The 103,531-nt window shown below is 38.7% G+C and overlaps 5 protein-coding genes across 14 annotated transcripts; 3 read left to right on the forward strand and 2 right to left on the reverse strand.

Moving 5' to 3' along the window:
- The first annotated feature begins 7,181 nt into the window (after positions 1-7,181).
- On the forward strand, positions 7,182-47,029 carry ltk (leukocyte receptor tyrosine kinase). Of its 5 annotated transcripts, none has more exons than XM_081721982.1 (30): positions 7,182-7,459; positions 20,779-20,877; positions 22,252-22,401; positions 22,731-22,956; positions 25,860-25,999; positions 26,318-26,458; positions 28,710-28,859; positions 29,485-29,585; positions 29,949-30,112; positions 30,243-30,337; positions 31,493-31,591; positions 31,803-31,977; positions 33,510-33,660; positions 33,897-34,028; positions 34,298-34,454; positions 35,038-35,220; positions 35,653-35,751; positions 36,578-36,730; positions 37,114-37,227; positions 40,178-40,342; positions 40,853-41,039; positions 41,267-41,357; positions 41,453-41,517; positions 42,059-42,188; positions 42,440-42,537; positions 42,754-42,846; positions 43,238-43,339; positions 43,568-43,702; positions 43,999-44,089; positions 44,241-47,029. In XM_081721982.1, exons 1-30 carry the CDS (start codon positions 7,405-7,407, stop codon positions 45,207-45,209), a joined length of 4,710 nt encoding a protein of 1,569 aa, XP_081578108.1. In that variant the 5' UTR covers positions 7,182-7,404; the 3' UTR covers positions 45,210-47,029. The 5 variants fall into 5 exon arrangements, with proteins under 5 accessions (XP_081578108.1, XP_081578110.1, XP_081578109.1 ...); XM_081721984.1 differs by having other exon boundaries at positions 33,897-33,917; XM_081721983.1 differs by lacking the exon at positions 42,754-42,846.
- A 1,265-nt stretch (positions 47,030-48,294) lies between these two features.
- On the reverse strand, positions 48,295-59,310 carry itpka (inositol-trisphosphate 3-kinase A). Of its 2 annotated transcripts, none has more exons than XM_027008852.3 (7): positions 58,569-59,310; positions 53,783-53,879; positions 53,342-53,555; positions 51,752-51,956; positions 51,334-51,435; positions 50,592-50,663; positions 48,295-50,447 (listed from the first exon to the last, which is right to left on the reverse strand). In XM_027008852.3, exons 1-7 carry the CDS (start codon positions 58,995-58,997, stop codon positions 50,238-50,240), a joined length of 1,329 nt encoding a protein of 442 aa, XP_026864653.2. In that variant the 5' UTR covers positions 58,998-59,310; the 3' UTR covers positions 48,295-50,237. The 2 variants fall into 2 exon arrangements, with proteins under 2 accessions (XP_026864653.2, XP_026864652.2); XM_027008851.3 differs by having other exon boundaries at positions 53,783-53,882.
- Positions 59,311-59,847: 537 nt separating this feature from the next.
- On the forward strand, positions 59,848-66,307 carry ivd (isovaleryl-CoA dehydrogenase). Its single transcript, XM_027008902.3, has 13 exons — positions 59,848-60,081; positions 61,042-61,131; positions 61,257-61,308; positions 61,524-61,693; positions 62,108-62,201; positions 62,475-62,605; positions 62,779-62,875; positions 62,992-63,085; positions 63,177-63,258; positions 64,472-64,576; positions 64,720-64,792; positions 65,173-65,376; positions 65,517-66,307. The coding sequence occupies exons 1-12, from the start codon at positions 59,953-59,955 to the stop codon at positions 65,304-65,306; spliced, it is 1,251 nt and encodes a 416-aa protein (XP_026864703.1). The 5' UTR covers positions 59,848-59,952; the 3' UTR covers positions 65,307-65,376; positions 65,517-66,307.
- A 398-nt stretch (positions 66,308-66,705) lies between these two features.
- On the forward strand, positions 66,706-90,719 carry bahd1 (bromo adjacent homology domain containing 1). Of its 5 annotated transcripts, none has more exons than XM_081722037.1 (10): positions 66,706-66,955; positions 68,236-68,268; positions 68,639-68,782; positions 69,953-70,005; positions 80,784-82,409; positions 84,841-85,214; positions 85,760-85,919; positions 87,369-87,448; positions 87,692-87,783; positions 87,880-90,719. In XM_081722037.1, the coding sequence occupies exons 4-10, from the start codon at positions 69,954-69,956 to the stop codon at positions 88,064-88,066; spliced, it is 2,571 nt and encodes an 856-aa protein (XP_081578163.1). In that variant the 5' UTR covers positions 66,706-66,955; positions 68,236-68,268; positions 68,639-68,782; position 69,953; the 3' UTR covers positions 88,067-90,719. The 5 variants fall into 5 exon arrangements, with proteins under 5 accessions (XP_081578163.1, XP_081578164.1, XP_081578160.1 ...); XM_081722038.1 differs by having other exon boundaries at positions 87,692-87,779; positions 87,880-88,040; XM_081722034.1 differs by lacking the exons at positions 68,236-68,268; positions 68,639-68,782 and having other exon boundaries at positions 87,369-87,523.
- Positions 90,720-99,184: 8,465 nt separating this feature from the next.
- Positions 99,185-103,051, reverse strand: prlh2r (prolactin releasing hormone 2 receptor). Its single transcript, XM_081720999.1, has one exon. It carries the CDS (start codon positions 102,945-102,947, stop codon positions 101,811-101,813), a length of 1,137 nt encoding a protein of 378 aa, XP_081577125.1. The 5' UTR covers positions 102,948-103,051; the 3' UTR covers positions 99,185-101,810.
- Between the last annotated feature and the right edge of the window lie 480 nt (positions 103,052-103,531).

Here is a 103,531-nt window from a genome sequence, read left to right on the forward strand (position 1 = left end):
ATATTCTGTTGTGTACAGCCCACCATAAAGTGTGGAAGAATTGCAAATGAACAGTTTTTCATTACAGTGAGTAAAATCAGTGAACAAGATGTACTAAGGAATGTTCAGTAAGGGTATAAAGACTTGAAATGAATGAAAGAAACAAAATGACTTCAAAATTATTTCTATTGTGTGAATCAAATAAAAATAATTCATACAGTTCTCTTGTGTTTAAAATTACTTTCATCAATCATAACAAACTCTTTAGTCCCTCCAAGGCACTGGTCCTTTTGCCTTCTCAGCCTGTCTAGTGCTGTGATGCAAACCTCTCTTATTGTCTGTGCCATCCAGGTAGTAGAACTCCCTGCAGTGCCATCTGCAATCATATCAGCTTACCTCAATTGTGAACCCTTTGAAAATCTTGGATCACAAAATACGCAGTAGGATGGCTCATGCAAGGAACAACTTTTCTGATTCTTACTTACACGCATAGACTCAAATTCATGTCACAGACATTTAGAAAAATAACACTGGAAAAATTCTTATTTATTGTTTACATAGATGTTCTGCTCTATGTGTACTGTTGTTATTCTCACCTCTAGATGAATTTCATCCACTCAAAGTGGGAAACCTTTGAATGGCTGAATATGGATTTGTGCCTAACTGTTGTTGAATGGCTGAATATGGTCTGGTTTCTCTGAGAAACTCACTGACACATCCTTTAAAATGTAAGATTAAAAACATAAACAAATAAACATATTCAACACAAAGTTCATATTTCAGTAATGTTAATAACCACTCTGCTAGTTCGAGTTCAAGTTCAAGTTTGATTTATTTGTCACATACATAGTCATACACAGTATAACTCGCAGTGAAATGGTTTTGTGAGTGCTCTGTCCAAACCGAGGAAAGAAACAGGAGTGCATAAGGAAATATATACACACACACACACACACACACACAACACACACACACACACACACACACACACACACACACACACACACACACACACACAACACACACAAAAAAAAAACATGTTTCATGAACATGTTTCATGAAATTCAAATCTGCTCTATGAATCATGTTTCAAGTCATTATTTATTCATTTTAAATGTCTTTTCGTCTAATTTTCCTCTTTCAGTTAACTTTCTGAACTTTCCACTAAACCCATCACTGCAGTGTTGGAAGTGAACTAATTTTAAAGAAAGACAGTAAGAGTGTTGAGAACTATATAAGTGAACAAAAGCTTAAACTTGATATCCTGACAAGCAAGTGATAAATTCACTGTGAAAAGTAATACACCCTCTTCCACTTCATCCATTTGGTTCTGCTCCCATTTTGTTGTTTTGTCATTAGTTCAACATGCCGGATGAAGTGGAACCACAGTCAAGCACTTCAGGTAACATAATTAATCAATTCATTAGCTAGCTAGCCTTTTATTGGACTTAGGCCACTTATCACATTGAGCTATTTCTGTGTTATTAATGGATGCATGCTGCTTGCTAACACTAGCCCACGATAGCTAACTAGCTGTCTAGCTAAGGGGATGATTCAGATGACACAGTAACCACATCAAACGGCAGTCACCATTTCTGCCATTTTTTGATATGATGCCACTGCATGCCACTGTCTTGCTCCTTCTCTTAGACTGTGTTTGTTTGTTTGCTTGCTTTTCACCATTTGTTTTATCATGGTCCACAATAAACCCTTCAACAAGCTTGAAACTTTGTTCAGCAGAAACCTAAAAACAAGACACTTCTCCAGATCTATCTAGAAGGGTGCATATATCTATCCTGTATCTAATTCAAAAGCAGAATAGAACTGCATATTACTACTATTTGGATATTTTTTTGTGCCTTTTCAGGGAGTAGAAAGGTTTTTCATCTGTAAGAATCTTATTACTTTTTAAAAGAATGTGAAATGGCAACTGTGATAAATAATATTTCCTCTAGTAAATTTGGCTTTGTCAGTAATTTGCAGCCAAATCATGCTTTTTTAATTAAAGCAATAATCATCAAATCTTTCAGACTGTAGAACCTTACTGAAAGACCCTGGATTTTTAGGAACAGCACCTCCCCATTTTTTATAAAGGTGAGTAGGGGTTTAAACTGTTTAATAAAGTTTTAATGTCTGTAGGTAATTACGTTGGTAATGACATTGCAATAACTTAATTTACTTATTGAATTTGTAGCCATTCTGAGAGTTGGATGGATGCAGTCAGATGGAGGTCGTATTACTAAAGTTCTAAAGACTGAAATCCACATCCATGTCTGATATGATTCTTATAATGAGGTTGAAGTTGACTTCCTCCTGTTGACTTTTTCCAGTACCCATTTAAAGACCGCCTACTGAACATCAAATTGAGTGTAGCTCAATTTTGTAACCATGGAGGTCATGAGAACTGGTGCCCAAAACTATATTCAGATGCAAGATAAATGGATGAATCATTATGTTTAAGTACAGTAGCACTTTTCTAGACACAAATGAACAGTTTGCATGGGATTGACCTTGTCCACCAGCTATGTATAGCAGATAACTGCATCATGTGCTGCTGTCATTTTCTCAGTACACATTGTATGTTAGGTAACTGGGGGGTTGGGAAAAATTTAATTATAGGATTAAAAGGTGGCCATGATAGATAACAGCCACTTGTTGGAAATGGCTCTGGAATTTTTGTGATTCTAAGATTTAAGCATCATTTGTAGGATTTGACTCCTTATTCTATGTTGTAACCTAAATGTCATAGCACTAGGACCCTTTTCAAGTAGTGGCTTCTTGTCTAGCTACAGGCCAGGCCGACAGTCCACATAGGGGGAATAGTACACAACTGTGGTGTGGTGTGACGGTTGGGTATTCTGTTACTGAGCTAAAATCACAGAACTTTGAAAAGTTCAGAACTTTAAAAAGTTTAAAAAACATCTCCTTGTGTGTGTGTGTTCGTCAATGTGGCCACGCCCTCCATGTGTCTCACACCTGCTCCTCTTGTGTCATTATCATATGTATAAAGGTCTGTCGTTTACGCGTTTGTGTTTTTGACTCTGTTAGTGTGTGTGTGTTAAATAAACATATGCGACTCATCCCCACATCCTTCCTAAAACCTGCAATGTTACAGAAAAACCGACCGACGAAGGATGCCTGGCAAGGGGAGCAAGAAATGGAAGGGGAAGAAAGGAGGTAAACACTCTTCTACAACCCGCACAGCGAGACCCTCTGTCATCCTGGCCTCACTCCACACTTCCACCATGGGGGAGAAGGTCACTGGATGATTTTGGGGGGGGCCCCGAATATGGTCCAGGGTCAGACTCTGCAGAGTCCTACAGACCCCAGCTGTACTTTGAGGATCGGCACGCGGAAGTGGACTCCGCTGGGTCCTACGACCACTACATGGACTTCCATGAGGGTTAGGCGGATTATGGAGAGTACGGGGAGTGCAGCAATGTTAGTCTGTGGTCTTGGGCTTCAACTATGGGGAAGACCCGTCTATGAAGGTGGAGGAAGTCCTCTATGGGGATCCCCCCAACGGCAGTGACATAGCATCTGCACACTTCGAGGGCGACGAGTCCCCGGCATTTCAGATACTGCCCAAGGCTCCGCCTAGGAAATGCTGCTTGGGAGCGAGCAAACCATCCCGAGCGGCACAAAGAGGGGTGACTGCGCTCGAGGAGGAAACTCTATCCACTAGGGCATACAGCCCCAGAACTCGTGCGCTGGTACCTAAACCTCGTAGAGGTAAAGGGGAGGCGTCACCAGTGCCCACCCCAGAGACAGGCAAAGCAACTGGTGCGCCTCCTGTAATGGGTGCGCGGAAGTCGCCGCCTCCCAAATCGACGAGGGGCGATCCCCTACAGACGGGTGGGACCCCAGCCCAGCCAACAACTGGGGGACAGGCCGGGGTTTCTGCAGCCCCTCTGGACTCTTCCCTGTCACAGTGTCTGTCCCCATCACGTTGTCTGTGCCTGTCGCTTTGTCTCCCTTTGTATCTGTGCCTGTGCCTGTCAGTGTGTCCATCCCTGTGTCTGTTGTTGTCCTGATTCATGTCCTTCCCCCTGTTGTCCTCGCGCTGGCCCGTGTCTGGTCGCTCGGTCCCCTGGCCTCTCTGTTTGGTGTTGGTTTCGGGGCCGCAGCCCAATAGGCTGGAGTGCCGGGAGTCGCACCCTTGAGGGGGCGCACGCCCTCCATGTGTCTCACACCTGCTCTTCTTTGTGTCATTATCATATGTATAAAGGTCTGTCGTTTACGTGTTTGTGTTGTCGGTTTTCGACTCTGTTAGTGTGTGTGTGTGTTGTATGTTAAATAAGCGTATGCTTGTTTCACGCGACTCGTCCCCACGTCTTTCCTAAAACCTGCAACGTTACAACAACATGCTATACTGGTATTTTTCCACTTTTAAAACTGTACAGTATGTAAAAAGTTCTTTGTACTTCTTAGCTCAGACAAGAGAATCCCTGATGTTAGGTAGACACACTATCCAGTTTATGAGAAGAATATAATTCTTGTGGTGTGTAGATCAAAAAGGGCAAATGAGAAATACAAAGGAAGGTCTGCACTAAGGATAATGATTTTAACATTTTTTTTCTATTGAACAAACATGGAACTCTATGAACTCTGAATGCTGAGGTGTTGAATGAACAGTGAGGGCTTTACTGTTTTCATTGACATTAATAAACACTTTATAACATTTTAAAAATATAGATCTGAACCATGGTGTATAGTCATATAAGGGGAACCATTTCTGTACTGCAGAAGAGACAGCTGAAGAATAACTTTGATCTACAGACAGCTACAGCGGCATCAGCTACAGGGGTACTAAAGGCCAAAAGGTGACTAATAGATCATAGTTCATAGATCTTGTTTTTCTAGCTTCACCCAAGGCAGATACATGATGCACCAAACCCTCTGTTGAGTTACAAATGAAAAGAGAAAGCTTGCGATTCTATGGAACCACTTCTTCTTGTTTGACATGAACAATACCTGAAATGCCCAAAGCATCTGGATGTGTAAGTTGCACATATGGTTAGATATGCACAAATCTTAAACCGATATATTTTAAATGACGTCACATTATTCCAAAGGGAGTGGAAGGAGAGATGTCAAGTTTTACAGGGGTTGGGGTATTTTTACTGGGGGACTGGCAACTCACTTTTCTAATCAAGCCCTGAATATAGCTTTTGAAATATGATTAAAGACATTCCTACCCATTATGTTTTTGCAATCTCCCCCACCAAATCACTCTAGAGCGAGCTGATAGAAGGTCTCTGAATTTTCTGGTGCCAGGCTGGCTAGCTCATCAATGCAAAAAATAACTGAGGGTCTGCATGAAGGCTACAAGTATGATATAACTGTATGAGGTAATTTACTACACTTTTGCACTAACAGCTATAAACCTGAGGATTAGAAGAGCTCCCCTTTACGACTCACCATGCTAAAAGTACTGCAGTTGTTGTATGGATCTAGACTGAACATAAATGTTTAATACTTAAAAACGGCAACGAAGCATAATGAAATTGAACTGATGTGCACTTATCGGATCACAAAGAAATGCATCAGGTTTCCTGACTGAGGTAGTATATATTGCACCTTTCACGTTTTTATGTCATGACATTTACACTGCTTTGAAAGCGAGCCAGAAATATATAATGCATAAGGCTACCAACCTTCCCTCCTTTTGACACAGAAAATGTACTTCAGTAAAAATGGCAGTTTGTTGTAAAGTACTCTATACTCTATTAGGATGCGTGGCAGTTTTGTAAAACTTATCACGCTTTTAATGGATGTAATCTTGAAGTTTTATACTGTAAACTTACTACATTTGTATATCTGAAACATAGCTTGTATAGCTTTGTATAGCTGAAACATAGGGGTAAATTCTTTCTTTTAAACTGGAGTGCATTATTAAAATAGTACAGTAGTACGGCGATGTACTGTGCTTTCACGTTGTAAGTTAAGTTCAGAAGTATGCGTTCAGTCCCCATTGAGAGTGTCACGCCCTGGCCGCTACCCAGTCAGGCACACACACCCACATGCACACACGCACTACACGCCCTCCTAGACCACGCCCCAGTTGCCAATCACTCACTTATTGATCATTGCTTTCACCTGTACCTTCTTTTCCACACAGTTTAATCCTCACGGGCGCGTTCTTCAGCACTTTGCATTTAACCTGCTACAGTCGAACGCGCTAAGCCTGAAACTTCCGTTAAAGGCTATCAATTTTAGTCGATTTTGTTCCTTTCTACGCTTTTATAAGTGTTTCTTTTTTTTTTGGAGAAATAAAGGACTACTCCTTGTTATAATCACTCGCGTCTCACTCCTGTGTAAAATGTCACGGAGTGAACTCATTAGCGAATTATTAGTGCCTTCTTGAGTTGAATCATATTTTCAAATCTCAATGACCGTATCATTCATAATTGGTGAAAGGGAGTCTCCGGTGGCCTTGCTCCCTTTACATTATAAATACGTGTGTAACTCAAACTATTATTTAGGTTACATGTAACACAGTCAGAAAAGCAATGGCCTCATAAGGCAGAATTACAAATAAAATGTCACCATACAACTTTGTTTTTATGGCCTGCTTTTAAAACATTCCTTCATTATTGGGAAACAAGTAATGAAAGTTGTGACATGTTACTGGGCCACATATAGACTTATGGGCATATGTGTTTTGAAGATATAATTTCTGGAGTCCTCTTTTCCGTTTTGTAGCCAAATTGTAGAGGTGTTTCAAACATATAAACAAACAAGTGTAACATTCACTAAGGGCTTTAAAATTAGATAAAGCAAATTATTTAGAACTCCCCGAGGTTACTGAACTTGGAGCTCTGTAGGAACTAGGAAGATGGCGAAATGCCCCATTTAATTCCTTTAGAGTTGTAGGAAATGTAGGCATTGGCTAAAACCTCTTAGCTGTCTTCAGATTTTTTTTTTAAGTTTTTTTTTTTTTATCATTTAGAAACAATCATGCCATGCGGAGGTAGCGTGTAATAGGCCCATCGCATTTAAGTGGATGTGGAATAAAATAGAATAAAACATGGAAGAAGATCAAACAGAAAAACCGTAACCACTAAACATTTTGTATGTTTAACATTATTGTTTGTCTATAGTGTTCTCGTAGAGCAGTAGTTCTGGCCATTATCGGCCGACTGGCATTAGGACCAAGTGTGGTGGCACAGGCCTAGTAGCGGTGTGAATCCGAGTGAGAGAGGACTGTAGCGAGCGACAGACCAGTGGCTGCAGCACCGCACCATCGTGATCGCAACAAGGAAAGGTCTGAGCGAGGAACTCTAAGAAGGTGTGGGACGGTGAAACTGAATGGTGAAAGAACAACGATCATTCGTCTTTTTAATTCTGACTTTCGTAAACCCCAGCAACAAAGTAGACGAAAATTAGCTGCGCTTCATATCCAGGACCCTTACCGAAGGAACCATGGATTATGCGACTAGAAAAACTTCAGTAAAACTTGTCTTGCTGATTTTAACAGGTGAGTGTGCTTTTACATAAAGGCTAAATAACGTTGACCCAGTTCGTGGATTTTATGATTTTCAAAAGTTGACCTTAATCACAGGCACAAAATCAGAGTAATTCTGAAGGTTTTGACTATTCAAATAGTTATCACTGAGAATAGCTTGTTTAATTATGATGTTCTATATTCACCTTATTAGCGCCACAAACTGTATACGGACATTTGTAAGATCTAGTTTTTCTGCATCTAGATCGTAAAAGCACCAGATTATTTTGAATATACTTCGATGTTTTCGAACGTAGACTGACTGTGTTTCATTTCAAAAGTACCCTTGAATGCGTTTAGTCAATGTTGTAGTTTTCACACTACTTCAGGTCCTTTGATTTGTGCGCCACCGACTGCCCAAAAGCGTCAGTTTTTACTTGCTTGTAGTCAGTTATGTTTCATTTAATCACAACCACGCATATAAAAGTGTGTTCATTTAATCCACTGATCCTGTAAACAACCACAAATAGCTAATACCATGCAACCTATGATTAGTGACAACTGATGAACAATCTTTGTTTTAATATGTAATTTTTATTTATCTGCATTTTAAATAATCAAAATATCCTGCAAACATTTGGCTCTTATTTATTATTACAATGTTATTGTTTAATATGATATACATAAAAATAGATTTTTGCAACATAAAAACATTCTTACATATTTAAGTCCTCTGTATGATGCTCTTTTAAAAACTCCTAATTATCCAGAACCTAGTCCTCTATTTCCCCCTTGTTATACAATCCTACCAGCAAACTCTTTTGGACTTAACAGTTATTCAAGAATGTTAGAGCTCAGGTCCATTCATGACATAGAATGTAATGAAGCAGTAAAAACAGGGTGGTTTAAAAGTGTCATGGGTAGATTTGGCTCGAGTGCTTAACTCTTGTATCCCATAGGACATTTTTGGAAGAGTGTCTCCTTCCTCCTGCCATATGTGTCCCAACAACAAAGTTTTCTTTCTGCTTTTCAGTTCTCAAATTATTCCAGAGAGCTGGAGCACAGCAAGAGGAGTTTAAGACATTATATATACATATATATTTAGAGATTTCTAATCAATCTTGCCTATATATTGTCGATATTAACAATGTTCAGCTATTGTAAGGTGTGATAATTGTTGTTATTTGCCAAGAACAATTATTATACATCTTCATAGGTTGAAATAGTGCTATATATAATAAAACTGTATTGAGCAAATCTGTGCTAAATGATGGTTTATTGTTTAGTGTCTGCTTTAAAACTATAAAGTGTAACAGGCAAATAGAAAGAAATGTGTTTTCACTGAACTCACATATAGCACCAATAGTAAGTCATCCATGATTAAGGTAAACTTAATAGTTTTGACTAAATGTACTATAGGTTTCACATAGACTTGCCTGCTCTTTAATATTTCAAGACATTTCAAAACTCTGGTAGTATTTGATTTTCTCTGCATTGGATTGTCAAGATTGATTACTATAGGGATAGCAGTTTATGTATGGAGAACTGTCCTTTGTATTTTAAAATACACTACTCAAAAAATTAAGGGAACACTTAAATCACACATAGCATCTCAATCAACAAAACATTCATAGTGAAAATCTTTACTGATATATATTGTGTACTTGTTGAGAACAAAATGATATACCAACAGTCAATGGAAACCAAAATCATCAATCCACTGAGGGCTGGATTCAAAGTCACACTGAAAATCAAAGTAAAAATATGATTAAAGACATTCCCACCCATTATGTTTTTGCAATCTCCTCCACAAAATCACTCTAGAACGAGCTGATAGAAGGTCTCTGAATTTTCTGGTGCCAGGCTGGCTAGCTCATCAATGCAAAAAATAACTGAGGGTCTGCATGAAGGCTACAAATATGATATAACTGTATGAGGTAATTTGCTACACTTTTGCACTAACAGCTATAAACTTGAGGATTAGAAGAGTTCCCCTTTACGACTCACCATGCTAAAAGTACTGCAGTTGTTGCATGGATCTAGATTGAAACTGCTGATGCATAAATGTTTAATACTTAAAAATGGCAACGAAGCATAATGAAATTGAACTGATGTGCACTTATCGGATCACAAAGAAATGCATCAGGTTTCCTGACTGAGGTAGTATATATTGCACCTTTCACGTTTTTATGTCATGACATTTACACTGCTTTGAAAGTGAGCCAGAATATGATTAATATGATCCATGATCCATGATTAAGGTAAACTTAATAGTTTTGACTAAATGTACTATAGGTTTCACATAGGCTTGCCTGCTCTTTAATATTTCAAGACATTTCAAAACTCTGGTAGTATTTGAAAAAATACTAAAAATATAAACAGACTGATCAAATTTGCGTAAATGTCATTACAGCAACTCAAAATGTCACTCAAAAGTGTGTATGGCCTGTATGCACTCCTGATAACCTCTGGGCATGCTCCTGATGAGATGCCAGGTGGTGTCCTAGGGGATCTCTGGATCAGGACATCAGTGAGCTCTTGTACAGTCTGTGACACTACCTGGTGGCAGCGCATGCACTGATACATAATGCCCCAGGTTCTCATTTGGATTCAGGTCTGGGAAAGTCAATGGCATCAATGCTGTTTTCATCCAGGAACTGCCTACACACTCTGGCCACATGAGGCCAGGCATTGTTCTGCACCAGATGGAAGCCATGGCCCACTGCACCAGCATAAGGTCTGACAATGGCTCTGGGGATTTCATCCCGGTACCTAACAGCAGTCAGGGTACCATTGGCTGTCACATGGAGGTTTGTGTGAAAATCCAAGGATATGCTTCCCCCAATCTGCACTGACCCACCACCAAACTAGCCATGCTGGATGATGTTCCAGGCAGCATAACATTTATCACTTTCATGTCTGTCACATGTGCTCAGTGTAAGCTTGCTCTCATCTGTGAAGAGAACAGGGTACCAATGACAGTGCTAATTCTGGTGTTCTCTGGTGATTACCAGTGAAGCTGCACAGTGGTGGCCATGACCACACGTCCCACTAGAAGATGTGGGGTTCTCATGCCACCCTCATTGTGACAGTTTGGTCAAAAACATACACACCTGTAGCCTGCTGGAGGTCATTTTGTAATGTTTTGGCAGTGCTCCTCCTGTTCCTCCTCACACAAAGGAGCAGATAATGGTCCTGATGCTGGGTTGATGCCATTCTATGGCTGTGTCCAGTTATCCCTGTGTAATGGCCAGTCTCCTGGTAACTCCTCCTTGTTCTTGAGACTGTGCTGGGATACACAGCAAACCTTGTGCTGGCAAGGAGCTGAACTACCTGTTCAACCTGAATGGGTTGCAGGAACTTACTGGCACATTCTACCAGTAACAATAAGGACACTAGCAAAATGCAAAAATACAGTTCTGTAGAGAAGAATCAGTTAGCAAGGATAAGGACAGAGTTATCTGTGACAACTACCTACAGAACCATTCACTTTTTGGGGTTGTCTTGCTGTTGCTTCTCCAGTGTTTGTAACTTGTGCTGTTGCTTTCATTTACACCAAAGCTGCTGAAATTGATTTACAATTGCTTATGCTTCCAAACCGGACAGATTGATATCCTTTTGTTTCCTTAATTTTTTTTTAGCAGTGTATAAAACAAACAGTATTCATTTTCAATTTTATTTTCATTTGGCTGGTTCAGGTCTACTGCATTCGCTGTTTGAGAAAGCTGGCCGCAGAACTTTCACCTGTTTGTTTACATTACTTTCACTACATAATTTCTCTCAAAGCATAACTGGAAAGTTTGGCAACTTATGATTCAGCATATGTGTAAGACACTGTTGTTCTACACACTGCTGATATCCAGTAAATTTCCCTAAATAAAAACCCAGAAGAGGTCTGTTTCAGTTGTAGACCTGCAGTTCTTTGTTGTAACTGGTGCTTTTAGTGAGATTGATGTTGGGACTGCAGGGATAAATTATACCTGTTTTGATATTTCTAAGCACACTATCATTTATTTATACAAACAAACACTGCTCTGAGGTGTTCTTTTAGGAGTTGTTTGGTTATGGCTGTTGTGGGGCTGGACTTCAGTCTATTTACTAAAAAGAGCATAGTCTAGTAATGCGCTACCAATCTGCAAACATTACCAAGGAAATACTGATATACTTTTGTTTATATGGTCTTGTTGTATGCACTGTACAGATCCATTCTGACAACAGTATTTATGTAATGTTTAAGTACTGTACTGACTCAGTCCAATGAGTCACATGATGAGACATGGTAATATTTTGGAATTAAGAATTTCTTTATCCTATCAACCGAAAGCCATAATTGTTATTGCTGTTTGTTTCTTTGTTACAGTCAAACTGTGAATTGATTAAGCCACTTAATCTGCAGACGTATAATTTAGTTACTAATCGAGGTATATTATTTGGTAACTACATTGTATTATTCTATAGCCACATCGAAGCTAATATTTATGAAAGGTTTGTGTGGCATTTTGACACAAGATGCAAGTGGGGGGAAAAGGAAATCTTTTATTATCTTAAAAAACACTTGAAATAGTCCAGTGTTCGTTGAAGCAGGAAAAAGCGTCTTGGCTACAGACTGTAGCAGGCGATAATGCGAAGTGCTGAAGTGCAGCAGATGTGGGGTCTAAATAGGAGAGGGGTGAGTGGCAACAGGTAAATGGGATATCTAACATGTGGAAGCTTGATAGTGGGAGAGTGGCTAAGGATGATGATTGGCAGGAATTTGTGTGTGTGTGTGTGTGTGTGTCCCTGACTGGGTAGCATCTGTGATGTGACAGTATGTAGTTTTTATTTATATATATATATATATATATATAAAATGTGTGTGTGTGTGTGTGTGTGTGTGTGTGTGTGTGTGAGATTCATAACAGTTGGAGGGACAGCGTGCATTGAAATATGATGCTGAGACCATGTTTCAGATGTTAATGTAAAAGCTGGCCAAATTTGTCTCAGCTCGTCAGACCAGAAATCTGGCATAATGATGTCGTATAGCTTTTAAAAGTACATATATAAAATTAGACATACAAGGAAAAGGCACCATTACAAATGCAGTACGTATACTGTTTTCTTCATTGGGCTTGATGAGTATGTTCCTATTTCCATAACAGTTAAATATCATGCAACTGATGTCACTGGATCTGTTTGCAGTTTAGACAGCTTTCAACATATGGTCTGAATAATGGTAATGTCTTTAGCATTGCATTGGTGATATCCATAACTGATGGCAAACATGATGATATCCATCAGCCAGATTGCATGCAATAATTTCCTTTTTTCTTTTAAAATCGCATTCATTTCAAATGTGGTACGTGTTGTAGAGCAGTGAGATGGCTTCAATGTTGTTTTTGATGGCCATGATGATTTTTTGATGGCCCTAAAGATGCAGCTATCATGTGTTGTAAATGTTTTTTCTGAGACACTTACATTGCCTAAGGCTCTGTGTCACAGGGCTCAAATAAATGATTATCATTATATCAGCCCTGCTTGAAATGCTTAAAGGTAAAGTTTCCTAACAACTCAGTGATATCATCATTACATATCATAAGCATTTTGCATATATCATATACAGATTTACAGATATTTTTTCATTTGCTTCAGTTGTCTGTCACTGAAATGATGAGATAAGAACTAATGGAGTCATGGGTAACTTCGGAAAGCAGGAAGGAGAAGGTTGGAGGGTTATGACTGGACATGCGGGCTCTTTTGGTCTTCTGTGTAGATCACTTGGGTAAATGACTGCCTGTTAGCTATGAGCAATAGTTGTAAGTGTTCTGTGACCAGCCAGTGCTCAGGAGTCTGCCTAGTCATAATCATAAAGTATTTCTTTAAGAGAAAAAACTTGGATGTACTCATTTGCTTCTTAATGTTGTTAATCAAACTAAGTCAGCAGTTTGTTTCAAGTCAGCGTCATCACTGACATCAGCGACATCACTGACAACAACCAAAACTCTACATTCTAAACACTGTGTAGGATTTGTTAGGCTTTTGAACCCTACTTCAGGAGTAGAGTGTGGGAGGCTAAGAGGCCACTGGCATGATACAATTTAATTCTAATAAACTCACAAAAGCTGTGGTTTGCAATTATAATTTTCTCAACTGATTTACCATACAAATTTGCCTGTTTTCAAAACACATAACACAAAAATTAAAACACATTGCCCATGATACAAAGACTTTCAATCTTACTACAAATACTTTTATGATGTTTGTGGATTTTTTTTTAAAACAATGCAATATGGTAACCAATGAGCAGATCAATTGTGCACCCAAACCAACACAGGATTGCAGTTCATTGTTCATGTTCAAGAAAACATACTTAAGGTGGTTTAGTGTCTTACAAAATTAAAAAAAAACATAAAATGTTTACTTCAGAGGAAGGATTTTTATAGATGCAGAGTCACATAGAAGAGTTTTACAAAAACAAATCATAAACCTCTTCCAACTGCTTTAGATTGCAATGTTTAATTTGTCCAATCTTTTATTCCTGTCAGGCCAGTAAGCTTCATCTACATCACAGTTTATATTTTATCTTGCAAGGCACCCAGGAAAAAAATTGACAGTAGTGTCGAATCCAACCCTGGTGTGCCTCTGCTGTTGTGCCATCACGGGTCTCCTCAATGGCATGCAAAACTGTTTCCCATTCATACGGCTCGCCTTCATACACTTTCTGCCTCCAGGCTGAAAAGAACTCAGCAGGATTTATAAAGAGTGGCTATGGTATCAGAAAGAATACCTCAAAATGCAAAAAGCTGGGCTTCAAGCCATTCATGTGGTGAATGATAGAATTATATAAAGTCCCATATGACCACATGTGCCACATCTGGTCTGTCTTGGTCTCCTGCTTGTCAGAGGAGGAGTGCATCTCTGAATGTAGCAAGGAGCTGTGACAAACTAAACTGTGCATTGTTATTTCAGCACATATTGCTATATTTCCACTTCTCTGTCCAGGGACTGTGACTGTGGCATGTTGACCAACGCAGATCCTTCCTTGCCTTCTTTTCTTGCACAAATTCAGTCCAGACTTGTTGACATATGCACAGTTGCATACTCTGGGGCTGCCACCAAGTTCAACAATTCTGTGCAAATACAGGGCAACATATGTACAGGCATGTTCTACCCATGACTCCTTTTATAGTAAACTCACTGGCAAACAGCCCTTTTTTAAAACCAACTAATAGCTAAATGGTCTGCAAACAATCCCTGTGGTACAGATAATATGATTTCATATGATGAAAAAGGATCAGAGACAATTGAGAGTTTTGTTCAAAGATTAAAATGTTTCCATGTATTTTAGATAATTACATTTGCATTTTTGTTTTTTGTATTACTTTAGCAGTTATATATTATTGATTTAGAGAAACCTCTTATTAGTTTAGACCGCTGTGTTAAGTGTTTGAGAACAGGTAAATTTGTAGTGAGAAATTGTTTAAATCGGTTCGAAAAAACTGCAATAAATGCTTCCACAGTCCAAACAACTAATTGTCAAGTTGCGGTGAGTGGGTATGAAAGGCCCGTGAGTACATGAGGAAAGAAGAAAAAATGCCAACCTGAAGCCTCATTTCTAGTGCCATGGTTGGAGGGATTTCATTGAAGTGTGTGCAAAATTGGTATTTGATATGACATTTTGATTTCATTAGTGCTCTAAGAGTGTTAATATTTTGTCAAAAGAGTGAGCTTGTATTAAAGGAAAGGAAATACATGTTTCCTTCAGTGGGGAACCAGTTATGTTTTATGGCACATTTTTATTTGAAATAAGTCAAGGCGGAACTCCTGAAACCATCCACTTTCCCACTGAGAAGCAAAAAAATGTAGCAACTGAAGTATTGTGCAAATGTACTATTAGAAATAGGATTAGGATGCTTGAAGATGAGGTGAGATAGTGATTGGCTGTTTCTGTCATGTGGGCCAATGGTTTATATTTTGTATTTTATGTGAATAAAATTTATAGCTTGTCAGCAAGAGATTTAAGATGACATGCAGCCCTATGGAACCACCACCAACTACAGTTCCAAGAAGCCTCTAAGGAGATAATCATCCCCAGAGTACTAATCCAGCCCACCTGTGCATCATTACAATTACCTTTATATACTCTGTTCACATACTTCCTCATTGCAAAGTATTGCCTCTAGTTACCTGAGCATACGGAGCGTTGTATATTTACCTGCTGTTTACCTGTGTATTGACCTATTTACGTTTCTAGTTCATTTACGAGTTTTGCATTGCTCGTGTTACTCCTGTTTGCCCCTGTCTTACTGCCTTGCTCTCAGCTTCTCTGATTCTAGATTTGTCCTTTGGATTTATTTGCCTCTCGGACTTCCTTTCTGGATTATTTCCTGAACTGTTTGTGAAACTAATAAACTGTTTGCCTTTTGTCATCCGGGAGCGTCTGACCTGTCTTGCTGCATGACATAGGCAAAGTATTATTTAGGCATGTTGAAGATTATGCATCACGATATTTTATAGTAAGCATTTATAGCAACATGATTTCAGACATTTCAAATTAATCCCTTGAATAAAATCTGAGTGAAAAGAAAAAAATTACTATCGTCTTCTGATATTTTAATTTCCATGCACTGCACTTAGATTTGACGGAAACCCAGATAGACTTCAGAATGTAATCTTTGCTTTCTGACATGTTCACAACTTCCACCCTGAGCTAATAAAATTTAAATTAATGGTAAAAACATTTGCAACAACAGTCTGGTTTCAAAATGTTGTTCAAGGAGTTAAGAATGCACCTAGTGTGCTAAAGGCCAGAGAATCCTGAAAGTATTCTAAGGAAGAAGTTCTTTTGTATAACCTGTAAAAACCTTAATTAATTTGTTATACATGATCTTCCATGGTGTCACACTTATAAGGGAATTCGTGTGCAGCAGTAAGGCCAATTTGTTTGTTCATTTTCCTATGCAATTAGAAGTGACATTCTCAGTGGGAAAATAATTCAGAATTTTTGGAAAAACCAGGACTGAACAAAAGGACCAAACTCTATGGATAGCTATGAAAGTGATTTTATTTTTGAGCTGTTTTAATATAATTTTCTGCAAAAATGGGATGGAACACAAAATAGTTTGTGAGAAGCATTTGGGCTTCTTTTATTTTTAAAAGGTTTTCTCTGGTCTGGGTGTGTACCTTTCTAAAGCTGCTCTAAGTGTATTTCTTGAAAAAACTGATTTAAATAAAACAGAAACCCTTTAGTCAATCATAAAAGAACATAATAGAATACAGATAATATCTGTGTGCTTGATGTAGGTAATTATAATGCAGCTGCTTGGGCTCATTACTTATTACTACACCATTAAGGCCAACAAATGATCTTAAGAGAATGACCATTCATGTAGCACAGTACCTTTATAAATGCATAAATGAAATATAAACCCACTGCCAATGCATGCACATATGATTTTGTGTATATGACACTGTACATGCAAACTGAAATTCTAAATGTATGAATGTGATTTTTTCCTATCAGCTATGTCATTGAATTTCTGTCTAAGGGCAATCTATGTCTAAATACTACAGTAAACCGAGGACTCACTTTGCAATACTTAGGGCTTCGTTCAAATGCCAGGCCATTTTTATATAAATTGTCAAGTTTCAGCTTGTAAAAAGGCATCACCAATAGCCCAGTCTAACAAGGAGCCTCCTTATGAGTGCTTTAGTTCAGGAGCAGATGGTATAGGCAGGAATACAGTAATTCCTCAGTTAGAGAAGACCAAGCCTCCCGTTAGTGGCATTTGGCACTCTCCCAGCAGATAAGTCAGCAAAACACACAGGCCTGGCTGTTCTCCGAGGGGAGGAGTTTTCCACTTAAGCAGCTCTAGCTGGCAGGAGTGGGATAGGGTGGGGTGTAGGGTGGGGTGTGGGATGTGGGGTTAGGGGTAAGGGGGGGGGGAGTGGTGCAGGGTTAAGTGGATGGCTATGTGGTTAGCTGAGTCCTGGTGTTTGTCTGTCAGATGGGCTTCCTCTCTCAGCCCAAATTTGGCCCAACAGGTGGGCTAGACACCATGCCATGCCACTGTGTTCACACAACACAGAGCACTAATAAAGCAGTTTGATCAGTCTTCGCAAGGCATCATTGGAAGATTGCTGAAGACTAGCCAGTACTGATAGTTGGGCTTCACTGATGAAGAATAGCCAATACTGGTGCCTAATTACCAGTTTGCACCAAAGCATTCAAGAGAAATAATTGTGCTGTTAACTCCAATTATAGTTTGAGAGCTAAACAGCATTTAATTCTTTTTGACTCATAACCCTTGCCACTAAAAATCATTCCAGTAACTCATTTTAACTGCCAGTACTCTGACCATGTGTCATAAGGATGTATAGATGTGATTGTTGTTTTACAACACTCCATCATGGTGGGGGTTCAGTATGAAGGCCAACTGCTACAGTTTCCCTTTTTTGCAATTACAATTTTACCATTGTATGTTTGAGGGCAGATCACATGATTTTATTGTCACATGATATTCCTTGGGGGCTATAGTTGTGCTACGTGTCAGTCTATTCTGGATTATTGCCCTTTTGAGTCCAAGCACTTCAGTGGGATGCTTTTAACTGCTGTCTGTGGCTTTTGTTTCCAGTTTATTTTTAACAGCCTTACCCAGTTAGTTTTTCCTAGTCTTGAACAGTCACTTCCTTTCATCAGGGTACACATTTAAGACTTTGCTCTGATACTCTCTGAATAAAAGCTCTGAATAAATCGAAAATGAGAAAATACTGTGTTATTTTCTCCTAATCTATGTTTTTTGTGCTCTCAGTGACATAATATGCTTTAACCATAAGGTAATTCATATCTCATGGCATTGGTTGTCAGGCCATTTTGTTTATGGCTATGCAATAGATTTTTATAGCAACTGATTTACCAAGGCATTTATACATGCCATCCCTAATTTTTATGTCAGATATGAAATTACTATGTCCTGAAGGACATTTCTGTCTCACTCAAACAAAAAGAAAGCAATTGAAAGTTATTTAAAGACATCATACCAATCCTGAAAAAGAACAGACGCTATAGGTGAACTAGGATAAATCACTTAGGCAGTCAATCAAGGACAATTATGCTAAGCTAACATAGTTCCACTTTAGAATGAATTTTGCTTTTGCCTGCTATGATTAATTTAATGGACAGGTTCATTTGCTTTTTAAATTATCATGGTCTCCCTATGGGTTTGCTTTGGGGTCCATGCAAGTGTTGGAAAGTGATGAAAAGTTATTTGGTCATGTGGCTGAGACCAGCTCTTTTTCTCATTTCCAACTAAATAGATGATTGTAGCCTTTCCACATAAGCCCTCCAAACATTCCAAAGGGAAAGTAATGTAACCCCCTGTCCTTTTTTTACTGGTTAGGAGATTTCTTTTGTATGTGCTGAAAAAATAGTGAATACATTTCCATGACCGTAATGATTCAGTAATATACATGACTCTAACTGCATTAGGTTGTTTATTATGATGCTCCTTAATAAGACCAAATTATGGAGATCTGGTGATTTAGCCACACCTACTGGCAACAGTAGCTAGGCATGCAATGCTGAGAAACATTCACAGTAAAATAGGTCATGCTGAAGAGCCAGTGACTTTAAATGTGGCACTGTAATAGGACTTGAGTCAGTTATTGAAATTAATGTCCTGCTAGCTCTACCCCAGTAAGTGCTAACATTATGACATGGAAGCCATGAAGTGGATGATGACGCACACTTACAGAGTGCTGTTACTACAAGCTGAATCACTGCCTCTGGAAGCAATATCAGCACAAGATCTTTGCGTCAGGAGCTTCATGAAAGGTGTTTCCTTTCCAAGCAGCTGCACACAAGCCTAAGATCACTATGTGCAATTCCAAGCATCAGCTGGAGCACTGTAAAGCAAATGGATGCCAGTATAATGCTACCTACCAGAATGGATTGTATTCATTCTGGTGGAGGAGGGATAATCATCTGGGGCTGTTTTTCAGGGTTTGGGTTAGGTTTCATTGTTCCAGTGAAGGGTAATGGTAATGGTAATGGTACAGCATACAAAGACATTTAAAACAATTATAAGCTTCAACCTTGTGGCAACAATTTGGGGAACGCCCTTTTCTGTTCCAGTGTAATTGTGCTCCTGTGCGTAAAGCAAAGCCCAATGACATGGTTTGATAAGTTAAGTATTGAACATATCCAGTGGACACTACAGAACCCTGACCTCAGTCCCACTGAAAACCTTTGGAATTAATTGGAATGTTGACTGGAACATTGACTTCCCATGGAGTTTGTGTAATGGGTTCTCCAATAACCTTGTACATGTGTGATGTTCAGTGTGATGTACTTTTGGTCATATAGTGTATATTGATAAAAGCAGAACCATGGCAAAGCTTTTAGTAGGGTACTCACAATTCTATTTTCAGCTAATGACTGGAGCAACACAGCCAGATATTATACTAAAAGCTTTGCTTAATGATTTGTTACAGCTGATGTTATCAAACTTGGGATCAACTTTAGGGGTGGCTGACTCAACCACTTCTACTTTGCTCTGTCAACAAATTGGGATCAGTAGCCTGCAGCCAAATACAGGCAGGCAGCCAGAATATGTGCTGGCTCCTTGTAAATCAAAGCTGGACAGATTTTCATATATCATGTATTTTAACATGATATATGTTCGATGATCCTTTATGGCAGAAGATTTTCTGTTGTTTTACTTTCCTTCCCTCAAATATACTCACCTTCACATATATAACAGAGCAGTGTTTGAAAAAACTCTCGCAAATATTAATAAATGCTTTTATCACTTTCACACTGGTGAAATATAGTAAGCCAAGTTTGGGGAATTCTTCAAAGAGTTTCACTGTCCACTATCAGTCAAAAATGAGAAAGAACTGTCTAAAAGATCCAGAGAGAAGTTTTTTCAAGTTTATTAAAGCTTTTAAAATTGACAGTGCATGAGCCTCATAGCGCCAGGGGAGGGCGAAACAGGATACATTTAAACAAAAAGGGTTCTATAATTCAACCTGATAACAGGGTTTTATGATAGCATTTAAAGAAATCCATGGAATGGAAGTTTAACATTACTTTTGATATTTGTTCTAAAAAATCTTAACTGATGAAGCACACAGTGTCATTTGAGCAGGTAAGCACTTTTCAGGTGCAGTTAATATCCCAGAATGGATGCTGAAGCAATGGACTTTAGCTCAAAAATAATTAAAATGCAAATACTGTTATCAGTTAAGATGAACATTGATCTTTAAGTTGACCTATTGCTTTGATTGTGTGGAAGAGTACCATGGAGCTTCATAATGTTTCTCCCGTTCTCTCTTCCCCTCATTCTCTCTTCCTTCCCCTACCTGCTTCTCCACAGTGATCAGGAGCAGTCATGCTCTGGTGGACAGGACAGTGGAGGAGAGCCTCCCAGTGCAGTTATATTCTCATCACCTGAGTCGAGTGGATGGAAGCAAAGGTGAAACCCCGATCACTGTTACACCATAACGCAAAACAGGCCCTCATTGACAAAGAATGAACCACATGATGTTTAGGATTAAACAATAGGGATTCTGGGAATATTTCTGTTTTTCATCCAGAGTATTTATACACATGCACGAAAGCTGTTCACATGTGTTTGAGCAGAAGTGTAGCTTGTTGTGCTTATATCAACTGCATGTCATTTAAATGACCCCTTCATACTGAGTGGTAGTTCCAGTCTGTCTTTTTTCTGTGGCAGTGTTTCTGCTGTATCCCAGGGGGTTTAATGGTGAGCTATGATCTGCCTTCATCAAAAGCCTTGTATGGGATCAGAGACAGCTAAAGATAGCTTGGCTTCAATGGAACAGCCTATAGCAACCAGTGCCCCAAAGAAAGTATATTTATGGCATTTGGCACACAATCTATTCAAGAACAATTTATAATTCTCCCTCTCCAGATTGATGCAATCTTACTCCACTTAATTTTGTTGTTGGATTCTAACAAATTTGGAAGGTCTTGCTAGAAATCAGCAATTGATACACACTGAGTGTTTATACACAAATTTATTATGACAAAAATATTTGTCAGCATCTAGGGCACACACTCTTCAAAAAGAGATACACACATCTATTTTTACTTTGAGTTCAGAAAGCTGAAAAACTTTTGATTTAAATATTACTTTGTATAAAATATGAAGACAATTAATATAAAACAAAATAAAGCTGTTTTAATTAAAAGATTATTTACTAGCATGTTTATAAAACATTTCATTGTTTTAAATACTGTGCTTTTCATTCTCTTATTAAGTTTTTTTTCTAACAGTATTTTAAAAAATGTGAAACAGGTTTAGCACAGGTATGATACTGGATAATGGAAATAGAATGTGTCTTGGATACTTACATTTATGTATTGTACTTGAAGAGGCAAAATTGCTTTTCATTAGTATCATGCTTTAAGAAATATTTCAGTGCATGTGCCATTGCCTATGTTTAAGCCAAACGTGGAAATATTAGTGTGTATTTTTTCCACATTATCCTTTGTGAGACAACTCCAGTCAGTAATTAGATTCAGAAAAGTATTTAAATATCTATTGATCTATCAAATGAACAGAAAAAGACCAAACAACATTTGCATACATAAATGCATCTTGTATAAATGTAAGAAACCTTTTTGCAGTATTCATCATGATATAGTAATTTGATTCTAACTTTTCTTGTGATTTCAGTATCAATCCTATCTTTCCTCAAGTCAAGTCTTGGGAGTAAAAGCTAAGAATTTTATAGGTGAACTGCAGTGTCTGTGTGAAGGACTTCACTGAGTGTATGGCCTATATGTGCCCTCTAAAATGTAGCTTTACTTCCACCACCTGCAGTTATCTCCTGTGATTTCGAATCCCCATGTTCCTGGAGCATATCCAATCACAGCACTGGTGGAGATTGGTATGTTACATCACCACAGCAACACAGGCCCACTAGATGGGATGTGCAACCAATAATGGATCATTCTGTTGGAGATTTTAAAGGTAGTGTTACAAAGCAGGACCTTTTTAAAGTGTTTCACACTGCCTTTTAACTTCTGTGGCTAGTTGTATTTCAAGTGGCTTTTCAGTGTTGGGTAACATTTCTACCCATTTCCCAGCTAAAGGAATTTACAACAATTCATGGAAATAATTGTTTGTCACATTCTGAAAATATTTTAGAGCTATATTTATTGATTTCTCATGTGTGGCATAACGTTATGCTTTTCTCTTTGATTTTAAGTCTACAGTGCAATAATGTGAAAAGACTACTTGGTATTTTTGCACCTATATAGTGAGCTGTTATGAAAGAGTCTCTGTGTTCCTTCTCATAGGTCATTTCCTGATTTTAAAGCCCAACTCAGTCCTAGGTGCTTCTGGGAGCTGTACATTTCACATCACCAGTCCGGTAGTGCTGAGTAGCGGGCCGCTGTGTCAGGTCCGTTTGGCTTGCTTTCAACCGGAGCCCAAAAGGGGAAACGTGACTGTCTCTGTGAAACTGACTGACTCTGTCATCATCAGCTCGCCACCCTTCATCAACAGGGAGCAAGATGGCAACAGGTTAGAATCAGTTTTTACAGTTTTAAGATGTAGTTTGACGTTTTGCTGTCTTCCGAATGGTGGCATTCAACAGAAGTTGTTTAGTTGATAGCTCATGATCAGTGCATCTGAAAGGTCATTTTAGTGTTCTACAACAGACATTATATAGTCCTTGAATTATTGAGATTATTGAATTTTATTGGTGCTCTTACCAGTAAAAATGTAAAATCATGGCTCTATTGGTCATGCTATGAATGATTCTGTCTGTGTATATTGCCATCTGAGTTACACGATTTGATTGATAAATGTACGGCAGACCAAGTGATACAAATGTGAAGACAAATACATGCTTTGCTTGACATCAGAATGAGATGCAGGCTCTGTTCTGAGAGCAGTGGAGGCGAATACCCTCTCTAAGCCTTTTGTAATGGAAATCTTCTAAATATTGATTTTCTTGTGTTGGAAGCAGCTATGCCAAGATGGATGAAATCATTTTGTTTCTAAAAGTAGGTACCAATATGTCTTTTTCAAAATTGGCTTTGACAGAGGGCTAGAAATGGGTTATGATGCATTGCAATTTGGAAAGGGACACTATGAGCATAATGGAGCCTATACACTTATGCTTGTTGTCTATTTAAAATGACTGACATCAATTGAAGATTGTGTGGCTCAGTGCCTAACAGGTTTGAGGTTGTGTCACTGAGGGCTGTATCATACAAATCTGATTTAGCTGATGGACAAACTGAAGTTATGTATGTTATGGGAAAGGTTGAGTCTCAATTAAGCAGTGACCCAAAAAGTAAAATTATACAAATTGTTCAGAAGCCCTAACAAGAATGCCTCTGTAAATCTGTTTCAACACAAGAACTGTAAATGTCTTCCTTGGTCTTTGCATTTTGTATAATGCAGTCATGTGAGTCATGTCTTTAAATCACTGGAAGACATAAATTAACAGGGGCTTCAACAACAGTTCTGACCACACTCTGTGGGGGGTAGGGATGGGAGTTGAAAAGTACTGCTTTCATATAATGAGTCTTTGTATTTTTTTTTTGGTAAATAAATATATATTTTACTATTCATTTCAAGACACAACATTATGTAATAGTATTACACACACAGTAATAGTAATAGGTGACAGTAATTGTAGTAGACCCTACACAAAAATGACAGGCTAGACACAGGCTTGAACATCTGGATATTGCTGATGCATGTCAAAGAAACAGAAAGGTCAACCATATGATTACGTTCTCAGTCTGGATGCTCCTGTGGGTTGTCCTCTCTCCCTTCCCTGCACCTGATTCAGTCCCCCAGGTGCTGCGAGAATGTTGTGTGCAGTTGGCCGCTGCTTCTCACTGATGTGTGACTGGATGTAAAAGCTGTCTGTTAATTGTAATGTGACCTTAGGCATTACAAAATGACCTTGTATATAGTATATGACCTTGTATAATGAGCAAACAACCTGAACCTCATAGCAATGGAAGTAAATGACACGATCCATTGAGCTACTCTAGGCCTTTTTTGACATTTGAATAGTTTGTTTGAAGAAGGACAAATTAAGCTATAAGGTCACATTTGAGGTATTCTTCTCGTGAAAAAAAAAGCTTACTCATAATGTTCAAACTATATAACAGCATTCCCCAAATTTTCAAAGTTGTTGTTGAAATAAGGTACAGTCTAGTGATTTGCTGATGTATTTGCATTTGGTCTAAATTCTCCAATGCTCCTTGGGTAACTAAAAAATGTGCTAAAACAAATTTTGGCTAATTTCCAGGATTCATCTGCAGACACACACACTCACTATGGAGGCAGTAACAGTAGAATATTGCATCTGAATATTTCATCTGTAATTGCATACTCATTTACAAGACAAATGTACAATACTGTTTTCAGGTGAAAACACCTTGATATGGGAAAAAAACATTTTCTGAAGTCACAGCATATAGCTATATTGGCTAATGAGGCTCTGTAGTGCATTTATCCTGACTGATGAAGGAATTCTGCTATTAAGAAATTTTGGAGTGATGTGGGATGAGAGTAAAGACCCTAAAGACCTTACACAGCATGTTTCTCTCTGTCATTGACATGTAGAGATCCTGTTACAAGTCGAGGCAGGATGCAAGTACGAGTCGAGATGTGTGAAAACCAGCAATGTTTACCAATAGTCACCAAGAGAGGGCACCAGTTAAACAAATTCCTGGCCACTCCTCTGGGCCAACCGGACCTTTTGGTGGTCGTCTAGGGGGGAACCAACTCAGGGGCTCCTAAACCCCCCTCCAAGAAATTCCATGGGGCCTCCCTTTTTCGGACACGGAGAGATGGGCCACCATCTCTGAGTGGACGTGTCGGGGCTATCCCCCTGTGGCTTCATAACCGGGGCACTCTCAGGAGGTGGTGGCTGTTTGGGCTGGGAGAAGTTGCCATTTCAGGCATTCTCCTCTTTCCCCAGAGAAGTAGATTCCTGCTTGGAGCAGGCCTACCACATACCTGTCCATGATCGCAGATGGGTCTGTGGAGAGGCAGGCCACAGGGGGATAACTGGTGATCTCCCCAGCCACTGGTGTCCCTCCTGACAATCCCGTCAAGCAAATCAGCCAAAGCAGCATACCTCTTGGCAGCACGAACCTAATCGGTGTTGTCATGCAAGTCCAACAAATATAGCATCCTCTTAACCAGTGTCTGTACCTCCGCTGTTTCCCCCATGACTTGCTGCATCCTTGTTGAGAAATGAGAAATGAGAAGAAAATGAGAAAAAACAGGAGAAAAATCAGTGTTAATATTTTAAGGGGTTTGAATAAAATATGACCTTGTTGGTGTAGTGTTTTAATGAAACAAAAGCAGGAATATGGAGCATTACCCTTAAAAAAAAAAAAAGAAAAAAAAGCATAATCTTGCATTCACTTATGATTTTAATCTTTGTGGGCCAGGGCATCTTGGGAGGTACTGGAAGCACTGATCGGTAAAATGGATGAGCCTTTCGAGGTGACAGTGCAGTACACTTCTTGTAGTGGTCATGATGTTGGACTGGTGGCCATTGATTCACTGGAGCTGAAGGACTGTCATATTGGTGAGTTCTTTACCTAGTATCATATACAATATGCAGTGTGTTATGAGTATGTAGCTAAAGACTGTACAGGTGTGGCCTTTGCCTTGACTACGATTTGGCAGTGAGTTTTCAGTTGTGTCTGGTACAGTTAAACTGTGTGCTCTATTGGCTAATCGACTCAAGCCAGTTAGATGTTGTACTTAAATTCCATTGCACATATCATGATGGACAGTTAGTTTTGGCACCTAGTTGAAATTTTGCTATTATGCATCTGTTTGGATCCATGCGTATGATGCCTTGGCTAAATCTCTTCACTGCCTCCCTCTTGTTACCTCACAGAAAACCATGATTTTGAGCAGCGCTCAGAATGTGACGAGCATGCCACCTTTCATTGTAATTTGGGGGGCTGTATAGACAAACGTCGAGTGTGCGATTTTCATGCTGACTGCCCCCTGGGGGAAGATGAGGGCATCATTTGTGGTGAGTCTGGTAGGGCTTTGGGGAGCTTTCACTAGGCAGTGCATAGCTCCGGACAATGTGATGTACTGCAATAACAGATATAACTGAATTTTTCTCATAACTTTTAAAAAGGGACCAAGACCCCATAAGCGGTGGTTAATATTGACCAATAAGTTCACTATGCAACTATTACTAAATATAAACCAAAGTCTTGGCTGTTTGAATTGTGTTCACACTTCCACAAACTTATTGGATGATCAAACTGACTTTATTAAAGGTTGCTGCTCATTTTTTGATATCAGACATCTATTTAACATTATCTACACCACCTATGTTTCCTCCATAGGTGTAATCTATATGGAGGCAGATTAGGCTTTTGATCAGATTGAGTGACTTCTCTGATCTCTATAAATTAAAATGTGGTGCTGTTGTAGGATGCTACCTTTGTCAGAAGGCAGTTCATGAAATTTCTGCCCAGCTAGGTCTGTAAGTGCTATTATTGTAAGTACAATTAAACTACTTGAACTATTAGTGTGGTGCTGATGAGCACTGAAGCATATAGGACATAACCTAGCCTCTGTTGTGTCACTCACTACAGAGTTCCAAACTGTCTTTAGATGCAACAAATCCCAAAATCTTGTGTAAAGCCTCAAATAAAGGGTCAACTTTATATTAATGCTCATGGTTTTGGAATTGGGAGTCTAACAAGCTCATTGTTATTGTCAGGTGTCTACATGCTTTTGGACATATATAGTGTATCCAGGACATAACCAGGTCTTTGTCCATACTTCAAGGCACACTTTACCCCTCTCACTGAGAATCTGAAAGTTCATCCCCAGTGTCATTGCAGTTTATTATTCTCACTGCCAGGAAAATCGCAATGTGTAAAAATGAACATTTTACCAAAAATATCTATATCTTTCATATCTTACCTATTACAGCTTCTGCCCTGCCTTTAGACTGACAATGAATCATGTTGCCGTACTTCATCCTTGGTCTCCACCTGGTTGAAAAATGTAGTGTCCTGGAAAATGTACTCACACCACACTCACTATAGGGGTACAAGATCAATAAAAATATGCATGTTTAATCCTGGCTGAACTTTTCAGTGTTCCCCAATTCGTCTGACATTAATTAAGGAAAGGTCCCCAAACTGCCGGTGGGGATATAGCCTAGGTTCCACACATCTAAACTTGTGTTTTCTTAAAATTTTCAGGACACGCTAAGGAAACAAAAACAAAATAATTGTGACTTTTCAATGGTAGTGTGTGAACAATTCATACTTATAAGATTTCTAAGTTAAATTTTGCCAGTTGGCATTTCATTGAACACAAATAGTAAACTGCATGGAGTAGTGCGATGGAACACTTTGAAAGGGTACTGTGAAGTTAATGACAGGCTGTGTGCCACACACATTAAGTGTATTAAACTTTTAAGTCTTGATAAATTATTAATCCTGTCACCTGAGTTGGTGGATTTGCCAACCTGAAAGTACATTCCTTTCACTGTCAAATGTGCCCCTTAAAGCACGAGTGCAGGCATTCATCCATAAGAAGCAGAACTGTGTTGTCAGCTCAGTGTATGGTACTTCTTTGCCCCCATTTTTTCCATCTTCAGGTATGTAATGCGAGCAAAGCATGTGCTTTCTATCTAGATGAACAGAACCCACATGACAAGTTAACATGTTTACAAGTTAACATGTTTGATATCATCTCAAAAGTTTTTGCTCATAGATATTTACCCCTTTTATGCCAAGTATGAATTTTGAACCACTGGTCCATTCCATTAACACAAAACATGCCAGATACTAAATCAAGATTCTCTTCACTGTAATATAAATAAGGCACACGCCCCCAGAGAAGTGCACAATTGCTTCCAGAAAGTAAAGAAATTTATGTGCAGGATTGTTGAACAGTAAAACTGTATTTGCACAGTAGAGTACCATCTGATTGAAGTTTTATTGTGTGGCCTGTCACACTTTTATCAGGCAAGATTAGGGCTAGAGATTAGAGATCTTTTACAGTCAGTGCCTCCTTGCTTCATCACCTCCTTGCTTTTCTGATTTTGCTAATGAAGAAGGAAGGAGTAGATATCATAATAACCCCAGCATGCCACACAGGAAATCAGCATTTATAAATCAAGTACTCTAGTACATTCTAGATGTTTGTGGTTATTGGCAACCTCTGGAATTTATGACATGTATTATGGGCCTTTCTTTCAGTTGCTGCATATCATATGATCAAAAAGAAATGTCTGTAATTTGCCTTTGCAGATACCTTACCCCTGGGGTCATACTGTTCATTTGAGTCTGGCTCCTGTGAGTGGTCAGCTTCTGATGAACACTATTCCTGGATGCTGGCCAGGGGAGAACAACTATCTGAAAGCACTGACCTTTTAGGAGCGACTCTCCAAAACACTCAAGGTAATTATGTGACCTTAAAGTAGCCAGTAATTCAGCATAAAATAGTACTATTTTTAATTTCACATTACTCATGGCAGCATATTAAACATTTACTTAGATTTTGGCCTTATCAGGGCAGCTAAGTCTGGCAGGTTAATCAAGTGGTACGTGGGCAGAGTTAAATGTGTACGTGCCTGAAATAATAAAAATCTTTGCTGTTGTTGTTGCTATTGAAACTGCAGTTTCATCATTGCCTTCTGGTAATTTGTCTAAGCAATATTTAGTTACATGTATTTGGAATGCAGAGTAAAGGCTTGTGGACAAAATGTGGGCATAATGGCACTTTCCCAGAGTTTTATGATATTTCTCTCCATATGTAAAAATAAGTAAAAATCATTGTGATATTTCATTATGTAAAAGTAAAAATCATTATGGCCAAGATGGACAGTATGTCCTGGTTATTCTAAAACATTTATACTCTATCTTTAATATGATTATGCTCTTTTCACACACTGAAGTTATTTTCTGAACTCAAAAGATTATACAAGCTTTCATATACAATTTACAGTCTATAATAATTGCAAAATATAGCATTATAAGTAGCAGGCCTGTTTCCTGGGTGCTAAGGCTTCTGTTCTTGCCTTAGGTCACTTCCTGTTTCTAAAGGTCAGAAGTAATGTCAAGAGCAATGAAGCATTCATTCAAAGCCCAACTCTTCCCTTGTCTGCGTCTAGTCCAGAGTGTCAGGTAAGAATTGAAGATGGATGTCTCACTCTCAGCCAAGTTTACTTCTACAAGGATAATTTTGAAGAGTGGACCAGTTCTTTCAGATGTGCTGCATTAAGGTGTCCTTTATGAATTGAGATATATATACAGCAATTCTCCAAAACCTGTACTTTTATTCCTGAATGACAAATTAATTTTTACTGCCAGAAGGGTGGATTTCAGGCTCAGTAATTTCTTTGATGCTTTTAAATTTGTATTCTAGGCCTGAAGCCTGTACAGGTTATTCACTCATAGCTCAAGAAAATATTGGCCTTTTTAGAAAATCATCAACAGGTTTTCGTCAGGTGTCATCATTAATCCATTACTTATGTTTCCCATATGTAGTTGCAGTTTTCACTGTATCTGTATGGGGATTTTAATGGCACAGTGCTACTGTTGATGGTAGAAAATGGTAATGTAACAAATCCAATATTGTGGGAAAGAACTGGACAGTGGAAGGACATCTGGCAAGATGTCACTCTGCAGATCACCAACCTCCGAACAAATAGGTAATGTAGATGTTGATTTATTTTTGGCATCAAACATCTCAGCATGAGCCATTTTAATGGATAACTGAAATGAGGTAGAAATGTTTCTTGACCATCATGACCTCCCTTGGTTTGTTGATTTGCATTGCAGGTTCCATCTGAGAGTACAAATCCTGTGGGCTTCAGGCTCACAGGCTGACATCGCGCTGGATAACATTGCTTTAAGTGCAACATGTTTTGACTCAGGTGACCGTGTGCTATACCACAAATCTATGCTCTCTGTTATACTGAAGCCAAAAGCAAAAAAGCGCTCTTTTTTGTATTGTGTATTAGTCAATGATGCTTAGACAAATAGTGATAGGTAATCTTTGGTAATCTTTTTAAACAACTAAAACTTTATTAAGTAAAGCATACATTACAACATTGAAATGTTTGTGCTGTGTTGAATTTGCTATTATCTACTGTTTCTTAGGTATTGATGTTCCTTTGTGTATTATGTACATTATGTGTTTGATCACCACTGGCTATATGGTATTTTAAGTTTTTATAACCAATTGCTCAGGAAATCTTTCTGCTGAATGTGAAATAAGAGTCATAAATAAGCCCTAAAGGGGGGAGATGCACTCACACAGTTTTAGCTGCAATTATCAGTGGGAGGCAAACCTTGCTGAGCTCTTGATGTAGTTCCACATTTTCTTTCTGATGGAAGAGGAGGGTGATAGAAAAAGTTTCCATCTTAACATGTATTTGTCTTGTGGCATGGAAATTCTTGTAAAAATTCTCATCCTAGGTTTTCAGTGCATAACGGTTGTGTTTGAGGAGGAGAATCGGTCCCTGAGCTTGCAAACTGGAAACATGGTGTTTTAAGTGTAATAGGGAAACACATCTGCCCTGCCAAATTTATGGGAACGCCAGCTGTGTAACATACATTCCCCAAATGCAGAGAACACATTACATGGCTCTAAACTGAGGTGTCATGCCTGCGATTCAGTTTCTGGCTGTATAACTTTTGGTGAAAAGATAAGTTATTCATTGCTAAATAAATTGCAACTTCTTAAATCATAGCTTTCTACATTATACTTATTTTCTCTTTTTTGTCCTCCTGTCTTCTCTCCTCACAACTCTCATGACTTCTCTAATTTCCCATATTATTAAGTGCTAGCCTATGCACTTAAAAGCATCTCACTTATGTGTTTTTGTCCAACTGACCTTGTCCTTGTTTTTTCCTTTTTTCTTTTCTTTTTTTTTAAAATACTTTTTTGTCAGTGTACATCATTTGTCTGTCTGCAAAATGGGAGGAGCAATTGCAGGCCAAGGTTCAAAGGCTGCTGGACCATAATGCCTCATTTCTCTTTCTAGTGGTGCTCTGTCTCTAATTGCCTCGATTTCTGTTTTTATTAGATCTCAACACAATGCCTCATGGTCAACGACTCCTTCATGATTTAGACTCCAAAACCAAGCTGGACATCCCAAGCCCCCTTCCTGAGCCTTCTGTATCAGGTACAGAGAATTGCTGTGATTGCTTGATTAAATGTTTCTGTAATGAGCTTTTGTTTCAGGACATTCATGGTTTGTAGCTGTGCTCCAGCTTACCCACAGATGCCTAACTTTCCAGGCAAATCTTCATACCAAAGTCACTGTGATTATGAGCTGCTTTTTTTGAGGTCACACAAACACTTGAAATGAAGGAAACTGTAACATTGTCTTCCAGAGTTGTCCCAGATGACATGGAGCTTCACCTCCTGTGGTGCCAGTGGCCCTCAGGGGCCCACTCAAGCCCAGTGTAACAATGTCTACCGCAACACCAATGTCAGCGTGCTAGTTGGGAAAGAAGGACCCCTCAGAGGTGTTCAGATGTGGAGGGTCCCTGCCACCAACCAATACAAGTGAGAAGAGCACTAACACCAGGAAGGCCTGCATCTTAAGCCAATATGTTTATTCAGATTAGGAAAAAATTGGTTCAGAGAATGTAATTGAGGACAGATTTACACTATTACCATGCTTACGTTACACACATTGTTTACACACATTATGTTGGATGGAAAGATGAAATTAAATCTTTGTGCAGTTTAGCTTAATTGCTACCAGCCTGGTTTGAGCAGGATTTCATTGATGCATCTCTTTATTTTAATAACAATGATCTCATCTGGATCAGCACATAACATCAATCACATTGATGCATATTAGCTACAGATGACTGGATTGGATCCTTTCCATATTAACTGTCTCCTCCAATTGTCCCTCCTCCTCCTTCACCACCATGTTCCCAGTAATCACTTAAAGTAGGAACGGATCTTATCCTCTCAAAACCGTCAAGATAGATTGTCACAGTAAATAGACTTTTTGAAGGACAAGTTCCACATGCGGATGAGGCTTTCCCCATACTCACCATTATCTTCTCACTCTCTCTTTCACACTCTCTCTTCTCTGTCTCTCTTGCACACACATGCATCCATACACACAAAAGACACATTTGTGTTAAAACAGAAGTATGACTCATTGGTCGAGGGCATTGAATAATCTGGCCAATGTGCATGCAAAGCCTTTGAACAGATTTGCTGTGATTGCCAGGCTAGTCCTAAGAGCTCGTTAGAAGTGTCACTCATTGCTGTCTGGTTAGGAGTGCTAGACAGGCAGGTGAAAAGTGAGAAAACTATCTGGAAAGCAAGACGAATGGAGACTTCTTTGCTTTCAATTACTAGATCGTTGAGTTTTGAAGGTTGCCCTTTGGACCTCACCATTAAAGATGGAGTATTATTTGTGTGAAAATTTGGCAAGTGGCTAATACAGCCTTTCCACTATTTAATGTGTGGTGTACAATTATTCTAAAGTGCCCTGGTGGCTGTTAGTAATCACAAATATTTGGACTTCGCTCAAAACGCTGGCTTTTGTGCCTATCATTTTAAAACGCATGTACTAAAACATCTCAATTTTTAAATATTAACTCCATACTAAATTTAATCCTAATCTATCAGAACATCTTTCTGTGCCAAATAAATGTTTTATTACCTTAACCTTGCAGTAAGAAACTGTCAGAGCTTCCAAACGCAAACGTAAAACCTTATTCTCTGTACAATGGTATTTTTAAAGCTGTTATCAGCATGGATTTAGTGTATTTTTGATATACAAACTTGTATCCTGTGGTATGTATGGAAATAGAAGTTTACTGCTTGTTTATTGTTAAACTGTTAGTTTATTGTAATGCTACATGAAACAGTGGCCAATAATTATGGATTTCAACCTACACAGTTGGATTAATAATATATTTTGTGTGTGTTGACTTTAGTGTTAAAGACAAATCCACTGTAAGCCTATTTGGAAGTTTGTTAGTCTGTTGTATCGGCCAAAACCATTGACTGCTCCTGGAAACCACAGCAAATACCGAGGGAATGTCCATCTCCTTACACTTGGTCCACAGGATCTCTGGCTATGGAGCTGCAGGGGGAAATGGGGCCAAAAACCACAACAATCGGTTGCATGGTGTCGTCCTCTCAGCCATCTTCACACTAAAGAAGGGGGACATCCTTTATCTCCTGATTGGACACCAGGGTGAAGATGCTTGCCCAGGGGTGAGCATAGCAGCTGATACAGTAGGACCTGGAGCCAAATACTGGGAGTAATAATAATAATAATACCAACCATATTTTACTCTTTTATGCCTGACCCATCTCAGCTGGACTTTTGCATTTGCATTTACCTTTGCCATCATATCTTGTCCTCCTCACATTATAGTGTAATGCTGCCACAATTCAGAATGTCCTTAGTTTTCTGAACTTTCTGCACTGTCTCCCTGTTTCTTGTGCAGAGGAACCCTCTGACTCAAAAGGTCTGTTTGGGCGAATCATCTCTAATTGAGGAGGGGGTTGACAGTGATGGCTCAGCTGGGGATTTGGCGGGTGGCGGAGGAGGTGGTGGGGGAGCCACTTTCATCTTTCGGGTGAGCTTTTCCTGTTCATTTCTTTTTCCTTTTCCCTCTCTTCACCTCCTGAGCACATCTCCTCTATTGAGTGACGCCGCCTTGAGGAAGCCATGTGGAAAGCATTCCTTGCCTTGCCGTTCACACATTTTTTAGACATCTTGGAAGTATTTGGATCTGTCTGTACTAATCCGCAGATGGAAGCATCCCAGCAGTCTGGAATGTTAAGAGGGTATGAGTACTTCTTTGGCAAAAAGTGACTTTCTATTTTGTGGGATTCCTGGACACAGATGGAGAACGGGGAGCCAGTGCCTCTACTGATAGCAGCAGGTGGGGGTGGAAAAGCATACCTGGAAGACCCTGACAGCGGTTTGGACCACGCCCCTTTGGAACAGTACGAGAATGACATGCTGGCTGCAGGAGTCAATGGCAGAACTGGAGTAGCAGGTCTTCATCTACTGCCCATATGAAATAGTGTTAGATATTTTTATTTAGTACCTCCTACCTTTACTTGTCCATTCCTCACACGAACACCTGCTAGACAGACTATAAAGTGGAAACGCTCTCTAACAGCAAGAACTGTGGTTATTTAAAGTCAATGTACTGAGTGGCTAGGTTTGTTGTTGTGCATCAAGAATGTGTTGGTCTCTTTTATATCATTTTGTATATTTAAGATGGTGTGTGTGTGTATGTTAGAAACCATGAGCTACTAAGCTAATAATTTCTTATTGTAGTGTTCTTGTGGTTTAGACATTACGATCACATTATCTTAAAACATTCTGTTAGGTGGCTAGAAGATGTTTTCTAATCACATGAGAGCTTTTCATTTGTTATTAACTCTTGACAAAAGAAATTATCATGGCACAAGACAAAATGGAAGATTGAAACACATTCTGCTTATTTTTTTCTAAAACGGAAAATTTATTGGACAGCTATTGGTGCATTAGACAATTTCATAAGTAAAAGTGGTCCAGTACAAAATATTTGTGTGTGTGTGTGTGTGTGTGTTTTGTGAATGTGATGACTTAAGGGGGGGGAGGGGGATGGAGGGACTCCACTACACACAACAGGGCAGGGAAATCTCTGCTGGAAGGGGCAGAAGGGGGCTCACCCTGCCCTCAGGCCTTGTCCTCGCTCGACTGGGTGACCTTTGGAGGGTTTGGGGGAGGAGGGGGCGCCTGTACTGCAGGAGGTGGTGGAGGAGGATACAGAGGTTTGTGTACTGACAGAAAGAGACATCTACCATTGAATACACATATACACAGACTTCATATATTCTTTTGTGTGAAGGCATTTATAAGGTGAAAAACTGCACACTTCTCTTTGATTGCATGCATGTTATTTTATGCTATAAATCAACAAAAAAAAAAATACAATGACATTTTTCTGTTATGCCATAAGAGCTGTTAGTTGACTCATCCACTTGTGAAAAACATCTACCCACATAAAGATCTTCCTGCCATCTCAGAGCAGAAGACCACTCTCTGAAATGCATGTTTATATCAAGGGGCTCTTGTTTTATAGGTGTTAGTTACTACATGCAAAATGCTTGTATTGTTACCCATATTACAATATTTAAAATTAAGTGCTGTATGTCTGTATCACAGTATCAAGTATCGTGACATTTTTTCACACTTCTGTTTAGGTGGTGGTGTATCCCACACTGATGACATCACAGCCGATGGGCAGGATGGCATTTCTTTTGTCCACCCCTCAGGAGAGATATTTCTGCAGCCTTTGGCAGGTGCTAGATTCATATAAAGTATTTCACCAAAGTATTTGGGCCTGTCACATGTAACAATTAAGGGCTTTGTTTGTCTTGTTTATCAGGACAAGTAAACAAGAACAGCTCATTAACACACACACACACACACACACACACACACACACACAGACACACACACACACACCTAATGATTCAATATAAGGGAAAATAAGTGGTATTATGGGGTGTTACTGAAGTCTGGTGTCTCCTGGAGCCCATGATGAGCAGTGTAATGCAGTATTTTGGCCCTGTTTCTGTAAGGCAAATTCAAAGACCTACACATTTGCTGCTACATGTGACAAAAACATGAGGGTATGTCCAAAAGGCACTTAAACTGTTTTCTTTCATGTGCAGGGAAAAGGGCAATTATTTAGTGACCAGTAACATTACTTCAGTATTTTGAAACAGAATCACTGGTGAAGGCCATGAGGGTTAAAATGTTTCCCTGTACCCTCATCCCTCATTCCTTTATTTACTCGTCTCACATAAACAGATATTAGCTCAGTAACACTGCTCCCTTTATTTCAGAAGTTATATAGTAATTTCAAGTTCAGATCGTGACTTACAACTTGCTTTTTCTTTTAGAAACTTGTGTATTCAAATTTTGGTGAAGGCCAGTATTACTAATACAACTCAGAAAACTGTTGAGTCTCCTCATTAAAAACACAGTGTGTGACATTTTCATCATAGATAATGCAATATAAATAATATCAAAGATGATTTTGTATTACCCAAGCCCATTTTTTAACTGGTCATTTTTTTTTGTTTGGGTGGAAAAAGCTCTGTTTCTTTGTGCTGTGTCCAGCCATGGAGAGTCACGGGGAGGCTGAGATTACAGTGCACCTGAACTGCAGCCACTGTCAGACTCAGAGCTGCAAGAAGGACGATGACACCAGGCTTATCCTCTGCATTTGTCATAGCGAGGAGGTGCTTGCTCCAGACAATGTCACTTGCAGAGGTAGACAAGCCTTCCAAGCCATTTTTACACTTAGAAAATGAACCTTTAAGTTGAATGTGCCTAATAGCATGGCCTGTGAGTCTGTAAGTGCTTCCAGAAATGTGGTAAGTGTAAGATGAGTATGTCTGGGACACAAGTAAGTTGTATCTAAGCATATTGCAGTTTTATGATGCAAACGATTAGTCATGGAGCCTTAAATCCAGTATTTACAAAGAGGTGCATTTCATATGGTTTACAAAAGCATTTTTCATAGTTTAAAACTGCATTTCACAACAGCAGTTCATCTGTGATAATGGACTTTTTTTGCTAAAAGCTTTCTGTTTATAGATAGAGCTCTTTCTCTCTCTCTCTCTCTCTCTCTCTCTCTCTCTCCGCTGATTCAGTGGTTACTCAGGGCTCAGTGGCAGAGGGGCACCCATCCCTGTCTCTGATCCTGGCGGTGGTGGTCTCCACAATGGTGATGGGTGTCGTATTTTCCTGCACTTGCCTCACTCTCAGTAAGAGACTCTTCCAGCTTCATGCCCTCCACCTTCCACCACCTCTGATATTCTCCACCCCTTTACCCATGCTCTTCCTGTAACTCTGTACAGAACAGCACCCATTATAAATTGAATGAATTCTCAAAACATTTAATGATGAAAGTGACCTTAGTGCCCTAAAACACCATAATTCACAGAAAGAAGTGCTGTATCAACCACTGGTACATTGATTTTCCAGGCTAGATCATCATGTTAAAATTCCAATCAGTGACATATAAATTACGTGTAAAATAAATGACTAATTCTGAGTTCAGCTCAGAATGCACAGGCCAACATAGAGACCCTTCTAATGCTGATTTACAGAAGTCAATAAAAATGTCATGCCTATGAGGGAAAAGGATGTTTTTAAGGCATCCCAAATAGGGGCTTTAAAAATAAAGGAGACCGTAAAATACCACAGAAAATGTACCATGAACAGATTTTAAAGGGAAACCAGGTAAAGAAGGAACAAGTTCCATAAGGGAACTTAATGAAAATCCCTTTAACCGGGTGAAGAAATTATAAAACTGGGGCTGTTCTATTACAGCCTCTTCGATCTAGACTTCAAGAACAAGCTGATATGTTCAGATTTTGATTTCAAACTCTTGTATTTATGTACCTTTCATATTAGTTTTAGTGTATTTACTGAATTATTCATAATAGATACATAATATCATGAGTTAAGATTGAAATCTCTTAAATAATAAGCCTAGAGTTTAAGAGATGAATATAGCCAGGCTAAACTGTGCATTAATAAAACATTTTGGTTTAGGATCTATTTTGAATAATATTTCTTAAATCTAACCATAAGGCTAACATCTAGCATTCATGATTTTTATATTTTAATATAATTTTCCCTGAATCAGGTCATAGCCAGCACATATCCCCGTTTAAAAACTCTTATTTTTTATTTATTATTTTTGTATTTATTTTAGTTCCAAATAAGTTCTTCCAGTACATTCAATTTCAGGTGGGAGTCTCAAAATTCAATGTATGCTCAGTTGTGCTTTTTATTGTAGTCATGTTTGTGATATCTGATAAAAGACATGCAGCTAATTTTATTACCTAAAGGTAACACATCACTGCTAAAGGGAATGAGTAGGGAATCATGAAAATGCTATTAAACTAGAATTTTTTTATGATCTTTGAGTGTGAATGAATGACAGCCAAATTATTTAGACTATCTTTAGTCATTAATGCACAACTGTATCACTGTTCATTGACCAATATGTCATTATTGCTGCTCATTTCATACCCAGGGGTTTAAAATAATCTTTTCTAGCATAGGATGATGAGAGAATATTTTGATTATCGATGTGCTGCCTTGACAGTATGACTTAGGAAATGAGTAACTTAACCCTCCTGTTGTTTTCCTCTAGCTGAGTTTCCTTACAGCAGGGCCCAATCATTGTGTTATGTTCTAAAATGAAATTTGTTTTATTGACACAGACGTTATACCAGATTTTGATGAATCCCTGCAAAATTAACAAAACTTGCCACTTGTCCTAAAAAACCTCAAGCAAAACTGCAAGTAAACCCATCTGACCTTGTACAATGCCTCGCAACCTAAGAAGCCATCAGATTTGTCCCTCAAAACTCAACAAGAAGGGACCTTGTGAGAGAAGCCAAAGAAAAAACAACAATTACTTTGAAGGAGCTACAAAGTTCAGTAGTGTTAAGGTGCACCAAAGAAAATATCAAGTGCTCTGCATACAACTTGTCCGTATGGCAGGGTATCTAGAAAGAAACAATTACTGTAGAAAAAACACATCATAGTACTTCTGGACTGGGCGTCTTGTTAAAATCAAAGGATGGATGGTACAAAACACAAGGGGATACTGCAAGTTTGCTTAAAAACCCCCAAAACTAAAGCTTTGGAGAAACTACACATTTCAGCACGACTGTGATCTAAAGTCTAGCCAAACAGCAGTGGTTGAACAACATATGAAATCACAGATCTCAATCCAATTAAGAATCTGTGACACTGTTTGGAAAATTGTGGCCCTATTTACAGTCCGCAAACATGATCCAACCAGCCTGAACAAACCTAGAGCAAATGAATCAGAAAAAAATGGGTGAAACTCACTCCCAAAAACTATGCAAAACTTACTCCACCAGACTTAAAGCCAAATCAGATTACTTTTAATCATGTTGAATACTTTTGCAGTGCACTGCACTGCATATTCTCACCTTTTATATGTGACCTTGTAGGGATCCTGTTCTCTGCTTGCTGCAGTAATATTAGAAGTAGAATCTGGCATATTGTTGAGTCAATAAAAGAACTCATTGTATCTAATTAAAGATTCCTTTGTAAACTCTTCCTCAATTTTCTTTGGAAGATTTTTGGTGAATTATGCATGCACACTTATCTCAAGTCAGAATACTGCTCTTATTACCTCAGTCTTTTCCTTTATGGTTAGCTGAACCTCTTTGCCCAAATCCTTCAAATGTGAGTTGTGAATTCTGTGAACTGTGCCTTAGTCAGCTATCATGGTGCTTTTATGAATATTTGATGTGACCTCAGTCTAGCAAGTTGGTAATTTCCATATATGCTTTATTGCTTTTTTATTATTAGATCTGAATGTTTTATTCTTAGTTTGACCTGTGCACTAACTGTACTACATATCATGTTTTAGGCCTTTATGATTTAAATAAAGAGAAGTTAAACATTTGAAACACATCTTTGATCATCTGCTGTTGTGTATTTAGGATCTAAAGGACCTCTTTGTCAGTGTAATATATGCTTGTGTCCAAGTATTCTGGAATCTCCTTTGAATTCTGCTTTGTCTGAGATGCAGTGCTCATTCTCTGTGTTCTCAGGCTGCAGAACTGCATTTGGTGGTTAACTCTTGTCTTTTCCCCTGAGTTCTCCCCAGTGCAAGTTGGTAGTCTGTACTCAGGCAATTCCCTCATCCTTTTTTGACCCCAGTCCCACTCCCTCACTCCCACCCTCGGTCAACTTCCTGCCGGCTATGCTTCGCGCCACTGCGCCAGCAGCCCAACGGAAAAGGAGACCTCTCACCTCCATGCAGTGTCCCCTCCCCAAGAGCAGACTACCAACCTGCATCTGGGTCATGGGAAGTCACCGCAGAGGGTGAGTGCTCCCTGCCCAGCTGCTAGCAGAGAGAGCAAGCAGTTAGCCATTCCAGATTCGCTTATCCAGTTAAAAAGGTTCTGAGCCCTGATGGTTCTCTTTTAAGAAGCAGTAAGTGTACTTAGAGTTGTCTCTCCACTGAGAGCATCATAATGAAACCTTGAGGGCTCTGTTGATTTTATCTCTGCTTTTATGCTGCTCTGAATGTAACCATATGGAACATCAGTGGATATGCCCTTGAAGCTGGACCTGGATGTTCCTAGGCCAATAGCCTTACAGAAAACAGCTTAAAGATACTCATATACACTGGCCAATATAACATAATGTGAATTTCCATTGAAAGTGTAGTTTTGCCTGCATGTGGCTGTATGCACTCTGAATTCAAGATCTCAGATATCATTGTACAACCAACCTCAAAGCACAAACCCACTTCTCATGCTGGTAGTGCCAATTTTAGCCATAGTCTATGACTTTGTTAACCCCTGGCCCCCCTCTTCTTTGCCCTAGCAGTCTACTTCCGCAAGAAGAACAACCTGCATGCTGTCCTGGTCCACCTGCAGAGCCCGGAACACAAGCTGAGCAAGATCCGCTCTTCCACCATTATGACGGACTATAACCCTAACTACTGCTTCTCTGGCAAGGTGGTATCACTGAGCGAGCTGAAGGAGGTGCCACGCAAGAACATCACCCTCCTTAGGTGCTCTTGGTCTTTCTGTAGCATGACCTTGTAGCATTATATAAGAACCTTCATATGTCCTGGGTGATTGGTTAAAACTTTGTATTCAGCCTAGCCCATCATAATGGAGGTCACACTGAATCCTTTTTGTGTCAAGAATGTGATAAGATGTGTCATTTGTCCTCGCTTTATCTGTCAGATGACTGAATTTTAGCTCACTTAAAGCATTGCAGTGTTCTTGGTTCCAGAGCATTGGGGCATGGTGCTTTTGGGGAGGTATATGAAGGGCAGGTTCTGGGTATGAATGGAGACAACACCACCATGCAGGTCGCGATCAAGGTCAGTAACACACTTTAACACGGTATAGTCACAGCATGTTCTGTTTCTGATAGCTCTTGATTGCTTCTGTCTGCGCTTTCACTGCTCTCTGATAGACTCTTCCTGAAATCTGTTCTGAGCAAGATGAAATGGATTTCCTCATGGAAGCACTGATTATGAGGTGTCACACACACACACACACACACACACACACGCAAGACAGATAAGGTGGGTGTTATTCTACTCTTGTTGACAGAACAATAGGAGGGGATGAAATGCCTAGTTTTTCTTTAGGTGTTCATTTTGCTTACCCAGTTTGCAGACATTTCTTATTATTGAAGTCTGGTTAATGCACCCTCGTCACTTAGACAATAGCTCTGTTTCCATTTCCTCAATTCAGACATAAGGCATACTACAGGGCAGGCAATGCACACCATAATAGCTTTGACTTCAGCCTCTTAAAAGGGCTCTTGATGTAAATGATGACTGGATAGCGTTATGTAACCAGTGCAAATCTTTTTATCTTCAGTGTAATTCTTTAAGATTGCCTTAATTGTCTGCTTTTGAAAATCTAAAGACTCAGAAAGGCTACTGCATGTACAAAATGGGTACTATTCTTTAAACTGGAATGGCAAAGCCATTGGTACTCTGTAAAACTGGCCTATCCAATTAAGTATATGGTTGGTGTGTGTGTTTGTATGTGTATTTGAGTGCATTTGCAGTAAGTTTAACCATCACAACATAGTTTGCTGCATCGGAGTCAGTCTGCAGATCCTACCCCGTTTTATTCTTCTGGAACTCATGACTGGGGGAGACATGAAAAGCTTCTTGAGACAGAACCGCCCCAAAGCTGTGAGTGGTTATCCTGGGAAAAATGCATAGCATATGCACGTGTGTGAGTTGGAATGTGCACAAGCTTCCTCTTCGTATCAGTACTATTGCTTGTTTATAGCTACATGCAAGCACAAAGCTGTATGTGTAGTATGCATAATGTTTGCATGAGCTTGCACGGGAGCATTTGTGGAGCTATCTCATGTCAGAGTTATTTGTAAGTTAGCAGAGTGCTGCTCTAATCTCCTAGTTGCCACTATCTGCTCCCACAGAACCAGCCCTCTTCTCTGACGATGATGGAGCTGCTGTGCATGGCCAGAGACATTGCGTTCGGCTGCCAGTACCTAGAGGAGAACCACTTCATTCACAGGTGTTGTGCACACTGCTGCAATCCCTCTTCAGAATTTGTAAACATTGACTAATGGCCCAGGATGCCACAGTTCCTGCTACTCCTTCTCAGAAAAATATAATAAAGGTCTGGATCTATAGTACAAGATATCCATAAAAGAGTTTGCCAAATCTGTAGTTGAGTAGTTTGAATTAACTTTAATCAGTGCAAACTGTAACAGGTAGTTCCTTGTTTTAGAGACATTGCTGCACGAAACTGCCTGTTGACTTGTCCGGGTCCTGAGAGAGTTGCCAAAATTGGAGATTTTGGAATGGCGCGTGACATATACAGGTGCCAAGGTCTTTTGACCTTGTAATTACTTGTGGGCTTTTTTTCTCATTTGGTGTCTGACATAAAAGGTTTTCTTCTCTCTTCTGGTTCACATACAGACTCATAAGTACAAACACATATAGTTGGTAACCTAATTAAACTATGCTAAGCTATAAACTATGCCATTAGAATACCTGTAGAATGATAAATACTATGGCCATTTGCAAATAAATTTAAATCCTTTTTATTTGATTCTCATAATCAGGTATATAAATATGATGAAATGTATATTAACCTTGAATGCTGCTACAATTACCATAAAATCTATATGCTGATTTAATATGTAGGAAAAGCAACAGTAAACATAATGGCAGTATAAATTGTTGTTGTACCAATTCCGTGCTTCCCTCAGGGCCAGTTACTACAGGAAAGGTGGCCATGCTATGTTGCCAGTGAAATGGATGCCACCTGAAGCCTTCTTGGAGGGCATCTTCACCTGCAAGACTGACACCTGGTAATACTGTGTTTATTTATTTATTTGTTTATTTATTTATTTATTTATTTATTTATTTTTGTCTTTTATGTGCACACATTATGTTTTAATTACATTGAAATTAGTAACTATGATAAAATGGTGCTTTTCTACTAAACACCGCTCTACTGTGATGGCAAGTATCATATTGTTTTTTTTCCCATTTATTTATTTATTTATTTATTTTTGTTTCTTTGTCTCCCTCTGTAGGTCATTTGGGGTACTGCTCTGGGAGATTTTCTCCCTGGGCTATATGCCATACCCATGCAAGACCAATCAGGAAGTATTGGAATTTGTGATGAGTGGAGGGCGAATGGACCCTCCTAAAAGTTGCCCAGGGCCTGTGTAAGTAGTGGTATTTCAGTTTTAAACCCACAATCATGGTTCATTGTAATTTGCAGGCTTGCTTCTGAATAATACTGATGCCCCTAATGAAATACACAATGGATATATTTACTGTATATTTATTTTTGAACTCCTGTCATGCTGTTTTACCAATTCCTGATGTGTGCTTTAAGATACATCTTGCAATTTCATCTGCTTTGGTTTCATTTTCATCAAATACCCCCTTCCACAATAGTGATGTTTACATAAAAGCTTTATTTCTCATTGCAAAAAATATTGCTACTATTCTGTTTTAGGTATCGCATCATGACACAATGTTGGCAACACTGCCCAGAACATCGGCCAGACTTCTCCACTATTTTAGAGAGGATCAACTACTGCACTCAGGTAAATAATTTGTCTAGAATAATGTAGTAGAATGCATCAGATTTGTTTTTTTGTTTAGACAGTTATTCTCCTAAGAATTACATTTGGTTTGGCTGATCATGACACCCTGACCTCCTGTCTCCTTTCTCCCATTCTCCTTGTCGGCATCCAGGACCCTGATGTGATCAATACGCCTCTCCCAGTGGAACATGGGCCAGCTGTGGAGGATGAGAGCAGTATAGTGATCCATCCAGAAGGGTCTGGAAGTATGAACCCTTTTCTGGTGACCCAATCCATGTCACAGGACACACCTGTGCAGCCTGCCATTTCCACCCCTCTCTCTCAGGTTCACAAACCTCACCTGCTGCTACAACGGCCACCCCAAATGCCTCTGCAGGCCACCCGGTGTGAAGCTTTGGAGCCATGTTGGGCTGACCTGGTTCCTACTAATGGATCCTGCTCTGGGTCCTGGCTCCAGGTTCCAGAGCACCGTCGATGCTCCAGATCGAGCTCCTCCTCAGGCAGCCAGAAGTTGAAGAACAAGGCCAAGAACCTCTGGAACCCAACTTATGGTTCCTGGATTCTGGAGGGCTTTGGACGGGGAAAGACAGTACTGTGCCACACGCGATCCATGCCTCTGTCCTTCACCGACACCCCTCTGTCTTTCTCTACCTCTCCCTTTGAACAGAACAACTCTGGAATAGAAGTCAATACCCCATCCTCAAGCATGCCTCCTGCTCCCTCTCAGATGACCTCCAGTCCTGCAGGGTCTTCTAGTCTTGCATCACGGAAAGGGCCAGCTAAGGCTGCAGGGGGCTCCTTCACTGCAGTCATGAACTTGGCCAAGCTCCAGACCTTTCCTTGTGGCAACGTAAATTATGCCTATGACAAGCAGAGAGTTGAGGCTGAGAGTCTGCCCCACATGCTTGCCAGGTATGCACAACCCAGCACCAGCTCTGCAATTAGCTCCTCACTAGCGGTGTTTGGCTTGGCTGACACTGTTGCCCACAAACCACGCGTGAAACGTTATTCCAGCTACAGACACGAAGACATCAGAAGGCATACCAAGCCCGAGAAGCCCACAGGGGACCGAGATTCAGGCTTCTCACTGTCTGAAGACCTTAGTGTTACCCCTGTGTAACGTTTCAGAATTGTGCACTTACTGAAGAATCGAAGAGTCATACCACTGATAAAAACATCTCACATTGTTCCAGTTGGCCTGCAGATCAGCTGACTTTTTATTGTTTGGTCTTTTTGCATATGGATCACAAGAATTTTCCATGACTGAAAACATCACAAAACATGAGCTGGACATGAAAGCTACTTACTGCTGAAGAACACACACAATATTGCTGCTGTAGAGATGAAGGACATGACAGAACCATAACATTGTCACTTCTATTTGATAGTTCGAATTGGTTGATGAATTCTGTGAGAACTTGCACAAAGCAGATAGCAAGCCTCTTGCTTCCACTTTGTGGTATAAACACATAGGATTCTCAGCCACACTTAGCACTGTGAAAACATACATTAGGCTAATTTTAAGTAACAAATAAGAGACACCTTGTAAACTTCTGCCATCTTTCAAGGAACCAGCATTAGATGTAAACTGATGTATTAGCAAAGGCTAAGACATTCTTGATAAGCATTTAATAGTCCTTGTCTAGAGAGAACTAAAGAAATACAGCAGTTTCTAAAATGATCTTGGAAAATTGCAAATAAATTAAAGTCCTTTTTATTTGTTTCTCATAATAAGGTATATAAATATGATGAAATGTATATTAACCTTGAATGCTGCTACAATTACCATAAAATCTATATGCTGATTTAAAAACAGAAAGGGCAGTATAGTAATTGCTCTATTGTCTGAGAAACTTGTGTTAAATTTTGCTTAAAAAATAGCAATTTCATAATTGAGGCCGTTGATAAAGCTAGAAAAATAATTATTGAACCTAAATCATCAAAATTATTTGCGTTTGGTAAAAACTTTAAAAGAATATTTCCAGATGTAACCAGGAATGTGGTTATTGATGTTAAATGTTGAAGGACCCACTGGGAATGTGTTCTGAACTGATGTATAGTTAGCATTTTTCAAGCTTATGTTGAGTTTATGAAAATTCTTGTTTTTATGCACTGCCAGTGTGTGGTAAATGGACAGTTTTGTTTTTTTAAAATTAATTAATTAAAAAAATTTTAAATAAATTTTTTGTATAGTACTATTGACATTACTTTCCTTTTTTTCATTTAAAATATTTGATGAAATGTGTAGTGTTTTAACCATGGCATAAAACCTGTAAAATCTGAGATAAGGAGATTGAAATTCTCTTTGCATTTTGTTTATGCTGACTTTTCGATGGAATGGAATGGAAGATGGATTTACATTTGTGTTATATACTCTGGCAGTGAATGTAATATCCAACGCTGTGTGTCCCATATGCTAAACTGGAGAGCACCAAGCTATGTGTTATTCAGTTATTCTGGCCTGAAGGATCACAATCACAATGAAGTTGCTACTCTAAGATATAACTTTCTCAGTACCGAGGGTTTTATTTTCATTGCTTACACATGTAACATCTTTTACATGTTATTCTCATGTCTTAACATATTCTTGAAATCTGGATGTGAAATTACAATGACAATTTTTAAATATGGTCAGGGATAAACTAGCTTTATGAGGTGAAACTACTTACAGTTCATTATACTTTTGGTTTCTGCATTTTACATTTCAAACTTCCATTGAAATAGTTTCTTTCTTTCTCTAAAACTCTGTTATAGAACATAACATCCAAGTATATATTAAACCTATTAGCTCTACCTTTAATATTTTATACTTGCAAATTTATTTCTTTATGTTTGTATATTTCTGTCATGTCTTTTCATTGCAGATACATGTATCTATATTGGGGTAACATAATTAGCTTCTCTTATCCATTAAAAATAAATAAATTTTGTTGGAAGGTTTATTGATTCTTTTCTGAGTATAGATTTTGACAGAAGTATGCTGTTGGAGATTTTGATAAGAAACATTACTTTTAATTACAAAAAAATAAAAAATACAACCAAAGACAACATGATAAACTTGATTGGCAGTTTACATTACACACATTAGTTTCATATAGACACAGGCTACAAGCTAACCTGACCACTCCCTTTGACATTATAATATTTTTATTATGAGTTTAAAATTGCACTTGTTCAAGAAGCTTTCAACTAGCCTTACTTTAGGAGTTCATTTGATTGAAGGATAAAGGAGTTCTTGTTCCTTTTAAATCTTGCTTTGGGATGCTCTAAACGTATGTGAAGGCATATTCTTTATTCTTTAAAACTTGCAAGCAGTTTGAAAAATGCACATATTTTCTTAGTCTTTAGGTGAGCTGTCTAAAAGCAATATTCTAGATGCTTACCCACTGTCTTAACAAAAATTCGAAGTAATCTGAACAGCCTTGCTGTATCTTTAATTATAACATACTATACCAATTATATTACACTCTGTTGTATAGATCCTTACTCATAAAGGCCCATTTCCCCAAAATCAATGTTTTCAATGTCCATTTTAAGATAGGTCTTATTTGGATAAAATGTAATTCATTTTGTGTGTATAAGTGTCTGTACACAAATAATTATATTAGTTTATTTAACAATAGCAATGATCTCATCCAATGTTCCATGCTGAAATATCCTCCAGTCCACATCCTCAAAGCATGCTTTAGGCTTGTCTTTCCTTTTTATTGTCCACAATGTCTTTCTTCAGTGGTTTGTTACTTATTTTGAACTCACATGCCCTTTCTATGATCACAAAACACTAATCTAAAACCTTGTTTCTTGTTTGACTACTTATATATTGATGGAAGTAGGGGTCAGATCACCAAGCATTGTGGCTAGCCCCTTAGGGAATTTCCTTGTTATAATCTGTGCATACACTCCACAGCAGTTGTGCATGCCTCTGTGGGTTTACCACCAAATGAAGCATAATTGGGAAACGTAACATAACAACTGAAGCATAATTGGGATTAAATTTTTTGTCAAGCAAACAGAACAGTCTCATTAATAGAACACCAATGAAACAAGCATGGATTATACCAAAGACAAAAAAAACAAAAACAAAAACAAAAAAACCCCACCAAACCCACAGCTGTAAAGCACAGAAAGCACAAGGCCGAGATATATATATATATATATATATATATATATATATATATATATATATATATATATAGAGCATTCTCATGAAGATTGTTTATACATGCTATGCAAGTATAAAAACCTGATATAAATTTGACATATAAAATTTTAAAAAGTCACTAAGGCTACATGTTGATGTATAAATTGAGCATTCACTATTTACAATTAAAGGTCATGCTTATATAAAATGTGTTTCCTTTAAAAATACGTTTGATTCAGTGCTTATTAACATTTCAGTATTAACTTATAAATTATCTTTACTTTTTAAAAGCTTCATTCATTCAGAATTCCATTACATATATAATGCTACTCCTCAGTCTTGGCAACATAAAAAATATTGCACAGTGAAAAAAATTGATATGATATATAACCTGTATCAGAACATTATGGTTTTGCATTGGACTCATACAGCATTTTTTTCAGGATTTTTATTATGAGAAAATCTTATGTATAAACATTCTGTGACAAGAAATACTGTCACCTGATCCCTAAAAACAATAGTGTTTCAAGGTAAAATTTGTCCGAGCTGTCTGGGAAAATACTATTGGAAAAGTACAGATATACAGATTGTCTCTCAAGTCTGTAAATGTAATGCTCAACGCCACCAGAACAGTAAAGTCTTTATATAATCAATATAATGATTATTATCAATACTATTCTTTGCCAGTTCTAAACACCAGCTCTAAAATAATTTTGTATTCACAGACTGATTTACCGCATAATAGTTTGATCTTCAAGTAGAAAAAAAAAAATAGGATCAGAGGTTTCACATGGTTCAAGCCCACGGCCCTATGTAAACCCACACACTTTTTAATTTTTCAGTTTGGGAGAGAAAGTAGCACAACTGGTCTGTCCTAGTTTAAGGGCTAAAGTGTGGCCAGTGGCTAGAGAGTGGCTAGAGAGTGGCCAGAAAAACAATAAAAGAAATACAGATAGAAGCAGGCTGAAGGATGCCGTCTGGCCCAGTGTTTGACACATGGCATTCTGCCCTTGTAGCATGAAGGCAGTTTGGTCAGAATGGGTGTGCTGTGCCACATATGATGTGTCAAGCATTCAAAGTTAAGCTGGCTCTGAAATACTTATTGTTATTTCACTATTGGCCTATTCATTTATGTATCTGTAGTCGTCTTGCACTTTATGCACTCTAGAAGGGCTGACTAATTTAAAACACTTTACCATGCTTTCTCGTTACCGGGAATGTAGTCCAGTTCATTCAGAGAACTTATGGGTCATATAATCATAACTAACTTTTAGCCATTACCCCCTTCCAGAGAACATTACGCTAATCATCACAAAAATTAGTTTTTGTCTTCATTGGCAATAAAATCTAATTAAAAGTATGCCACCAGTGATTAATTTCACAACATCTTCAACCAGAGAAACAAAGCTTGAACACAACACTGATCTTCAGATTGGCTAAAGAGAAGGTATGTGTGAATATGCTGGTTGCTGGAGGCAATGAACATATACTTTTAGTTCACTGGTACTCCTTTTACATTTCAAACATGCTTTGTCAGAGGTACACTAAATTATGTCCTAGCGGATCATCGTACAACAGCAACAGCCAACTGCCATGACTGCCTAGTGGTTATTGGAACCTAAGGTGTAATAAAAGTGTTGATGGCAACTGGTTATTTAAATTGGATTTGCTGATAAACAAAGAGGTACTGAATATTGCCAGTGTTTTCTGTAATTTGTCATGGGTTTATCTATCATTAATCGCTAGAGACAATCAGTTGGTTATCTGTAGTTTTCTAGCACTATGCACTCTAGAAGGGTTGACTAAGGTAAAACACATTCTCCATGTTGGGTGAAAAGTCATAAAAGAGACAAGTCAGGACAAATGCAGCTTATGAGGCAGAACCCAGTTTCACTATGCACACCGAGTGTTTTTACACCTGAACACTACAAATAACTGAATCATTTCACTTCTCCCCACAGCACACTTAATATGGGGTCCTTTAGTTCCTTCCAGCAGGAAAGTTCACTATAAGCCCTCTGTGGTAAGTGAGGTGAGGGTCTGCAGCAGGTTGTCCAGGCCCCATAAGTACCCGTCTTCTCGGTTCCCCTCCTGCCAGGGCCTGCAGTGGTCCAGGATCTGCCCTTCCAGAAGGGCTGTGGTCTTGCCAAAGTCAATGAGCCACACCTCGGCACGCTCAGTACGGTCGTGGATGAACAACAGTGAACTCCCGATGACCTTGGGAATAAACCCATTACAGAACGTTTTTGTAATGACTGCCTGTTTCTTGGAAGAATGTGTCTTGGTGACTAGTATGCTTTCTGTTTGTAATGCATAATGTCACATGCCACAAAATGTACTGAATAGGACCCATGTGTTTACCTCGTGTTTCATGAAGAACTCTGAAACCTTCAGAGTGTGTCTGATATCGTTCAGTCTCCTAATGTAGGAGCCCTGTAAGAGACAGATGGATGGGAGACGCTCAGCATGAAACAATAGAATAGAGCAAGATGAAGTAATCTGGTTGCCAGTAACAATAATCTCAGCATGAGCTCTAGTTAGAAAAAGTCATTTTGTAAACACAATTGCTTCGAACGTTGCTGTTTGGGATGATGATCACCATGTGCTGGTACTCTTTTCCACCCTGAAACCACACACACTTTGTTATTCTTAGGTTATTCGTGGTCGGAATCATAGTCTTTACCTATAGTTTCCTGACCTAGTTTTAGTTCCATTCTATAAGAGCATGTATTTTACATGTTTGTATGAGTGGTTCAGTAATAGATAAAAAAATGTCACCAGAATGAAGAGGTACTCCTGAACCTGGCTAGATATTAATAAACCAGTACTACTATGCTTAAGGTACAGATTATTTACGTAGGCCTGAAGTGAAATAATGGCAAATTAAATTACATTATTGAATGAATAGAAATGTACTCTGGTCAAACAAATCAAAGATGAAAATGTAAAAATGTTTTGTCTGGATCAGCACAGCTAGAATTATTTTATTAATCTGCATTATTTGTATATTTAAACATGTTCTTTCTCTTTAACCGTAGTTTGTGGGAGTACTGGGCAGAATGACGGGGTGGCCAAACAGGTTGATCTGGTTGGTCTCACGTACAATTATGTTTTCATTCCCACAGACAAAGTCCTTGAAGACGTGTGTCACATCTTCCCTTGACCGAGTCTTCTTAAAATCTGTGCGACAGGTTCCATCTGCTTTCTAAAAATTCAATAACAAAGGTGATAATCACACATAATCCCATCAAAGCAGCCAGAAATAAAAAAATTTCCTCTAATAGGCATGGTCATGGACTACTTCTGCTTTTTAAGAGGAGCCATTAGGGACACAGCTTCAGAGATATTCATTTGTGTGGGGTGAGATACACCATTTGTGACATAAACTTTATTTGAACATTTATACATAGAAGGATCTGAGAATGAAGAATTCATTCCACTTGCCACAGTTTATGCAGGGGAAGCAACAACCCCTCCCCCACCCATTGCAAGCATCTCTGTCTTTCACCCTGTGCAGGTACCTTCACTCCCTCGATGCGGAAGCCAAGTGTGTTGGTGGAGCTGAGCGTCTCCCTCCACTGCATGTAGCGTGGCTTGGTCACGGCCTGCTGCCTGTGCTCCTCGGCTGTGGGCGCTTGTTCATCAACCTCCACCATCTTCTTATACAAGTCCCGCCGCAGCTTGGGATTCTCCCTGGCACGTACCAGCTCCTCTTCCAGATAAGTCCTAATGGCAAGCAGAGGAGGAATAAATCCCTCAGGAAGGCGAGCAGCCAAAAAGAGGGGAAAACAGCCACTGGACCACCTGATGACACCCTCTGGTGTCCAGTGGAAAGATTTGCTGGATCAAAACCATGTCTCTCAACAAAGGAATATGAGGAACCAGTTTTCTATCAGGATGTTTTCAATGGAAATGGGTTGTCTGAGAAACCCAAAGAAAAGGTTCTCCAATGAGATGTTGCAAAGAGGATGGTCAGGCTCCTTGTTTAGGAAGCCCAAGTAAGTTAATGAAGCCCAAAGTAGGAAATCATTGGCTTCATACAAATGTCAACCCATAAACAGTATGTCTAAATAATATATGATTCATACTACTACAACATCAACTAAGATTTCAGATTATATTGACCACAATATCTTAAAATATTGACTGAAGGGGTGAGATTTTGAGGTTCTTGTTTTTTCACATATCCACAGGAGGCTTTCAGTTTCACTCCTGATGACTTCCTGTGTGTGAAAGTCAGTACGGGACTCCTCAGAAAAAAATGTCTCTGCAAGCATCTCAAATGTGTAAAGTCTGTGAGAAGGAAGCCCTCAGGGACGCCCCATGTATGTGTGTATGAATGTGTGTATACACGCATTTGTGTCTGTCTGTCTGTAAAGACAGATAATGTGCACGTGCAGCACAGGAAATGGGTGCCTCGGTTGTTCACTCCAAAGAGCCTTAGCTCCACCCTCTGCCTTTACAGGAAACAGGCCAAGAGCCTTAACAGGTGTTTACAAGGCCAAAGCTAACCACAACACACATGTGCACGCGCACACACACACACACACACACACACACACACACACACACACACAAACACACACACACACACACACAAACACACATCAAATTGACTGCACATGTTGTGCCTGATTATTAGCCACTCAAAAACATAAGTTTTCAAGACTTATTTAAAATGCCTGGTTCTCATCTGTGTCATCTGTGCTCAAATGTATCTAAATATAGAGTTTCATACCCCAGTGGTAGTAGGAGGAAACATCTTTTGAAAAGACAAACAGCTCTTTCAAAAGATTCAATCAACATATATGCAGATCTGAACTGCTGCTTGTGCCATAATGGAACTCCCCTTGTCCAGTGAGAGTGGCTCCTTATTAATAACCTTAATAGAAAATGGCCATGTCTGAGGGTATGGAGTTTTCTTCCCAGCCACTTAATGATTACATGGATTTCTGATCTAATCTTTATCACATAAGAGGTCTTCTGTGAGCATTTGGAGAGCAGCAAAGGCAGCAAAACCATCGTGTGACCATTTAGCCAAAGATTTATTTAAAAAAAGCTCACTAAAAATGCCAATAACTGATAAGTGTACAGTGTTTGCTGCACTCTACCTCATTCCCATCTTGCAATCCATGACATTCGGTCCATCAAAGCTGGTCAACAGATCGCTCATCTGCAGGTATAGCTCCCCGTCCCGCTCTACCACACCACGGTAGGTAGGCACAAATCTCTGCAGCATGTCACCGCTCAGCTGCTCAAAGCACAGCCTCTCATTCTCCGAGTACTTCTTCAGGATGGTGCCCTCCTCTCCAGCCTTGAAGCTGCCTGCATCCAAACATAAACACACAAACTGAGCTGACAGTAGAGTGATGGGACGCAGCGTGAAGTGGCTTCAGAATCGACTGATGCTGAAGTTCATCGAAACCTTGACTGCATCCTGACTGGGCTAAACAGACACATCCACTGATGATTCAATACGTAAACAATACTATAGCAATTCCATGGCAGGCTGTGTAGCACTGGACTATTTTCATCTAATAAACTAGACCTACCTTTATGACCTGCTAACTGAACCCAAGATAGACGTCGTCTCTGTGAAGCCACAAAAGGCCAGTGGACCACTGTCTTCAACTTCCACCAGGGTCTGGCCTGCTGAGAGACATTAAAATGCTGATATCAAATCCTGTTTAAGGATAAATAGCAGGTTGCAACTCTGAAAGAAAATTCAGGATTTTTTTTTGTCAGGCAATGTGGTGATAGCACCTTGGAGACTGGCTCCTGTAAAATGTTTTAAAAAATGCATTGTTTGCTAATTATTATCACAATATTGTCCAGACCATTCACAGATGAAACAGATGCTCTGATGAAACACAACTTTCACATAATCCAAAAAACATAAATAATTTTGTTCAAAATCATGCAAGCTACTTTTATGTAAATCACATTAAAAGGTAACCTTCATGTTTTAAGATAATGAAAATTGCAACCGCAAAATGAAGCTTTATTACTATAATATAATATTTTTGTCTGTCATGCAGCCCTACTCTAGACGTAGCTTTTCTATTTCTAGACTGATAATTAATTCAGTTTGGAAATAGTTTTCCTGGATAAATAACAAACTTTTTTTTTTTTTTTAATAAGTATCACAACATTAATTCCAAAACCTTAAAATACTGCAATGTGATTCTCCTCCTATATCATTTAACCCCTGAACAGTGCAATAACAGTGTTTTCTGAAAACGATTCCATGTTCAGTGTACAACCATGACAAGGTAATTGTTTGACACAGATGGCAGCTATGAGCCACAGACACGCTTCTCACCTCAGCCAATCACATAGAGCGTTCACTTTATTTTCAATGCCATGACTGCAATAACTCTTTTTTTTTTTTAAAGTAAATGGGGCCATGTGACATCCTTGATGTGAACCAGATTCATTAGCATTTTCATGGTCTGGCTGCCAGCTATGAAGAGTGGTCCATAAGTAATTGGACACTGATGTACTTTTCTTCTTCTGAATCTGTGCTAAAGCAAATGAACTTGAAATGAAACTGAGCACAAAGTTACGGTGCAGAATGTCAACTTTAGTTGAATAGAAACTGGTAAATTTATAAATTGGTTGATCAACCACCAGATGCCGTGTATCTTCCCTGGTGATACTCTACCAAGCCTATAACACATGCACTTTTTATCCAACAATAACCTGAACATTATGTACTTGAGGCAGTGAATTGCTTCTGTGGTAAACCCTCAGGGGTCATGCTAATATATTCTTCTCTCTGACAAATCTGTGTCAACATCACAGAGTAATCTTTGTTTATTCGACAGTTTTTCATCATGATAAAAATTATACTTTGGATTTTTCTTAGTACAGTGGTCTTAATACTTTCATGGACAGCCATGATGTATTTGCAAGTTATCAATGCATTCTTGCTTCTAAACAATTTTTCAATTGGGTAAGTTTCAGCTATGTCTATGTTTTTATGTTCTTTTTGTTGAGCTACATCTCAAGATTGATTTGTTGAAATACTAGAGTGGTGGCGCTTAAAAAATATGCGAGATGGAGAGGGGCAGTGAGGCCACTGGTCACTAGCAACAACGTTCTAAAGGTAAAGTTGACATTCTGTACTTTAACCTCATATCCACTGCTTCATGTCAAACACAACTTGTTAAAGTACAGGGAACAAAAAAATCATGTTACTGTGGAATTACAATGTGTTTCATGCTATATGTTTGTATAAAATTTTGAAATGATTTAAAATGACTGAAACTTTACTTAAAATAAACAATGATTCCATGTAAAGGATTCATGAATATGCACATAAATAACATAATTATTTCATAGTTACCATGTCATTATCATACTGCAATTATTTGTAAAATGTAGATTATAACAGCATATTCTATTCTGCCAATTATGTATGTAATTACATGATGTGTAAGTTACATTATACTTAAAGAGCTGAAAGGTATAATAGGATAATAATTTATTTTAGCAGGAAACATTGGCATTGTTAAAATATACCAGTGTGTGACTTCATAGTCGAGCACATTACGCAGACCACAGATAAACTATAAACTAATTAAACAACCATCAGTTTTGCTAAGGAACAAATGAAACAATTCAGTGTAGATCTGAAATGTCAAGTAATGAAATCTTGACGGTACGTGTTCTCAAAGCATATCTCTGTGGGATGAAATGCTGTTGACAAAATGTACAAGAAAGAAATGTGAACCCCAAGTGTTGGTGTTGTTTGGTTTGTAATATAAAAGATTGTGGGCTATTAACCTTCCTGAACTGAAAGGCCACTTCTCCTCTTCTAACATACACACACCTCTACACCCACCCACACTCCCCCCGAATGTTAAAAGGCCACAAAGGAGAGGTTGAGCATACTGTTTGTTTTTATATGACAAATGTGTCAACATTGCAGTTGTTCCTATTTTAAACTATCTGTGACTCTCCACAATAAACAGAAAAGACAGCAGATGTGGCTGCGCAGTACTGACCTGATGACTTTGTATGTTGACTAATAAGGATATAAATAGCCAGGTACACAATTTTCTCTCAAGTGATGTTTACACTCCATGAAAAGTGGAAAAGTGTTAAATGGAGTTAGAATCCATGGAGCACTGAAATACTGGGAGACAAGAAATACAAGAAAAACATTCCTTGCTAACTGTTTCGTAACATCCAATGTGAACCTTGTACAATAGTAAATATACAGATCTGTAACACACCCATTATCAAATAATGAGTTATGCAGTCATACTTGACATTATAAGCAAACATTACTATGCATGCTCTTAGACTGCTATAACTCTTTTGTGCGTCGGGAAAAGGTATATTATACTAAAACAACAAAAATAGATTTGTCTGCAGCAAACATTCTGTCATGCTCCTACAAGGAAATATCTTACCTCATAATTCCCTTTTATTTAACTTAGCAAGCAAAGTTAATGTACTGGCACAACTAGATGTATGCATGGCTCTTTCCAAAGAACCTACCTGCAACTGATTGTAAGTGAACTATTTAAGTAAATTACACTCATGTGCTAAGACAACACATTGGAAAGTGCTAGTACTTATCTTACTATAAAGCACCTAGCAGTGCTCACCTTTGCTTGCTTTGCTAAACTGACATGCATGTTATTGAAGAAAAACGTACTATGCTAATAATAGTGCTGTTGACATTCAGCTGTCTCTGTACAGGATTAAATAAGAACAAGAGAAATGTCTTTATTTCTACTATTGAAAGAGCTTAATTAAGTGTTTAATATATCAAGTATAGTTACTCTAATCAGTCAGGTGACATTTCAACAGGCCTGAAGTTGTTCCCCTTTTAAGAGGTAGTGAAAATGTTTTTTTTGCTGTATGGTGTGGCTTCAGTTTAAATGTCAGAAGGCTAAAGTTTTGTTTTCTACAACTATGTTGCAATAATGTATTTTGCCCAGTCTGTATACTGGTATAGCATATATATCAGAACACTGGATGTGGTAGTTGCACATTGGCAATCTCAGTGTGAAGAGAGTTCCTCTTACATTTGTGAGCAGGCTATGCAAGTCTTCTTTATAAAGACAAAGTTGCATTTTTCACCCGTGAGTGGAATGCGTCAGTGTGACTAAAGGATCAACATTCAAGCTCATTCAGCAGAGAGGGTGGAACTTCTCCGACAGCTCAGGGTGGATACTGCACAGATGTGCCTTCCAGATTTTGAGTGGTAGCATGTGTTTAAAGCAGAGCTCTGTCTAAGGCCTTCTATGGTTGTGTCTGGGCAAGAGTATTTCAAAGCAAAGTGCTGTCCAAAATGACTGCTGACACTTGGCAGATAAAATAATACACCCCAGCTCATGCTTAAAAAAATACTGTTTTATGATTTTCAGGATACATTAAATGGGGACTGAAATCCTGTTTATTTATTTTTTTTGCTGCTGCTGCGTTCACTAACTTTCTGGTTTGTTTACTGTGTTGGATGATAACTTGAATTCATAAACTGAAAACATAATTATTTAATTTATTCTGTTTATTATCTCCACCAGAGTAAGACCGTCTGTAAAAGGTTTAATTTACCAAATCTTCTGTTATTCGTTGGTCCCTTTATGAAAGCGTTCTTAGCATTTGTCGTATATATATTCAAATGTGGTCTGTGCTATGGCAGGTGTTGCCAACTTGTCAGTCAAAGCCAGTAATGGCAGGTATGAAGACAAGCAGGAATATTCAAGGTTCGGAAACTATCTTGTGGTAGTCTACTAGAACTGCAAACAAGTAGTAGGTTATTTGGTCAGAAAGGACAGGTGTTATCTGACAGACATACAACCCGCAATAATGGCCAGGTTTTTCCATTACAATGTCACGCTGAGAAGATTTACACTGTTTGTCTTGTGAGTACAACCCAAGAGATGACCCTCCTTTCACTGTTCTGTAGATTATCCCCTTTACGTTTTCCCATGAACAAACGTGCGCAATCAGTTGCAAACATGCACGCACTTGTTGCAGAAAGTACTAACCAAACGAACGTGTTTTACTTCTCGTTCAAAACACTTATCGTACTTAAATCCATAAGATATAATAAGTATATATTTTACTATAAACTATATAATATATATAATAATAAATGTATATAATAGTACATTTAGTTATCGAGCTGTTAAATGTAAGTAAACCAAAATGTAGGCTATTAAACTACCGATTACTGTTTATTGTTTCAGACTGACTAGATGGCCTCAAATAGGTACTCCATCATAAATATTGTGCAGGCAAGGCTAGCAAACGGACTGAACTCCGACCTAAAACAGGTCATCCTTAAACTATGGGAAACTATTAGACGAGACGACATACCTCTCCCGCGTCCCCCAAATGTTCCAAAGTAACGATTCCTTTGCTTTTTGTTTCGCTGTCACTAAGTATGTCATCTTCTGACTCTTCTAATGCTGCGGAGGAGCCGGTAGACGAGACCGATGAATTAGACAGTTTACGGCGTAGCCCTCCGTTCACCGTGTCCAGATCCGCCTGCTCGATCTCGCGTGCGCTTCCATCGCCGTCGGAGGTAATGGTCACCTGTGGGACGAGACGTCCTCCCACTAGGTCGCTATCGGAGACGAATCCTACTTGCCCACTTGTGGAGCTACGTTCCGCCATTTGCGAGCTATCATCACAAATTTGTGTTGATGAGAAGAAGCCCTCTCGCTCTCTGCCTGCTCCGTCGCAGATCGGAGATGACCTGTGGATTACGGCCTCCCTCAACGACCTCCGCCTCTCTTTCGGCATCTGTGATGGGGCTGGGTTTAAGGGATATGTCCTTTATCCAAGGGGCCACGGGTTACTCTTCTGGCCCCAAGAAGCCGCTCTTTTGGTATTATGTCCGCAAAGTTCATGAAGTAAATTTGTGATTTCAAATAGAGTAAGCTTACATTGAGTCTGCGGATTCTCCACACCGACCTATTACTTGTAGTCCATTCGGTCACATTTCATATTACGTGGATCAGTCGAGGCAGGGAAGCCCTCTGAAACACTCAACCTCAGCGCGGTTTACTTTGTGTGATCTTCCGCGTTTGAAACGCTCTGTTCTTCCTGACTTTGCATTTGTTTGACTTCAGTCAACTCATTTCCTCATTGGCACGTACGTGCACAACCTGTGCAGCTCAGCAAGATAAAACTGTAGAGCGCAGCACCACGCTCGCCACCACCAAGCACAGCAGCAAGGAAAACTGTTAACCTTGCCTTTCGATACGGCTATATTGCTGCGGTTTAATCATATTACAATTTTATTCAAATAAATTAAGTGAAAGTCTTTAGTAACTTTATATTCTTCCAGATGGTGTGGCTCTTGTGCTATAGAGTGGCACCATCGTGTTCTTGCATCAACAATTTCACAAATTTAAAAATAAATCTGTTAAAACGGCGAGCTGTCAGAATACCGATTTTGACCCAAACGCATGGCAATTGCTCGCAGTGTTCAGTACACATTCAATCAGACGTGTTGTCAAAAATATTACACGTATGTTTTCCTATTTTGTAAATTCGAGATTGAAGGAACGAACCACTTCTGCGCTGACGGTGCAAAAGCGTACCACTCCCATCCACTAGGTGGCAGAAAAGGCGTCCGTATAGGACTGGAAAGAAAATAACTCCAGTAAGGTTGTACAAGTTGTTTAGACTTCGTATTAGGGTGGTAGGCCGGCTTCACTGTCTACCTTCGTTTAAGTGCATTTGTTGCTCCAGAATGTTTGCAGTAAGGGGAATATTACGACTTGCACAAAGATTATCAAATGCCACTGCCTCACGACGTGGATGTGCTGGCGCTATTCCTGTGGATGACATCGTAAACGGTCTTACAGATGAACAAATTCAGGTAGCTTGCTGGCTATAATTATGTAGAGTAATAGGTAGCCAGCTAGCTAGATGTGGAATTGGTGTTTTTATTGTGGCAAAGTCCATAGCTAGTATAGGTCTATGATTCGCTGAGTTAACCTAACTATTTAACCTGTCTAACTAGGTACCTAATATAGCTAGACCTAAATTACATACCTCGCATTAGACCCAGGTAGCTAGTTCACATTCCCTTGAGCATACACCGTTACCAAAGTCTGGTAAATAGGTTACGTTTCTGGTTTGCCAGTGTCAATAAATTTCAGATAGAGCAAAAATAGCTCGCTAATTTAGTGTATTGATTTACCATATAGTTAACCTTTCTCTTAAACTTTCCAAGCTGAAGTCTCAATGTGACTTTCCGGCTGACATTTTGACTTTTTGCTAAAATGAACACGGGAATGTTTGCAGAGATTATTAATTTCAGTACAGAGGAGAAATTAACTTGCTAGTTAGCTAGATGGCAATGTGACTGCTTCTGTAGGTAGGTAGCTAGATACTTTTGTTAATTTTAGTGTTAGTGGTGGTCGTGGGCATAAAAGGTTACAGCGGGTTCAGGCTTTCTGTAAGAGGCGGTCAACCGACAGTTTTTTTATTTGATTGGCCGAAAGGCTGGTTCACTTAAGCGTTTCAAATAAGAATAATGAGAACAATTGTATATTTATTTATTTACTGAGAATTAATATGAAAGTTTACTTAAAATTTTACTCTGAAGAGGTTCTGTGATTTATGAACTGTCCCGGGCATTCATTGACTTTCCATATCAATCACTATTGCTTCCTCTTCTGACACTGCTGATTATTTATTTGCACTCATGATTTCAGATATTGAGACTATGACAAGTCAGTCATACATATGTAGAGTAATTAATGTGTAAATTTACATCTTTGAGCAATATGATCAGCCTTCTGGAACATTTCACCGATCACTTCTTTTACATCAGCTCAGACATACAGTAAAGAGATTCTGTCAGGAAAAGCTAGCCCCCTATGCTGATGAAATTGACAAGGCAAACGAGTTCCCACGTATGAGGGTAAGTTACTACACAAGTTTCCTTTTCCTACACTGATAGCTTCTAAAGATTGTATGTTTCTAAAGCTGTATATGAAAACATTGTATTTTGCAAGTAGAAACCTCTAATTTAAAAAAATGCTTCAGGAGTTTTGGAAGGAAGCAGGAGAACTTGGACTCCTTGGCATCACAGCTCCAGGCAAGAGCTTTTTGGTACCATTTTAGGAAAAAAAAAGTGGAAGAACTTTTGTCTGATGGAGTATCTCACAAAGATTCAGGAAAGAGCTGCTGTTGGTTAAGAATTATTTTTAAAATATAGCTGAAAAATATGTAGAATAACTTCAGTTTGTATTCATTATAGAAACCTTTCATTATAGAAAGTGTCCTCTTCATACTTTATTTGTTTTAACACAGTGGAGTATGGAGGCACGGGACTGGGCTATCTTGATCATGTGATTGTGATGGAGGAGATATCTCGCGTATCAGGAGCTATTGCGCTTAGCTATGGCGCACATTCTAACCTTTGTGTCAATCAAATGGTGCGCCATGGCAACCAGAAGCAAAAAGAGAAGTACCTACCAAAGGTAGGAGTTCAAGTTACAAACTCAAAAAGAGATGTCTTTATATAAAATGTATATAATGTAAATACACCCCCCCCCCCCCCCCCATGAAGTTAGGCCACTCGCCATCATTCCTCCTTCTCCCCTATTGAAGTTACTGGAATTGCTGTCATGTTTAGGCTTAGTCATTTAAAGTGGGGACAGATTGTTATTTTCAGAAAGACCTATAAAGGCCTAAAATTTTGTTGCTTGAATTACATGCTAACATTTTTTTGTGTCATTTTTTAATGCAACCAGCTGTTCAAAATTATACTCCCAGGTCCTGTTAATTAAAAAAACCCCAGACACCTCAGCACCTTTAGGAAGCTGTAGTAGCCCATGTAATTTAACTGTAAGTCAAAATTAGACATGCTGAACCTCTGTGTGGTTGTGATCCAGCTGGTTACAGGAGAACATGTGGGTGCCTTGGCAATGAGTGAGTCCAACTCAGGCTCCGATGTAGTGTCCATGAAACTAACTGCAAGGAAAGAGGGTAAGCCGCAGCCCATCTCTTCTGCAGCTCCACTTAGTCTTTTGTTAGAATGCACATCACATTGGAAATCGTCATTACCATTGATCATTTTATGGTATGCATTGTGGCGCATGATTAGATATTAAAGGGGTTTTACCTCCTTTAAATGGTGAATCCTCCTGTAATGTATCTCATCTTTGTAGATTTTTAAATAAACCCTTTTCTGTTGTGAACCAGATTGCTTGACTCATATACTCCCAATTGTTTTTTCTTTCATGTACGGTGCCCTCTAAGGTGACCATTATGTGTTAAATGGTAATAAATTCTGGATTACTAACGGACCAGATGCAGACGTCCTCATCGTGTATGGGAAGACAAACCCAGAGGCAGCCGCCCGCGGCATCACTGCTTTCATTATAGAAAAGGTTAGAGACCTGTATACAGCTTTGAGCTCAACAGGTTTGAGTTATTATTCCACTGAACCATAAAAGTTTTGTTTTGCTGGGCTGCCACGCTCTTAATAACATCCAACACAAGTTAGCAGTACACTTTCATGTGTTTATTTGAATTCTTTAAGAATCTATGTTCTTTCTTAAAGGGAATGCCTGGTTTCAGCACAGCACAGAAGCTGGATAAGTTTGGAATGAGAGGCTCCAACACCTGTGAAATAATCTTTGAGGACTGCAAGGTTCCAGGTGTGCACCCAAGCCAATGATGGCAGCAAAGTGCTGTTGACAACCTGGAATTGCCCTTCTTGGGCTTTGTACGGGTCGTTGTAGTGCATTATTATACATTTTATCATTGATCACAGAGCAGAATATGTTGGGCCCAGTGAACAAAGGCGTGTACGTCTTGATGAGTGGTCTTGATCTAGAGAGGCTGGTGCTTTCAGCTGGACCCATTGGGTAACATATTCACTGTTAAATTACATCAGAATAGACCATTCTGTGTGATTGAACAGTCTCCAGATCATTATGTACATCTTTCTTCTTGTAGCATTATGCAAGCTGTGCTTGACCATGCAATTCCCTATCTGCACATTCGAGAAGCCTTTGGACAAAAGATTGGCCACTTCCAGGTGAGTTCTCATAGATCTTTTTGGCTAGTGTTATAATATAGTTATAATATAAGTTGAATTTTTACAGTGTTGATTTTTTTCTAATGTTTGCATTTACAGTTTATTAATAGCTATATAAATTGTAATTTGCTGCTTTAGATATATGTCCAGATAATTTTCTCTACTAAGCAATGAATTCATGATAAAGTGTTTTGGATCTTCTGAATTAGAACTGAGACCATTGCTTTATTTGTGTGGTCTCCAACACAGAATTAGCTATCTCTCTCACTATTTAATAAATAGGAAATTTACATTTACAGCATTTAGCTGATGCTTTTAGGCAAAGCGATTTACAATTATGAGTGAGTACAATTTGAGCAATTGAGGGTTAAGGGCCTTGCTCAGGGGCCCAACAGTGGCAGTGGTGGGGCTTGAACCCACAATCCTCCAATTACAAGTCAAGTACCACTGAGCTACCACTGCCCACTGTTACCATTAATTGAACTGGGTGTCTACAGTTAGTTCCTTGCAAGACTGAAATTAAAATAGCGTTATATACTGATGGAATGTTCATCACAAGTACCAAAAACCTAGCTTTGGTTTGATCCTTTTGTCAACTTTCTGTTTTTATCATATAGCTTGGTGGTCTTTGGCTTGTCTAGCAACGCTATTTTATATGTAGATGTGGGTTGAAAATGCGATAAACACAAGAATTTCTAATACACTAAACACTTAATTCAGCAGGAACATTTTATGCACTTTGACATCCCTAAATTAGACAATCTCTTTTAATTGAATCTAATAATCACAGTTACAGTAACAGTCGAAATGATTGCAGTTATTCTTTTTGTCATATGAAATGGGGAGAAATTTCGGCTCTTGCAAGAGCAATCCGTATGCGTACAAAAAGAAGGAAAAAGTGAAAAACTAAATAAATAAAAGTGCTCTAAACCTTATTAATTCAGTGGGCATCCATGTGCTGTGGGGACAACTGGACTATGCAATCTCTTGCTGCCTTTTGCCTACCCATTTAAGCTCATGAAAGGCTTTGTAAATTGCTGATGAGGGGGGGTCGGGTGTGTTAGAGCAGACAAAACCCTGCACAGTGCCTGAATCTGCTACAACTGGGATTGAGTGCATTAATTAATGAATTAATTTTATTTATTTATTAACATATGTATATATTTATTGCTCCTGAATGATAATTCTTGACTGCTTTCAATAAATCATGTAGCTCATGCAAGGAAAGATGGCTGACATGTACACTCGGCTTAGTTCATCCCGGCAGTACTTGTACAACGTTGCCCGTGCTTGTGACAAGGGCCACTTCAGTTCCATGGTGAGTGTTTTAAAAAAACAAACCAAAAAAACCAGCTTTTCCTCTTTGCCTATTTTGTTTGTAAACTGATTGCACCCTGGAACTGAGGCATACAGCAGTTCCAGGTGCAGTAGTAGCAGTATTGATTTGCAGTGTTGTTGTAGGACTGTGCTGGGGTAATCCTTTATTGTGCTGAGAATGCAACTCAAGTTGCTTTGGATGGGATTCAGTGCTTGGGTGAGTGCCTTGTAGTTTGTACTGCAGAACTTGTAATGCCAACCTCCCATATACCTTCCATTGCAGCGGTTGTATCTGCATAGGGCAACTATTCTTTCAAGCATTGCAATATTTCAGCTCATAAAGTTTTATCAAAAAACTATAATATGAATGGTTATGTAAAGAGTTCCATTAGTCATTTCTCCTTTGGTAAAATACAATTTGTATCTTAATGCCATTTAAACATGGAGTCATTGTCGCTCACAAATGTATCTGGCACTAAGTAGCCTTTGATTTGCTTGATTGATGAAACATATATGCCGCCTTCAGTCTCTGCCATTAAACTGTTAGGACAAGAACAGTACTGGTCTTCCTCCATACTTTTATATTTGTATCCACAGGTGGAAATGGTTACATTAATGACTACCCAATGGGCCGCTTCCTCAGGGATGCTAAGCTCTATGAGATTGGCGCAGGCACCAGTGAGGTCAGGAGGATGGTCATCGGCAGGTCCTTCAATGCCATGTTTAAGTAGGGCCGCACCTGAGAAGGAAGCTACAAGGTCATCAGTGACTGTGCTCTGAATACTGTGAAGAGATCAAACAGTTGGGTGAATTTGTCTGGTGAATGCTTATTGACTACATGTTATCTATGTAGAATAAAAGTGTTAACCGGGAATTTATAGAACTTTATGGCCTTTCTTAAACAAACCATTATATATATATTTTTTTCATTTTATTCACAGATCATATTTCCAGAAGATTTAGATAAAGGACTCCGTTGGTGTCAGCCAAATGATTTCAGGGTACAGTAGTGGTGGATTACAATTGATAATTTACTAGAATGCATAGCATCAGATTAGGTACAGCTATAGAGTAAATCTACCTAATAAAGTGATCATTCAGTGTTTCTCACCATCCTCATATGGTCAGCATTTTAGTAATTTCTGTTTGTATAGGAGACAAAGACAGAGCACATATTGTCAAAAATATGTTTAAGCCACTCTGGATAAGAGCGTCTGGCAAATTCCATAAATGCAAACGTCTACTGGCTCCTACTAGTAGTTGTCAAAATCCATTTTTTGCTGCATTTTATTATTTTCTCTTTCGCCAATGCCATTTTCTTTATGTAGTTTGGTGACATTAAGTAATTAGGTATGAGGATGTATTCTCCATCCATTAATTCTCTACTGTTTCTCTTGTTGTCATCTTTCTGTGTTTTCACTTTCACTGTATGACATCCTTTCTAAAGTTTAATTTGCTCGCATCTCAGTTCTAATGCTTTACACTAGCACTTTTGCCTTCATTACTCTCTTACCCACCCTAACCAAGCACAGCAGTCTGCTGTGTGTTTATAGATAATGTATAAATTAAACTTCTAGGCAAGCAATTTGCTAAGTAAAAAATCTTGAATTAACGTAAATAATAGATAGAAACAAGTTAAAGGGTATCTTATAAAGTTCGCCAGTAATCCTTTTTTTATGAAACGGATACAATGACATCTTGTTTAAAAATGAATAAAACTTTATTAACCTTCTATATTCTACTCAAATGTGTCTCCTCAAATTGTGCTGGAAGTGAAAGTCGACGTATATATTTCATTACTTGTGCTCTCTTTATGACTTTGTGAGGCATGGGATATGACACAATTCCTAAACATTTATTTTTGTTATTCGTTTTACCTTTATTTCTGGGCGCATAGTACTTCACTTTCCACCACTGAGAAAAGCGCAACGCCAGTTTGCGCAATAATAGAAAGATGAAAAGTACACTAAAGCCATTTTTATTGGTTAAAAAACGTTTGCGGTAGCATTTAAATTAAATGCTACACATTGCGTAAGAGTATAAATTCGTAAACTCTATATTGACAGACACTTTTTAAAAGGCTACCATGGCCCTTTAAGAAACTCCATATTGTCCTAACGATGCGTCAACACAAGGAACGGATGGCGGTGTTATGTTAAAAAAACACTGCGAAAGTGTTCGTTAGTTGTGCCCAGGTATGGGCGCAGTCTGTTTGAAGTGTTTTAAATGTACATCCGGATAGCACTGAATGGAAAAGCAACCCTCAGTGAGGATTCTAAGACTCCCTGGATAAAACAAACAAAAAAAATCTAAATGTACTCGTCACTTATTCATGCAGTCTCATAAAAATAAAAGTGTAATGCACCACCTACACAAGAAGGTAAGCGGGTCACGATTACAAAAATGCATTTTTATGAGGTTAGAAATATAATAGAGGTTATTTTCATTTCCCCCCTTTGAACTGGGTTTTTGTAGGTTAATCTGAAGACACTTGCTCACTGCTGAAGGATGGGGTTGAAGGATGGGGTTACTTTTTGTTATCATTTGCTCTTATATACAAAAAGGACGCGGAGTCCAGTACACTGGAAACACCGTTAAAGATTAAAGTTTGCGGCGTCACAACCCACGCTACTTTCGAGTCGTTTCAGCTTTTAATTGTAATGTTCTATACAGTAAATATTCACATAATGTGATAAAAAATTTAAATAATGGACGGTTCACGACAGAAAAAACACTAGCTACTTGTAATTTCCCTCTTGTTGCAGTAGCCTTTTACTTATCACGGGTTCTTGACGCTGGCATTCATTGTTTCTCTGTGGAAAAAAACTACATCCAACTCGACTTTAACTTGATGTCTGCGTGTCAAGTTATCTTAACTATTACAAGCATGACAGTTTCCTTGACAGAAAGCTGATTACGTATCTGTAGTAGAAAGTATTCTGTATGGTTCCAGGTAATTAAATCCCTCAGGTACACCTTCTTTTGCGACGAAAGATTATAGACTAATGCATGTAATTGCGTACCTATTGTGTAAACTAGACTACAGTCCCTATTTGACCAAGTCCACTGACGTTATTCTGCTGGGTTGCCCGCATGACTGCTGAATAAATAAATAACTGAGTGTTTATTGGGAACACTTACAAAATCAGAAGAAAAAGCACACATGCTTTGTTCCACTTCTTATGGTCAAGGTCTTACAGGGGCATCAGCCATGCCATATGAATTAAACAAATGCCTACTTTGACCATTTTTTTTATCCATTCACCCCAGATTGTCAGTGAAATTAGTGAAATTAGTATTTCACTAATTTAATGTGAAATTAGTAAGACATTATGGCTGTAATGTGTTTATTAATATGTAACAACAACAGAAAAATTTGTTGCTACTTTTAAAAGAGTTATTAATAAATACTGACCACAGAATTCATCATATGTTTAGGTAAGTGTGAGTTTAAAAGGATCTAAATTTTGTGCAGAGCTATAATTGTATAGCAGGCTAGTAAGCAACCTGTGCATGGAATGTGTCTGCTTATGTCAAACATTTATTCAAATAGCTGTTTCTGGATTTCTTATATCATAGCATTCTCTTACATCATAGCATTTCTCTGTTTTCTGTTTGACTTTTCACTGAGTAAATTTACTATTTTTAATATCACAACAGAGTCAACATTTAATGGACTGTCTTGAAACACAGGTGAGCATATTTATATATAACATTGAGATTATAAAGGCCATTATAATTCTAATGTGCTTTGTATTTGTTTTATTGGTGGATTACCTTGAATATATCACCATGAATGCATAGTTGCACACAGAGATACTATTTAGTCCTTAGGATCACTGTACTTACTGGCTATCTGTCCATGGTTTACTCTTGCATCACCCATGATATATTTTTTTCCTTTTTGCTGTTACTTGCCAAACTGAGACTCTGTTTTTAGAAGTGTCCTAGGATTGTCTGTTTTATGTGACTTTTTAAGAGTAAGTAGTAATTTTAGGAATAACTTTCAAGCATTAACTCAATCTCAAAATGTAAAGTTCTACCTTTGTATTTGGTCCAATAGAACAAGGAACAGCTTTAAGATCCAGCAGCTACATGTTTGGAACTTGGATCTTGACATGATGATTTTCATTAACTCAACACATTTGGTGCTTTAGCAATAATCTGAAGCACTATTGACCAGTCATCTGCAATAAGTCCTTTAAAGGTGATATAAACTTTTCCACAAGTTAACAGTTCCCAAGGTCTTAATAAAATGTCTGTGACATGCTTCGGTTAAAATAACGCAAGGGTCAAGCACTGCAGTACTCTTCTTACTCTGTCCAAACAGCCCTGTTCAGAATGGCTGGTGTGAGTGAGGATTCCTTTAAATGATAATGAGCTTTTGCTCACTCCACCCCAAACTTCCACAGGGTGTGCTGACGTGAGAAAGGCGTCACACTACCATGGCAAATGTTGAGTGTTAACCCTGGGAGACATATGGCTGCTAGAGAAACAGTGATGCCTGAACCAGACCTCAAGATGGACATAAAGCACATTTTCCCCGAGCACAACAAGCTAATGGTGCTAACCACTGTTTGCTGGAGTGGATCACAACTATAACTTTGACTGCAAACAATCTACATGCAGAATGGGGGGATGCCTCAGTGATTCACAGCAAGTCATAAACATGGATCTCTATTAAATCAACAACAAATCACTCTGGAGACACCTACACCCATTCTTATACTCGTTTATGTGTCGATAAGATAAAGTTTATCTTACAGACATTCAAACTAATAGCATTAACATTCGTTTGGATCCTGCAGCAAGTAATGCCAATAGCTTTGTAGAAATGTATATATTACCTAATATATTTATGTATTACCTCAGCTGTTGGCATTAGCTAGTGCCAAATGGCCAAAGACACACATAGCTTAATTATTTTTATAATACTTATAATATTTTCTTTGTCTGCAATTTCTCCATGGACAGTTGTTTTGTTGTCAATTCTGTGCTGTACTGACACAGGTTGGAAAAGCAATCAGAAACACAAAGTGGTTAGCACACACGTACATCTTTTTGCCGACTGTAGCTGGGACATTGCCATCAAAATAAACTTTATACACTCAGCTCTTCTGTCCTCTGAGGCTGGGTGCTGATGTAGCAATTTGTGCTGGTCTGTGCAGACAACATTAGGGTAGTTCCTTTGCTTAGCTTTGAGCTTTGACACAATGCTAGCAGGTCCAGTGCTTGTGAGAGAAAAATGTCTAATCTTCACAAAGTTAACTGTGGGTGCAGAAGGGGCCAGTATAATTCTGATGAGCCTGCACCTGACATAGGAAATGGAGCCAAATCTGAAAGGTTTGTTGAATACCATGTTTGTTTTCTGTCCTAGGATGCCCACAACTTCCTATGGTGTCTCCTGCCTATTTCACAGTCTGTGTGTTGGTAAGTACTCATTATAACCCTACACAAATATATGTACATAGGCACTGAAAAGGGAATTGTTCATATGTGCTCATGTTGTGCAGTCATGCTGTGCTCAAATCCAGGGATGTAACCAGGATGAACATTTTAGTGAGGTCCATGAAGTGTTGCTGAATATGTTTAGCCCCACTGCCCCACTTTTTAATAGCATTTATGCTTTGTTTTGTTTTTTTACTACACTGTTCCCTTGTTTTATCATAATGTTTATTTAAGTCTTCAAAGCTCTCTTAGGGCCAATTTCCTAGACACAGATTAAGCCATGCCAAGGCTAAAAAGAATTTCTAATGGTGATTCATCATGGGCAATGCAATTTAATGTAAGACTTTACTTTATACATATCCTGGCAACTGGCCCTTAATTTTTAAACTTTTGAGCAGTTAACACAAAAATATTCAGGCCTATTAATTGTTTTCTTAATTCTTCATTTATTTCCTATCATCCCATTATTTCATAAACCGATATTACTTTTCCATAAATGGCTTTGACTCAAGAATCTGTTTAGATAACTCAACTGAATACTTAGTTACCTAAATACTTAGTTAATTTACCAACTTCTTTTTAGCTAAAGTTAGTCTACAACTTCTGCATGAATTCCATTTTACTGACTTTCGGCGCTAAAATATGTTTCGGAATTCAGTGATTACAAACTGTCCAGTCTCAGGGGCAGCAAAGCAGCTCTAATATGCTCTCCACTATCCAGTACATCCTCCACCATCCAATACACCCACAACCATCCAATATAACATACACCCTGCAATATAACATTCACCCTCCAATACGCCTGCCACCATGCAATACAACCTTCACCATCTATACAGTCCACCATCCAATACAGCCTCAACCATCCAATATGCCCTCCACCATCCAATATGTCCTCCACCATCCATCCATTTACTATGACTGAGATTAAGTTAAGATAAGTTTTTAGGTGCCATTCATGCATAAATCCAGATAATTTACAGGATTTTTAAAAAGCAAAAAAATTTGTTCTCTTAGAACTAAATTTTTTTTAATCTTAGATATTCTTGAAATACTATACTGTCTGTGTACTTGAATTTGCTCATTTACCTTAAATTCACCTTAAATCACACAGTGGGTGAAAGGTAAACTGAACAGAAAACAATTGACGCTTTCATATAGTTCACCACTCAACATACAGATAACAGATTGACAGTAAGAAAGGGAAAGTACTTTTAAGATTAGGAAGATGGCAACCTTTAAGTTGAAGCCAGGAGGAAATAAAACAAACTGTTTGAATGAAAAGGTTTAAATCCCTGTACATATTGTATTAAAAGTCTGCAGTATTGCATTCAAAGGGGCAGCCTGTATGTTGGGGGTTAAACAGTATTATGTTTAAATATTATGCTTGGCATAACTGACATGTTCATTGCTAGTACTTGCAATCATTAGGGAATTAAAGAGCTTTTTAATGTGCCATTTCTTTATTATGGAGTGTCAATGAGTGCCTCTGAAAAGGATACTAACTGTACTAACTGGACCCTCTCATTTTTTGGAAGAGTTTGCAATTAAGTAGATGTCACGTTTACCCCTCCCTGGCATCGTGGTTCCCACAGCAACACTGCTGTTTATTTACTTCCTGGTTTTGTTTCCTCGTGTTTCCGTGTTTTGTTTTGGTTCCACCCCCTAGTTAATTATTGCTATCATCTGTGACTTTGTTAGTCTTTGTATTTAAACCCCATGTTTGTGTTGTGAAGTCTCATTGTTTGGTACGTTTCTGCGTAGTTGTTTACCACTGTTTGTTTCTCTGCTTTATTGGATTCCCCCCTGGTTTTGGATTACCCTCTTTGTCTGTTCCCTGTTTATTTTGTTTACCTCTTTGACTCCTTTTTGGATTTTCGTCCCTGGTTTATGTTCTCTGGATTACGATTGTGGAATACCCATGTTCTCTGATAAACTGCATTCACATTACTGCATGCGACTCTGTCTCTGCTCGTGCTGAGAGCATTAGAGTGGAAAGAATCTTTAAAAAGATGTGTTCAGATGGTCTGTTTTGAGTTACAAGTTTTGGGGTGGGGTGGTGGTGGGGATCTTAACTTTTTCACATGGTTAACAGTGTTCTTGGCCCATGTAATGTACCAAGCTGCCAAAGATAAACCCAGTGCTTTCTTTTCCTCTTATTCTTGAGCTCATATGAAACTTTCCTCTGCTGTCTACATACGTAATACTTAATTTATTACTTTATTATTACTTAATTAAATTATTACTCAAGATGAAATTTCTGTAATTTATAAACACTGAAGTAAAACAGGTTTAGAATAGTGTTTTGGGTATGTAAAACCTGACTGTAAATACAGCATAACTGACAGCATGGCCATTCAGGTCATGCCAGCACAGAATGTTAATCACCATTTGAACAAATCACTAGCCAGTATGCTATTTTAGTGACCTCATCAGGAGTAATCTTTCTTATTAAACTTTGAAAGTGCCAACTCAGTGTAAGTCATGTTTAGCGTGGATTATCAGACAAATATGAATCGGCTGGTTAAGCACTAAGCAAATCATCAGTGATCTCCCATAACAGCCATCTTATGTGCAGCAAATTGACTTTTGAAGTAATGGTGCATGGCTGCCTCAAATTAACACAACATGGACTGTAACGAGGCACCGTTTTTCCTTTTGTTGGAGTAAGATTTCACTTTTTTTTCCACAGTACATTTGACAGAGTTAGGCAAAATGGCACTTGCTCTCAAAGGTTTACATGTGTTTTATAAGTTAAATTTATGCTGGGATAAGGGCGAAGGTTATCAAACCAATAGAACCTGGAGTCACATTTATTCACAGTAAGGTCAATTGTGAATATTAAATATATAATTTAGAAGTTCTGCAGTGTCTGATTTATCTAAAGTATCTTTTCTATTTTTACTTTTTTAAAAAATGGGGTTTTTTTTACGCAGTTTAAACTATAGACTGATAGACTGATGATATGTATCAGGAAGGCAAAATTTCATAATAATATAACAGTTTAATATAATAATAATTATAATATGTATACTTTCATAATTCTGTATGTGTGTGTTTATAACTTCATAATAGTGTGGCCACATAGCAGTAGAGAATGCTTTTGAGTATATGCAACTAGGACTATACAACAGGTTCTAATTTCAGATTTTGACTTTGACCTCTATCCACACTTAAGGACATACTGAATATGCTGTGAATTTTAAAGCTTAGCCCAACAAACTTGGATATTTATAATGACCAGTAATTTAGAGTTCAGATAATTTAGTTTATATAGTATAGTATATATTTGCTAAGGCAGCAGGTGGATTATTGTTGATTAATCATTTAAATTGGTTAAATTCTACAGGCCACATTAAACGTATTTGCATAACACTGCACTATATATCTGTGAGATTGAGTGCCACTGTAGAATGTATTTCATTACCTTTTGTTTTTGAGATTTCTAGCTCTTGTGTGTTTGAAGAGGTATCATTTGTTACCTATAGTTAAAATATATCAGACTTACTCTGGTCCTGTTCTTGGACCAAAGCTGTGAAATTTACTAGTGACCTAGGAGGACGAGAAGGAATTCATAGTGGTTAGAGGAATGGTCAATAAAACCAGACTCAGCTTTTTGTAGGCCTGCAGCTAATGCAGACCCAATGGATTATGAAGAGCTCTCCAGTCTGTTATGTCTCTTTAAGTGTCTACATAAGTAGGATGGTAAATCCTAATTATGAGCCATATAAAACACTTTCCTCATGATCCAAAGATCATGAGAGTTCCTGGGTTCCTGTTGCAAACCACTGGGACATGGCTTTCAAGTCTTGCATGCTGAGAAAGAGAAAGACCATTGCAGCTTCTAATTTTATATTTTTTGGTGATGTCCTTTGCTGACTGGCAGAAGAGTCAGCTGAGCTTTGTTCACACTGGATTTTTGTGACCAAGAACGTCAGAAGCCATTAAAGAATGGACTTTTTTACTCCAGTCTTCTCAAGATCAGTTAATGCACTCTGAAAGAGTTGTCCTTGACATTTTCCCCAAGCATGCTGCCTCACATCTCTTGTCTCTTTGAAGGCAAGCTGCCTTACAGCTAACAAGGCTTCCTGTGTCATGTCCTGTCAGATCAGAGGTGGCAAACTGTCATCCGTGAGTCTGGGTATCACTGTACAGCCCCTCCTAACAAACGTCTCACTGTGTGTGTGCGTGTGTGTGTGTGTGCGCACGTGTGTGTGTGTGTTCATTCGTCCATATGGCCACGCCCTCCCCGTGTTTCACACCTGCTCCTCATTTTGCATCATCAGTGTGCATGTATATAAGTCTCTTGTTTAATTGTGGATGTGTTGGTGTTTAACCTTGCGATAGCCTAAGCACTGCGTTGTCTTTATGTTTACAAGTAAATGTTGCTGTGTGTCACACAGCTCATCTGTGCATCCTGCCAAGCCTCCCAACTTTACACTGGGCCAGCAAATATTCTTAGATATTGTGGAGGGGGTTGGAAAATTCCTGCTAAGACATTTAAAAATAATTCTACAAGTACCTTCTTGTTCAAAGGAAACAGCATTCTAAACAGTCTGATCAACTGTATTGAATTCCACTTATTCATTTGGAATTTTTCAGAGAAAATCATAGATTGCATATATTTTTGCAACCTCCAGCCCTATACATTAGCCCTATACATTCTTCAGATGTGCTGGTGTTCTCGCCTTTAGCCAGTAGTACCTGCAAATAAATATTTTTTCTTCATTAATCTACATGTTGCCAGTGTTTACTGCAAAGTTCCTGAGGTAATCAGTGCAGTGAGAATCTACACTGTAATAAATATAGCAGCAAAACCTCCAAGAAGAACAGAGACAAAATAATGAACCTGAAAAAACAAAGACTGCATTTAGGATAACACTGTTGTACTGCTTCCTCTTTGATTCCTAAAGCAAAGTAATCACAGAGTAAATTATGGGTTAATTATCCAAAGAGCAAGTTAATGTATATCTGTTCCCACCCCTCACCCCTGAAATACAGTATCATTTGTACCAGCTCATTTCCACTATTTAAGATCTTATCCTAGTACACAAAGTAGTTGCTAACAGAAGCACATCATGTGAAAATAACTGTGCCTGATCCAAATTATCCATGTATTTTGTTGGTTTTTTTTGCATGTACATGTGGGTAGTTAACAGATTAATAACACTGCATATGTAATAAGCTCCTCTGACTGTATAAGTTAACACAGTGAGTTGCAGTTGTGAAGCCAGTCACCCATCATTTTTCACTCTAAAAGCTGCTTGCCACCGTTTGCCATCTCATGTTATATTAGTGAATCTAGAGAACAGTAAAAAAGTAAGGCCTTCTACTGACACATTATAGGGAATGAAACACAATTGTACTGAAGGTATTGTCTTCCCTTCAGTATGTGTACACTAGATGGTTTGGAGCTCTTTCAGAAGCAAATGCTGGAGTTAATCTTAATCTTTTATCCAGCAAGTTAGTGTCTATCAGGACAGTGTAGTATGCTGTATTAACCTTAGTAACTTTACAGTGTCTATGCCATCTCAACTTTTCAAATGCCAGTTTGCAGATGGTTGGAATGTTACATGGCCTGTACCATATTACTAATTAATGAATCTTAATTACACAAACCAGTTCTCAAAGAAAACAATGTTATTAAGATGACATTGCATATGCATATGGGATTATGATATCTGATACATCAATGAATTCAACTTCAGTTAGTGATATATACTTCTTGTTCATGCATGTCATACGTGAGGACTTGCTTCACAGTCAGCACCTTTTTAATGCAAGATTCAAAATTATTTTGTTATCCTTATCTCATATACATGTATTATGTTCACTTATTTGTTAATTTATTTGTTCATTCATTCACTTATCCACTCATTCACTTAGTCACTTGTCCACCATCAAATGAATGTAAGCAGGCTGGTGGTTAACTGAAGTACAGCCTTGTACCCTTTCAGTACTAATGGGTTTTAATGGGTGCTTGATATGAGTGCAGAATGTTATGATAAGTCAGATGACTAATGCCTCCCACTTCTTTGCTAAGGTCAGTTTCATGGAGGCTATAATTCTCCTGAGCCACACCCAACAGTTCATGTGTTAAGGACTCCCTGTGCTTAGTCTTACACCCACCTGCAAAGATTATCCAACTCAGAAAGCGACTTTCAATAAATGGTTCCATTTAACATTCACATTGTCACTGTTGAGAGTGGTCAATGTGGGAATTTTTTGTTTTTTGGAGATTTTGGATTATAAATCCTGTTCACATCCATTGTTTTTTTTTTTGTTAAAGTGCACTCATAAGATATTAAAGACATTTGTGTGATGTGTGTCATGGAGCATGTGCATGTACTTTTAAACAAATCCTTTATAAGTTTAAAAAACTCAACCAAATTTAAACAAAACAGTTTAAATTATGACTTGTCATGACCTCTCACTCACCATGAACATTCAAGACAATTTATTAATATCTAGCCTTCATTTTCCTTTGTGATTACTGGTATGGTGGTAGTAATATATATATATATATATATATATATATATATATATATATATATATATATATATATATATATATATATATATATAAATAAAGATCAAGATATAGCTAGTATTTGTAAACATTTTTGCTGTGTAGGTAGTTTAAATAAATAAAATCACTTTCTAACACGAAAATATGAATTGCTGTCACTTAGTTGATCATGTGCATAAATCTGTCTCGGTCATGAGAACAGTCCAAACCACGTTATTTAGGCTGTTGGTGGGATATCGGTTACTCTCACATTATAGCCACCTGTTTAGATTCTTCATGGGCATTTGTGTACCAGATCCAGCGTGCTCTGGCTCTGTTATACAAGTGGATTGTGGTAACCGCCTCATTGCAGATACATTGCGCTCTGTGGAAGACGTTTATTCTTTATGACGGTGAAATGAGTAAGGAAAAAATACACCGACATAGCTGAATCACGATTAAGCATCTTATAGGATTTCAGTGTGCCTTTTTCAGAAAACAAACTAAATTTGAAGTAATACAATAAAAGGGTACCGGAGAACTTTATTCGGAGGAACTATGGCGTCGCTAGAGATTGATTGTTCTATCTCGATTTGGATAAGACCAATACTCGATATTCGCAAACTTTGATTCCCAGTAGCCACATGATTTAACATCTCAGAAAAGATTGGGGATAGGTTGAATTGGCGGTCCATTACGTAACAGCTGTGGCTCCATGACCCTTCGATTACGTCGAAACTATTATCGACTGATGAGCTTCGATTAGCTCGACTATTTTTACACAGAATCTAATACCGACCGCAATCATCCCCTCGCCGTTCCTTAACTATACGCGAGCGATGCGTTACCGACGAGAGGTCCCAGCGCTACGGCAGGTCTCGCGAACGCAGCGCATGAATATTATCTCGAGCACGCTACTTCGGAAGTAGGTCACCGCTCAAACGTGTCTTGTCAGCTGCTCCCCTGGTTTCATTTCCACTACTGAGCATCGATGTTATTTTCACAGCCCGACGACAGGAATTTCATTGCTTTTGGAATGTGATTGTTTTACTCGGAGTACGGGCGAAAGAGTGGATGCTGAGGTAAATGAAGGATTACTGATCGGTTTTATTTTGGTTATGCGCGTTCACCACTGCCGGGGGAAACAGCCCATCCGAAACATTACATAGGCTACAATCAGTAGCCCACAGCTTTATGGCATTTGTTAAGTCTTTGAATTGGTTGTAGTTGGTCTTGGGGAAACTATTCTTTTATAATTGCAAGCTTCGGCATTCTCCAGGCGTTGGGGACCGAGCGTCCTCAGCTTGGTGGTTGCTTCTCGTGGTTTGATGTTGGTCTAATTCTGGAAACGGAGTGGATATCGATTGCTCTCGTTTGAGTTGACAGTGCTTTTCCAGTTTCGCTGGCGTGGCGAGGTATGTGCTCGTTTGTTCAAGCCTAAGCGCGATGTTTTGAAATCCGAATTTGAGCCCGTGATACGCCCTGTGTGATCTGCGCCCAACACGCGCAAGGGCTGCTCATCACATTTATAACGTGGGCTTCCGCGATTCTACGATTGTTTTATTATAGCAAAGATTGGGCTCTTTTCACGAACGTTTTGTCGTCTGCTTTTGGTCATATACAGTTTTCTCACACTAGTAGAGAAAAAAATGAACCGATGCAGTTCCTCTGTAGAACACTTGGTTCAAAGTTAATTCCAATTTACAAGGAGGTCAGAACAACTAGGCTACTTTATCTCTGGAGCCATTATCTAAGTCATAAACACCAAACTAGACACGTTCAGTTATCTAGTTTAGGGTAAGGCTTTCATATCCGCCCCCAAAAAGCCTGCCGGCCAGTTGGCTACATTTGGCAGCAAATCCTAATGGCATATAACAAAAGGATGGTGAATTATCGCAGAGGTTCCATGGCGTCTGTTAGAGTTGACCACCTTGAAATTGCATTAGGACACTTTTGCACACCTAAACCGAAACAAATTAAGAGTATAGAAAACTCTGTTTGGCTGGAATATCATCAATTGACTTTTGTAATCTGAAGTAACAGTTGAAATGAGAGAATACATTGTAATTGGACATGAACATTCATTAGTATATCTGAAGGCTTTGCGTACATTATATTGCAGCCTTGTGTTTTGGAATGTAGGTTTTTTGAAAATCCTCACTTATTGTAGATCACTTATTGTGATTAAATACAGTAAATATTTGCAGTAAAATACAGTAAATAAATGCAGTAAATCGAGTTTTCTTTTGTTTGGTTCTTGTCACAGACTGTGGGGGAAATGCCACAGGAATCATTTCATTGGAAGCCATTTCCTGACCATGTATAGTTTTCCTACTGAATTGTTGAATTTCAGGATTTTTTTGGGAGTTTTTAACAGCCAATTGAAATCCATATTGACTAGCTCCAGTGGGGATTACTTGCTGATAGACTAAAGGCCTTTTAGACTGATTTTAGTCTTCATTGTCTAGGTTTGTTTCATTTGAAAGAATAAAAAAAAGATTGTGTGTGTGTAAAACTATATAAAAATGTATGTGTGTGAGCATCCACTCTGGTATCACAAGAAAATATATCTTGCTGCATTGTATCTTCAAGTTTCCACATTGGTCCAATTTTATTAATGTGTTTGTGGCAGCAGTTTTTGCCTTTAATGCCTTTTGAAATAAAAGGTTAGTGTATTTATCCATGGATTTATCCCATTAGTAGGTGGTCATATGGAGAAACGCAAGGGAAGTGCAAGGGCTACACGCACCACCCTTTTTATTGCAAACACATTTAATTGGATTACAGTCTGTAACCGTAAACCTATAAAAATCAACCATATGAACACCTGATACTAATAATGTGGGTGGTAAAGTATATGTAAGTATATATTTGTTGATCAATGTTTTAATATTGGAATTTGCAATACTGAAATAACAGGGGACTTGCAAATAAACCCTTTAACAAAACAGTTTTTTCATCATGTCCTATGAACATCCTGACCAATCTTACAATTTCAAGATGAGTGTTCTGTGGGTGCTTTGATGACTCACAACATTTACATTTGTGCGATTGTGTTAATAGTTTAGGTCAGTATAATGTAGGCCAATTTTTAACCATGTGACATTAAGGGCTCTTCACTGAATTTTAGTTCATTGCAAGTCATACTGCAAACACATTATAATCACAATATGATATTTTGTTCATCCAGTGCACCTCTAGTGAACACAAATTTTGACGGTTTATTCCTGAGCATCTGAAGTGGACTTCATTTGATTATGCTTCTGAAAGTTACACTGCAAGGGTAAAAAAAAACCCCCAAAAACATTGTAATGAAGAAGATAATGTTTGTGGCTTTCCTGGATAATTTCCTGACATTTAACTGTTCGCATTTAAAATACGCATTGTTGGGCATTCTTGTATTGGTTTGGGGCTTTGTTGTTTATGTAGTTGTGTTATGGAACTTTCTGCATTCTTGTTGTGCTAGTGCTTCTGAATGGCAGAAACAAAAACTTCAGCAAACTTCACAAGTCAAACTGAACAAACTAGAATGTCAAATTCTTGCTTTACAATGTTGCATTTCCTCTTTGGTATAGATTTCATTGTAGAAAGTATTTATTGTCTGAAATCAATATGAATGTCATTGAAATATTTAGTATGTCAAATGGAGTCAGGGAACAGAGGATGCTACTTTAAATGTATTTATAGAACATGCATACAAGAACTCTTATGAGCATTCTAACAGGATTAATTGGTCCCAAGTCCCATTGCTCACAAAGTAAGCATGGCTAATGATACAATATCCATGTTTAGTGGAGTCATATATTTCATGTTGGATATGATTTGTTCATGATAAAAATGATGGTCATTTTGTGAAAAACCTTTTTGTACAAGATGCATGAAAACAATTATTATTACTAAAGAATAAAGATGCTTATGGAAATTTATTTTGATAGTCTTACATATGGCAAAGTCAACTAGCTCATAAGAGACCTAATTTAAAATGCCTGTGTGACAGTTAATTAACACCTTTGTGAAATACACATTTGTATAAGGGTTTTTCTCCTCTTTGCTGAAGGCAAAGTAATGTATGACAGATCTTGGAACTCGGGGATAGTTATTACATCTGCCTATTGTTTGCATAGCCAGTGATTATCATTTGCAACAGTCAGTAGTCATAACAGATACTCTAATTTGAATGAACCAACCACTGTGTTTACAGGCCTGCACCCAGCACTGCTGAGTTTGAGCATTTCCTTTCTTCCTCCTGTAGGATCTGCACGGAAGAATATAATGACCCATGCACGGCATAGGGATTCTTTATGCAGATATCAGAGTGAGTCACGGGAGCAGGTGAGCTGTCAGATGCATGCTGAAGCCATGGGCAAAGCCTGGCCCAAGTACCCAGTGCCAGAAAGGAAGACTAAGAGACGTTCATTCAGAAGAGGAGATGGGCAAATAAAGGCACAACATGCAGACAAGGACCGGAAGCTTTACCCCCTCAGGGGAAGGCTAGGAATGAGTGAGGTGGGCGCCTTAAACTGCTGTGTGGTACTGACCCGCTTAGAGGACGGTAGTACTTCCAAGAACAACATGAAGGCTGCATCTAAGAGTAAAGTTAAACAGAGGCTGAAGGCAAGGAAGGCAAAGAGCAAGCCATGCAAGTGTCACAAGAAGGTCTGCAAAGCTTGCCAGCCGGCGCCTGGACTAAAAAGCAAGCCAAAACCTGACAAAAATGCCTTTTGTGTGGAACTTTTCCTGGAGCCACGCAAGCGACGGTTGGCCTCTCTCAATGCAGAGGCAGTCAACAGCTTGTTGTTGTTTAGAGATGACCCTCAGCAGGCATCGAAACTCTCAAAAAAGCAGCAGAATCCTCCAAAGGGAAATGTTGAACTTCCAAAAGGGGAAACTGAAAGTTCAAAGAAAGGACTAGAAGGCCGAAAGCGATTACATATAGCAGTGGCAGAACATACTAAAAATCTCAAAAAAGCCAAAAGGGCAAAGACAGATTCTGAACACCTGGACCCACTAAGTTTAAATAGTCCCACACCAAGACGTCTTGCAGGTTTAAATGCAGCTGCTCTGCTGAAACTGACTAGCACCTCTTCAGGAGCTAAACGGCGAGTTAAAACAGACTGCAAGCTGGCCAGTGGAGGAGCACGAGCAAAACATCTCCAGGCAAAGATAAAAAAGCATCACAGCCCCCCATGCCAATGTAAGCTGCATGTGCCGCAACAGTGCTGCGATCTTTGCACAAAGGAGGCCCTCCACACTGAGGCGATGTGGGAGCACCCCGCAGGGGGCCATGGCTTCATCAGGCCTGGGTACCAGTGCCAGTCCATGGTGGGCTACTCCCTGAAGCCAGTGAAAGAGGAAAAAACTGAGACTGATGTGAATTCGTGTTACTGTTGTTCCCAGGAGAGATCAGTGGAGTATTGCCACCGATTAGCCCTGTTCCTTGGGCAGAAGGCCTACCCTGAATCGGAAGAGCATTCCCTGTCATCTGTAAAGGGATTTCTGTCCTCCCCTCACACACTGCCGCACCCAGCCCTGACTATAGGCGCCCACCCGTACCCATGCTACCCCGGCTACTACGTCCACATTGCCCACCACAGTACGTCCACGCTCCCTGTTAGCACAAGTCCTGGATCCCATGCTTCACCCCCTGTATCCCCCATTACACTGTGCCCCAGTGGGGTCCAAAGACCCAAACTGCTGCACTCACCAGTGTCCCACCCTTCAGGTATTCCTCATCCAGCATGTTGCAACTCTGTAGGGACGTGTTTTGGGGAAGCCTGCAGGATCAGTAGTTATGGCTACAGACCCACACAGCCCATCGCTGCCGGGGGCTGCTCATTCAGCACCAGATGCTCCAGCTGCAGCCACAAAATCAAGATGGGTAAGATGTGGCAAATGGGATGAAAATGTGTTCCCCTTTAGCGTGAGAGCTCCTCACTAGAATTATCTTCACTGAGGCACAGTGCTTCAGAGAGCTTGTCATAACCATTTTAATAGAATTGTATGCAGCCTCATATTAGCAGCTGGATCTGGATATATTTCCAAGAGGGCTTTAGGAATGAGCTCACGCAGACCTCAAACTGGCACGTCCCAAGGCCTACCCTAACGCATTATGTGACACAAAAGGCTAAAATAAGAAAATAAAAGCCACTGAGATGTTTTCAATGACTTGTAAAGAAAGTAATGACTTGACACTGAATCATGAAATTTCTTTCCCTTTAAGCAGACACTCTACCATGTCTGTCTGCTCACTGCTGTCTTTTCACTGGTTTGAATGTGAATAATTGCCACAGGTGGACATGGCACTGGTTATTTTTGTTGGCAGGAGTCTTGTACTGGCTATTCATTATAATATGGCAGCTGTGGTCTCTCAACAGCCTACCAACCCCAGCACAGCACAGAAGTCTTGCAGGACCAGCTCTTGTTGCTTTTTTTTTTTGTTGCTGCAGGGCTAAATTTATTCAATCTGACATATCACTCTGTGTTAATCTCTGTTAATCAGATGGTAATCTGACACTTAGATTCTCTCTTAGTACTCACAGTGTTCATATCACTGTCCTCAGTTACCAGTGCAGTTTGACCACATCTGAACTAAGTAGAAATATCTCCTGTAAGTTTTAGTATGCCTTAAATTCATTTGTAATTATTTTATAGCTAGATGTAGCTATTGCACAAAATATGAAATTAATATTTGACCAAGAGGGCCACTGTGTATAGTCCTTATATATGGAGCTTCTAAAATTACCATCACAATGGCAGGACACTAGTGTAGTTTCTAGTTTTTAGGTAGGTGCGCTGCATAAGTAGAAAGTCTACAGGTGCCTATACACTGGAGGCTATTGCAGAACCAGAAGAAGAGTCACCTCAGTGTATTTAGTGTATCAGAACAGAAACAACATTTCCAGTGGGAGGGATACCCGTAATGGATATGCACTGTAATGAGGGTTCACTGTTCCTCCAAAAAGTTCACATCAGTTTAGCTTCTTCTCAAACACGGTGCACATCAGTTAATGAGCATGGTATTGCAGCCTGGTGTGATCCTCAATAAATACACCATCTACAAGTGAATGATCTTCAACAAAAATAAATATAAGCCTGCAATAAATCGATGGCAAGTTTTGACAGACAGCCAAGATATCTGGAGCTAATTCACTGCATCTCTGGCTCTTTTTACCCATTATACTGAACATGTGTGCAGCCGGTGGTGTGCAGCTCTGCCAGCGCTTTCCCTGCAAGTTCCCTTGTAATAGCACAGAGCCTTCACGGCTGAGTGGCTGTGAAGTAGCTACACGCTCCTTCTTATGCCTAGTCGGTCTCCCCGAGTGGGGTCGTTTCGGTTTGGAAAGGATTGAACCATGGCACACAGCCTCCGTGACCTCTTACAAAAGTACAATTATGCAGTGAAATAGGGCAGTGCTGCTCCAGCACTGTCTAAGAGCTAGTTGATCTGAGGTAAATTACCACTAAGCAGAATTCCGAAGCTTCTGTCAGACCTCATTGACTCACAACAAGAGGCTGAGCTAAAGGTTGAATTCCACACTGTAAGGATGGATTCTTGGATTGGACATATGTCAGAAAAATGCCAAGAGAGATTGGGAGGTTAAGAAAGCATTATTTGAATCTCATTCAAGTCAGGTTATTTGGTGAGGGCTGACAGGTCACTACTGATCATATGGACATATTTTTAATTCCAAGAGTGGTCTGTTAAGAATTCAATACAGCCAGCTATTTAAATAACAATTAAGAGGATTAAACTCTCCCTGATAAGAACAGCATAGCTCTGTCTACCAGCAAAATGTTATGTCCTCACTGGAATTTGGTATCACTTTTTCTCCTTACACATTAGTCACCACACAAACACTACACCTCACCGTGGTGACTTGGTGATTCATCCAGTCACCATCTGGGATGTTCCTTTCCACTCAAGTGTCAGATAAATAGCAGAGCCCCAGATTTCATGAAGGAAGTGGTAGCTGTTTAATCCAGCAATCTGTTGGATCACGAGGATCTGCCTGTTTGTTACATTCTTGTTATATATGCATGCTTTTCAGATATTTTTTTTTTTGCCAGTTAAATCATTAATACTTTTTATATAAAAATGTGATGTTTCATTTGTCCGCCTGTTCCAACATAAAGGTTATTACAGTAAAGGCCTGAATACTAAGTCTTTCTTTATCAGAATTTCTATTTGCTGCAATGTAAATGCACACTGTCCTTTCTGTTTACTTGCTGGGCTTATGTTATTTACAGATGTCATGAACACATGACTGTCTCATACTAATCATGAGATCTCACTTCCCTGCTTCCCATAGAGGACTACCCGTACCCGCTGGACAGGCACAGTCCCTCCATCCCCATGTCCCCGGCCTTGCCCCTGTCTGTGTGCCCCATCCCCGGTGTGCCCCCGACTGCGCAGGCCGTGCCTCATCTGCAGCCCCCGCTTCCTGATGCCGGGCGGCCGCAGGTGCAGCTGCGCATGGGACGCGAGTGCCCTCGGCGGGCCAAGGCGCCAGGCAACTCACGCTCCGGCTTGCGGGATGCTGCTGTCTGCCCCCACATGAAGGACAGCCAGCTGGGAGCAGGCCATGGTGGCCCTGCTGCCAAGCAGCCCAAAATCAGCCGGCGCCGGGCTACCAACGGCTGGCTGCCTGTGGGCACGGCCAGTGAAAAGGAGGTATTCATAGTGGTGCGTACTCAAGTTCTGTTCTGTGTAGACTAAAGCACTGGCTAGAGGAGGATGTGAGAGTAGCACTCAGAGAAGGCTTGCAGTACAGGGGCAGGGAAGGAGAGTGTGGAGTCGCTATGTAAAGTAGTAGGAATGTTTTATGGTTGAGGGTCCAATAAATAGCATTGTGGGCCACAGAATCTGCTAAAATAATTTTTTAATTTATGGCCAAAAGAATGTCATAAACTTTCAAGTTATTTATTTAATTTGTTCCTTAAAAATGTAAATGTACTGTATTTTAATTTAGTTCAGTGTATTTTCAGTGTTCAGTCTGCATTTGCTTTTCAAATCTGATTTACATTTTTATTTATTTTATTATTGAGGAATTCCTATGTACTTTTTAATCCAGAATATGATATATAAAGATAAAAAGAGCAACCTGAGTCAAAGATTTGGCTCATAAACAGTGGTTATGCCTTTGTATCTGTTATGATCTGAACAGTCATACTTGCATTATTTCTGTTTGTGTTTAATTATTATTGTGTATCTACAATGTTGATCCACAGGGGGAGGAGTCACCAGCTCTTCGCAGGTGTTATGAAGGTGTGCAGAGAGACGGAGAACTGATCAGGGTACGAGACACTGTACTGCTGCGCTCTGGCCCCCGGAAGAAGTCCCTCCCCTATGTGGCTAAAGTCTCTGCATTCTGGGAAGATCCTGAGTCAGGTACACTACATAAGAAGAACATTAAATATATTTTGCTTACATAACTGGGTCCTGCCACTGAGACTGGGCCATTTTCAAATTCTGTACAGAGACATCCCATGCTTGCAATATTTAGATACTGAGGCTTCAAAACTGTATGTTTGTGTTACAGTCCTTGTTCACTGTCACGGTTGGTCCCCCCTAGCTTCCATGTTCCATGGTTTCCCTGTCTTGTGTATTGTGTTGGTTCCCTTCCTTAGTTTCATTTTCTCCACCCCTTGTTTGGTTTTCCACATCTGTCATTAGTTTTATCTGTTCATGATTTGTACCTGTGTCTTGTTTAGTGTTCATTAGTTCATGTATTTAAACCCTGTCTTGTTTCCTGTGTCTTGGCTGTTCATTGTATGTAAGTCTGTATGTCTATGAAAGCCCATATTTGTAGTGTAAGTCTAGCTGTATGTTTATCGAAGCCTCCGTGTATCCTAGTCTGTTTGTTAATCCTAGCCTTCATTTGTTCAAGCTTCCATGTGTTTCATTCTAGCCGTTGTTTGTTATTATTAGTACTTTGTGTATCCTAGCCCTTGTTCTTGTTATGTATCCTCATACTCTCTGTATTGGTAAATAGACCCTGGACTGCCCTCACGACTATGACTCTCTGGATTTGCCCCAAATAAATCTCGCTCTTCCCCGCACATGCGTCCGCCTCCTTACCGCTCACTGTTACATTAACAAGGCACTTGAGGCACTTTGAAGCAGTGTGACACATATATACACAATTATTTTTTGGAGTCTATTATTTTGGGCCACATATAGACATCAGAAAAACAAATAACAGTAAATAGTTGCAGTGCTGCTGAATCATCTGTCGCACTTGCCGAGTAACGCCTCTCCTGAATCCAGTAGAATGATTACACCCCTTTGTCTAGAATCCTAAGAGGTGAGGGAACCATTTAGAATTAGGGCAGCATTTTCAGGTAATTATAGTGTAGCGAAGAGACGAGCAACATTGCTCTGACAAGGCACTGTGTGGGAAGATGCTGTACTGGTAAGTCTTAGAGGATTAGGATAACAAATGGTGTGATGCTGATGTTTCAGCATTTTCTTGGCAGGTAAGACAGCTAACTAATATCTAGCCTGTAGTCATAGTTTGTCACAATGTTAATCATCCTCATCCACATTTATGAATGATATGTGTTGCAGTTTTTGTCTGTGTTTATTTTATCAAAAATTCAGCTAAGTTACAGCTATATTCACCCTGGGTAGATATTGAATGTTAAAAGTACTATCTGTAAAAGTACTATACTTGCAGCTAACAAATATTTTTAAAAAGTAAGATATAGTAAGAGCATGATTTGTAGTAAACACAGTACAATTTTGCAGAACAGTAAAGGACCTAACCACTGGGGGTTCACTAATTTATAGTGACTACTGCAACGATGTAATAAAGTATGTATGGTGTGTTTTCCTTAGGGGAATTGATGATGAGCCTGTTTTGGTACTACCGTCCAGAGCACACTCAAGGGGGCCGCAATCCCAGCATGCACTGTGAGGTAACCTGGCAAAAATTGTCAGCAGTACATCCCTGCATGGATTTACATGGGAAACTTTTGACTTCCCTTGACTATGTGAGAAGTAGGCAGCACAAACCTTCTGTCCACAATAATCCCTATAGACTGTGGCCATGAACAGTCAAGCAACAATGCTCTTTGGGTGGTTTTGAAATTGGACACCACTGTAGCAGATGTAGTGAATATTTGAGTATAACACCTTTATGTTTGTGGTCTGGCTTTCAGAATGAGATTTTTGCATCACGGCATCAGGACGAGAACAGTGTAGCGTGTATTGAGGATAAATGCTACGTCTTGACATTAGCACAATATTGTAGGTAAGTCTCATATGTATGGAGCAGTCTCTTTTGGGAACTGGATGGTTGGTCTATGTGCTCCGGATAACATTTATTTACACAACTGTGATGTTTTAGATTTTGTGCCTTGGTGAAACGTCGTGAGGAGGGCATGGCCAAAAGTGCCCCTCTGGTCCCTCCTGCTCTTACCTACACAGTTCCGGCTCATCGCCGTGTGCCCGCCGACATCGATCCTGACCTGGTGTTTGTCTGCCGCCATGTTTACGATTTCCGTTATGGCCGTTTGCTAAAGAACCTACAGTAGCACGGTTGAGAATTAGGCCTGACATCGTGGAGCCATACACTACAACCATAGTCCAAGGTGAAGACACAATCAGCACCCATAGCAAGGTTATTCCTGAGAGGCCACAAGACGGTCAGAAGGTAGGCTGTTCTCTCCAGGAAGGACCCTTGTGCAAGCTGAAAGAGATTTAAGATTAGCCCTTTGTGGCAGTATGGTATTTTGAGCACAACTACTTTTGTGTTTGATGAAACTGTTGGCCAAGGTGTGATCTGTCACACATATATTTATTTGGTCTGTTAATAGTTATCTTTTATACTTGCTGGATGTGCGTGTGGGGGAAAAAAAATCCAAATTTTAGGTACGTATGGGTACCGTGAGTTCTAATTATTCTTTTTTTGACCACTATTTATTTATAGATATAAGGTGTAGGTTATTTATTTTAGAGCAATTAAAAATTAGTTCCCTTATTAAGTAGCCAAGATTACCTCCTCTTTCCTGAATCAATTACGTACTATTACCCACTGGCCAGACACCTACATCTGTCATAGTGGCTGTCGAGGGCAGCATACATATTCTGGTGGACCAAATATCCCAGAGTTGCTCACGTAGCAGTTGGTTAAATTCTTTATTGATTGACCAATGAGAATGAGATTTGTATGGTGAACTCTCATGTTGCTCTAACTCAAAAGAACTTGCCTTACACCCTACAAAGAGTGTTCTGTCTCCCTGCCTCACATCTGCCTTCCCAGCAAACCAAAGCTTTTCCATGCAACACCATATGTGAACCCTCTCCCTTTGGCCGTCATTAGATTGCACTAATTTGCCATTCAGAGAATCAGCAGTTTGATTCTGTCTGAATTTATCACATGCTACTGACTTTAAATGGTGGAAAAAATACTGTGTATTTGTTGTATGTGTAAATACAGAACAGAGAGAATTAATGTCTCTTATTCTACCAACCGAGGGAGGTGCTCTGTTGCATTAATTTCTAACCGTGTGAACGGAAAGATATCTTGCACACATCCCTGCTTTGAGCACATGCAGTTGGCTTCCCTATGTTACCTTTAGGTCTGATTTTCATGCTTGTGATTGGTGCAGAAAAAATAGATTCATATGGTCGTTTTGTGCCTTTAATAGTTGATAGTCTGCTATAAGTAGAATCAACAGCATCAGAGTTGATCTTTTCTCTGCCCCGTGGGTCTTTGCTTTCTTTGCCTAGCTTGTTTTTTTACCACACAGCAGTTTGTGCCAAAAGCCATTCCTTATGACACTCATTGCACTATAATGACCCTTACACTCCCCTCCTAAGATAGAAAAGTAAGAAATAAAATAGGGCCTTGAGTTGAAATTAGGAAAGATAGAAAGACAAGAAATGTATAAGCTGTAACACTGTTGTGCTGGCTTTAACCTCACTTTCTCGGCAACACTATCTCCTGGGTGCATAGCGTCATTGAACTGAGCCCCTGCATTTTGGTTATGAGGGGAGCATGCTGCAAGATTTCAGATGCAAGACCTTTTTCTAGTGAATCGAATAACCATAGGAGTTTGACAAAGCAGGATTTCCTTCGGTCAGTCTAAGCCTTTTTCAAACCCATTCCACAGTGAAATGGTACCATATCCAGACATCCCTGCAAAACTCAAGGCAGTTAGAACTGAGACCAGCAGGGTATACCAAAAGGCATGCCTTTTTTCTTTCCTCCAGGACACTTTGACATGGTGCAAAAATACATTCTTGTGAAGGTTTTATTCAATAACTACCAACCTGTCACACCATGAAACACACACCATGACTGTGTCATGAACAATTCATTCCACTTACTATTCAAAAAGTTGAGTGTCAGTGAATGTACTTGTACTGTTGTGATAGAGCTAGAAGTGTGATTTCTGTACTAGTTTAGTAAACAGCAGATTCCCTTCAGCGTGTAAGATATCCACTTTTGGTGGTATTCAGTGGCCCAAGAAAATTGCTTTTCTTTTCCTACCAGTTTTTCATTTACAATTTTGTTTATGAAACATTCTTTTGGAAACAGGGCAGTTTTCCTGGATAATAAGAAGCACTCTTTCTCAGAGCAAGCTGTGTAACTGAGTATTTGTAATTGACAAATTGCTGTTAGGTATGTGTTTATGTCGCCGTTAGAGATGAAGGGATCATTAAATGAGGTCTTTAGTGAAAAAGCTGTCTCTGTATTTTGCAACCACAGCCCATATTCGACTTTAAAGATTTAGGTGTAATACCAAAATGTTAACCGCACATATAATTTTTTTTTAACATTCCACCATCTCATTAGAAGTTTACTGAGTTTATACAGTAGTAGTTTTTTAATATATAAATCAAGGCTCATTGGGAAATATGCAGAAACAGTCTTTTTCACAGGGGATCATGACTCATTAAACATTTAAAACTCTTGTGTAATATATCTTTAAACTTGGTATTTTTTTAACTGCCTTCAGCGTTGTGAATTGTCATTGCTTTAGTAGAAACTCCTGGATGAGAAGTGTACAGTTTTGCTCCAAAATGAACTGAGGTAGGAGGAGGTGGGTGGTTCATTCCAAGGTGTGCAAAACTCACTATGAATTCCAAGCGCTTTGCTCCTCCGATTATGTGAGTGTGTGTGTGTGTGTGTGTGTGTGTGTGTGTGTGTGTGGGTGTATGTCTGTATTCAGATATATATATTTCAAAGCAGCATGGAAATACTGGGCATTCTTGGAAATTACTGTCCTAGCACAGCGCATTTGTATTATTTAAGATAGAAATGTATATTACAAGAGGAAAATATTTAAATGGAATAAATAATATATGAGTTTCACCCCTTGTGCTCATTTATTTATATTCTTAATATAGGAATTGTGAATTGCATTGTTATTTCTGTTAAGTCTTATGTGTTGATATAATTATATTGAAATTAACTCATTGGTGCATATAAGCATTAGTTTACCATGGACCAGAATTCGAAATGTGTTCAGTACAGTTTGGGACATTCATAGAAAACTACCTCATTGCACTTATCTTAGCAACATGAATGGTGGTTAGAATTCTCCTAGGCTTTCAGAAAAAAACGCTAAATACTTTAAAGCACTAAATAAAGGGGTATGGCGCTAAAAAGGTCATTCAAAGATTTTATAGTGAATAACATCTTTCAGGCCAAATTTTAAATAATTATTAATGCTGAGATGCATTTACCACCCACTGCTATTACATCTGCGAGTGTGCTCTAGACAATCTCATTGTTAGGCACCTCCAAGAGTATTTATGTTGATGGTCTACATAATGAATGAAGCCTTTCTCAACACTGCAATAATCTATTGTCCCTAAAGGTTTCACTGGATGTACTGCTAACGTAGATCAACAATGATATCTTGTTACAGACATTGCAATAAGGATGCATTATAGGTCAGGAAGCACTGCAGGTTGGATTGTAGTGCAACAGTTTTTGAGTAATAATGGTGACCCTTGTAAAATGCACAATATTTATGTTTTTGGCTGTTAGTGAACTTAGAACTAATTAAATGGAGACGTTTACATTTTAAAGAAATTTTTAGTTGGAACTTTAAAATGTTTGTATTAAATCTAGTATTAATAACAGTTGTCATGTTCATGAAGAGCATTAACATTGCATTAATTAATTAATTTTTTTTTTTTAATTGTCAGTGCAATCCTGGAGATTACTTCTTCTTAGGCCAGCATTCAGTCATGAGACAGGTGTCAAGCAAGTACCATGTAAATTACATGGTAAACGCAAACAACTTACTGTAATTTTACATTGAGGATATTTTTAGGCAGCAGAAGATAAATATAGTTTATTCTTTTTTTACAGCAGAAGGTACTATTTTGTTAATTTGCAGAAAATATATCTGTAATAGATATAGAATAGATATAACAACATGTTTAGGCATGACACACACGAGGCACACATGAGACACATACGAGGAATCAGGTGATCACTAATAGTATTATAGAAGAAATGTGAACAATTATGTACATTACTATTAAAATGTTTACATTTACATTCAAAATCATGTGACAAATATTGACACCTGACATTTAACTGTTGTTGTAATTAGTGCCCCTCCAGCCAAATATTGTAATGAACAGAATGTAATAATATTATGCATTTTGTTCAATGAGCTAAATACATGACCTGCACTGGAGCAAAGTTACCACAAGGTGTCATGCTGAACCACCATACCATGCTGGCCAGGCCTCAACTAGATATATAATCAAACTTCTCATAATGAAATACTGGTCTAAGACCAGTTTAAACATACTATTCTAGATCGGTTTGTTTGCTTATGATCTTATTGTTGCATTGCAATCTGAACTATAATTGTATCTCAGGGGAAACATTTGTCTGTAGTGTACACGGGTGACTATTGTGAATCAATATGTAAATAGAGGGTGAGGAGGGAATTTTCATAATGAGAGGCAAAGCTGGCATTTTAGAAGATTCATGTCCTGAATATACAATGCTAGAAATACAGAATATAAGACATAGAGACAGATATATCTCCTTTGTTTATTGCTGTTGTATTCCTTTCTCAAAGCATCTAGTCAAATATTAATAGATTAATTTACGAATAAGAATATGATTCATAAAGCTGGTTGAAAAAAGAAAAAATAGTACAGTCTACAAATCAGTCTCTTCCTGTTTGGTTCTTTGCTCTAATGAGTGCAAATGGGTTGCCATTTGTAGTATCAAATAGACCTCTCTATTTGCCATTTAATAATATCATCCAAGCCTAAATCACAAGCTATTACTCAACAGTGTCAATTGCACATAGGAAAAAAGTCAGAGCTTGCAGAGTTTCATGGGAATATTAAGTTATATAGCTTATATAAGTTAAATTATATAAGTCTTGTATGTTCCCATAGAGAAGCACTGTGTTATAAAGCCAGTTTTATCTGTGGAGATTCTATAAAACAGAGATTCCAAACCCCTGCAAACCAACATTTGAAAAAATGCAAACATCCTTTTCTTTATTTTCTTAATTTCAGAGGCAAGAATAAAAATAATATTAGATGTATAGTAATCAAATTCACAAAGACAGAGTTCTATAAATGAGCAAAAAACATATATCAGCCATTTTCCCTTTTTTAGTTTTTGATTTTGTACAACCTTTACATTAAAATGCTAAATATGCTTTATTTACACTTACCTTTTACCTTTTTATTTATGCTTGGGCATTTAAAAATAAAACTTGCAATAATGCTTTATATTATTGTTTTTATTTTGTAGAATGTGCATGGGCTCAAATGTAAGGTGTACTTTTGATTGCCATTCCTTCATCTCTGAGTTAAGTTGTGTTCTAAGAACAGTACATTAGAGTTGCTTTCCTGCCTAAGGTCTTGTTGGAAACTAATACAGAACAGGCTGTTCAGACTGGCCTCTGATATGGGCTGGGTCAACACTGGATTAAATAGTTTAAAACACATTTTGATAGTCTATTCCAATCATTAATTGATTTTGTACAGTTCTTCCAGCCATTTTCAATGTGAACACACATGACTTCTAAGAGGAGAGTTTAAGATTGAATTCAAAGAGAGATCAAGAGAGTGTCAGAATGCAGGATGAGTAATCTGCTAGAGCTTTGAGAATAGGTTGCTTAATGCTGAAACACTTGGCATTCTTTTCACAAAAAGGGTACCACCATTCCATATACAGTGCCACACAAATGCAAGGAGTAGTTATTTTGTAACTGACTATAGTAACATTTTAATTTATATGACTATTTAATTGACCATTACAACTTGAATATAAAACTTAGTTTCCATGCCTCTTCAAAAAGATAAAACAAAGGATTATGCACATTCCTTATCAAGGTTGAGGGTTTGGTTCACATGAGGACAAGTAAAAAACCTTGCCTAGCTAATAAGTAATAAACAAATATTACATAATGGAACCACTATTCAAATGTTTCAGTTGGAAAGAAGTGCATTAATTTTCTTTATAATCTGTGACTTTGGCTATGGTCAAGCCCCAGAGATTCTCTCAGAACATTCTGATAATCATTTTGAAATCCAGGTGAAATTACTGGTCTGAGGCATAGACTACAAAGCAGAACTCCCAGAAATGCCGCTGAATGCCAATAAACTTATACCTGCTTTAAAGAATGCCTTAAAGAACACATAGTTTTATTTGCTCCAGTATACCGTAAATATCAACTCTTGAGTCAGATGATGGTGTGTGAATGACTTTCTGTGGGCTGTATAACCACTTTTAAGTGTAATTTTTAGAAGGCCATTTTACTTGTTTGTAATCCCAAGAAATGTTATTCACCAGAAACTAGAAACCTAGACCTCCAGAAAATGTCTCATCTGAATGAAAATATAACTCTGTTAATATATTTTCTGAACCTTTCAGAGACATCATTAAGGCAGTGCATACATTTTTTGACAGGTGTATAAAAGTCAGGCCTAGACCATAACAGCAGAAATGTTTATGAATTTGAATTGCACTGGCTTAGTGAGGACATTCTATATTGTAAAGTGCAGTTATGGAAAAAATAATTCTATGATGACTTCATTTGCCCTTCACCCTGTTTCCAAACCTGACTGATGCTGCCAATTCATATATATTTTTTCTACTTTACTCCAATTTTGAGGGATTGGTCTCATTTGGGGCTTTCACTGAGCCAAAACTTCACCGTCAAGGACTCAACAGGCATCATGATTAATCAGAAAGCTCATGAATATTCATAACATTCTTTCTGCTCCGTCAACTAGTGTGGATTTAAATGTCATGGAAACAATTTGAATGCATAACTGTGTGCATGTGGTCGATAAGAAATTATGAATGGAGTGCTTCTGTTTTGTTTGTCTCATTCCACTTGCCTTTATAGTCTATTATTTGATTACTGCCCAGCAAGTGTTTAGATGTTACCTAGAGTTGTTCAATTCATGAATGCATCCTTGCAGATTTTTTTCCTCCCAGTAGTTTTAAGACAAATAACTTTAAAAGCTTGCCACTAGGCCACCACTTTTTATACAGCATTTACATTTAGGCAAGCCTATGAAGATGTTTAAATAAACTTTTTCTAATATCAGCTATGTAACAGACTGTATTGCCTGCATTTTGTATGCCAAGAACTGAAAAGTATTCCCATAGCTTGTTTATTTTTAAATCATAAAATTTAATTTCAAGTCATGTAAGAAGGAAGATTAAAACTATGAGCACAACCTTGACTATGCAATCTTTTATTTTTGTCATAATGACTGCAATCCCTGATGGGCTTTGCCTCAGCCCAGCTCAAAATGCAATCAGTCCTGGCAGGCTGCAGTGAAGCTATAAGATAAATCAACGAAGCATCCAGTCACTGAACAGAAAAATTGATACTTAAAATGTAAACTTTTTTTTTTAATTATTATTCATAATAATGATAATGATTACTGTTTTTTTAAACAGTTTTATTCATTATTTCTTTCTTGTCTCACATCTTAAATTTTGATTTTTTTTTAAATAGGAACGGTCTGCATGTCCTTTGTATTTTCTCTACAACATTCTACTTTTCCCAACACAAGACTTTAGATTTTGTCTTTTGATCTGTGATAAAAGGCCAAATGTAAATGTCACTGGGATAATTTCTGTTTTCCCCTCTTCAAACCCCTCAGCAACCACAACTAAAGTTATCACTGCTTCATTTAATGTGCTGTTATGAATTATATGTATCTTATCTATTTCAGTTCATGAAAGAGATACAGCAAAATCATGAATATTCATTGTCCACTTAGTTCTGATAGATCTAAACAAAGCTGCAAATGTTGTTGAGTTTTATTAATAGAGTTTTTTATTCCCCTTTAAAATGGTAAGTGGAGCCTATTAGACAAGTATGGTAGAATAATTGCAAAGCCTTGCTTATGGGGAATTATGGTTAATCAGTTCATACTGTTTTTGAGGAGATGTGAGACAGTGTTAGTGGCAGTGGTGAAGTGGTGAATGAATCATTTGCTGGCGTGTTGGGGTGACAGTTTTCACACTCCATGGAATTAAAATATCATGTTCTCCAATGTAACAAGAATATGATTGTTTCTGGATAAATGGGCAAATCACAAATATAGTACAAAACAATTAAATGCCTGAGAGAAGTTCAGGTATCCGTTATGACTATTTTAGAAGCTGGTACTTGAGTATGATCCATTGGTTGCGTATGTATGTATTCTAGTCAATATGATAAGGAAATCTGATTTCAAAATTATTTGCTTCACCTTATCTAAACCAGTATGGAAGATGGTGTAAGGCTGATGAGTGTGCTTTTTAATTAGAAAGCAATTTCCATCCAGTAATGGATCTGTCTTGACAACAGTAAAAGATCATCATATCTGTGTGAGGCATGCTTTCGTGGCTCAAAGTAACAGAAAGGCTGCTTTTTTATTCATTATTGCAACCTGCTGGTAAGCTCAAAGAAAGGATAATACTTTCACACCAGTCTTGCACTGCTGTTTTAACAACCTCAGCAACCAACCCATCTCCCAAGTCCCTAGCCCCATTCATTAGTTTGTCATGCATCTGCCAAAGCTTCACCGTCGCATGCTTTGTTACAAGCGGCATTAATGTACTATGTGAAGCAGTGCTAACACTGTCTCTCACTGTACACACTGCAATGCACCCTCCAAGAAACACCAGGTGACTAATATAAATTAGGGAAAATTAATAAGGAATGCCGTCTCCAACCATGAGCTCCCTCCTATGCCCTTTGCTAGGCTGCTCATTACAGGAGCCCCCCCAGCAAGCATGGTTATGGAGTCGTGCCACAGGTTTCAATCAGAGGAGCTTGTTCCTTTTACTAGGGATCAGCCCTCAGTGTGATTACAGAGCCCTATGCTCAAGACTTGGAGCCTCACTGACAAGCACAGTCCATATAATTGGTATGGGAGCAAAGATTGTTGCAAGAAATGTTGCCCATGAGTGGAGGGGATGAAACTGGCAAGCATGACCTGTGTGACTTTGCTGACTGGCATTCGGCTGTCAGGAGAAGTTTGAAAATGTGGCCATGATGGTGTTGATTTGCTCATTTTAATGTGTAGATAGGGAAGAATCTTGCGGAGAAGGCGGAGAAATCTCTTTTTGATGAATGAATAAAGTGTACAAAATTACTTTGCATTGATAATTTTATGTTTGAAAGACAATATTTTGCTCAGAGTTATCTGAAGAGGCCACAGTGAGCACCATATAGTCTTTTCTATATGTATGTGCATTATTGTCATCTTAAGTCACCAAACTCTCCCTTTAAAAAGCTCACCAAATTACTTTAAAAGCTTATCCTTGTATAGTAAGCTTTAAATTTAACAAGAGCACTGTTTGCAGTTTATTTATTGAGTAAGTGGATAATTTTGGTTAAACACATTATTAGAAAATCAAGGCATGATATGCCTTTGCTAACATGATGTGACATGACTGTGCTTGAATCGGATGTAAATTATTTGTTCAGATTGTCAATGATAAAAAGTTATCTGAAGTTTATGACTTCTTTATAGACAGTGTTTATATTCAAGGTATACTTTGCCTTAGAAATTATATTGTCCAGTGGTTTCTAAACTGTTCACTGTACCACAGCAGTGGATGGCATCCATGAAATTAAAGCTTTGTTATCTTAAATCCATCACCACACTTGACCACTGTTTGATAGTTAATGTTTAAAAAAACAAACAAATGCCATATTTCCACACAATTTTAGGTAAAGTGGGCCTGCAGATGATTAGCAAAAATGTTATAACACAATAATATTAGTTGTCAAGTTAGCTTCATTAGCTAAGATGTTTACAGCAGAGCACTGGGTCTACTGGTTAGCTAGCTAGGCGAACTGAAATAATCCTCCAATGCAGGCTCAAACATATATGGTTGGATACCTAAACGATCCATGAATTCTTGTCTCTCAGCTATTTGGATAACAAACTACACTAATTTGCTGCACATAACCCCTAATCTAGTTTCTTGTCTGCATACTTGCTTATATCCATGCAAACTGTGTGCCTGGCATGGCATTCAGTCTAAGAGGAGAGGTATTAGCATGTGAAGCATGAGCTGCATATGCATTCTGAAGTGGCACTGTGGACAGGAAGCTGGGGGTGGAAGAAAAGTGAGGAGCCTACTTAGTCTAGACTATAATAGATGCCCTTTAGCTGGTCAGCATCTACTTCTGCTCAGAGCCTATACCATCTACTGTCAGCTTCTAATTTACATTTCATCTTTTTAGAAGGGTTCACATGGATATTACATAAAGCCTACAAGGTGCTCCTCAATTGTCTTGTAATTAAGGCCAAATTGTTATTATTTCAGCATGTCATCAAGTTTCAGCACCTTGAAATAACTAGGCTCAAAATTATCATTCACATAGCACAGGAAGTGAGCATTCCTACTTATACTCTATACTGTCAGTCATCAAAGGGAATCTGTTGAGTATTTCTTTTTTAATGAGAGATTATTTCAACTACTAAAACTGCAAATGTGGGTTTTCCAAACAAAAGATTAGCAGTACAAGATAGAAAAAAGTCATTGTAACCTTTGCAAAAGGCCTCTGCAAATGTCTAAGTTTGCCTTCAAGTTATTAATTGTGTTACAGACAATGTGTATACAGTGTCTGACAGGTCATACTCCATCCATTTGTTGATCTCTTACTCTGAACCTGTAATTCCAATAATATGTGCATATATTGCATGTGCAAGTACAGAATATGACTTATGTTAGATCATTGGAAGGTGTCTCCAGATCCTTTCATGCAGAAAGGTAATTTACACTAGTTTAGTGAGAACCCTAGAGAAAGGCAGACTGCAGACAATCCATGGATAGCTTTTACAGCCTTGTGCTCTACCTCTAGCTACACAAAGATACATTGATTGGCCACTTCCTTCTTCTAAGTGTTTGTTCTTGGCTTATGTTCTTCAAGGACTCGGATAATGAAATGAGAGCTCTCTAAGACCATGACTGGAAAGTCAGATATGGGGATTGATGCTTGATTTATATTTTTTCTATCAAAGGTCTCCTTTGAAGCCTTTGGAAAATGAAGTATACTAAAACAGCAATACTTTAAAATATTACAATATAGGTGTACTGAAGTGTGTGGTAGACCGCTGGAGTCTTTAAATCCTAACCAATAAGATAAATCAAAAGATAAAATCAGTAAAAAGACCAAGAATGTACATTTCAGTTCACTGATTGTACATTTCAAATCAGTGATTGTCATGAATATCTTATGAGACACCTGGCTGATAGCTTTGTTTCCCTTATAATTAATCACTGATTGAGCAGACACATTCCACCTGACACCCAAGTTTTATGCATCTTGGTGAAATCTCATTTTCAAATGTCTGTTGTGTATCATTCTCTTTATTATGTGAAAACCACTAAATTTGTTATACATTCGCAAAAGCCTATCAACTTTTACTTATGTAGGGCATAAAGATTGCCTTTCTTCAAAAGGGAGCACAGCCTAAGTCTTGCTCCCACAGTGCACAATGCTAAGAAGTTGCCTTGAAACAGTATGGTAACAAGCATCTGTTCTCATGTAATGCTCTTTCACACTATTGTAATGCTTTCCTTAAGTTTGGTAACTAAAAACATAATAGACAGGCTACAGCTTGTTTAAAAAGCTGAATCAGAGTACTAATGCACACCACAAAAAGAGAGCATATTATACTTGCTTTAGCACTACTATGCTATTAAATTTAGATCTGACAGATCGTACATGTTTTCCCTTACCAGGTTCTATGATTTTTTTCAAAGTAGAAAATGCAATACTAGATCTTTTGGTAACTGCACACACACACACACACACACACACACACACACACACACACACACACACACACACTCAATAACTCAAAAACACAACCCCCACCCTATTGCAACTACGCTTTAAAGTACAACTGGTCCATGGGATCTATTAGTTATATTTAGAATTATTTATTTTCTTGCAGCCTGTGCTTCCTCTAGCAGGAGTTAATTTAGTTGCTTGTTCCTCTGAAACCTTCAAAGATTTGAATTTAAAAAAATAAATAAAACATTGTAGCATCAGTGAAGAGGAGTCTCAAGACACCATCTTAATTCAAAATGAACACGCTCTTTATTTAAAAAGTGCAACAGCAAAGGTGAAAAGACCATAACTCATTGGAAAGATGGGCGAGAACAACCAAAAGACAAACACAATACAAAGATGACATACTCCTAACCACTAGCTGAACTAAAAGAGACACGACCAAACCAAACACACATATATAAATAAACAATTTTTACTAAACATGGAAACATAAAATTTTAACTAAATAAAACTGCGCAGAGGTGCATGGCATTATGGGAGTCCTCACCATGCCCCTTTCAGCTTCCCCTGATGAGCCCATTGTCCATGAGAATGCCACAATATCCTGCTCAATCAGTTTATGTCCTTTAGGAAAAAGGAAAGGAAAGAGAGAGAGAGGTCCTCCTCTACCCCTCTTCAAAGGCTTGAAGTAGTCTGTCCAACACACTTTTTAATAACTATTTGTCAAAGTAGAAAATATGACTATTTATCTGTTTGGTATCCTTCACTTGTTTAAACTTGTTTAATGTTATATAGCTATCTGAGTGAAAAATATATACGTTGAAATGATTTCAGAATAAAATCTTTGAACAAATTCTCTGCTATTTGATTAATTAATCAATTATTAACATTAATTGAAAGCAAAGTAGTTCTGTATTAAAGTCACCTGTTTGTAATTTGCAATTTGTTAGAATACTTGTAACAAATAGAAGCTAATACCACACATACATAAAAGGTACAGCCATGCAACACTAATGAGTAAAACCCAGACTATTTGCTAATAAATCATCAGGGCTGGGTAGTAGAATAATACATGTAACAGCCATACATTATTAGAATTGATAAAATATTTCTGTTCACCCCCCCAAAAAGCAATTAGAATTCACGTATAGTTTAATATGGTAAATACCAGCTGGATTTCATTTAATAATAAATAGATAAACAATAAATAAAAAATCCAATTATGTATGCATACACAATAATCTGCTATGAGCATACTCAGAAGTACCCTATCAATGCTATTGAATGTTAACTAGCTAATGCACTAGATGATTACCCCAATGTTTGGATGGTAGGCCATTCATGTGCATATGTTATTTTCTGGTTCTTTTTTTAGCTTTCTGTTCCTGTATGTGAAGTTTTTGTTTTTATCCCTAAACCATTTTTGCCCTCTTCAATACAGTAAGTTATCTGAGACCACAGAATATCCGAACTGTTTAATGATGGATGATCGCTATTAAAAAATATTTTAAGGTAAAAACTTTGTTATTCTGGTCTCACTTTTGACAGGGACTTGCCACCTAGCTTATTATGGTCTGCGTCTCGCATTGAATCTCACCTGGTCTTAGACTTGGAATTGGACTTGTACTTGATTAGTTATGGTTTTGGACTTTAGTTTTGCCCACAGTAATTTTGAACACAATGCAAGTAATCAGTAATCTGTACCAGAATATACATTAACAGTACCAAATCTTTTAAAGCAGTAAAAATGTTTTGCAAAGTTACTTCAAGTTCTGCACAGCATCTATAAAGTCAACACCAACTAAAATTCACTGTGTTACATGAGTGGGAAAAAATATTTTACTGCCTGGCAAACTAATGGTTTGTTATCATCACATTTTTAACAAACATTGTGTTTCAGCCTGCACTTTTTCTGTTGGCTCAAAAATAGTGTGTACTCTCATTGAAATACACATGTATACAGGCACCAATCAGCTCTGTAGGGACACAGAAAAAGTCCCTGCCTGGTTGGCAGAGATCAGACTCCATCATGTTTCATCTTGCCAGCAGTCATGGGAATATCAGCCACAGTGGTGCAGGTGTGCAGGCGGGACACACGGCCTGAGGTGGTTGAGCTGCTCTGAGCCCGATGCTGCCCCCCTCTGTGGAATCTGCGTCGGCACAGGTAGGACAGGAACTTGTCATGCAGGGAAGCGTAAATGAAGGGGTTGAAGCACGCTGAGCTCATTGCCAGCAAATGGCAGGAGACCTGGACCACATTGACATGGCTCTTGCTCAGGATTGTGAAGTCAGTGTCCAGGTCACGGATGAGGTTGACCACTTGCAGGGGGAGCCAAGAGAAGGCAAAACACAGCACAGACACCATCAGCAGACGAAATGTCTTGCCCCTCTTACGACCCCATTTCTCTTGGTTTGAGGGGGTTGCAGCTACGAGGTCAGGCGTCACCCTGTACTGAAGGTGGCAAGAGATGGCACAGTAGGATATGGACACGGCTGCGAGAGGGACAAAATAGGAGAGGAGCAGAAAGAAGCAAGAGTAGATGAAGCGTCCGAGCTCCTGTTCTTGCCAGAACTCCTCGCACACAGCCATGTGGTGGCCTGTGGCGCTCAGATCCAGGTACACCGTGTGGAGAGCAGCAGGTGTAGACATGGCCAGGGCACAGAGCCATATGCTCACCACTAACCCTGCTCGGAAGTGACATCCTCCACGGTGGCGAATGGGGTAGGCGACCACGACATAGCGGTCCACGGCGATGGCTGTCAGGGACAGAACCGCAGCAAAGACGGTAGCTGTCTGCATAAGTGTCACAAAATGGCACAGGAAATGGCCAAAGACCCAGCCGTGCTCATCGAAGGCGTAGAATGCAGTCAGGGGTACACAGAAGAGGCACATCACCAAGTCGGCCAGGGCCAGGTTTCCAATCAGGAAGTTGGTCGTGCTGTGAAGCTTTCTGTTCAGTCCAATGAGGAAAAGGAGGAAGAGATTTCCTGAGCAGGCGACCAGGACCAACATTGCATAAAGAGGGACAAAGATTGGCTTTAGCTCCATCAGAAGGTCCAGCCCACTGAAGGAGGAAGGTGAATGGGGAGGGGGAGCAGATACGGTGAATGTTGCGTTCTTCCAAGATCTATTCAGGAGATCATCCATATTCATCGTAGTATGTGGTGCACAGCTATGAGAAAGTGTGCAGAAGAATATTAAGAGTTGAAATTAAAATATAGAGTACATTAAAAAATGCATGGTTTTACCATGTTATTGGATTAAAGAAAGTCATGAGCAATGAAGAGGTCAGGTGTTAAATGGATGACTGACAAAGAGGTCATTTATGGTTCTCAAAAGCAAAGCCCTTATAAACTGCTTCAATTACAAAATGGATTAGATGAACACAGCTGCTGGCAAAAATTAAATGACTTTACTACTAAATTCCCAGAGGGAGCATGTTCCAGTGTTATTTAGCAATTATTTCAGTGATGCACAGTAAACATTGTTAAATAATTTTGTGAATGGAGTGTGCTTTATAATGATGTGCTTCACACTGCTTAATGGTAGGTCTAAGAATAAGTCTTACTCTTTTCCATCATTTCAGCAAGCCCATGTGCATTAGTCATAGCAGGAACCCCTTTGTTATGAAATTCTATGAATGGTCAAATGGTACCTTGCTTGTGAATTGGTAATCGTTGCCATTCCAAATGGCTAACGCTTGACTTCTTTACTAGACATATTGGTTAGACATGTGC

Source organism: Electrophorus electricus, chromosome 10 (assembly GCF_041902795.1).
Source record: "Electrophorus electricus isolate QZ-2024a chromosome 10, ASM4190279v1, whole genome shotgun sequence".
Classification (NCBI taxonomy): domain Eukaryota; kingdom Metazoa; phylum Chordata; class Actinopteri; order Gymnotiformes; family Gymnotidae; genus Electrophorus; species Electrophorus electricus.

What these genes read in the sequence shown, in the direction of transcription:
- bahd1 (XM_081722034.1), top strand. Translation starts at nt 69,954, where the DNA reads ATGCCCACAACTTCCTATGGTGTCTCCTGCCTATTTCACAGTCTGTGT. An exon ending in ATTTCACAGTCTGTGTGTTG is followed by an intron (nt 70,006 to 80,783) that starts GTAAGTACTCAT and finishes TTCCTCCTGTAG; the next exon opens with GATCTGCACGGAAGAATATA. An exon ending in ACATTAGCACAATATTGTAG is followed by an intron (nt 87,784 to 87,879) that starts GTAAGTCTCATA and finishes GTGATGTTTTAG; the next exon opens with ATTTTGTGCCTTGGTGAAAC.
- ltk (XM_081721982.1), top strand. Translation starts at nt 7,405, where the DNA reads ATGGATTATGCGACTAGAAAAACTTCAGTAAAACTTGTCTTGCTGATT. An exon ending in ACCAACCTCCGAACAAATAG is followed by an intron (nt 30,113 to 30,242) that starts GTAATGTAGATG and finishes TTTGCATTGCAG; the next exon opens with GTTCCATCTGAGAGTACAAA. An exon ending in ATGGCGCGTGACATATACAG is followed by an intron (nt 42,847 to 43,237) that starts GTGCCAAGGTCT and finishes TGCTTCCCTCAG; the next exon opens with GGCCAGTTACTACAGGAAAG.
- itpka (XM_027008851.3), bottom strand. Translation starts at nt 58,997, where the DNA reads ATGCCGAAAGAGAGGCGGAGGTCGTTGAGGGAGGCCGTAATCCACAGG. An exon ending in TCAGTTAGCAGGTCATAAAG is followed by an intron (nt 53,556 to 53,782) that starts GTAGGTCTAGTT and finishes GTTTGGATGCAG; the next exon opens with GCAGCTTCAAGGCTGGAGAG. An exon ending in GTGGGAATGAAAACATAATT is followed by an intron (nt 50,664 to 51,333) that starts GTACGTGAGACC and finishes TGTCTCTTACAG; the next exon opens with GGCTCCTACATTAGGAGACT.
- prlh2r (XM_081720999.1), bottom strand. Translation starts at nt 102,947, where the DNA reads ATGAATATGGATGATCTCCTGAATAGATCTTGGAAGAACGCAACATTC.
- ivd (XM_027008902.3), top strand. Translation starts at nt 59,953, where the DNA reads ATGTTTGCAGTAAGGGGAATATTACGACTTGCACAAAGATTATCAAAT. An exon ending in CCTTGGCATCACAGCTCCAG is followed by an intron (nt 61,309 to 61,523) that starts GCAAGAGCTTTT and finishes GTTTTAACACAG; the next exon opens with TGGAGTATGGAGGCACGGGA. An exon ending in AGGGCCACTTCAGTTCCATG is followed by an intron (nt 64,577 to 64,719) that starts GTGAGTGTTTTA and finishes GTGTTGTTGTAG; the next exon opens with GACTGTGCTGGGGTAATCCT.